Consider the following 139740-nt stretch of genomic DNA (forward strand, 5'->3'; position numbering starts at 1 on the left):
GTAAGGCGATAAATTAGTTTTACAGCTGATTAGGAAGAAAAAAATAATAATACTTCATCCTCCTGCTCCACCCATACATACCACCGAGAACAATTAAATGTTTTTTACACATTCGAGATACAACGTTAGTTTTCTCTTTTGCTTCTACCGTATTACGGTTTTTCAAGCAGATCATTCACTACTTCTTTCTCAGTGAAAATATATTCAGGATCTGCTTGTCAAGTCTCAGATGGATGACTGCAGTCCCATTTCTACTCCCATGGTGGCTGGTCTCAAGCTCACACGTGATGGGGACCACCCTTTCCGAGACCCAACACTTTATCGTTCTACAGTGGATGCTCTTCAGTACATCACTATAACTCGCCCAGAACTCAGCTTCTCTGTCAACAAGGTTTGTCAGTTCATGTCCAATCCCAAGGAAAATCACTGGTTAGCAGTCAAGCGCATTTTGAGGTATCTTAAGGGAACTCTGCACTTTGGTCTTCATCTCAAACCTGCTCTCCGCACTGTGCCATTATCCTGGTTGGGTTTTTGTGATGCTGATTGGGCAACTGATCCAGATGATCGCCGGTCTACTTCTGGTGCTTGCATTTTTCTAGGACCCAACCTCATTACTTGGTGGTCCCGCAAGCAAACAGTGGTTGCTCGCAGCAGCTGTGAAGCTGAATATCAGAGTCTTGCTCAGGAAACAACTGATCTATTGTGGCTTCAGTCCCTTCTACAAGAGCTCAAGGTCACAATCACCTCGCCTACCCTGTTGTGTGATAATCTCAGTGCTGTCATGCTTTCTCACAACCCGGTCCAGCACTCCAGGACCAAGCATATGGAGTTAGACCTATTTTTTGTCTGTGAGAAGGTCATTGCTAAACAGCTTCATGTGCAGCATATTCCTGCTACCGATCAGCTGGCTGATGCCCTTACCAAGCCTCTCCGTACAAATTTGTTTCAAGATTTGAGAGCCAAACTGACCGTGACTGATCTTCCCGGTTCAGTTTGTGGGGGAGTATTAGAGATAATAGTTGATTTAGTTAATTAATAATTAGTATTGGTTTTTATATTATTATTAATTGTTTAATAACCCAGCCTATGTGGCGGCTAGGGTTATGTTATTAGTTGTTTAGTATCCCAGCCTATGTGGCGGCTAGGGTTGCTTGCTTGCTGTGTAAGTTTGTGTGTTATGTGGTCTCTATATATAGAGAGCCGCATAACCTTCTATTATCAAGAAAACAATACAATGTTAGTTTTCTCTTTTGCTTCTATCGTATTACGGTTTTTCATAGACCTAAGTCTGATGTAGGTTAAACTACATGTCTCTGTCGACAATCTGACCAACTTCTATCTTTAACTTACTGTTCACTACGTTGACAGTAAGGTGATAAATTAGTTTTACAGCTGATTAGGAAGAAAAAAATAGTAATACTTCATCCTCCTGATCCACCCATACATACTATCGAGAACAATTAAATGTTTTTTACACATTTGAGATATCAAATATGTAATTATTACTCATTTATTACTCTCTCTAATGTAGAATAATAAGTCGATGATAAATCATTAATAATAATTACCTTATTTGATAAAATTAATAAATTAATTAAATTAATTTTGTGATACTTACTTTACACTGCAATCCGTTTAAAAAAGTTAAAAACAATCCACTTAACTTATTTCACAATGACACGTTTTTTTTCCTTTGACCATTCACCCGCTTAATCAATTAATTAGTTAATTGTCCTAAAATGATTACTCAAGTGATAAGAGTTGAGTTTGACACATATGTTCGGGAGTGGAAGATCCAGTGATCCCAAAGTCGCAATTTTTCTTTTCGATGTAAAAAAAATTAATTAGCTAATTAATTACCCCAATGGATTCAGCAGATAAATCTTGTTTATTTATTTTGTCTGAATGGGCCAGTGTAGAAAGGCCCAAAGACACTCGTAACCCTTATACCTGTGGAACGTTGTGGGAAAGTGTTGGGGGGAATGGAAATTTCTGGAACAATAAAATAAAAAACGACCTTCCCCTCCCACTTCTTTCTTCTCCCTTGTTTGTGCCCTAATCTCGACAATCATCATTCACATCGCGCTGCGAATTCCACACATCAAATCAAGGTACGCGTTCTCTTCCCCAATTCCCCATCTTCAATTCCCCCCTTCTTCACAATCACTTCCTCACCATACCCTCTCAATTCACGCGAATTTTGATTCTCTCTTTCGTCAATTTCCCCCAATTTCCCACTCCCTGCGATTGCATCTGATTATACGATTTTTTTCATTGTTTTTGACCGCACGAGCTTTCAATTCAGTCCGCTGCTATGTCAATTCGGTGAACAATCAATCAATCTAGCATGGATTTTTAATTTTTTAATTCTAGCGAATTTCCCCCCTTTTAACCCTAATTTCAGTATTTTTCATGAAATTTTGCAACTTTTTTTTGCTGGGGTATTGGGTTTGATTTGATTTTCCTCTTTATGTTAGCACTGTCAGTTACAGTGGCTGCGAATTTCAACTTTCAAGCTAACCCTAATTTGAACTTCGTTGTGTGTCGGTGGTACTAGCAGAACGGGTTTTTGAATTTTGATCGATCTAACTTGCTAATTAATCTCTTAATATTTTGTAACAGCTGATTGTCTAGCTCTACATGAAATCGCAATGCGGGGCTATGATAGAGATGTAAGCATTCTCAACTTATAAGAATTGAGATTCCTGTTATTGTTTTTTTGTATTCCGCTTCGATTTTTTACTGACCGATGCTGTGTTTTTGTCTCCTGATTATTGTCTGCAGGAGCTCAATGATTACGATGGATATGAGTCTGAACAACAGGAGGAAGGGGATGAATATGAAGAAGATGAATATGAAGAAGACGAAGGGGAAGAATACGTAGAAGCGCCGCCTCGTCAGCCTACAAAGGAAGAAATAGAATACCTTGGGTTGAGGCAGAAGTTGAAAGAAAATCATAGAAAGCAGTTAAGGAAGGAGAATAGTGCTTCCCTTAAAGATTGTAGTGCTACAAAGAAGAAGCTTCCTAATGATAAGTGAGTTGTGCCACCATCTTTTAACCATACAAATAGTCATATGCTTGACATTAACAAAACCACCATCTTTTAAATGAGTTTGCATCCTTTTCTTTGTTTTTCAGATATTTTCTATTTCCTGTCTGTAACTTACTTACATTGAAATTAAGGCTGCAGATTTTGTCATGTGAAACTTCTTGAATAATAATGCATGCTTTGGGCTCTCTATCAATATTCAAAAGTATCTTGCTCAATCTTCTTCTTGTTATATGCAGCTTTGGGTCCTTTTTTGGCCCTTCTCAACCAGTTATTGCACCAAGAGTAATCCAAGAGAGCAAGTCATTGTTAGAAAACCAGCATTTGCAGTCTAGGCTCTCTAACACGTCACACGTTGTATGTATTCATTTCCTCTTTATTTTGCATTCTCTTTAAATATTTTCTTGTGAAGTTCTGTTATTGATCTTCATTTCAAGTTGTTATGTATTTTTTTAAAATGGCATCTCATGTGCGGTAAATTTACTGCTTTGGATCTTGTGTCTACTGACATCTTTTCCTATCACTAATGCACCCTAAAATCAAACTAATAAACGAAAGCACAATAGTTACGTAAACAAATCGATCAGCTTAAATATATTACGACTCCTTTTCTGCTTTTGCCGGCCATCATATTGTAAGATGGATGCTTAAATGAATTTTCATGGTTCATACCTTTGTCTAGTTTTGCTCAATGCTATTCACCCATTGCTTTCACTTCCACTGGAATATGCTGCAATTAGATTTTCTTTAATGTTTTTGTTTCCTGTACTTAAGTTATGCAGCTTTCTCATAATAATCTTTTCTGCAGAACAAAAATGTGAAGAAAGTGTCTAATGGAGTAATGAAGCCTTCATCTCATAAACAGCCACCCAAAGTTAGTGAGGTACTGTAGCTATTCGTAAAAACTTGTAACTTGTAACTTTTTAATCAGCATCTTCCACTGATGAACGGTTGTGCTCATGCAGACCAAGATTAAAGCTCAGACAGTCAAGGACACTAGAGATTATTCATTTCTTATGTCTGATGATGCAGAGCTTCCAGCTCCAGCTAAAGAACTCCCATCTCGGAATACATCCGTACACAATTCAGGTAAATTGCTGCTTGGTTGTGTGTTTGTGTGGTCTTTGATTGTTGGGGTTAGAATATATTTCACTGTAATTCAAGTAAACTTATACAGGGCTTTTGTATGTTTTTAAGAGGGACGCCCAGCTCAAGTTGCTAGGATGATCAAACAACCTTTGATCAATGGCGGCAAGCCTGCTCGTGGCAGTGGTGAGAACCGGAAACCTGCTGTGGGTGCTGGTCATTCAGTTCCTAAATCAGGGCCCAGTTGTAAATTAAGTGATACCAATAAGTCCGGTATGGCATCAGTAGATTCTAGAAAACAGCTTGGTAGCAACAGTGGGATTGGACCAGGCCGGCCAGTGGTGTCAAAACAGTTGCCTTCAAAGATGCCTGCAAGTACCATGGGGAATAAATCATCCACACTTGGTATGAAAAGGTCTGTAAATGGTGTGCAGAAACCACTCCCTTCGAAGTTGAATTCATCTGCTCCAAAACAGTTCGTGGAACAGAGAAGAGACGTACGTGTACAAAATAAACCACTCCCTTCGAAGGTGCATTCATCTGCTCCAAAACAGATCGTGGATCAAAGAAAAGACTCACGAGACCAAAATAAACCAAAAATGGTACCTAAACAACCAGTGGCATCATCAAGAGCTCAGGTGTGTGATTCTATATTCATAGCACATGTGAATAGTGTTAAGGTCTGGATGAGTTTTTCCCCTTCAATTTTTTTCATTGCTTCTTATGGAGATATGTTTATCTGCTTGACAGGTAAATAAGCCACCACTTAAACAAATTCCAAAGCGTTCAGATTTGCCAGTTCACCGTCCAAAGAATAAGGTTGGGAAGCGACATCCTGATGAGGATGAGGATGAGGATGATGGAATGGATTATCGCAATATGATCAGATCAATGTTTAAGTAAGCTTTTTAAGTTTTCTATTCATATGTAGATAATCTTGATTTTCTGTTTGTGCTCTTTCTATTGGACAAAGTAACACTTAGAGGTTTTGGCAATCCTCACCTTATGAACTAGCTTTGGGTATAGTTGGGCCTAGCTCAAGCCATTTATAGGGCCACCCTTAAATGGGCTACCTGTAGATGTAACTTCACGCTGTCCGGCCTTCGGCGTAAGGGTAATCTCACTCGAGTTAGCTTTTAGGGTTGAGTTCATAAATTTCACCTTCTAGATGTCTCTGGTTTTGGGCAAGAGGGGCGTGTTGAGACTGTTGAGATTACACATTGATTAGAGACATGTCCAAAGTAGAGCTTTTAAAGGTTTTGGCAATTCTCACCTTATGAAATTTTGAATTACTATTGATGTATGTCCTCATTGATAAACAATAAATTACCGTTATCAGATGAAGCTTATAAGTTACTGAGGTAGGAATTCATTTGTATACTACTGAATACAAATGTTTTGAATTGTTGACTGGCCCATATTGGATAGTTGGGGTAGATCAGAATATTCTTATAAGGAGTTAACTGTAAAGTCAGGTTTGGCTGTAAAACGTTCAGACTTCAGATCCTGAATTCTTCATGTGTTTGGATTGAACATTCCTGCTAGTAATTAGTGAAATAATTTTTTTTTTCTGGTGGTGCTTAATGTTGCTGTATTGATTATTGTATGATTTCTGAATGTGAGTCATTTCTAATCACTGAACATTGCTTCTCATACTTTTGATTTTTATGATGCTCATTTTGTCGAATTCTTCGCAGTTACAACCCCAATAAGTTTGTTGGAGATGATGACGATGATAACATGGAGGCAGGCTTTGATGAAATCATGAGGGAGGAAAAGAGGAGGTTGGTTTCCTTAAGATTAAAATCATACTATGATATTTACTTGTTATTCAATCATACTTCTGTGTTTTTTTAAGTTGAACACGAAACTTTATGTTTGAACAAAAACCTTTCTTCTATTTCTTTCGAAAAGTGGGCATTCTCTATCTATTTATGTTCATAACTGCACAACCTTTTATTTATTGGTGGACTGCATAAAGCTTATTTTTTCTGTCGCAGCTTACTTTTTCGTTGCATAAAGAGTAAGTCTAATCTGGCTAACTATTTTCCTGCTAATATTCTGAGACTAATGCATTCATTACTTTATCCTGATGTTCTATAATTAATTCTCTTACAAATCCTGCCGCATCAGACTTTGTTTAATTTAGATTTGATTGATTGCTTTATAAATGTTAATGATTACATTTCTCAATATTGTTTCTTTTATCTCCACATAAAGTAGCAAAAAAGCAATTTTTTATGGTGCTGATGGTTTTGTACTGTATGCACGCAGTGCACTAATTGCTAAAAAGGAGGATGAGGAGCAGCTTAGGTTGATAGAAGAGCAGGAGGAAAGAGAACGGAGACGACGGATGGCCAAGTTTAAGAAGCGTAGGGTTGACGATTAGTAATATCAATGTTACTGTTTGGTTCATTTTTGGAAATCAAAATTTCTTTGTACCAAGCTCTTTGATTATAAGATTTTGATTTGTCAATTCATTGATGATGATAGAGAATATAATTGTCCATATTCTAATTTGGTATCAGTCTGAATTACCTTGAAGTGGAAGTGGTGTTTATTTAATAAATTATGCTGCTGGTATAGTTGTTTTAGTAGTATCAATCATACAGCTATAATGAGTTACCTTTGATAATTAACAATATTGGCCCACGTGGCAATTGTTGAAATAAAATTCTCCATGTCATGAGTTCAATTTCTAGCACAACTGCACAAGTGAAAAACCAGCAGCAAAATCTTTAGTCCGCCCTCCAAGTTTTTATGAAGGTTTTAATTGTTTGTTTTATCAATGATTATAATGGTTTCTTTTTCAAATTTCCAATTTTACTAACTAGCAAAGTTAAGTATGAAAAATCTAATTCATCTAGATTGTACACAGACATCAAATTGAATGAAGGGTAAATATGGTACTATAATATTAATTGTTCATTTTAATCAACTAATTGTATGTCTGAAGTCTAAACCCATTGCTCCATCTCCTCATTTTATTCGTCATTTTGGTAATTGTGTTTACCATTTCAATAGTCTTTTTTTTCTTCTCGTTTGAACAATGTTGTTTGGATTGAGGAAGTGTCTCCATGCATAAAAGAAAAATACTACTAGTAAGTACATTAACCGTTGTATGTTATAGCGCACTCTAATACATTTTTCGAGATTGATTTATTTTTTAAAAAGCTAAACATTAATAAATGTGTTATGAAAATTGAAAATAAACCAATCCCAATTAGAGCAACTCCAACGCTGGTTTCTTAACCAGGTTGGAGGTGCTAAGAAACCAAGGGCCAGTTTCTTACCCATTGGAGCAGGGTTCCATCCGATTTCTTAGCTAAGAAAAAGAGGGAAGAAACAGGGTTAACAGATTGTATGAACTACTACAATTTTATTCAAACAATAATTACAAAGCTTCAGAAAAATAAATTTTTACAAAGAAAAATGGAAAAAAAAAATTACAGAAGCTGAAGGGTGTAAGGAAAAAAATTACAATAAATTTTTGCTTGATCCGGTTGTTTTTCTCTGATCTGGTGGCGGTGGCAGAGGGTGGCCCTTGAGGAAGGCTTGCATGTCTCCGATCCAGTGCTTGAGGGGCGATTTGGGTCGAGATTGAAGCTTTGGTGGCGGCTGGGGTGTGTTTTGGTTGCGGTGAGGAGGTGATGAGGCGGTTTTGGTGGCGGTGAAGGTTGTTTGGTGGCGGGTCAGTGGCGGTGAGGTGGTTTTGGTTGTGGTTGTGGTTGTGGGTGTTTGGTGGCGGAGAGGTGGGTTTTGTTTGAGGTTGTGGGTGTTAGGTGGCGGTGAGGAGGGTGGTGAGGGTGAGGAGGCCGTGAGGTGGCGGTGGTGAGGGTGAGGAGGGTGAGGAGGCCGTGAGGTGGCGGTGAGGAGGGTTTGGTGAGGAAGAAGAAGAGGACGAAGGAGAAGAAGAGGACGAAGGAGAAGAAGAGGACGCAGGTGATCGGTTGGTGATGTTTGGTGATCGGTTGGTGAGGTTGCAGAAGAAGAGGACGAAGGAGAAGAGAGGTTGAAGAAGAAGCTGCGTGAGAGAAGAGAGGAAGAAGAGAGGAGCGACTAGGGTTAGAATGGAGAGTGAGGGAGGAAAAGTAGATTATATAGTGGGTGACCGGCTGAGCCGGTCATCCCACCGGCTGGTGCCGGTTTTCTGCCCGTTTGGGCTTTTTTTTTTTTGAATTTTTTTAAATTGACCGGTTTTTCTGCCCGTTTTCTGACCGTTTTTTCAATTCTCCGACCGTTTTTTCAATTCTCAGATTCTTTACCTTATATATAGTGCAGTAGACCATTTGAAACACCAACATTTACTCCCACAATTTCTCTCTTGTCCAAAAATTCTCAAATTTCTCACAATGTCTAATCCTTATGAGCAATATTATCCACTGCTCGACAATGAAACACCTCCTACAAGTGAAGGTTTGCAACCTTCGCCTATGTTTCCGCCACAAAACCAACCTCCGCAGATGATTCACCCGCAAAGCCAACCTATGATGGTGTTCCAACAACAAAACCAACATTCGCAGGTGATTCGCCCGCAAAGCCAACCTATGCCGATGTTCCAACAACAAAACCCACATCCGCAAATGTATCAACCACAAAGCCAACATCCGCAGATGTGTCACCCTCAAAACCAACCTCCTCACACCGGTGGTAATGTTCAAAATCCTTCGTATCAAATGTTTCCACAATCGTTCTACCATCAAAACCAACCTCAGGGTCAAATGGGATCATATCCATCACAAATGTCTTATCCAAACAATCCACAATATTGCATGTATCCACCACAATGCCAAGCACCTCCTACTGGTAGCAGCAGTAGTTCAAAAGTCTCAAGTACACAATGTGAGGCTATGCCCGAGGAGCCTGAATTTTCTACTCAACGAGGTCTAGATGATATTGATCTTGAAGAATCCGGAAAGAAACGCACCAAATGGAGTGGTAAAGATAATATACTTCTTCTTCAGTCATGGCTCAACGTTTCTACCGATCGGGTCGTGGGAAATGAGCAAAAGTCAGATTTGTTATGGAATAAGATTCGAGCCCAATATGAGGAGTACCGCGACGATGCCTCTCCTTCGAGGACATGGTTATCCCTGAAATCTCATTTTAATAAATTGAATGCTGATCTTCAAAAATTTGTTGGTTGCCACACTAAAGCCGTCAATCATTGGAAAAGTGGACACTCAGATAAGGACATCATGGCTACGGCGCATCAATTATATCATGTAGATACGGGTAAAGATTTCAAACATGAGAATGAATGGCGGTTGGTGAAGGATGAACCAAAGTGGAAGGGAACATTTATGACAACCAGTTCAACGAGGCAGAAGAAGTCAGTAGATAGGGTGTATGCAACATCGTCTGACCGGAGTGCATCAATCGAGGGCGACGAATATGAGGCCACACAACCAGCAACCCGCCCGTTGGGAAAAAAGAACCAGAAAAGGAAGGCCCAAGTAGGAGACACAGCTTCAAGCGATCTCGATTATGTTCCTAACTCCGAGATGATAGCCATCGGGAAAGCTAAACTGGGATTCCTTGCGAGTTTTGAGAAGCTCAAGACTGAAGAACTGGAGGTGAGAAAGGAAAAAAACAAACTTCAAAAGGCGCGGTTATTGAAGGAATACAAAGATATCCTTATGGAGGACACATCTGAAATGAACGAGGTGCAGTTAGCAACGCATCAGCGCCTAGTTGAATTCGCCATGAAAGAACTAGGAATGTCTTAATTCTTGTTGTTGTCTTTCTTAGCGTGTGCCAATGTTGTGATTTTAGCATTTCTACTTATTGATTCTGCATTAGTGTTGTAATTTTAGCATTTCTACTTATGTGTATTGCATCAGTGTTGTAATTTTAGCATTTCTACTTATGTATTCTGCATTAATGTTGTAATTTCAGTATTCGAATTTTTCTTAATGTGTACTGCGTTTCTACTTATGTGTTCTATATAGTCGTTGGGGAATATAGTCGTTCGAGAATATAGCCGTTGGGGAATATAGCCGTTGGAGAATATAGCCGTTGGGGAATATAGCCGTTGTAGAATATAGCCGTTGGGGAATATAGCCGTTGGAGAATATAGCCGTTGTGGAATATAGCCGTTGGAGAATATAGCCGTTGTTGTTTCTCTTATTTATACATGTCATATTTCATTCATCTCAACATTCAAGAGTTGTTTTGTCCTCTCATATTGTCTTCCTCCTATCCAATTACACTGATAGTTTCTCATTATGTCATAGAATGGATCCAAACAATATGGCCGACTTGGACATTTACGACGTTGTCATTGACGAACTTATCAATGACACGACTATAGAAGATATGATGCAGGAGGAGATGGAGTTTTATCAACGACGTGCCAACACCGTTAGGCCCAAGAGAACAAGAAAGGTGATAGAGAGAGATCGTGAAGCTGGGAACGAGCGGTTGTGGAATGACTACTTCTCCGAAAATCCTGTGTACACGGAAGAGCTTTTCCGACGAAGGTTTCGAATGCGAAAGCATGTGTTCCTCAGAATTGTAGGGGCCCTTGGGTCTCATGACCCGTACTTTTTAATGTCTGTCGATGCAGTTGGAAGATAAGGCCTGTCACCATTACAAAAGTGCACCGCCGCTATTCGTATGTTGGCGTACGGATCACCTGCTGACAGTGTTGACGAGTACGTTCGAATTGGTGAAAGTACTGCAATTGAGTGCTTAAAGAATTTTGTGGAAGGTGTGTGTGTGCAGTATTTGGTGAAACATACTTGAGGCGCCCGAACCAGGAAGACATTACCCGCTTACTTCAATGGGGCGAGTCTCGTGGATTTCCAGGTATGTTGGGTTCTATTGATTGTATGCATTGGGAATGGAAGAATTGTCCAGTTGCGTGGAAAGGTCAATTCACCCGAGGTGATCATGGAAAGCCCACAATCATGCTTGAAGCAGTGGCATCACAAGACTTGTGGATTTGGCATGCATTTTTTGGCATTGCAGGTTCTAACAATGACATTAATGTGCTAAATCAATCTCCGGTTTTCAATGAGGTTTTGAGTGGAAATGCTCCCATGGTGAACTTTAGCGTGAATGGAACAATGTATAACATGGGATACTATCTAGCAGACGGTATCTATCCCCCGTGGGCTACATTTGTGAAGACCATCCCAATGCCGCAAGGAGAAAAAAGGCAAAAATTTGCGAAAAGACAAGAAGGAGCAAGAAAGGACGTTGAACGTGCATTCGGCGTTCTCCAATCTCGGTTTGCAATAGTTCGTGGTCCATCACGCTTTTGGCATCCGAATGAGATGAAGTCAATAATGTATGCTTGCATCATATTGCACAACATGATTGTTGAAGATGAGCGCAACACGTACCGAGGTAATTTTGTTTATGATCAGGTCAATAATGACATATTGGATGCTGAAGTAGCAAGTGGTCCTATTCCCGCTTTTAGAAATATCTTGGAAAGAAGAGCACATCAAATTGATAGGTCAATTCATCACCAGCTTCAAGCAGACTTGTTCCCGAAAACGAGAATAATGAAAATTAACCTTCAAGTATTATTATGTATTTCATTTCAAATGTATTGTTGCTTATTTTTCATTGTCATGTATTTTCTTTCGTCTTTATTTCTATCATTCAATAAAATTGTTTTTGCTAGAAATAACACAATGTACTTTTTTATTTTTGTTTCAAGTTAACATGCCGATATTTAAATTTAATTGTTTTAAATATTAAGTAAATTTAAATTAAATTCGTATTAATTTTAATTAAATTATTTTTAAGTTGAAGTATTGATTTAGTATTAAATTTTCAATCTAAATTGAGTGAAAATAAATATTATTAATTTATGTTGTATGGTGGGACACGGGTGAGACCCTTCAAATAGTAATTTAAGAAACCATGGGTTGGAGCAAAATCTGCTTCAGTTTCTTAGGAGTTTCTTAAGTCTGATGTGGCAGACAGGGCCCACAGAAATAGTGCTGAATAGTGCTGAATAGTGTGTTAAGAAACCAGATAAGAAATTGTGGGTTGGAGTGTCCATTAGTGTGTTGAGTATTATGTTCATAGGACTAATTCACGGTTCACAAAATTCTGAGCACTGTGTTGGAGCTAGTGTTATCTAGTTGGCAAGTTGTCGTGTCTTTTTTGGCCGTACGTAGTTTCATATGAAACATTGATGACAACAGGTTTGGATTCCATGACTCATGACATGCGATGCTTACACTCACTCACTCACTAATGGACACACACGGGTGCACTTGCTGCATCACATACTCCTGAAACTGGCCGGTGGCGCTGAAATCAGGATATGGCGGCCATGGGGACATTCTTCATGCCCCTCACTCTTCGCCTTCCTCTTCCCTCCTCCTCCTCCTCCTCCTCCATCTCTAAACCCAAACACACTGCACCTAATAATTCTCCTCTGTTTTGTCTCAGGTCAGTCTCTTAACCCCACTTCACAGACACACGTACACTTTGCTCTCTTTCCCAATCCTTCTTGTATTGTATATTTTACATTCATTTTTGTAATGGGGTGTCCTTGAATTTCCACTTCCAAGTCTCTAGCCAGAAAAAATTTGCATTGATCGTTCAGAATTTATCTAGGTCGTCTCACTAATGATTCAAGATTTAATTATTAGTTTTTTACCTCTTCTTCCTGTTTGATTCTTGTGACATATTTTCAGAAATAGTGGAGATGCCAAAGGCTTACATAAAAAAAGGTAACCTTCGAATTCGATTTTTTTCTTCACATGATTATTTTTACTGTATTTCTGAATTTGCTGTGTCTTAGGTTAGAGGATAGTAAAAATGAGGACATGTCCAAGGTATGTTACTTTTGTTTCAAACTCAAACATGTTCTGTTGTGTTCTTTCAACTTTCAATTTTACTCTCCTCTTTCCTTATTTCTCAAGTATTTCAATTCCCTACTTATTGTTTTGTTTTATTTTAGCCCATATCTGGGGATCACCAGAACAAGAAACGTGGTAATATTTGGCAATTGTTCAGAGAGGCTCAGCAAAGTTAGTTCTTTCACCTCAGTTATAATTTTTCTTTGTAGATGAATGTTTAATAAATTAATGTGATTTTCTTGTTGCATGCAGACATATTATACTTGAACAACCAACGGCTTGTGGCCATTGAGGAACTTAACAAAACAAACGAAGAAAATCAGTTGCTGCTCAATAAGATAAAGAAGTTGGAAGTAGAAAAGCAGGCAGATGCTGGTAAAGGTAATCAATTGCATCATATCATCTGTTTTTCTACATCATACAAGTACAACATATTTGGTCAACTATACTACTAAAGATTAGTGCATATTTGCCGCAATTCCTTAAACAGGATATATTATTCTGTTTTCCTTCTCTTCTGATTACATTTTCTATTTGATTTAGGAAAAATCTTAAGAATCTTTATATGGAAACTTAGTTACTGCTGATATATGGAATTACATATTGTCTTGCGACATTTGTGCCAACAGTGTTGAATTATGTGTTATTCTCATAGAAATATATTATGAATCTGATCTTTGCCACAATAGAACTATTTTAGAAGTCTAAACTTAATCAGTAGATGATTAATTGGACTAAGGTTTTTTTTGGTCTTTTGTAGATAAACTGTCAATTTGTTCAGAATTGCTGCTTCGGATAGACTCAATGGTCCTTAGCAGCTTGATTAGCCCTGGAGAGGCATCTAAATTAAGAAGTTCGGTGGCGAGCCGCAGAGTTAGTGTTGCTAATTTTTTTAATGCCATATCACAGAAAAGTGACTCTCAACTTCTGGGAGAACTTCGTCACTTTTCAGATCAAAGCAAAAAGTATATCCTTCCTGCTTCTGTTCACTTTATATTTCATATTTAAACCTCATTTCTCTGACAGATTTCTTATGATCTGATTGTTCTTTGTTGTATCAACTTCATTCAGGAATGGTTTTCATATTATTCACATTTGCACAGAAATGACACCATTGGTCCCTATAGGATCTGTAGCATCGTATGTGACTGGCATATCTCGTGCACTTCAAAGAAAGGGCTACCTTGTGGAGGTTATATTACCCAAGTAATTAAGAAATTTATTTCCTTTTTATTTTACTTGTTTCATCTGTTATTCCTTTCGATTAGTTGTCAACCAAAATGTGTCTGAGACTTCTTAATCTATTCTGCTCTGTATAGAAGCATTAAATGACTATTATTCTATTCCTGTAGTAGTCTTGACTCTTGAGACTCTAGACAATAGCTTCCTGGTATTTATAATTCCTTAATTCGGCTTGTGTTTACCTTCCATATAGGTATGCATGCTTAAATCTAGCTGAGGTGCAAGGGTTGCGTGAAGTTAATGCAGTGGCTTACTCATATTTTGATGGTCAATTACATGGAAACAGAATTTGGACTGGGTTAGTTTGGCTTTGTTTGCCTATGTACTGGTGGTGATAAAATAACTAATGAAAAACATTAGAGATAAAGTTTCATGTCTTGTTTCCTTCTTAAAATCTACTAATACTGCTTTCCTTTAAACTTACCCTTAGTGTATGACAGTGTTGTTTGTGGCATTGGAGTCACTTTGATCGAGCCATTGCACTATTCATCCTTTTTCAGCCGTGAGATGATATATGGCTACCCAGATGATTTTGAAAGGTGAATGAAATAATATCTGTAATGATTACCTACATGTCTTTTTTTGGGATGAAAAAGAAATACTTAAAATTTGAAGTTTATATATGGCAGATCAAATAATTTGAAATGCTCTTTAGGGGAAAATTAATGTATTTAGGAATTAAAATTAGAGACTGGACAGTAGGAGTAGGGCACTTAATTCAAATGTGAGTTTTCGAGCTTGACAATATATACTTAAGTGTTGTTCTATTGCTATAAAATGCCAGGGGGGACAACTTAATAATACAATTTTGGAACCCATTATAACCACATTTTTTGTGCACTCAAAGTCTCAAACTATGTTCAAAGAGAGAAATAGAATGCATACTCTGATAGTTATCGGTATCATCTCATCAGAGCCTTACTTTCTTCATATAAATGGGATGAAAGTAAAATCTGATCAAATTAAGGTTTTCCTTTATTATGGCGTACGGGATTTTTCAATAATCTTGATGTGATATCTTATCCTGCCACCAGGTTCTTGTATTTTTGCCGTGCCTCTCTGGACTATATAGTTAAATGTGAGAAGCAGCCAGATGTATTGCACCTACATAACTGGGAGACTGCCATTGTTGGTCCCCTTTTCTGGGATATATTTGTTAACAAGGTTTCTGCTCTTAATTTCGTAATTTAATTTGTAAATCTTTTCAATTGGTATGAAAGCCTTGTTAATGTGAGAAACAATTTGGAGAATATTGGCTGTGATGGCAGGTGATACAGTAACTTAAACAAGAAAAAAATCAATTTTGAAATATTCTGTTCAACATGCACATCAACTTCAAAGACTGTACTGTTTTCTGATTCATGGAGAACAACTCTGCCAAAAAGGAGAGTAAATTGAGTGCCGTATGGCCTCAAAATACACCCTATCTTACCCCTGAAAGTTCAAGGTTTTGTTTTTTTGTTTGTTTTATGTTTTAAACATCTTAGAAGACCATTCCATTGGATACTTGCTGTCCCCAGAAACCTATTGAAGCAATCACTAAATTCTTCTCAGGGGCTCCATGTCACCTTTTCTATGCATAATCTTGGAGCTTGTCTGCTGTTGCAGTTACAAATGTTCCTTTTCTTCAACCTTCCATCCTTTAGCTATTAGGAAACTGCAGTAACTGGCTGGTGGCATAATCATCTTTATCATTTTTACCCCTTAAATTGCTTTGACTTATTTGGAAAAAACAAATTCTCTGCAGAATTCTACCTGTTGCGCATAGAGACAATTTAAATAAGGAAGATTATATTATGTTGACGCATAGATCTTTATTGTCACTTATTCTTTTGTTTCTGGTTATTTACCTAGGAAAAAAATCATTTGCAATATTATCAATCGTTTGTTTTTTAGGGACTTGGAGGAACCAGAATATTACTGACATGCCATGGCTTCAATTCACAGGCTAGTTACATATGCCCTGTTGGATATACATTTTGTATTTAATTTTCTCAATCTTGGTTTCTTCCATCTGGAATTTGCAGGAAATTACATATAGTTGGTTATACACTTTTGTTTTACATTGATCATGTTAATCTTGTAATTATTGGATATGCCATATATGTTAGGGCATTGAGCAACCAGAAAAATTAGCCTTATGTGGGCTTGATCCTTTTAGTCTTCATCGCCCTGATCGTTTGCAGGACAACACTAACCCACAACTTGTCAATATTTTAAAGGTTTTCTCTTCACTCTTTCATTCTTGACTTTCCATTCACTTCTTTTCTTTATAACAATTGCAGGATTGTATTGAAAATGTCATTGGGGCTTTCTTTTTCCCCTTATTGTCTATGTGAGACTTTAACTCCTTCCCTCACACTGAGGGACAAGCTACGAGAAAGAAAATAGATCAATCCTAATAATAGCAAAATATCAAAATTGATTCACATGATTAGAAGTAAAATAGGAAAATGATCGTATTCACAAATCACAATACTTAACATTTGTGTCCCCGAGGCAATAATATAACCACCATGCATTCATTAATGAGAGCCTTCCCATCTTTGTACTACTGAGAAATATGTAGTGTTTGTGATGCTTATAAAGTTTGTTGTGTAGTCATTAAGAATTTAATATGAAGGTTTGAAGTAATTATTATCAGACCCATCATAAGGGACTGATAAATGCTTGTTTTTGCAGTTTAATTAATATGAAGAGTTAGCTACTTCAAGATTAGTATCCCAGCTTATAACTTTCGTAAAATTTGCAGGGGGGAGTTGTGTATTCGAATAGAGTTGTAATAATGTCATCTATCCATCCAAAGCATACAATTATTCATAGTTTGAGTCATAAACTGGAGCCTACTTTAAATGATCATAGGTAAGTATGCTGTTGTATTGTTGTTCCTATCTTGTTTTTAATGTTCAATTAGGTATTATTTTGTCTTTTCTTGCGAATCTTTATTAACTTGAAATTGTTAACATAGAAAATGGACTGATTGATATATATATATATATATATGTTAGTTAATTTATTTTAAATTAATAAACCTTGTGCTGTTTGCATAATATGGTTTTATACTGAAGATTTCTCCCTCTGGCTTTTCCTAGTATTCAAAGTGGAAATTACATTTGGTTGCAGGGACAAGTTGGTCATTAGTCCTTATGGAGTAGACAAATCAATATGGGATCCTTCAACAGACTATTTTCTTCCAGAAAATTTCAATGCTGAAAATATGAATGGAAAATCGGTTTGCAAAGTTGCATTGTTGCAGCAGCTAGGGTTATCTGAGAATTCCTCTACTATTCTTGTAAATGGATCACCCCTTGTTTTGATTAAGCTTTTCTTATTTCTGTGTCATGACAAATATATACCGCAAGAAACTTAATGGTTTATTAGGTTCCTCTGTAAGCATTCTTGAAATACCTTTTTTTTTTATTGATTCTATGAATTTGCTATTTACAAAATTAATGGTTTTTCATATGGAGCACTCTCTTATAGTGTAACCTTTATTTCTGGAATTATATATGCTGTCAAGAATTCTTCCCATGATGTTTTTACTTGGCCTTTCTGCTTATTGCTGAAATTTTTGTCAGGTTGGATGCATTTTTTCAGAAGGAACAAACCTTGATGAGAAAACGGTCAAGGATGTCATTTTGAATTCTAAGAAGCAGCATGAAGTCCAGGTTGCTACCTCTTCAGAACTTAATGTATAGATAGTTGCATTACTTATAACTTATAAGACTTCATTATTTATTGATATGAAAAAAACTCCAAACATAGAAGTATGCAAATGAATTTTTATCCGTTTGCTTATAGGACGAACATGCTTTACTTATTTTTAATGAAGAAAAAATATAATGAGGCCACATCTAAATAGACCTTGTAAGAAGTGAATTCCAGAGGATTTCCTATTTGGAGCCAGTTTTGATTAATTATTTATTCTCTGCAGTTTATATTAATGGGGATTGGTGAAAGTTCAGTTGTGAATCAAGCAGTAGAATCACTTCAAAAGGAACTCAAGGTTGCTCCCACACTGACTTCATTTTCATTTTCCTCTAAATTCCTTGCAAGTGGTTGAATAACTGTGGCAAAACATTGAGGATTAGCAATTTAGATTACATTTTTTTTTATCAAACTGCATCGGCATATCTTTGTCATTGCTTGTTATCCAGCGGAATGAACGTTTCTATTTGGTTTATCTTGTCATAAAGTTGCATTATTATGATATTATGTTATTGGGAGATCAATTAATAATATTTATCTTGCAACGGCTGCTCCTAACGATTTTCCATTCCATTCAAAATCTGCAGGATGGTAATCTTAAATTTGTCCCTGCATACAATGAAGAACTGTTGCATTTATTCTTTGCAGGATCCGACATTATCTTGTGTCAATCTTTTGTTGATCCTACTGATGAAATCCCTGTAAGTCCATCACATTCCCTTAGTGGTGATTTTTCCTCCATGAATTAGCACCTCTAGTACATGTAAGAATATTATTTGATTTCCTAGCAACTAGGAAGTTGCTTGATTTCTGGACCAAGACCTTATTTTTCTATCTGCTCTAGTGGTTTTCCTTGATGCATAATTGCAAATTTGCAATATCAACTCGCACTTTATTTTATTTTTGTAATGTAGTACTATTCAATAACATAATCTAAGCAAATTGTTTGGAGTGGAGATTTTCATGTGTGTTAGTCAACTGAATCATACCATTTTTATAAATTGAATGTGTAGCTCAAAGCTTTAAGGTATGGAGCAGTTCCAATAGCAGTTAGCCCTGATGCTAGCACAAACAGGTACGCCATCAAAATATGTGCGATGGATGATGGTGTTTTTTCTTCACACTTGTATAACTCTTGAACTATTTTTATCTTGCAAGGACGATGCCTTTTGATCGGAGCCACGAGGCAACAAAGTACTCACAGTTGGTTAATTCTAACTTTAGAAACATGTCTCTTAATCTTGCCATTGATGGAATTGTATGTAGTTTTTGGTGGACTTTCCCTTCTCACTCTCAAGTTTTACTTTATTCTTGTGAGGTCTCACCAATGTGGTTATGATTATTGACTTTGATGTTGCTGTAGAGGAGTAACCCATCACAGTGGAGACGAAGAATAATGGAAGCAATGAAGCATGACTTGACGTGGGATGGTGAATGCTATGAAGTTCATGTTGCAGCTTACTCAGCTATAAAGAATATATGAAGTGTCTTGGTATCCATCTATGTGTATATGTAAAACATACCTTGTATGAAATAAGTGTTTTTATTTATTTTTTTGACATTTTTCAGTTTTTATTATATTTATTTTTTAATTGAAAAAAATGTCATGGATTACTTAACTGCAACCATAAGAGAGAATCCTTCCTGGGGAAAAAAACTTGGATCCACTCTGCAACTGGATCCCTAATTACTTAACTAATAATTAAAATTGCTATGGTTTCTGGAAACACCAATCATACAATCTCAAGTTAAACTCGTCAGTTTTATATTGTATGAAAAAAGTTGGGTGAAAGACAATTTTCTACAATTATGGCATTCATAAACAGTTAGATTTTATAGATACCAGCCACAGTCTTCTACAATTTGGTCTTTCATATCAGTGTATACATCATCAATACCAAAAGACAGTTTTGCATCACCCTAACTAAACTTAAAAAAGAAATAAACATGAGCTTCACCATATCATTCATAGCCTGTCTCATGACCGGACAACAACCAAAATTGACACAGCACACAAACTAGACCTACTTGATGCAAAACAATTTAAAGGGTATGTAATTGACATGCAGTGCAACTGACACATCTTCAGTCACATATGATTCCTTGAGTCTTCTTAACTGGTATCAGACTTGTCCAGAGCTGCAACCAAATGTATGATCAGTACAAAACAAATGATAACCAGAAAACTGAACACAAAAAGAATAATAGAGCGATCAGAAATTACTGTTGTAATTCAGCAGCTTCTCGATGAGGTCAACATGGGTCATAAGCATGCGCCTACAACAATATCGAACTAGACCCAAAGCATCCAATGCATCTCTGTAATCCATCATTATATCAATATTATTATACTGATATTAAAAGTAACATCTGTCAAGAGGTAGACACTAAAAAGCCAGCAGCAATCAATTATGGCCCCGTTTGGAAGAGCTTATTTGATAGCATAAGCTCTTATGTAAGTGTTTGGGAGAGCTTATGCAAACAGCTTACGACCTACCATAAGCTGTTTTGAGCTTATTTTCATAAGTTGTTCAAGATAACTTATGAAAAAGAGCTTATGCTTATATATAGCTTGTTTTCAATTTATTTCGATAAAATTTTTAAAATAGCTTGTGAATAAGCGTTTAATTAAGCTGTGTTTCGAGACGGACCTATATCCATACACAACAGTACCTAACATCCCTTAAAAGATGATCACATTTTGAAAAGTTATGCCAAATGCAAACAAATCCTTAGTCTCTTATCAAATATAAATTGGAAAAACTAACACATAAATTGGAAAAGAAAGGGGTTGGGGTACTCACCCTTCACTGTAATCAGACTGCAGAAGATCCAGATAGGGATCCCATTTGTTTCCGATGACCTAAACAGGAGAAAAAGGAAACAATTGAGTGTAAAATTAACGAAAAACCCTAAACCCTAAAACCGTTAAAAAGGGGAAAAGTGTTGAAGTTTTGATAATGAGATGCAGTGAAAGAATGAAGAAATAGAGTAATGGCGGAAGTGAAGACCTTTCCACAGGTGAAACAACGGACGGGGATGATCATCTTCCTCAGCAGATTGTTGCCTCCGCTGCGTTCTCTTCTTCGCCGCTCACAACAGGAGAGAATTTGACTCTTCTTTGACTTTTATGTAGGAAGTGAGGTAAAAGAGAGAATGAATATATATAAGGTCGAAAATATGATTTTGATTTATGGAATAGAATCTAAATAACAAATTTGTTTTGGACAATTGTAATTAGATAATAAATTATTTGGTGTAAAAATAAATAAATATTTTAAAATAATCATTTTTATATATAAGCTTAAAAGTTAAAGCATCTAGGTTTTTATGGGGTTCTTACGAAAAGATTCATACTGCATTAAGAAATAATTTGAAGAATATCCGAGAAAATACAAGATTGGATGCACGCATATAGAGACACATTCTAAACCGTGTTATCATGATTAAGGGAAAACTTGACCAAAGTGTGAGACACATTATTAGCTCCCCTGTAAACACGAGTGAAATAAAAGAAGAAAATTGAGTTGTCAAGTTCTTGACCTCATGCATTATCAAACCCTTGTAAGATAAGGTGTGATATATGCGTGCCAACTATGTCTTCCAAGGTGTTCCGTTTGATCTCAGGTTCATGGTGCCTATGGCGATGAAGACAAAACTCGACTACGCTCACATTTTGCGTGTGCTTCAGGAACCGGTGGCGGGTGGTACCAGACACTACGAGGTGGTCCAAATTGGTTGGGTGCCGCCGTTAGAGTCTTGGTTCAAATGCAACACTGATGGTTCTGTTCGTGGTGCAGCTAGCTCGGCGGGTTGTGGGGGAGTTTGTCGTGATTTGTTGGGCAACTGGATCTTTGGGTTCTGCCGCAATATGGGTTCCTCCAACGTTCTATGGGTAGAGCTTTGTGCTATGTTTACCATGATTATGTTGACCTGGGACCGAGGTTTGCGCAGGATTGTGGTGGAGAGCGACTCTCAAGTTGCAGTGAATTTGGTGAATGAGGGGTGTGCTGTTATTCATCCGTATGTGTCCCTCGTTAACTAAATTCGTGTTTGTTCGGCAAGGGCTTGGGATGTAGTTTGTGTTCATGTCCGGCGTGAGGCGAATCAAGTTGCTGATTGTCTTGCTAGTGCTTCTCATGTGCTGGGTCTGGGGCTGCATTGCTATGAGTCTCCACCCCCTAGTTGTTTGAATTTCTTGTTATTTAATTGAATTAGAATCACTTTCCATCGCTCTATTTCAGTGTAGTTTCTTTCTGTTTTTGGGTCTAGCCCTCCTTGTAAAAAAAAAAATATGTGCCATGAAATTATGTGTCTATATTTTATATATATATATATATTAAATATCTTAACTCTTATCAATTCATTTGAGATGATGATGATCTAATCCGTTTAAAATGGATTAAGATTCTCTTAAGAGTGTCTTGTTATACCCTAATTTAATTATTTGACAACACGACGAAACGTTGTATGAAAGGAAAGAGACTGTTCAGAGTCCAGTTCAGCCAAATGATTGCGTGACGGTTGAAGCAAGTAACACCAAAACTCAACGAACAAATTGAAAAGTTTTCAATTTCAATTTTCAATCCCATAATCTGAGCAGGGTTGGAAGAAAATGGCATCGGAACCTGGTCAAACCCCCAATCCATCTTGGTTCACGCCCAAAAGGTGCTTCATCTCTTCCTCTTCAAGCTAATTCAACAAACCCTAGTTTTCCATTCCCCTTTCTTTCTATGTGTGTGATTGATTTCAATTTTCAGGCTTCTTTTGATATTCTGTGTGATTAACACGATCAACTATGTGGATCGAGGAGCTATAGCCAGCAACGGTGTCAATGGAGCACTTCCAACTTGCACTGACGACTCTGGTGTTTGTACTGCCGGTAGTGGAATTCAGTATGCTCTTTCTCTCTTAACCTTTCTATTTCGAAGCTCCTTTGTTTTGTTACCGTCTTCATCTTATGGTTGCATGGTTTTTTTAGGGGGGATTTTAACTTGAACAATTTTCAAGATGGGGTCCTGTCATCTGCATTTATGGTTGGACTTCTAATTGCGTCTCCAATTTTCGCTTCTCTGGCCAAAAGGTGAGCAGCTTCATGTTGCTCCTGACTGTTTTCATATTTATGCATTAGCCATGATATAAAATGTCCTAAGTTGTTTTTACTTGATATGATGTAGAGGCTAGTATTTGTAGGTTTACATGTTTGCTGAGGGATCTGTAATTAAGTTGCATAGGTCATTAAACAGCCAAAATGAAAATACCAGAAGATCCTCGATATCCAGGGGTTGTTTTAATGACTTAATATGTGGTGAAATTCTTGAGTCTCTTGGTTGAGTTCTATAAAACAATTTGAATATTAGCTATGGTTAAGTATTCCGCATTCGGAAAACATTGCAAGACTTTCTCTTACAGCCTTACAGGTAGGATTTGAGGGGGAGAGATTAATCATCCCAAAAACTTAAGTTGTTAGGTCACTATAGGCCTAAGATGTCATGATTGCATGGATCAATATCCATTGTCACATGGAGGAACCGATAATCCCAAAAGCTTGAGGTGTTAGGGCCAGGCTAAGAGTAGATTTTATCTCTGGGAATAAGGCAAGAAAGAAAAAAATCACCAAAGTTCTTGCTGCTAAAGAGTTAAGGTCTACACTTTGGTTACTTGCCTGCTCTTTTGAAATTCATATCACTGCATAACGTGCCTGTATATGGACAACATGGTTCAGTTCCTCCTGGTCGATGTACAGCACCATAAACATTTCGGTTTCTTCTTATTCCCAGTTTGTTTATTCATTAATGTAATGATAGAGGTGTGAAAACTCTAGGAGCAACTGTTCCAGTGCTTAAACAATTATTTCTACTTATACTAAATAAATTAACATTATTTGTACTTCTATGGTTAATATAATCTTAAGGATATAGAAAGGATGACGCTCTTTGGTTTCATATTGCTCCTATGCTGATTTCACATAACCTGCCAATCATATAGAGCTGGTGTTAGTTTGATCAAATGGGATCCAATATTCTTCATCTTGGAAATTTGGAGTTTGGACATTGAAGGGAAATGAATAGCATCAGCTTTAAGACATAACATCTTATTGCATAGCGATCTTAGAGAATCACATAAATGGACAATGACAATTTGAACCTTACATTCATCAGAAAGGCTTAGGCATCTTAGAGTGGGATTAAATATTTGTAGCGTCCTTATTTCTAGTTATTTGAATGGTGATCTAATCCATTATCATGTTTTCAGTCACAGTCCGTTTCGGCTTATTGGTGTTGGGTTGTCCGTTTGGACATTTGCAGTAGCTGGATGTGGAATTTCGTTTGATTTTTGGTCTATTACAATATGCCGAATGTAAGGGTTATTTCAGTGCTTTCAATTTTTCAAGGCCTTAATACTTCACCATTTTCTCATTCTATATTTTAAGTCAAGACTGATGTGTTACTCAGGTTAGTTGGTGTGGGTGAGGCTTCCTTCATAAGTCTTGCAGCACCATTCATAGATGACAATGCCCCTGTTGCACAGGTTTGATTTATTTCTCCATTCCTCTTCAGTATTAGCTGAGATTGATTCTCCATGAATGTAGAGTTGCAGCTTTATATTGTCTTTATTGATGACAGAAAACAGCATGGCTTGCTACATTTTACATGTGTATACCAGCTGGAACAGCTCTGGGCTATGTTTATGGTGGAGTTGTAAGATTATTTACTTGTATAATCTAGTTTCATTAAGATGTTTTTTTTCTTGATTCTTTTGTTTGATGATGTGAACTAATGCATTTGATTATACCCATTAATCATGTGTAATTTTCTTGACAAATACATAAAAGTTCAGTCTCAAGAATTGTTGGAACTTCTATTTGTGTTGGTTGAGTTTTTAAGATATCCCCCCAAAAAAGGAAATTTAATCAAAAGAGATAAAAACACCAATGAAACAAAGATACTGTTCTTCATGAATTAAGATTGGTGGTGCTTCTATTGTCTCTGGTGGTGTGCGACCTTGGAAGGCTTCTCAGGCTCGACAGAGTAGTATTGACATGGCAGGGGGTGTACTTGCAAAAGACACTTTGATGCTCAAGCCAGTGAGATTCCAAAGAGAGAATCTCGAAGTCTAAGAAGAACTCAAAGTTTGCATAATGAATAATGCATAAATAAACAACTAAACTTATTTATAGGCTCGGTGTCCGTCGTATTTGTGTAATTGTGCCTGGAAGTCTTTAGGAAGCCTTGAGGAAGGTTTTCTTGGATGTCAAACAACCACTTAATCCCAAAAGCTTAAGCTGTTGGGTAAGGGCCATATGAATGGTTTTATATTATATTCTAACACGCCCCCTCACGCAAGAGCCCTTTGGGCTTGAAGCGTGGATAAATGCACAGGCCCACCTACCATGTGCGTAATTAAATTCCACTTTTTACTTAGAAAGTGAGGGAAGCAAGGATCGAACTCTAGACCTCTCGGTCATAGAGGCTCTGATACCATGTCAAACAACCACTTAATCCCAAAAGCTTAAGCTGTTGGGTAAGGGCCATATGAATGGTTTTATATTATATTCTAACAATGGTCACCTTTGAGTAACCTTGCGATTTATCATTAAGTGTGTCGGAACGATCCGCTCGTCCAAGGCTGGGACGAGATGTTCCTTAACTAAGTCATCCCGTCCGCCACTATGGTACTCAATTAGCTCTGCAGAACTGTTAATGTAAATTAGCCATGCTCTGAAATTAATAATGCAAAAGGAAAATTTAGGAAACTGTTGTCAGAAGAAATGTTTTACCGTTATATAGGCTCCTTGCAAGCGTATTGCTCACGATAAGATAATTTATAATCTGCATGATCAATGGTACCATGTATTGAACATTGCTCAGTGTTAAAATGAGTCAAATTCAAATTTTCAAATATTGTATAGGTTGGAAGCCAATTTCACTGGCGTGCTGCATTCTGGGGTGAGGCAATTTTGATGCTTCCTTTTCCCATTTTGGGTTTTGTAATGAAGCCTTTGCAGTTGAAAGGTAGCCATTTTTTGCTGTTTGATTTGATGCAAAATGCCCTTAATTTTTCCAATCCTTATCATAAAAATGATCTATTTGATTTTTAACTATAGGTTTTGCTCCACTGGAATCCAAGAAGACGATATCGTCTATTGAAACAAATGTTTCAGAACATGGAGGTATTTCCGAATCTTTTTTCTACTACTTTGGTGAACTGTTTTTTATATTTTGTTAGGTATCTTTTAGTAAATTATTGGCTTAATTGCACTTTTCGTCCCTGATCTATACCCCTTGTGCAATTTTGGCCCCCTTTATTTAAACGAGCAATTTTGGTACACTAAAAATTAGATGTGACAATTGGGTCCTTCCGTTAATTTTCCGTCTAAATTGGCATATGTGGCATTCATTAATGATGTGTCACTGACACTACTGCCACTAGGATTCAAAATAAGCCTCCACGTAATTAAAAGAAAGGTGGAATATTTTTTATGAAAGAAAGGTGGAAATTAAAAAAAAAAGGAAATTACAATCGGCAGTTCTTCAACCCTCCTTCATCTCTCGACATCACCACCACCCCTTCTTCTCTTCTTCTTCTTCTTCTTCCTCCAGCGCACCACCTCCACTCAATCATCTCATCGCCACACTCTCTTCTTCTTCTTCCCACTCATCACTCCCTTTTCAACCCCACCGAAAACACTTCCCCACCAACCCAACATCCAAATCTGCCATGGAAGGAGATGAATCAGAACCATCCATATTTTCATTCATCAGCATCGATCCCTCCTTCCCACCTTCACCTTATTCTTCTTTCAACCCACATAGAAACCTTAAATTTCCAAAACCCATAATATTTCCAGAAACCCAAAATTGCAACTCTTTCCAGAAACCCCAAACCCCAAATCGTCCCAAACACCACAATCCATCTCCGTCGCCGCTGGAATTCGTGATTTCTACTATCTGCGACACCTTCAACTGGGTTTTCTCAAGGTTGAAGTTTGGTTCTTTGATCTACCTTCATCAAGATTGAAGCTTGGTTCTTTTATCTACTTTCTCAACTGGGTTTCCTCTACTGCCTTCCTCCCTTATCAAAACCCTCAAACACAAGCCTTTTACATTTATGAATCGATCCAAAAAATTGGCATATTGTTATCTTTATCATTCGATTTCTATCAAAAAATTGTAGTTTTAGTGTTCTAGAAGTGGTGTTTTTCTTGTTTAATCAACCCAGACTGTGTTGGATCTGTGATTTTTGATGGATGCAGCTGGGTTTAATGATGCAGGTTGGGTTTTGATGGATAGGGAATGGGAGGGATTCGTTTTTCTATTTATGTGTTTTGCTTGTTGATTTATGGGTAGTAACCAATGGTTATGAAGAAGAACAAGAAGTGGGGTTTCAAAGAGAATGGTGGTGGTGGTAAGATGATGGGGATGGTGGGGATGGAAATGATGAAGATGACCATGAGGAACAGGTGAGAGTAGGGATTAGCTGATGAAGATGACGATGAAATAGATGAAAAGTTTGTTTTTTTTTTAATTTTTCCTTTGTGGTGCAAATAGCAATTCCACATCACTTAATATGTCCAGGTCAGCTAACAGCGTTAGTAATTTGATGAAGAATTGACGGGAAGGACTCAATTGCCACAAATTAATCTTTAGTGTACCAAAATTGCTCCTTTTAAACAAATGGGACCAAAATTGCACAAAGGATATAGATCAGGGACGAAAAGTGCAATTAAGCCTAAATTATTATGGAGGAAAGGAATTTAGCTTTCAATATTATTTCCATAGTATCACCAAGCTTGAAAGAAAATTCAAAGGCATGGCAAATTCCTAAGAGAGAAATCTTAAAAAATAGCATTAGTACTACTGAAGAGAAAAGCTGTATTATGTAGATTGGGATGAAAAATTTGCGGTAAATTCCCGACAATGCATTGATTTTATAAGAATTATCTTTTGAATTTCATGTCGCCTTTTAATACTTTTTGTCCTTTTCAAGGAAGAAGCCATGTGTGGTAGGCAATCATTCAAATTAGGATATTTGTCTGTCATATTTTTAGTATTTAGAACTTTTTCTTGCTTTGCATCAGAGCTTTGTTTTTCTTTTGTATAGTATAGAATGATCACCTTCTTGTGGTACTAAATAATTTCTATGCTCAAAGTTAGAGGTTTTCCTTATAGATGATGGCGTGCTTGCTCAAGATCAAGCCTTTATCAGAGGAACCAGGTGAGTGGCTCTGTCACCTTTGATATCCCTGAATTTTGAAGTCCTTATCATTTTGCTATTTGGTTTTTCAGTTTTGTATATGTTTCCTGTTTCTGATACCAAGCAGAAGAGAACCCTAAAACAAAGCAAATACTTTTTATGATGTCCAAAAATGAGGTAAAGGAAAATAGTTTGAGACCATAAAGGGGGAACAGTTAATATCCTAAAATGGGAATGCTTTAAATTTAATAATGTCAGAGTTTGCAATGCCAATAACATAATCTTAGAATTTTGAAACAGAGTATGATGTAGGTACATTTATAAATTTAAAACATTTGACGCCAAGCAGTTATAGTGCTATTACAGGTCGATAACCTTGTCAAAACCCAGGGTGGACTGATAATGATAGTACACAAAAACAGTCAGAGAGACACAAACACATGCCTACTCAGTGACGTCCTGGAAAGGGGATTCCCACACTTCATGTCATGTTTTCTTTTCCTAAAATCCAATGCTCTGTACTTAATAAAATTTAAGAGAGAATCACAAATATTTGTCCTTACATATGAATCACAGATGCCCCCAGTTTCACCCCTTCCTACTTTTAGGGAACTTTTTTTAAAAAAAATTGTTTTCATATATTGTAGTTAACAATCAGTTTTACAAACACATGATTTGAGATTCCTTGATGATTAATTGATTATGGTCATAATAGATTGGCGAATTTGTTTGCTTCTCCTGAGTCCTGATCCATGAGAATGATGAAAACATTACTTTCCTCCTTTTTGATGCTTAACTTACAATTATCAGGTCAACATCCAAATTGAGGAATCAGTTCACCAGATTCTCAAAAGATATGCAGGAGCTTTTGTATGACCAAGTGTATATTATAAATGTTCTAGGTACTTGTTTCTTTTCCCATCTAGGTATCTACAGATATTATTTTTCTCTCATTTGTTTCCGAGCTTTGCTATATTGACCGAAACGAATCGCACAAACTGGTGTTAAATAAGAGAAACCCATGACTATTCGTAACGGTTGTGCTTAATTAATGAAAGGCACATACACATCATATGTTTCATCTCTTAGAACTTGACGCTGATATATACAAAATGGAACATTATTGTGATAACTACATCAGCTGTTATGCCTGATAAGTTGAATATTTTTTTCGATTTGACTTTTGAGAATTTGATAATTATATTGTCAATTGTAAACTAAGTTATATATCTCCTTACTGAAGAATTTATTCATTGCCAGGGTATATATCGTACAATTTTGTCATTGGAGCTTACTCATACTGGGGGCCAAAGGCAGGATACAGTATTTACCATATGGTATTCTGAACTTTGCCTTCAATGATTTGACTACTTCTGCTTCATATTATATTGAGAAATTACTTCGCAAATTCCTTATCTAAATGGTTTTATTGAAGATTTTGTTTCTGGTAGTCTCCAATGGAGTTGATTTATTTATGTAATCAACCGAACCTAATGGGATAAGGCTTAATTTTTGTTGTTCCTTATTTATTCATATTATTTGTGTGTTACCTTAACTTCATTGCAAGTCTAGTATTGGCCTTGGGCCTCTAGACATTTATGGCAATGCATTTTTTTGACAGTTTTTTTTTTTGACAGAGTAATCCTGATTTGTTATTTGGAGGTATTACAATTGTTTGTGGGATTTTGGGGACATTAGGTGGAGGCTTGATTCTTGACAGGATGACTTCAACAATATCTAACGCTTTCAAGGTAAACTTAGTTGTTTTCCACTTACATATCTTGTGAAGAGAGTGAAATGACTAATGAATAGCCTATTGACTAGGGTAAGTAACACTTGTAAAGATGGTGGATTTCTTGAATTTGGAAGATCCCTTGACCTAGGTGTAAGAAATACAGCTTCACCTATAATAGTAGTATAGACAGACCCCATTCGGATATGGGCTAAAGAGCACTTATTAGAGCTTACCTACTAGAAAAAGCACTGAATAAGTTATAATAAGTGCTCTTTGGTCTGAATTCAAACATGCTCATAGTCGAAAATGTATGGTTATTAGTTACAGGGACACTAACTAAATCTAGGCAGAGGGTTCTTTAATACATAATTTCCTGAATTCATCAGCATTTATAACATTTTTTAATCTTGTACAAGTTCACTAGTACATTTATTTGCTTTTTTATTTTCATTATTCATTATCCCAGTCTTCTTTATCTTAAATATATCTTATGTTATATTATAATTACCTTCGAGTTCCTTTGTCTTGAAGTTTCCTCTGTTCCATTTTTGTTTAGGCTCTACATTTTATGGTATTTTTATGGGATGTTAATTCATTTCTTCTCTGGCTTGCCTTGTTACGATTGCAGCTTCTTTCTGGAGCAACACTTCTAGGCGCAATATTCTGCTTGGTTGCTTTCCTTTTCAAGAACTTGTCTGGGTTCATAGTCTTCTTCTCTATCGGTGAACTGCTGATTTTCGCCACTCAAGTAATTTTATGAATCACTCAGTGGATTATTATTTTTTATCCTTAAAGTGTTCACTTCACCTGCTTTTTATTTATATAACAATTGTTTTCTATTCGTTATGTACTGGATTAGCTGTTGTATAATAGTTGCATCCTATTATTTTTGTGTATTATATTCTTATTTTATTAATATTGTCTCTTAATTTGTTGGAGTTATTTGTGTAATATTTGGTTGATGAGATAATATTATTTTTGCAGGCTCCTGTAAATTATGTTTCTCTCCGTTGTGTAAAACCAAGTTTGAGGCCGCTTTCTATGGCAATCTCTACTGTTTCAATCCATATCTTTGGTGATGTGCCTTCTGCACCACTCGTGGGGGTCCTACAGGTTATTCTAAGATTTTCCTTATAGACATACTTGAATTTTATTAGATGATGATTTACACCTAAAGTGTTAGTGCTCTAGTGAAGTTCATCTTACCCACTATGTCCTTTCTAAGCATGATGGGTATGATATGTAAATGTAATCAAGTATAAGTTTTGCTTTTAATTTTGATATTTGTATTATCAAGTACAATAAAGTTGTAGGATACATATGAGACCTAGTTTTTATTCTTGCAATAATTTTCTTCCTAATTGTCTAGTTAGATCAAGGGTTTCAGTTCTTACTTTGTTAGAAGAGAAGTAATTGTCCCCTTGAATGCTATTGCAAAGATGTTTGAACAATTTGTGGTGCTTATGAAAAAGATCTCATAATATTTAGGTGCATACCAAAGTAATTTAGATAATTTTTAATTATCTCTTAGGATTGATTTTCATATTTCATGATATGTTTCTTATTTAATTACTTAGGAGTCTAGTAATTATCATGATTAGTTTCTTATTTAATTAAGATTAGGAGTCTAGTATTAGTTATGAAAGAAGGCTAGTGCTGGGTCTTTTGTATCAAAATCAAAATCACAATTTAATTTTTTTTTCCGTCTCTCCTGCCTTATCTAAAATGTAAACCTATAACCTGAGCATGGTATAAAGTAGTATCATGTCCTGTCTGTATTTGACTGCTGAGTTTCCTGAAGTTTGGAACTCTGTTATATTATATCATTTGTATGACTCTTTTCTTCTCATCCTTTCTGAAGTTTTAGCTCTTGTTGTGTATAATTGCTTGTTAGGAAATCTCCTGTCAATCAAGTATACAAGCAAGAATAAAACTTCTCCAAATCTTCAAGAACAATATTTAGAACTTTAAAGAAGAAGAAAATTTAGTGTACCCAGAAAAATAAATAAATTGAAATTGAAAGTAAGGCTTGTGTGCATTACAGCCATGGATAATTCATATAATCATATATATTCTAAGTGGCTAGAACAAACTGATTTCTGTTTTGCATGATGTGGCCATTGTCAAGATTTACTGCCTTGACATTCTTCACATATTCAGCCTTTTGCCTCTATCTATTAGAGTGTAAATTTAAGCATTTTTCTAACACCAAACAACTTGGTTTTCTTGTGCAGGATCGTATTAATGACTGGAGGAAATCAGCACTTTGTCTAACATCCGTTTTTTTTCTTGCCGCCGGAATATGGTTCATAGGTAAGTGGCTTGCAGCTTTACTAGTAATTTCTTGTCATAACTCTACTAGATATATGCTTTGAGTTGGAACAGTTTTGGATTAATAGATTTTTAAGGATGTGCCTGTAGAACTCATTATGAAGAAAATGTCAATATTCGTGCATGTGTTTTCAAATACTTCTGCACGTTTATTTGTCTATTTATCTTTTGTACCTGAAAATAATACAATAATTATCAGTAGTAGAATGCAAAAGAATGTCAACTAGAATAGTTTGTCCTCTAGACTCTCAAGAACCAGTTTAGCTAGTCATCATCCCTTTCCTTTTGGCATTAGGGGGAACTATAATTCATTAATGATAAGAAATACCAATCCTGGCTACTCTGTGAATTGTTAGTTGACCACACCACACTTCAACGATTTACTGATTTAGCAATAGTATCAGGAAAAATCCTGCTACTAATTGTTGGAAGGAGTTATACTGTTGAAAATTGACATATGATTGAACTATAGTTAATTAATCGTAATAATTCTACAGGGATCTTTTTGAGAACTGTTGATCTATCTACTGAAGATGATGAGGACCAATCTGCCACAAGTTTAAGAGGGAAAATGAAGCCATTGCTTGAAGGGAACAGTGATGCTTCCAGTCAGGCCTAATTTCTCATGCACTATGCTTACCATTTGTACATGACACAAGTGTAAATTATCTTTAGTCTCCTGATTGTTCCTTCAAGGAGGGAAAATCAGTAGTATCTATACTACAATCAGTCATATGGAAGGAAAATGGTGGATGGTGGAATGTGGGACTAGACTCTTTAAATTGTAAAAAGGGATGTAGGATAACCTGTATGTATATGTTTGGAGGAGTCTGACTAGATTCTCATCTCGCACGAGTTTGGAAAAAGAGAATTGTTTAGGGTTTGGATAGAAATATAGAACGAACTTGGCTGGCAAACACAACACTTCTCGTCGATAAGAAGCACACGCAGATAAATACATCAATGATTCAATGCTTTTTGACACGAAATTATTATTATTATTTTATATAGTATGTTTCGTTTCAGTAACAACTATCAATTTTTAAAGACACGAAAAATAATAAGTGATACGAAGATGTTGCTCACTGAAAAGTAGACGAAATAATGGACTGGTTTAGCATTCCTAGTGTCTTACATTTCAGTAGTTTATAGATGTATTCTTTTTTTAATTAAAATGTATCTCTACATGCGACAACCATCCTAATCCCTAGGTTGAGTATGAGTAGGTAAGCTTCTCTCAATGAATTTATTTTCATACATTGCTCAACAATTAAATCTTAACTACTTAAGAAAGCTATCTACCAATTTGTGCTGAGATTTGTTGTGTATAACTCTCACCTCCGTTTGCTGCGATTTGGGATTTGTTGGCAGCTTATAGATGAATTTTTTATTGTGATAAAGATAGTAAAACGTAGATAAAACACTTCTAGATTAGGGACATGCTGGGGATAAGACTCACTCTTAGGATGTATTTTGTGTATTGATTCTTACATTTCATATCGAAAATTTTCATAATATATACTCTCAATTCTTTATTAACGGGGTAGAAAGAAAAAAACACGTATTAAGATTTTTTTATTTTACCCTTTAAAATGAATTTTATTTCTCTTCATTTATTGTTCTCATAATAGCATTACTTGAAAAAACATCAATCAATTTTCTTGAACACACTTTTTATTGACAAACAAAATTTTCCCTAAGTTTTTTTTTTTTTATAAGCCATTAGAAATTAAAAATGGAGGTGAGACATTCTTGAACACACTTTTCATGAACAATCTCCTTGGCATTTGGAGTGAAAGTGGTACCAAGTCGAATGTTACTTCCATGGTTGGTGGAATGCACGTAATAATAATAATGATGATGTTGTTGTCCAGTGTTGACCCACTATAAGGTTTAAGTAACTCATTCGCTGAGAGAGTCGCTTTCTGAAAAATCCTCTGTCGTCATTTCAATCTCCTCGCTCTGCATTTTACTCCTTCCTTCCGATCCTCACCTAACACAACACCCTCTTCTCTTCAATCAAGACCAACTCTGCAGCAGGCACCATCATCCCCTGTTCCTCTTCCAGAGCCACCTGAAGCACGGTAACATTCTAATTCCACTTTTGTTCAAATTCTCATTCTTTCTGCATGTAATCAATGTTTTGTAGCCTCAAATGTTTGATTCAAGAAATTGCATGTTTGTTTGTTTTAATCCAATTTTTAGCTTGACAATCACTAATTTGATTGTGCTGTCGATCACTGTCAGAATTTATATGAATTGATAAGTGTAAATCTCTGTATTCGGAGTAAACTTTGGCCTTAATACCTGCAACATTTCCCTTCCTTTCCTCCCATTCTGTCCTTGCCAAACATTGTGTTACTGTTTAGAGAAGTTGTTGAGATTTACTCCTGGGCTCATTTAAAGGAATGAAGAACAAAATAATGTAGAAAAGTTTTGACTTAGTTAGAAAACATTTTTAATCATCTCTATCATGCTCTTGTCAGGCTTGTAAAGCTAGTGTTACAGAACTCAATCTTTCTCTTCTTTAAGCTGCTTAATGCTAAACAGATATTTGATCAGCAATAAGAAAGTTTTTAATCTCTTAGTCTGTACCTCTTCTCGAAGTATGCATAGATGGGAGATATATCAAACCCTCAATATGACCCATAATCACAAGACTAGTTTAGTCCATTTAGTTATGTCTATTGCATAAGGATAGTTTCTTTGGTTTGTAATAGTTCTTTATACTACAGTAGCAAGGAACTAGTCTTTTATCTTTGAATTTTTTTTGGGACTTAATCTGTATTCTTATTTCTTTTATTAATTGCTCCCTCTTAGAAGTGTTTTTCATACCAAGAAAGGATACGAAGCAAAGCAAAGGACTTGGTTTGTTATTACTTTTTTGAGTTTTATCTTTTATTTGTTCATGTATGCTTTGAGTGTATTTGGAGTCAGAAATATAGTATGCTCCGGTAGTGAAATTACTGAGGAAAATTCCAATAAGCTTTCCTCTTGGCTTATATTTTTACCCTGCAAAAACCCATATGACTTGTACTTCCAATACATTCTGTTGTGATTTAACAAACTTCATAAGAAACAAAGACAACAAGGGATTGTGTTTTTGGAACAGTAAGATTCCTGTTTTCTATGATGCAAAGATAAAGCTCCAACCCTTGATATTTAGTGTTTTCTCCCATATTGTTTAAATGATCTGTTTTCTCAAGGATATATAGTTATTTTTTATGATAGTTTTACTTCATGTTTAAATTACTTTGTCTTAATTGGAATGTGATTTTTTAGATGGGAGATGTGGCTAAGGACCTTACAGCTGGGACTTTTGGAGGGGCAGCACAATTGATAGTTGGACACCCATTTGACACAATCAAGGTCAAGCTCCAAAGCCAGCCTACACCAATCCCAGGCCAGCTTCCCAGATATTCTGGTGCAATTGATGCTGTCAAGCAGACACTAGCAGCTGAGGGCCCAAGGGGTTTATACAAAGGTATGGGTGCTCCACTTGCTACAGTAGCCGCCTTAAACGCTGTCCTGTTTACGGTTAGGGGGCAAATGGAGGCATTGTTCAGGTCCCATCCCGGTGCTTCCCTCACAGTACATCAGCAGGTTTTCTGTGGTGCTGGAGCTGGACTTGCTGTTTCCTTTCTAGTTTGCCCCACTGAACTGATCAAATGCAGGTTTCACTGCTGGTGTTTTAATTGTCACGGTTTAGTCACATTTTCTTTACATTCACTTTATCAACTTCTGTTGATTTTGACCTCGTTGAAAAAAAAAAAATCTAACAACTATTAAGGTTGTGTTAGGCCTGCCACAGCCAACATAAAACTGGTTGTATGTTTAATATGATCATTTGACCCATATGGGCTGTGGCCATGAAATTAGATAACCATCAGAACAAGTTGAATGAACTGAGTTGCAGATTAACTTCTCCTGAATTTACTTTTGACATTAATGTTTAAACAGAAGTAGTACTGGAAATATTTCTGACTAACTGTTTTGTTTCATGATGAATATCAGGTTGCAAGCACAGAGTACACTCGCTGGTTCTGGAACAGCTGCAGTGGCAGTGAAATATGGAGGGCCCATGGATGTGGCCAGGCATGTTCTGAGGTCAGAAGGGGGTGCAAGAGGTCTTTTCAAGGGTTTGGTTCCCACTATGGCGCGTGAAGTGCCTGGGAATGCTGCAATGTTTGGTGCATATGAAGCATCGAAGCAGTTACTGGCTGGAGGCCCTGATACCTCTGGACTAGGTAGAGGTTCTCTCATAGTTGCTGGAGGCTTGGCTGGAGCTTCCTTCTGGTTTTTTGTCTACCCAACTGATGTTGTAAAGAGTGTGATTCAAGTAGATGACTACAAATATCCAAAGTTTTCTGGTTCCATTGATGCTTTTAGAAGGATTCTAGCCTCTGAGGGGATCAAAGGCCTTTATAAAGGTTTTGGTCCTGCAATGTTCCGAAGTGTTCCCGCAAATGCAGCATGCTTCTTGGCTTACGAAATGACAAGATCAGCTCTGGGATGATTGTGATGATTCTTTCATCAGCAAGCTGGTATCATTGAGTGCCAATGTTTATTTTTTGCTTTTTTTTACACTCCCCACAAGATTTTTATTTGATGTATTGCAATATGGCCACAGAGGCTTGTCTCTTATTGCTTGGAATCATTACTTCAGCAAGCAACTTCTGATTTCAAATTTGTGTATTCACCTCATACTATGACACTGGGATTTTTCTTCACTAGATTTTTCCCAAGGTGTTTTCCTAGTAGGTTTTAATGAGACATCTTAAAAGTTTAGCTTTCATGGGGCTTTTTAAGTGTATTTTGAGATGTAATTCTCTATGTTGTATTTAGCTTTCTCTAATATCTCTGTATTGAGTTAAAGTACCCTTATACTTCTTTTCAATATATTTCTTAGCTTATAAAAAAAAACCACCAAGACCATATTCCCTTGGGCCCAATACCAAAGCAACGAACTTACATGAACATGAAGGACCGGTTCCAAACCACTTCAACTTCACTAGTTGAAGGCTTAATGGCAAACCTCGACAACACATTAATGGCAAACCTCGACAACACATTAATGGGGACCTTTAAACTCCCAATAACCGATTGCCATCACCGGACAACTAATGGTGGTGGTTGTCGTTACTCTACAAGACACGATCACAGGCCCTCGCCCGACATCCTAAAGGACAAGTAAAAGGCCTATAAGAGAAACCTCGAAATAGGGGAGTACCAACTGAACTCTAACACTATACATTGCCCTAAGCTTAGACGCCCTTGAGCTTTGGACCCTCGGTTCACTTAAAGAATATGAGGGTTTGAAACTCTACTGTTCATTATTTAGAGTATGACTGACTAAATTGTAAATTATAAAAGTTTATTGTGGAAGAAATCATGACAAATAAAATTAAGCTAAAGGGTATGAAACCCCTTTATTTTTCGATGAGTTCTAAAGAAATTGACTAAAAATAATTCTAAATATTTTTTAATTGGTATCTTCTCAATTCTCATATCACATGAAAATGTCAAGTGAAATATTAAGTATATCTACATCTTCATAAATACTTAAATGGCCTCATCCATTTCCATCTATTAATTTCATAAGAAGAGATAGATAAATACAAAATTTTAACTTGAGAGCATTTTCATATGAGATAATCTTTTTAAATCAGACACTATGGATAACTATCTCTAATGAACTCAAACCTAAATACTTAATGCAAACCAATCAACTTACTAAATATGTTTCATAAAAAATCAACTTACTAAATAGAAACTTAAAATAAAATAAAAACTAGTTACTAAGTAACAAATATTGAATGAGGGTTTGAACAAGTCCATTTGGGTAAATATATATCCATCTTAGAAACACCGGTGTAAATAAAGCCCTTTCCGCCAATTGCAACCCTCTCCGACGCCGTGCTCCGACGCTGACGCTGTGCCTTTCCTCTTCTTACAATGTCGTCGTGGTTGTCATTGTTCAGGTTAAGAAGGAGGTCTCTGTTTCTTTCTAACGCTACTTGTCTTCTCTGCTCTCACTCTCATACTCACACTCTACCCCATTCCGTTGCTGATGTTGATGTTGATGATGCCGTTTCCTCCTTCAACCGCTTCCTCCAGATGTTAGCATTCCCTTCCCACCCATCATCGAATTCAACAAGATTTTAACTTCCCTCGTGAAGATGAAGCATTACTCCACTGTCATATCCCTTTCTCATCAAATGCAACTCAAGGGGATTATGCCTAACTTTGTCACTTCCAACATCTTGATCGATTGTTACTGCCATCTAGGTCAAATCAATTTCGCTTTTTCTGTATTTGCCACTATTCGCAAGAGGGGTTATCAACCAGATGTCTTCACCTTCGCCACCTTGATCAATGGATTTTGTCAAATGGGACAAATAAGACCTGCCCTGCAGTTGCTTAGACGAGCCGAAGACGACGAATTGGTTCAACTTAAACCGGATGTGGTGATATATTCATAGCATGTGTAAGGACAAACTTGTAAGTCATGCTTGCCATTTATATTCTGAAATGCTTCACAGGAGAATTTTTCCTGATGTTGTCTCTTACAGTTCCTTAATATATGGCTTTTGCATTGTGGGTCAATGGAAAGAAGCAATTGGGTTTTTAGATAAAATGATATCCAAAAACATGGTCCCAAATGATTCTACTTTTAATATATTGCTCCATGCTTTATCTAAGGATGGAAAGGTGGAAAAAGCTATAAATGTGCTAGTTGTGATGATAAAAAAAGGTGTGAAACCTTCTGCTGTTACTTATAACTACTTGATGGAAGGGTATTGCCTAGTTAACGAAGTAAGCAAGGCAAAAGATATATTCAACTCCATGGCCCAAAGGGGAGTGACTCCTAATGTTCAGAGCTACAATGTCATAATTAATGGATTATGTAAGACTAAAGAGTTGAGTGATGCATTGAATATCTTAGAACAAATGCATTGCAGAAAGGTAATTCCTAGCATAATAACCTACAATTGTCTTATTGATGGTTTATGCAAATCAGGGAGAACCTCTGATGCTTGGGAGCTCGTAGATGAGATGTATGCAAGTGGTCTACCTCCTGATGTAATCACTTACAATTCTCTATTGGATGCTCTATGCAAAAAATCGTCGTGTTGACGAGGCAATTGCTTTAATCAAGAAAATTGAAGACCAGGGTATTCAGCCAAATGTGGTCACATATAGTATAGTTATTGATGGATTGTGTAAGATTGAAAAGGTGGATGAAGCCTTGAACCTTTTAAAAGAAATGCATTGCAAAAAGATTATTCCTAATACAGTAACCTACAGTTCTCTTATTCATGGTTTGTGCAAAACAGGGAGAATCTCTGAAGCTTGGGAGTTCGTAGATGAGATGCATGAAAGTGGTCAACCTCCTAATGTATTCACTTACAATTCTCTATTGGATGCTCTATGCAAAAGTCGTCGTGTTGACAAGGCAATTGCTTTAATCAATTGAAGACCAGGGTATTCAGCCAAATGTGGTCACATATACTATAATGATTGATGGATTGTGCAAGATTGAAAAGGTGGATGAAGCCTTGAACCTTTTAAAAGAAATGCATTGCAAAAAGATTATTCCTAATACAGTAACCTACAGTTCTCTTATTCATGGTTTGTGCAAAACAGGGAGAATCTCTGAAGCTTGGGAGTTCGTAGATGAGATGCATGAAAGTGGTCAACCTCCTGATGTAATCACTTACAATTCTTTCTTGAGTGCTTTATGCAAAAGTCATCATTTTGACAAGGCAATTGCTTTAATAAAAAAAATTATAGACCAGGGTATTCAGCCAAATGTGTATTCATACAATATAATGATTGATGGACTATGTAAAGGTGGAAGACTTAAGGATGCAAAAAAGGTGTTTCAAGATCTGTTGATTAAAGGATACAATTTTGATGTCTTGCCGTATACAGTTATGATCAATGGGCTTTGTAAAGGGGGTTTGTTTGATGAAGCATTGGACTTGCTGTCAAAAATGGTAGACAAAGGTTGCATTCCTGATGCTTTGAATTTTGAAACAAACATTCACGATCTATTTGCAAAAGGTGAGAATTATAAGGCAGAGAAACTTCATGAAATGATTACTAAAGGTCTACTGTAAGAGCAAACCTAGGTAAGATGCTTTCTAGTTACATGTCAAGTTATTTTTTAAATTTTGAAACCTTGATGTTTTCTATCTAACTATATTATTTCATGATGAATATCTGGTTGCAAGCACAGAGTACACTTGCTGGTTCTGGATCAGCTTCAGTGGCAGTGAAATATAGGTGGGTCCTTTTCAAAAGCAAAGTATGTGATTTGTGCAGAATCTACTTTATCATCTTACACTTGAATCAAGTAGTTAGAAGAGAAGTATTCGTATGAATTGATAAATTTCAATTTTACATGAATTTGCTATGTAACCCATAGTGCTAGTAGGGGGAAACATATGTATCGTTTAGAAGACATGTTAGAATAGGACATAATCCAATATAAGAGTTATGTCAATATTTAATGCATATTAGAAGTAGAATAGAATAGGACAAGATATTGCATTTTGGTTCAATTAGAAAGGGTGGAACAGAAATAACAGCACAACGCAGCCTATCATGTTTCGCTCTGCATTTGTATGTTGCTGCCACTTTATAGTACTTAAGCTTTCTATTTGGTTAGATTATTGTCAATTTTTTCCAGCTTTTATTTTATTATATTTAATTCATTTTTTAATATGTACTTACTATCTGTGCTTCAGTAGGATGACAATATATTTGAAATCTCTGTGAATGTGTGCATCAATACATTACACATCTGCAGTCTGAGACCTCAAACATCAAGTCGGGTTTCAATGTTTCCTTTCATTTGCTGTTTGTCATGTTTTGTTTGGTAGAAAGGAAATGGAATGAACGGAAGGGTAAATCTGTGTTTTCGGAGTAAACTTTGGTCTTGATACCTGCAACATTTCCCTTCCCTTCCTCCCATTTTGTCCTTGCCAAACATTTTGTTACTGTTTCATGAAGTTGTTGAGATATATTCCTGGGCTCATTTAAAGGATTGAAGAACAAAATAATATAAGGCAGTTTTGACTTAGTTAGCAAACAATTTTAATCATCTCAATCATGCTCTTGTCAGGCTTGTAAAGCTATAGCGTAAGAGTTGCAAGACTAAATCCTTTCCTTCTTTAAGCTGCTTATTGCTAATCAGCGATTAGAAGGTTTTATCTCTCAACCTGTACCTTTTTCTCGAAGTGTACTGTGTATGAGGGTATTCATGGATGGTGATATATCATATATTAAACCCTTCATATGATGTATGTGTCAGTCACAAGACTAGTTAGGTCCATTTAGTTATGACTATTTCCTAAGGATTGATTCTTAGGTTTGTAATAGTTCTTTATACTGCAGTAGCAAGGCATTAGTCTTTTATCTTTGAAAATTTTCTAGGACTTGATTTGCATTCCTATTTCTTTTATTAATTGATCCCAGTCAAAAGTGTTTTCCAAACCAACAAATGGTATGAAGCCAAGGACTTTGTTTGTGATTACTTTTTCGAGTTGTATCTTTTAACTTTATTTGTTTATGTTTACTATCATGCAAAGATAAAGCTCCGATCCTTGATATTTAGTTTTTTCTTCAACACTGTTAAAACGATCTGTTTTCTCAAGGATATATAGTTATTTTAATGATAATTTTACTCAAGTTCAAGTTACTTTGTCTTATTGGAATTTGATGTTTTAGATGGGAGATGTAGCTAAGGACCTTATAGCTGGGACTGTTGAAGGGGCAGCACAATTGATAGTTGGACACCCATTTGACACAATCAAGGTCAAGCTCCAAAGCCAGCCAACACCAATCCCTGGCCAGCTTCCAAGGTATTCTGGTGCAATTGATGCTGTCAAGCAGACACTAGCAGCTGAAGGCCCAAGGGGCTTATACAAAGGTAGGGGTGCTCCACTTGCTACAGTAGCCGCCTTCAACGCTGCCCTATTTACGGTTAGGGGGCAAATGGAGGCATTGTTCAGGTCCCATCCCGGCGCTGGAGCTGGACTTGCTGTTTCCTTTCTAGTTTGCCCCACTGAACTGATCAAGTGCAGGTTTCACTGATGGCGTTTTAATTGTCATGTTTTAGTCACATTTTCTGTACATTCATTTTATCAACTTATGTAGATTTTGTCCTCTTTGATAACAAACAAAAAAAATCTGACTATTAAGCTTGTGTTAGTCCTGCAGCAGCCAATGCAAAACTGGTCGTATAACCGACCTCCTTAGTGGGATAAAGCTGATGTTTATGTTTATTGATTTCTTTTTTTCTTGTTTTCTATGAAGCATCTTTGTTTAAAGTATTCATTTTAAGCGAATTAAATCACACCTCTGATGGTTGACATGAAATCAGATAGCCAAAGGGACAAGCTGAATGAACTTAAGTGCATGTTTGGAAATTCTTCAACAATTTATTCTTAAGTCATAATCAGTTATGGTTGCTGAAGGCTTGACTGTAGCTTCCTTCAGGTTTTTGGTTTACGGAACCGGTGTTGTTAAAAAGTGATTCAAGTAGATGACTAGAGAAATCCAAAATTTTCAGGTTCAATTGATGCTTTTAGAAGGATTCTAGCCTGAGGGCATCACAGGTCTTTATAAAGGTTTTGGTACTGCAATGTTCCGAAGTGTTCCCGTGAATGCAGCATGCTTCTTGGCGTACAAAATGACAAGATCAGCTCCGGATGATTCTTTCATCAGCAAACTGGTAACATTAAGATCCCATTTGGGGGCATTTAGAGAAAATTCTCCATTCAGGTGAATAGATCTTCCTTCTTCAAGGCCCCCTCTTTTGCATTCCTTGCTTTTCTCCATTACTTGTTTTTCACTTCAACTTAACTGAACGTTGGGTGGAAAAGTTTAAGAAATAGAACCATCTGATTTGATTAATCATTTTCAATAGACATGTCACATGAGATAATCATCTTAGGGTGATCCTTTTGTTGATGGATGCTCCTATTATACTCGTAGTCTCTGAAGAACGTGTTTCGCACGTTGGAATATGTAATTTGGCTTTCTTCTTAAGTATCAAATAATGTGTTGAATGTAAATACCAACATACACTAAATATATTAAATTACAGATAACCTATTGCGTATTTTTTTTTCCAAAAATTGAGCCACTTAAGGTTTTCATTTCAATTTCATCTTGAGTTGGAAGGGAAATATATCGTATACATCCCATGATATTGCTCTATACAAATACATGGAAAATTGACAGTGCATATATTGTTGATTATATATGCAGTTTGATGTGAGTGTGTTTGTATTTATGTTTAAGTTGGCTAAAATTACATTTACTTCAATGACAGAAGAGGCATAAGTGAGCTAAAAGCTCCGTTGATAATATCATCAAAATAAAAAGTTGATTTCTATTAGGAGTAAAAAAATTCCATAAACAAAATCAAAGATTCTAGAATACACCCTAAAATTAACAAAATTTTCAGCAAAAGTTATGGAGAAAAAAAAGTAACTGAAATCCACCTTGAAGAATTTGCAAAATAAATATTCCTTCACGTGTCCTATAGAATGCATACATATCTGAAACTTTGGGCTTTTTAACTGGTCCTCGTTAAATCATCAGTGCTAATTTCACATCGCCTGAAAAACTTAATTAAGTATTTATGAATTATGACATAAGTATTTATCCCGTAAGTGTTTATTTATAAGTTAAATCAAAATACTTATGTATTAATATAAGCTGAAAATATATTATAAGTAAGCATAAACTCTTATTCATAAACTACTATAAACATCTTATTAAAATAAGTTTAAAATAACTTACAAGATCATAAGTTATTTTATTTATGTATGATATCTCAAAGTACTGCATAAGAATTTATGTTATAAAATATGATCGAGTTCTTTCAAATAGTTATCTTACACATAAATATAAAATTTAAAGGGTAAAAAACAGAAAGAAATGGTCACAGCCACGTGACATAACAAACTAATGGCAATGTATGACCAGTGAGGTGTACTCAAAAAATCTCGGTCCAAGAAAAACGAGGGAACGAGTAACTGTCGCAGTTGAATGCTCTCTTCATTTTCTTTTCTTGTTTGTTACTTTATTATTATTATTATTATTATTATTATTATTATTATTATTGAGTGATAAAAGAAACCATTGCATATTACATAACACATCATTTATATCAAAACACACAATTACAAACAATCCCAAAGTTCTCAATGGCTGAACTCAAACTACCCTCTCATGAGTCCTCAATTCCACTCATTGCTAGGCTGGATCATTTGGAGTTCATTGTGAGCTTTTCATTGCTAGGCTGGATCAATTGTTCACTTATCTATCAAACATTTTCAATTGTACACAATGTGTACATACATGTATGTAACAATTTTTCTGGTTGTCATTACAGATGAAATATTTAGAAAGAAAACAAAGATGTGGTGGCATCAATGTTCCTGCTGCAGCTGAGAAACAATCTTCTGATTCAGAAATCAAAGAGGCTTACTTTAAAGGAACATTGTTGGATCGTGTGGCCTCACTAGAACACAGGCTTTTCCAGGTTAATTAGAAGTTAAATCTGTTGTTTATTAGTGCTAACCCTTTTGTCAAGTATTATTGAATCAGCATCGTTTTTCACTAATAAAAGCAAATCATTTTACATAATCAGAAACCTGAGTATCTGACACCAACATAGATGTTGTTTTGGTTAAAAGAGAACATGGTTTGATTAATAATCATGGAAATAGGAACACCATAATTGGTGACATAAACCACATACAAAAAAGTTGACAATTTTTTTGAAACCCCTTCTAAGCATGTAGTTAGAACATGCCACAGAAAATGACATCCTGTCACTCCCATATCACTAAGCAACTATTATTTTATGGTCACTTATATTGGTGGGAATCATTATTTGAGGAAAGACATTGTCATGGCATTATATTTATACATACATTATTGTCACTCTTAAAAAAAAAAATACATACATTATTGTCGATTAGATAGGATATATTCCATTTATTCAGTTCTTCTAGTTTTTTAATAATTTATCGACCTTGGAGATTCATGTTTAACATGCTTGGCTCAGCGTTGAGAATCTCTGTAACTACTTATGGGTAAAAACTACAAAGTGTAGCTACTGGAGTTACTGTATTATGAATTGTGTGTCACCGCAAATCCGAACACGCTAATTGTAATTGACTTGTTGTTTCTGCAGCTTTGCGTAGAGGTGGATTCAAGTGGCAGCTCTTACCCTCTGTCTCGTGCTTCTACACGAACTTCTGGAGAGTCTTCATCAAGCCAGGGATCCAAGGGAGAAATAAGTTACTCATTTCCAACCTTCAACAATTTACCAAATCATGGAGATAAAGGAATCCCTCAGAATCATAATAACAAGACACTTGAATTCCAGGTATGGCAATAAAAAAATTATTACTCATAAAATTTCAGCTTTGCCTATAGTTGTAGGTGCATGTTGTCATCAGTAAAACAAATTAATGAGTCTGTTACTAAGAAAATAAATTACAGCTCTGCCTATACTCACCACCTAGTCAATTTAAATTTTATATGCTTTTCTTTTCTTAAATTCCTATGCTACAATGAGTGCTTGGAGTTTTGGACTCTAGATCTTTGTCCTGTTATATGGCAAGGATACAAAATAAAATTGTAAGCTCTTGAGATGAGAAAAAAAAAATCAAACAAGATGTCTCTTTCACACTAAAAAAATATAACCCAAATTCAGCTAGATCAGAATAGAATAAGAGTTACTGTATAAGACACATACCTAACATGAAAATTTGGGAGGAGCTTAAGTTCACATACTAAAAGAGGAACACATCATGCGCATCACGAATGATGCTTCTAGTATAATATATTTTTCCTTTCCTTTTTTGGTTTTATCTATATAAATTAAGCAGTAGGAAAAGCCCAAAGAGCCTGCAATTAGTTTAATAATGCAAAAGGGGGGGGACCCCTTGCTAGAAACTTCATATGAAATGTGTATTATACTTGAAATGATAACATTGGTCAACTTCTTATGCAGCATACATTTTAGAAAATAGGAAATTTGTTCACAAAGCACATAATATATGGTTGTGTTGAGAATTGAGTTTATTGACGTCAAGGTTATCCTACATTCACGCAGTTAAAGAATTGAATTTTAATTTTTCAATTAAGATAAGTCAGCTCATATATTTTATTAAGATCAGATAGCGGTAATAAACGTACAATTCGAGCCATATGATTTTAATTGATTGATTTAAACTTCTTGACTGCGAGAATTTATAAATATCACGACGGCAATAATCCAAATTCGGTGCTGCTGCTGCTTGTTATAGAATCCTATGCTCTCAGAATGACACATGTATTGGTGCAGGAAAAATCTGAAAATTTGCAGCATCAAAAGAAAAACCCATGCCCTGATCCTAAGAAGCAAGTGGTGGTGAAGAACAGAGCCAAGAAGAATGAAAAGAAACCCAAGAGTGCAAAGAAACAGATTGCTCCTACTAGTTGGCCACATTTAAAACTACTTGGCTGCTAATTATGCTCTTGACCTGGATTAATTTCTTTTTACTACTACTTTTAATTGGTGTTGTTCTGGACATTAATTATTAGAGATTTATGTTGTTGGATTTGAACTATGTGGTTTATTGCTCTCCCATAATAAAGTACTACTATGTGAGGTTGGATTCGTGTTTTTGTTTTCAACTAGTATTAAATTCTACATATGCTCCTACGTAACTTGTGTGCTTGGGGAAATGAACCATCACAGTTTGTAAGGGTGCAGAGTAGGGGTGGCAAAATGGGCTTGGCCCGCTGGGCCAGCCCGTTTGGCCCACCTTTTTTAACGGGTTGGGTTGGGATTTTGAACCCAAATTTAAAAGTGGGTCAACCCAACCCAACCTGTATTTTGGCGGGTTAATGGCGGGTTGGGTTAGCCCGCCAACCCATTTTTCACTTTTTTTTTGACATTTTTTAAAATTTCTTTATATTTTTCTTCTTTCAGTAGATTATTTTAAGGTGCACATATAATACGACAGACCTAAACTAAAAAAAAAAACATTATTTTGAAAACTCTCTTCAATGGATTCACCTATATAAGTTGATGCTCTTATTCGTAGGTTATGTTTTGTCTAAAACTTTCATGACTACTCGACACATTATATTTTATAATTGTTGATTGACTATTATTGGCTAAAGTAAACTCTTGTTGCTAGTGAGGTTACAGTTTTACAACTTTTAATAACCACACATGATAAATATTTTTTTGTTATTGCTATTGGTGAGACTTTCTAGTTGAACTCATAACATTTAAAGATAAAGAACAAGTATAATTCTACTTTTTTCTTGTGTCAACATATAAAAAGTGAAAGATTGCTTAAAATTCCTCATTGTATTTTTTTTTTATTTTACTACATTTTCTAAGTGAGCTAGCCCGCCAACCCGTTTTCCCGTCAAAATATGGGTTGGGTTGAGACTTTGAACCCAAATACCAAAAGTGGGTTAGCCCAACCCAACCCGCATTTCGACGGGTTAGTGGCGGGTTGGGCCCAACCCGGCCCGCCAACCCATATTGCCACCCCTAGTACAGAGAGCCATGTGAAATCATGAATTATATAACACATTTTGTTCTAGCGGATTCAGACAGCCTCATAATTCTAATTATTTTATTGGAATTATTGGAGGAGGGATGCACTATGCAATCGATTTCATCGAAACAGACCTAGAGTTGATAATAGAAAAAAGGCTTTGTTTATCTACCATGGAAAAAAAACAGACTTCACAAGTTAAAAAAAAATTCTCTACAATTAGTTTTAGCACTAAAAAATATATTATAAGTTGTATTGATGTTAATTGTAAAATATAGTTTATGACCGAATCAATTTTTAATATAACCCATCTTAGAATTGTTCAATAAAAAATTATTATTTGATGTTTTTTCAGTCACTGATATATTCAATTTTGTAATAAACATTATATCTTTACATAAATGAGACTCAATTTAATTCGCTACTTAACAAAATTATATTATCACGTCAAATTTATGTGACTCAAATATAATAAGAGATCAAATTATTGTTTTTACCAATCATCATCATATCATCTCACTCAGGGACACGGATGCAAATTCACCTTAAGGGGGCAAGTGCCCCTACTATATTTTCAATTAATATTGAGTAATTTTTCTCCGACAAAACATTAACTGCCCCACACTATCATAAACTCACTTGTTACCAACTTTTGTATTTTATGTTCAAGTGTGTAGTATTTGTAGGATCGTTTCACTTTTTTATTGGTCTATTATTTCATTTATTTGAGAATTTCATGGGACACCATCATATATTTTTGCCATTTCTTTGGTGCTTTCTAAAACAAAAAGTTTTCTTTTAAGTTACTCCATCCGTTCCTATTTTACTGTCCATTTTGAATAAATTTTTTTGTTCATATTTAACTGTGCACGTAACATTTCAAGAGAGCATTAAATGATGTTTTTACAACAAATGTTCATGTTAGTACAATAAATGAGGAGAGATAACACATACTTTAAAGGGTAAAATAGAAAAATAATCCTCACTTTTTCTAAAAATTAACAAAATTAATCACACCTTTAATATGTGTCTTCACTCAAAGTGAACAGTTAAATAGGAACGGAGGGAGTATATGTATCATTTATTAAATGAGGCTCATACTCTAGTAATAGAGGTATTGGTTGGTTTGTATATTTGTCTTCTTGAGCGTGTTGTTCTCATGAAGAATCCATTTCAATAAAATATCATTTCTGTTGTCAAAAAAAAATGTATCATTTATTAAAGTAGCAATCATATTTTATTCGAGTGTGTTAAAGATTAAATATCTCCCCAAAAGTGCATATCTAAAATATTGAACTCTTGATCTCAAATGTTCAAATAACCACTTTTAACCATTGCAATCGATATGAAAGATTGAATAAAGTTGTGTATTTTTTCTAATTTTTAGTGTCTTCAAAAGTAATATATTGTTATAAATGAGAAGTTCCATCTATAATTTCTTTCAAACCCGTTTTTATTAATTAGTTGTTTATATCAGTTTTGTGAGTGTTTATATTTATGTTTAAAGTATTTTAAATATATACTTTTTTGAACCTATATTTTAATTAACTTATGGGTAAGTGGTTATTATGTGATTAGTGTTTATTATTGCAAGCACTTAATTAATAAAATTGTATATTAGAATACCCAAAGTATATTAAAAACAAAGAGGTATTGTTCAATTGTTGAATTGCGTTTCTTTCCTCTAAAATCTCAAAGTTTAGTTGTATTGAGCAGCCAGCATCATCGAAGAAAAAGCACTTAAAAAAAAATAGAATATAAATTTACAACCCACATCATAAATAGACTCACACAGAAATAGAGAGAAACTTTGAAATGCAATAGATTAAAATAAAAAATATGCATGGTGACTGAAACGATAGCAAAATAAAAGAGAAAAATATGAACTAATGAAAATATTAGAATAGAAGAAAAAATAAATGAATGAATGAAAATCCGTTGAAAATGATTAGTGACAAGGGATTTGGAATCAGATCCACCCACTAACAAAAAGGCCTTAACATTGGCATATATGTAAAATTAAAATAAAACAACTGAAAAATTCGAATAATTCGGAGATTGTTATATGTGCTTATTACTTTTCATGGTATCAATTAAAAAGGAACATGATTGAATAGCAATTAGGCTGTCTGTTGCTGGCTAGGAGATTGTTTCCACCACACAAGATTTAATTAAAATGCTGTGTACTTTTTCGCAGCCATGACATGATTCCTGAATCTTGAGGTTTTAATTGGCCGGTTTCAAATCGTAATAAGGTGACTTTTTGTTTTTAAATTTGCATAAAGTACAGAAAAATGAGCCTTGAATTAAAATGAAGTTGATCATCATGGATTAGATTATGCATGCCATCAAAGAAAGCTTTGCTTCGCTGGAAATTACGTGGAATGATGCAGACATCCATTAAAAGAAAGAAAAAAGGAGACGGTAATCTCACTGATGCTCATAACATAACCACAAGGAAAGTTTTTAATGTTAATCTGCTAAGCAAAACAAAGTTTAAAAGGATGAGTTCACTTCTTAATGGAATCAAATGGTGGCTACAAATAGAGAATATTTTTGTTATTTTTACTCGATGTTTAGAAAATCTAAAAAGATCGGTCAGTTTGACCAGGAACCGAATGTGAAAAAATCAACTAATCATAAAATTGGCTTGAACCAGTTGGGAACTGACTGAACTGGTTCAAAACCAGTACAAACTGGTCTATAACCAGTTTTGAAAATCGGGTTGCCTTTTTTTTTTGTCAAAAATCATTTATTATTTATTTTTATCATATAAATTATATACGATGAACAATAGTAATTTGCATTTTAATTAGTCTAAATTTTTTAATATCATGTGTAAATATATTACATATTATAGTAAAAAATAATAACCTTTTTTAATCACCATTGGTTCAATCACAGTTTAATTTCGATTGAACCTTAAATCGGTACCTGATCGACTGGTTTAATGATCTCTCTTGTAGGGTGTAATACGAGTTATGAAAATTGTCCATAGTCGTCTAACTTGGTTAGCTATGTCCGCTTTGACTAATATAAGAGATGGACTATGACCAAGTTTGGAAGAGCTTATTTAAGCTTATCTGACAGCATAAGCTTTTATGTCAGTGTTTGGGAGGGCTTATGCAAACAGCTTATGGTCTGCCATAAGTTATTTTCAGCTTATTTTCATAAGCTACTCAGGATAACTTATGAGAAACAGCTTATGCTTATGTACAACTTATTTTCAATTTATTTCAAAAAAATTTTAAAAATAGCTTATGAATAAGCGTTTATGTCATAAGCGCTTAATTAAGCTGTTTTTCCAAATGGGGCATATATCCTATGATGGTCACCTGATAATGTGGCGATTCATGGATGCCCAAGTTGCAATACATGCCATATTTTTATTAAGTACACTAGCTATTATTTTCAATTTAGTTGAAAGTTTATTAAGTGTGGAGTAAAAAATATATTATACTCAAAGATTAATGTTTTCTTCACATTTTAAATACTTTACACCATGAGAGAAACAAAAAGATAAAAAGATAAGAAAGAGAAATGAGAAGTATGAAGGATAATGTGATGAGAAAAAAATACACACATAAGAAGTTAAAGTGAGTGAAAGTGAATCTCAACTCTTGCGAATAGAAAAAACTTCTTGGCCAGCCCCTACCGCTTAGTGTGCTGACCGTGGGGCGAGGGATTAGTCTCACGGCTGTCGGCTGTGGGGATACCTTAGTCAAGATCAAAAAAGTGAGTGAAAGTGAAATTAAAGAAAAAATAAGATGTTAATGAACTAATCTCATTAGTAGTACATTGTGTCGTAAGTAGCATATCAATTAATCTAATTAGCACATTGATGCCTCTATTCAATAGTCAACTTAATTTCATTTTGATTATTGGTGCATATGGTCAAATCAATGATTATAGCTCCTATTTTCATATACTCGTGTGGAATGTGGATCCATTAACTGTCAACACCTAAAACGCAAGCTAGCTTCTGCAAGTTGCTGTTTTTCATTTGTTAAATTTGGGTCAAGCTGCAAGTTGCTGTTGACATAATGCAACAATGTGTGGATTTGGAAGCCCCAAGCATCTTGGCAATGTCCTGTGGGCCATTTCGCTTTCATATATATCAGTACTGCGAAAATAGAATTAATCATGAGCCTGCTACATTTACACAATTGAAAATAAAATAGGAAACATATTCTTTCTCATATAGTTATGCCTATTTGATGCGATTCTCATGATTTATTCTCCTGCACCTAATTAAGTTCCATTTCAAGTTGCAGGAGACTTGAATGAGTTGAAGCGAGCATCATGCAGTTGTTTAACCCAGTAAATTAATGAATGTGAAAACAATTCATGGTGATGAAGCTAAGTGCACACCAACTCACACAGGCTATTCAAATTATGATCCTCTTATGTGACATGATTATGTTAAATGGAATACTATGTTTATTTTAATAAATATTTAAAGATTTCATTTATTTTATATATAAATAAATAAAAAACTAAACATAAGATTTCAATTTGAGAGAATATGAAAAAAATTACACGTGAGTGGATTTGATCCCCAATGGTTCCTGCAGCATTGGTAGTTATTTCTCTTTTTGCTACATCGGAAAATAAACAAACACAAACAACTACAAAGCCGCAAAACGATCACCCATAATGAGGATCTCTAGTGTTGGTGGATAGAGGGACACATCGGTAAGTTAAATGTTAACTATAAAAAGATGAAATAAATAGTAATTAATTTTATTAGAGTGTACATTGATCGGTTCGGATCGAGTTATTGCCATTTTCGAATATAGATTGGTCAAGAAAGGTTGGGTTGGACTGATCTAGACAACGTGCTCATGGCTAGAGCAAAATCCATGGTCGAAGGTGTGTTTGCTCAACGAGAAGAAATAGCACCAGTTGAAACATACAATGGTCTAATCTCATAAGCAGTATGAGCAAAGAAGCAAACCCTTGTGGAGCAATTTGTCTCATCCTTTGTGAGATGAGTTCGATACTATGGATGCAGCTAGCACAAACCCGTATGAGCACATTCACACATATGACATATTTCCTTGCTGGCAAGCACCATTGCAAAAATCAGAACAAGGGGCACAACTGTAATGGTACTCTTTATGGATGCAGCTAGCACAATCTCGTATGAGCACATTCACACATATGACATATCTCCTTGCTGGCAAGCACCCTTTTAGAAATCAGGATAAGGGACACAACTGTAATGGCAATTTCTAGGGGCACAACTATAATGATACTTTATACGGATGCAGACAATCAGAACAAACCCGTATGAGCACATTCACACATATGACATATCTCCTTGTTGGCAAGCACCTTTTTCGAAAACCAGGGCAAGGGACACAACTGTAATGGTAATTTATAGGGACACAACTGTAATGACACTTTCTATGGAAGCCGCCAGCGCAAACCCGTATGACCACATTCACACATATGACATATCTCCTTGTTGGCAAGTGTAACACCCCGATTTCGGTGGCGTCACTTTAGTAACCAAAGAAATAACTTAAGCGGAAAAACGTGAATTATTATTTTTTTGATAATGTAAGTAAAGACAGAAAGAGATGAAACTCTAAAACGAAGATAACAGAACTAATATACAATATGATTACAGCCCCCACTGTAAGTTGTAAACCACGTCACGAGTAAACCTCCAGTGACGGAAAGTAAAAGAGAGTAACGCCCGTAGGCAAAAGTACAAACCAAAAGAAAAGTCCAGTGTCCGCAACATTATCCCTCAAAATGAGAATGAGTTAGCCCAGATGGCCTAGAACAAGACCTCTTAGCCCAACCAACTCTCTGTGATCCCCGTAGAGGAACCACACAAAAAGCTATAGGCGGGAAACTACCCTGTCCCCAAAGAAACAATGACGGTCAGAGCTAAGACTCTACTCCTACACTAATCCCATCTCGAGTAAGTCGCTCGGTGGCCAGCGGGGTCGACCACCCCTGAACCGTAGTCCTCCTGATCAAGCTTCTTCAACCTAGTTTCCCCTGAAGGGTGAATCATCGTGAACCGGTCCGCCATGGACATCTGACAAAGGCGTAGTCCGCCCAAACACACACAGAAGACGCGAGGGTCAACTCCAAAGAATTATATAAATATTAAAGCCAGATATATATATATGGGATAATAATTATTAGCCTCTCAGGCTTAGAGTTTAGGGATAACATCCTAGGGTTGCATATATCACAATGAATATAAAGATAATAATAACAATTAGCATGCCTCAAGTAGGATAAACAGGTACCAATCACACTCAGCAACTAAGTCAGCATGTATGTTGCATGAAATGCAATGCTGGGTAACAAAATGCATTCCGGAAGAAGGATGGACACCATCGAGTCAGCCCTAACACCGGCCATAGTGGGACCATTCCGCTCGGGCGTCTCTTACACCACACAAAAGTAGTCAGATCAGCAGTGAACCCGTAGGTCTGCCATTCCGTCTGCTACTGAGGACCACCGTAGTGTCCTAAATATGGAAATCCGGGTCTTATGACCATTTTGGAATCCACCGAGGTCCGGTAATCCGCCGTGTATTAACCTCAAAATGAGTGCATGAATGCAAGTGATTAGCCAAACAACGTCTCCGACCTCACTCGACACGTCGTCACGTGTTCTAGCTAACTTATTGTCTCTAAAAAGCCTACCCTAAGGCAAATGTCGATTCTGCGACAAAATGAATTAATCAAAAGAAGAAGAATGTACTTGGGAACTCATGGTTCCCGGCTAAACTTTAGATAGCCAATCAATAAACTGCTCATCGAGCGAAAAGGTACCGAAGTACTTGGAAACTTATAGTCTCCGGCTAAACTTTAGATAGCCAAACATTAAACTGCTCATCGAGCGAAAGAGTATAAGCATACTCGGAAACTTGTAAGTTTCCTCAAGACTTGGACTCGACGACACTTCTCATATCTTCAAGACTAATATTCAGGCTCTAAGCTCTTATCTAAAGTTGTTATCATTGTTCAAGGGGTTTAGAGATTGATTAATGTCTTATGAATTTTCTTTGAGAAAATAGATTTCGTTTAGTCTTATGATACTTCCTATGAGTTTCAGGGATCCCATAATCCCAATTAATTTCTGAGAAGGTCTCGATCCATTAAAATATAACAAGGTCCGAACTTCGTTCGTCCTTTCAAACTCTCTCAAAATCTCATAAAAATTCGGCATGACTTGCCCGTAATCCTCACTTTCCAGAAACATAGGCACGAGTGGAATAGCATCAATGAAACAGCTCAACCAATAGGCATAAACAACATATTCCAACACATCCTAAGTTAACCATGTAGCACATAGCATGTGAATCATTTAGCACACAATATCATGGCATCAAGTACTCAACAAGTTCGGCCGAAGCCTCAGAAAACAATTCAGACATTTAGCAATTAAGTGCATAACACATAAATCAAGTCGAACTTGTCGACACCTAAAGCATTATCTAGTAATTCAGAGAGTAGCCCTCACTTGTAACTCCTCCAGCGTTTTCCTCACAACCTCCTTCACGTTCCTCGCCTTGATCTCCAGGAAACTCCTCAAAAGAACCTTAAGCCAAAATCACAGAAATCAACACATTGAGTCAGGAACTCAGCAAGCAATAAGTCCTAGGATTACCCGGTACATTACAAACTCTGTGGTACGACAATCTAACGCGTTAAGACAAGTTTTCGAAAAAGTCGGATTTCCTCCCCCCCTTGGTATAGCTCTCGGCCACTTTCCTTAATTGGGAGGGTCGATTTTTCTTCGATCAAACTTGGTTCCTAGGTTAACATAAGCCGTAACTAAGACGGTTCTAAGCTCGGAAAAATTTTCGGATCGAAAACTGATATAGGGGTAGTTTGGTCATTATTTTTAGCTCAAAATTTCAAAATTGGATTTTTGAAAAACAGATTGGATGGAGACGTCCACAACGACGTTTATGACGACAAATCCTACTAGCACTAAGCCAAGTCGATAGATTAGAGCTTAAAGGTTGCGACTTTACCGAAAAATGGGTATTTAAGGTAGAAATTGATCCCGGCGGCATTTCGTCGACATTTGACAAAATCTAATCCGCAGAACACGCTCAGGAGCATGCAGGGAAGAAGTTTAGACAGAGAAATCAAGCTATTTGGACAATTTTACAAAAAGCTCCAAACTTTGAGCTCAGAAAAACATAGAAAAAGTCGACAGATCTGACGATCAGAAGTGAGATATAGTTTACCTACCTCAAGGTCTTCGATTAGCAACGATCGGTGAAGAAAACGGGCAAAGATTCGCGAAAATCCGGATCCTCTCTTTCTCTCTAGCTGCTCACGGTTTTTGGGGGAGGGAATGGGTGATTTTTTGGCAAAAATCTAATTTTTGAGCTATTTATAGATTTTGGAAAATGCGGAAAAATGATTTTTTTGCGATTCCGATTTTTCCTGCGCGTTCCTCTGCGCATTCTAAGATAGGTTCTGGCGACAGAATTCCAGAACTCAAAACAGGATTCTTGGAATTAAACCAAAAGATCCAAAATCGGCATAAGTCGGTGTAAGTCGGATTATCCCGAAAAACTACTTTTTGCAGTGATCGTCGGATGAGAAAACTTCCTTCTGAAGAAAGATTAGGAATGATGAGAGAAATAGGAGAACGCGGGTGGAATCTTCATTTGAGTTTCCGGATAGAAAAAGTCTTCATCGTCTGTCGATCTTAGGTTTCTCGAACTATCAGGGATTCCGTTTCGGCAAACTTCCGAGAATTGGAATTTGACGTTCGTACTTTCCAGGATTTCGCATCGAAATAATTGTTTAAGGACGGAAAAGAGAAGTTCTAACATTTCTCTGAGGATTTTCGGAATTAGTTTCCATCGTGTCCTAAAGCGTAAATTAACTATTCACTAATACCTTTGACCTAGGATTAAGCGTATGTTAGTCGTGCTATAACTCTTATCGGTTTTTCGATAAATTCTTGGACTTTTCCTGAACCTTTTTCCTTCACAAATTTATCTTAATCAAATAAACTCTTTTATTTTATTCACTTATCCAAAACTTTAAAACTTGGGCCTTACAACAAGCACCTTTTTCGAAAACCATGGCAAGGGACACAACTGTAATGGTAATTTATAGGGACACAACTGTAATGACACTTTTTATGGAAGCCGCCAGCGCAAACCCGTATGAGCACATTCACGCATATGACATATCTCCTTGCTGGCAAGCACCATTGCAAAAATCAGGACAAGGGGCACAACTGTAATGGTAATTTATATGGACACAACTGTAATGGTACTCTTTATGGATGCAGCTAGCACAATCCCGTATGAGCACATTCACACATATGACATATCTCCTTGCTGGCAAACACCCTTTTGGAAATCAGGACAAGGGACACAACTGTAATGGCAATTTCTAGGGACACAACTATAATGATACTTTATACGGATGCAGACAGTCAGAACAAACCCGTATGAGCACATTCACACATATGACATATCTCCTTGCTGGCAAGCACCCTTCGAAAACCAGAACAAGGGACACAACTGTGATGGTAATTTCTTGGGTCCTTTATCCGAGCATTCTCTCATGGTTGAACGAACGAGCACTATGTCCAATTGTGTGAGCTTCCCTAATTTCGATTTTCTTTTTTAGAAAAATTATGTAACCTGCAATAACAATAACAAGTCAAATTAAGAGGTGCAAATATGGGACTTCTCTTTTTGAAGTCAATATATTTTTTTTTTTGTGATTAATTTCGGGACTTATAGCGCCCAACTAAACTCTCTCATAGAGAGTATTATAAAAGTCAAACCTAAAAGGAACGAAAGCAAAATGAGGTAAACTATCATAGATCCTCATAGTAGGTCAAATCTAGCCTGAAAACACAAGACATTAAGATATGTTGGCTCAAGTAGTAAAGATAAACTACTTTCCTTAGACAATTGTAAATTTTAGTTGTATTGGTGAGCGGTCTATAAATGTAATGTAAGTAATTTGTGTTTCTAAAGACATCCTCAAACCTACGATAATAACAACCCAACCAAACTTTTATGGTGAATTCTGTGGTACCCATATTTTTTTTTCGGGTGTGGTACCTCATATAGTACTTTAAGTTATAATTTTGTTATTTTCTTAAAAAGAATGGATGATTTATTGTTGCAATTTTGAAGAATTTAAGTTCCATGACTCAATGAACTAATAACATATTGTATTTAAGTTTGTTTATATTGTTCAATGCATGATTTGAAAAACTAGGGTTTTATGTTTAACTTTCAACTTTGAGAAATCATCTAAAATCCTTTCTTGTCAGGATCTTCTTTCTCCATGCCTCACCTATATTGAACCTTGCAAATCTTCATCCATCATTTTCTTTTAAGTTCAAATTGTATTATTTTTCTATTAATTTATATCATTATGGGTACCATGCCTTAATCTGGCTTAAGGTACCACAGCAAGCACCAACTTTTATTCATTGAAAAACTAGAACTAAAATTCCATAAAATATAATAGTTCTAGCCATGAGTGACCCATCACAAACCACAGTAGCATTCTTTTCTAAATTTCTATATATAGCTTATCCAGCGTGGGAGGGAACAGGGTCTCACTCCTTGAATTTCCAATACTACCCCTCTCTGTCCCTCAAAATCTCCACTCGCAAGAGCGTCCCCCACACACTCTCTCTCTCCTTCCCTCACTCTCGCTTTCTCTCTCCTCCACATGGAGACCACCTCTGCCGCCGCCTCCACCTCCGATCACCAGCAAGGTTCCGACGACAAGCACCTCACGCAGCACCACCTGACTCCCCCCTCAGGCCTCACCCCCGACGAGTTCGCCTCCCTCATCCCCGCCGTCACGGAGCACCACACCTACCTCACAGGCAACGGCCAATGCTCCTCCTTACTCGCCCAACGTATCCACGCGCCACCAGACGCCGTCTGGTCCGTCGTCCGCCGCTTCGACAAGCCACAGTCCTACAAACACTTCATCAAAAGCTGCGCCGTCAAAGACGGCTTCCAGATGACCGTTGGCTGCACCAGAGACGTCAATGTCATCTCCGGCCTCCCAGCCGCCACCTCCACCGAAAGACTCGACCTCCTCGACCAAGACCGCCGCGTCACCGGGTTCAGCATCATCGGCGGCGAGCACCGCCTCAAAAACTACCGCTCTGTCACCTCCGTTCATGGATTCGACGACGGTGCCGGTAAGATCTGGACCGTCGTTCTCGAATCCTACCTCGTCGACGTTCCCGAGGGGAACACAGAGGAAGACACTCGCCTCTTCGCCGATACGGTGGTGAGGCTCAACCTTCAGAAGCTCGCTTCCGTCTCCGAAGGGAAGAACCGTGACGATGACGGTAAGTAAGTCACAGTTCTTTAACGTGAAAATTGAAATTAGTCCCCCAAAATTCAAAAATACAAGAAAAGGGATTGAAATTTGATGAATCCAAGTTTCGGTCCCTCATCAATACATAGAAGGAGAAAAACAAAGGAAATCACCAGTTTTTCTCTCTTTCTTTTATCTTTTTTTTTATTGAGTGAGACTTCAGTTCTAATTTTGTTATTGATGATTTTTCTTCCATTCTTCTTCTTCTTCTTCTCCCTAATGCTTTGAAATTTGTTATTGCAATGGGTGAGGGCATTTCGGTCAATGTGCTTGTATAGGAAATGTTGACTATGGATGGATGTTCATGGTGAAATGTGAATATCATTTGCTTTCTGCTTTTCATCTTCTTGATTATATTCTGTTTAAATATATCTTTATTTTTTTAATTCCCTTTTTACTGCTATAATTAAGTGCAATCTTGATTAAAGAAGATGCTTCCTTATCTAGGTTATAGGGGTGCTTGAAAATCAAGTGATTTTGCTCTATAATGTAAAAAATTGTTCTATTGAATAGGACCAAAGCAACATTAACTTTTCCTCCATGAACATGGCAAATTGTTATAAAATTTTACTATGGATAAATCATGGCAAATTAAAGAAAAAAATATGAAATTTCTCCATTTTTAGATAGGTATGACAGAAATTACCTTATTTCAATAGATGAAGTTTTGTTGGAATTTTTTTACTTTCGGTTCGAATCTTTTATGAAACCATTTGAAATTCCATTTCGTTGGGTCCCAGTTGGTCTCTTCAGATGCAGTATCAATCATGTGTTGATGATGTACTATTATCATTTTTTTTAAGGATAATTTAAGATTTCATTCATCAGTGCTAGGATCACTTTCCATAGGCATAATAGGTAGAAGTAATACAACTGGGAGTGTCCTCTATCCACTCTTGATTGATAAAGAGAATTTAGCTAGAAAATGAGTAGCTGAGTTAAGGTTTCTACTAACATGATTTAAACAAAAGAAGAGGAAACATGGTAAAGAATGTGTTCATCAAAATAACTATCAAAGAATGGTAAGGTTCCTAGCACTGTTGAAACATGGTAAGGTTCCTATTAGCATTTCTGGTGCTAAGGAATGTGTTCATCAAAATAACTATCAAAGAATGGTAAAACATAAGTAAAGACGAATCGATGCTACACATAACACTTCAATCTAACGTCATACATTTGGCGTAACTATGAAGGTTGAATATGAGTAACTGTCTAGACTATGAAGGTTGAATATGAGTAACTGTCTAGACTATGAAGGTTGAATATGAGTAACTGTCTAGACTATGAAGGTTGAATATGAGTAACTGATTCTAGACGTGGGCAAACGCTTCTCCACTTGTGAATACTTTGAACCTATGCTAACGGACATGATTGACGTGAATTCAAATTAACTTGGAAGCTTTGGATTTGATTTGATCTCGAAGACTTGTGCTCGAATTGGTCTTGGAGGCTCTTATTCATTTTGATCACAAAGACTTATAATTACTGGTAGGATGGTCTAATTGGAACTTGATGGAAATAAACTTTTGAAGTCCAGGGTTCAAATCCTATTGGTAACAAATCTTACAAAACAAAGACTTATAATTAAATTGATCCTCGTGTAAATAACATTAAAATCTCCTGAAGTAAGTCTTGAGCAGTTTACTTTTAAATTAACTTTGATAGCTGGTATCTGAATCGATCTCAAAACTTCAATTTGAGTTGATCTTAGACACATTCTGAGTTAGTATAAAAAAGCTTTCATTTCAAGTTGGCCTAAGAGGCACATCCACATATTGGACCTTAAAACTCTTATATTTGATTTAAACAGAAGAAGAGGAAACATGGTAAGCTATCTTTTATATTTGAACATCTACATTAAGCGTTTCTCAACACATGGTCTTTTAATTTTTTTTAAAGGTTTTTGCTTTTTTCAAACTTAATGTTAAACCTTCTCATTTCTAGCTACAAGAGATAATATTATTCTAGCTCAAGAGGTGATGCACACCATCCATACTCAGAAGAAGGGACGTGGTCTTGTAGCCATAAAGATTGATTTGGAAAAAGCTTATGATAGAGTCAGTTGGGACTTTCTACGAGCCACACTCTATGATTTTGGATTTCCACCCCGAATCGTGGATCTAATCATGTGGGGAGTGAAATGTCCTAAACTATCTATCCTATGGAATTGCTCCAAGCTTCCCTCTTTCGCTCCTCAAAGAGGGCTTAGGCAAGGAGACCCACTTTCCCCATATTTGTTTGTGCTTTGTATGGAGAGATTAGCGATTCAGATTCAGAATTTGGTAACACAGGGTACTTGGAAACCGGTGCGGATAACCAAGGATGGGGTGGGCATATCTCACCTATTCTTTGTGGATGATGTATTGTTGTTTTGCCAAGCCTCCAAGGAGCAACTACAACTGGTTAATAACACCTTGAAGGAGTTTTGTGAAGCATCAGGAATGAAGGTAAATCTTGATAAGTCAAGAATGCTTTTTTCGAAAGCCGTGGACCATCGGAGGCAAATAAATCTCTCTCATATTGCTGGTATCTCTAGAGCTAGTGATCTGGGAAAGTATCTTGGAATCCCTCTTCTCAAGGGTCGAGTAACCAAAGCGCACTTTGCTTCTCTAATTGGTAAGATGAGTTCACGACTGACATCTTGGAAGAATAACCTTCTTAATCGAGCAGGACGGGTATGTCTGGCAAAATCAGTCCTCATGTAACACCTCGATTTCGGTGACGTCACTTTAGTAACCAAAAAGAAATTTAAAGCGTTAAAACGTGAATATTTTTTTTCCGATCGATATTTGTTTTAAGTAAATAAAGACTTGTCGAATTAAAGAAGTATCGACGGAAGACAAACATGACTAATATGCAGATATATATATATATATATACAATCCCCACAGTAAGTAACATGCTACGTCACGAGTGACCTCCAGTGACGGAAAAGTAGTGTCTGGCGGCAAATATGTACAGACAAAATATAAGGTTAGTATTCTGAATACAGTCCTCCAAACGAAAGTAGGTCAGCCCAAAACAGCCCGAAGACCTCCTAGTCCGACCAACTCCCTGTGACTCTCGTAAAGAGAACCACACAAAAAGCTAAAGGCTGGGGACATATCCTGCCCCAAAATGAGAAAAACTGAAGATCAGAGCCACAACGCTACTCCTACCCTAATCCTGTCTAGAGGAGTACACCACAGCACTCCCAGCTACGCATCGCCAAGATCATCGTCTGAATCTGAATCCAAGACGATGATGTCTATGACTGCATCGATCCTCACGGCGGGTCCTACGGGTGCTGTACCCGATCCCAACTCAATAGTAGCCGCGACGGTGGGTGAGCTAGACTCAGATGAAGTCTCTCCTACAGGTAACTCCTCCGAAGGATCCTCCTCGTCCTCAGGCGACGGTGGTGGTGGTACTACGACTCCAGGGCCACAATGCACGCCCGGTGGTAGGTTGAAGCTGACTGTGTAGCGTCTCAAGACTCCTTGTGTCAAGTTTCCCATTCGGTCAACATGGTCCTCCATTATTCGCCCCGAATAAATAGCTCGGTGACCGGCGGGGTCGGCCACCCATGAGCCCGGGGTGTCCGTATCCAGCAACTCGTACCTAGTCCCCCCCGAAGGGACGACCATCTCGAACCAGTCGGCCATCGACATCTGACAATAAAGGGCATACATAGCCCCCCATACACAGGTAGCACGCGCAAGGGTCAACTCAAAGAATTACATAATAGTACATCCAATAGGTAAAGTTTAAGCGATAGCTACTTAGGCTTAAATATGAATGACGACATTATAAAGTGTAAATCCTGCCAAATAAAATAAATAACATTTACAGGCAATAAACATATCTCAACAATGTTAACAAGTAACAAATACACTCAACAACTAAATCAGCATGAATGGTGCATGAAATGCAAATGCAAAGGAACAAGATGCAATCCGGAGGGATGAGCACCAACGAGTCAGCCCTAACACCAGCCACGGTGGGACCATTTCTGCTCGGGCGTCTCTTATACCAAACAAAATGTAGTTAGATCAGCAGTGAACCCGCAGGTCTGCCATTTCCGTCTGCTACTAAGAATCACCGCAGTGTTCTTATGTGGAAATCCGGGTCTTATGACCATTTTAGAATCCACCGAGGTCCGGCATCCCACCGTGTATTAACCTCAAAATGAGTGCATGAATGCAACGTGATTAGCCAAACAACGTCTCCGACCTCACTCGTCACGTCGTCACGTGTTCTAGCTAACTTATTGTCTCTAAAAAGAATACCCTAAGGTAAATGTCGATTCTGCGACAAAAGACAATTAATTATCAAAAGTATCTCATGATGATTTCTCGACTCATCTCCATCCGATGGTCAAAAACTGCTCAGCGAGCCAAAAAGTACCAATGTACTTGGAAACTACCCGTTTCCGGCTTATCCTTTAGATAGCCCAACAACAAAACTGCTCATCGAGCAAAAGAGTATCGACATACTCGGAAACTATCCGTTTCCCGGCTTATCCTCTGGATAGCCAAACAACAAAACTGCACATCGAGCAAAAGAGCATCAAAGTACTCAGAAACTTATTAATTTCCCGACTTATCCTTTAGATAGTCAAACAACAAAACTGCTCCTCGAGCAAAGAGTATCAACATACTCGGAAATTTATTAGTTTCCCCAAAACTTGGACTCGGCGACACTTCTCTTTTTCCAAAACTAATATTCGAGTCCTAAGCTCTTAGTTGAGATTGTGATCATTATTAAAAGGTTCAGAGGTTGTTTAATGTCTTATGAATTTTCCTTGTAAAAACAGTTTCCATTTAGTTTTGTCTCTAACCTTATGAGTTTAAAAGATCCTGTTCTGGGAATGAACATTGAAGAGAGGTATAGTACCTAGAGGTAGAGGGATTGTGCTAAGAGAGAATCAGAATGAGAGAGAGAGTGCTGAATTTCGAGTGTTATTTCATCAAATGAGCCCCCCCTCTCTACACTTGATAACTACCTCCTATTTATAGAGCTTGGGTACTACCTATTGGGCCAATTGGGCCTCCGAGGTCAAGGCCCATCTGAAGGCCAGGGCCCCGCCTCAGGGCGGGATACATGTTGGGCGTTGCCCCTCTAGGGGCTCGCCCAGTCCACTAGTCCACAAGACACCGAGCTCGAGGTACGAGAGCTAAGGGTGTCTTTTAAATGCTTTTACATATGTCTTACAGTACACCAGAATCTGCACTGCCAACATGGCTTGAGAAAAGAGAAGTAAACTATATCGCCAACATGGCGTGAGCAAAAGGAAACTTGCATTTTCAGTTACCCAGTCCACTGACTTGACGAGCAACCCGAGCTGGCAAGTCCACTAGTCCACAAGCGGCGAGAACGATTACTTCGTATTGGCGATAAGTTGGAGCAGGTGTATGATCGTTCGCCGGCGGAAAAGGTGGCAGGCATGGGTCATGTGCTGATCATTCAATCACTGACTGGCGGTAACCCCGGCGAGCGACTGAACTTTGTTGTTGGTGTCACCTGTCAGGCGATGGAGTTTGATCTTTATAGTGGCGAGGCTTTTCGCGCTTTCCCACAAACAATACCAATTGGGTTTGACAGCCAAAAGATGAAGGGCGAGCGCCCTTGGTCCGCAAGTCCACAAGCTCGAAGCAGGAGAGCGAAGTGTGTCTCCAAAATGTGACCGTCAATCTCTGTCCCCTTGTGATTCCCCTAGCAGGTCGCCCGTTGCCACTTTCCACTTGGTACGGCGTTCCTCGGCTGGCGGTTTCGACCAACGCGCAGGAACTATTCCCAAGCTTCTAGTTGCAATAGCTTCCCCGCCTAGAAGATCACCTAGCCACGCTACTTGGCGGGATCAACAAAGGATGTATAAAGCGTGTAGGTCGCCGACATGGCGCAAATGAAACACAAACCGCCAATAGCGCAAGGAAATACGCAAATACATGAATCTCCGATTGACGCGGGACCTAGAAAGATGGCGTACAAACGCCTACAAGATTAAGGAGTCGTGGTGGCCCGCCTTATATGACGTGACTCGCTGAATAGAAGCTGGCTCGCCTGGTGACATGGTCTCCCGCCAATCTCCCCCGCATCCGCCCCTCGTAGCATCTTCATGGATCAAGTTGCTTCCTGGGCGAGCCCCCTAATATGGCGAAGGGACTCAACCAGTCCACAAGACACCGAGCTCGAAGCATGAGAGCACAATGTGTCTTCAAGCTGAAGTCGCCGCCGCATCGTCCCTAGGAGAAGATCCGCCCAGCACGCATGCTCCTTCACTCGCCATAGTCTACAAGTCCACCAGACTCTGTGTCCAAGTCATGAGGAGTAGGAGTGTCCTCACTTGCCGCATCGCCATCACCATCTTGCTTTAGCCTTATAAGAAATTAGTTTGACTTGCTCGCCACTCTCAGCGTAAGGCCGCCACCATTTTGCGGTAGGTCGCTACCCTCATTTTTGGCGGTAGGTCGCAACCCTCTTGCGGTAGGTCGCGACCTTCTTGCGGTAGGTCGCCACCATTTTGCGGTAGGTCGCTACCCTCATTTTTGGCGGTAGGTCGCGACCCTTTAGCGGTAGGTCGCCATCCTCTTGCGGTAGGTCGCGACCCTTTTGCGGTAGGTCGCCACCCTTAGCGTGAGGTCGCCACCCTTTTGGCGACTTTTGTGTGTCTAAAAACTGAGTCTTACAGGTCGCCACCCATAGCGTTTGGTCGCCACCCTTTGGCATGAGGTCACCACCCTAGCGGTAGGTCGCCACCCTTGGTGTGATCGTCCCATTTCGGGACTCAAAGTGCTTTGGGTTCCAATGGCCAGTTGGATTACCAAAGCGGTGCTCAGTAGAATGGGCAATTTGTACCCCACACATCGCCAATGAATCCGGTGGTTACGTGGGCTTTTCCGGGGCTAATTTAGTTCATCGTGAAACTTGTTTCACTTTGTAACTAAATCGCGCCATCAGGAGCTTGTCCCACCCAATAACAAACCGCTTATGGAAGAGTCTTCCAAGTTTCATAAAACTTTAATGGTGTGCCTCAATTCGCCCACTCCTTCTCTTTGATCCGATTTGCTCCTCTCTGTCTGAATCAAAACCAGTGAAGACAATATAACTTCTAATATCAACTTCAAAATAAGAAAATTAGGAAATACAACAACTGAGAAGGGAATCAAATGAAAGATGGAGGAAAAGTTTGAAGGAATTGGAAAATTTGTTGCCAGCGATCTTAACCATAGCAACGCTTTACTAGCCAAACTTCCTCGGCCAAAACAAAACGTGCCCGCCAGAATTCCGCCGCCGGAGTAAAACGTGCTTGCCAGATTCCAACGCCAGCGACGTTCTCCCGCCGCCGAACTCCATCGCCAACAACACTTGCTCGCCGCCTAACCTCAAAACGTGCTCGCCAAAGCCAACGCGTGCTCGCCAAAGCAAACGTGTTCGCCAAAGCAAACGTGATCGCCAGAATTCCAACGCCTCATCAAAAAACGTCTCGGGATTGGCTCTGCTCCTCATGTATTGTGCTCTGGACAGATTCCTCGCCTTCGTTCTTTTCTTCGTCATTACCGATCTGCTCTCCCTCGCCTACATGCTTCCTCGATCTGAAGCTTCACCTCTGTTGACGCTCTTCATTGTCGGTCTGAATCGTGTTGCTCTGATCTGCCATCGCTGGATGCGCCTTGAAGAATCTCGATCTGTCATTCTCTCGTGAACGCACCTTGTTCTTTCCCCTCCGCCTTGCCACCGATCTGAAACTCCTCCTTTTATCGCTGCTTGGGCGACGTGTCGCCCTTTTCCAACTTCGCGCGCTTTCTTTTGAAAGCGTCGTCCTCCTCATCAAGAATATAAGTGCTGGCGCGAGCACGCATCTCCTCCATCGAACGCGCCGGCTTACGTGTCAATTTGCTGTTCAACCTTCCCGGTAGCAAACCGTTTTTAAATGCTAAAGCACAAGCTCGAGGCTCCTCGTCCTCAACCTTGACCGACGCTGCGCTGTACCTTGCCATGTACTCTTTCAGTGATTCTCCTTCTTGCTGGCGAATATTATATAGGTCGTTGATCGTCACCGGCTGATTCTTATTCGCCGAGAATTGCACTAGAAACTTGGATGAGAAGTCTCTGAAATTTGAAATCGATCCGCGCGGCAAAGTTGTGAACCACGCCATCGCCGTCGATTTGAACGTCGATGGAAACATCCTGCACTTCACCGCATCTGACGCCGCAATTATCACCATCTTCGTATTAAAATACAGAAGATGATCCTTCGGATCGGTATCTCCGCTGTAAGAATCCAGAACTAACGTTTTCATGTTATCCGGAATCGCCACACTCTCGACATCTTCCGAGAACGGACGGAACTCAGCCACGGAATCTGCTTCTCTGCTTCCATCATCTCGCTGCTCGCGACGGTATAAATCTAACTGAGCTTGTAGATGCTCATTCCGCTGCTGGATGTTGCCAATGCTGCGCATCAAATGGCGCCATTGCTCCTGCGTCACCGCCGGTTGTTGTTCCGGAGCAGGTGAATTCTCTGGTGAGCGCTCCAGAGATCCCACCTGTGAAGGCGATGGAGGAGGTGGTGGTACAGGAGGTGATGGAGGAGGAGAAGGCGATTGTACTCCTGTCGTTCGTACCGGAGAATCCAGGACCACACGATGAGGCCGCCGAGGCGGCGAAATCCGCTGTCGCATTGGTGAATGATGTTGCCTCCTGCGTCGAGTCTCCATCCAAACCAGAAACGATGCAAACTCGATCGGAAAACCAATCACTAATCACAGAATCAAAATCAGAAAACCAGAGAATTGCCTAATCACAATCAGAGGTAACTTCATGCACAATCAATCCACGTGAATGGGAGTAGAGAGTTTACAGTCCCCACAGACGGCGTCAAATGTTCTGGGAATGAACATTGAAGAGAGGTATAGTACCTAGAGGTAGAGGGATTGTGCTAAGAGAGAATCAGAATGAGAGAGAGAGTGCTGAATTTCGAGTGTTATTTCATCAAATGAGCCCCCCCTCTCTACACTTGATAACTACCTCCTATTTATAGAGCTTGGGTACTACCTATTGGGCCAATTGGGCCTCCGAGGTCAAGGCCCATCTGAAGGCCAGGGCCCCGCCTCAGGGCGGGATACATGCTGGGTGTTGCCCCTCTAGGGGCTCGCCCAGTCCAGATCCCATAATCCCAAGTAATTCCCAGAGAAGGTCTCGATCCATCAAAACAATAACAAGGCCCGAAACTCTGTTCGTCCTGTCAAACTTTCTCAAAATCTCACAATAAGTTCTGGCATAATTGCCCGTTTGTCCTCTCTGATGTACAACATATATATGTGTGATTTCATAATCAAAGTAACACAATCCAACAGTCATGGCACATATATCAACACATCGTAGAATAATCACTTAGCACATAGCATGTGAATCAATATCAACACATCCTAGATTAGCCATTTAGCACATAACATGTGAATCAACCTCAATCAATTCATGCAATAAATGATTATCAATTGTCAGCCGTAGCCTCAGAAAACATTTTTCCCAGTCAAACACAATCAAGTGCATAAACAATAAATCAAGTCAAATTCGTCGACACCTAAATCATTATCTAGTATTCAGTGAGTAGCCCTCACCTGTAGGTTCTCCAGCTTGCTCCTCAACTCCTTCTTCACAATCTTACTCTCGAACTCCACAAAGTTCCTCAAACGAACCTTAGAGCAAATTCACAGAAATCTATCACAATGAGTCAGAAACTCAGCAAACAATAAGTACTAGGGTTACACGAAGCATTCTATACCTCGAAGTACGATAATCTAACGCGTTAAGACAAGTTTTCGAAAAACGAAATTTTCCTGCCCCCTAGGAGTGCTCTCGTCCACACATCATAAATGTGTGTGTCGATTTTTCTTCGATCAAACTAGGTTCCTAGGTTATCATTAGTCGTAACTAAGACGAATCTTAGCTCAGAAAAAATTTCGGATCGAAAACTGTCGCAGGGGTATTTTGGTCCATATTTCCAGCTCAAAATTTCAAAATTGGAATTTCGAAAAACAAATTGGATGGGGACGTCAACAACGACGTTTATGACGACTAATCCTACTAGCGCTAAGCTAAGTCGTGAACTTTCAGCTTAAAGGACGAGACTTTGTCTCAAAATGGGTTTTTCCTACAGAAATGAATTCCGGCGACATTCGGCAAAATGTAATCCGCTAGAAGTACTCTTGGGTACGTAGGGAATATGTTTAGACACTAAAATCAAGCTATTTGGACAGTTTTACAAAAAGCTCAAAACTTTGAGCACAGAAAGACATAGAGAAAAGCGACGGAATTGACGATCAGAAGTGAGGGATAGTAACTATACCTCGAAGTCTTCGATTAGCAACGAACGGTGAAGAAATCGGGCAAGAAACAGCGAAAATCACTTCCTCCCTCTTCTCCTCCAATGCTCGCGGGTTTGGGTTCAATGGGTGAAGGGTTTTGCAAAAAAATTTCATTTTCTTGCTATTTATAGGTTTTGGAAAATGCGGAAAAATGAAAATTTCGCGATTCCGATTTTTCCTACGTATTCCTCGTAGAATTCTAAGATAGGTCCTGGCGACAGAATTCCAGAACTCAAAACAGGTTTCTTGGAATTAAATCAAACGATCCAAAGTTGGTGCAAATCGATTTTACCCGAAAAGTTACTTTTTGCAGTTGATGTCGGATGAGAAAACTTCGTTCTGAAGAAAGATTGGAAATGTCAAGAGAAATGGGTGTGCGCGTGTGGAATCTTCATTTGAAGCTCCGAATAGAAAAAGTCTTCATCGTCGGTTGATTTTAGGTTTCTTGAACTATCCGTGATTTGGTTTCGGCAAACTTCCGAGTATTGGAATTTGACGTTCGTACATTCTAGGGTTTCGTATCGAAACGCTTATTTATAGATGATCAAGAGAAGTTCTAACATTTCTCTGAAGATTTTTGGAATTTATTCCTATAGTGTTCCAAGGGTTAAATTAATCTTTTCCTAAGGTTCTTGTCCTGTGCGTAAACGAATAATACTGACGTCATAAGTTTCGTCGATTCGAATCTTGTCCTTAACCTTCCCGTGAAATATCTTCTCCATACATTTATTCCATCTAATAAACGTTTATCCAGTTTTCTTACTTCACGTTACATCGAACTTATTCGTGAATAAGAAATTTCACTAATTATTCTAAGCTTAAAAACCTGGGTCTCACACCTCACTTCTATACCTGTACATGCTATGCAGTCCCTTTGGTTACCTGATTCAGTTTGTGATCATTTGGACAAACTGGTCCGAATGTGTGTGTGGGGGAAAGGGGATAATGCTAGAAGTTGGAATTTAGTGTCTTGGACAGAATTAACAAAGCCAAAGGGCAGAGGAGGGCTGGGAATCAGAGGTGCGAGAGCGAACAATGAGGCTTTGTTGGGGAAGCTAGTGCATAGCATGCTGAATGAGCGTGACAAACTCTGGGTACAGGTTTTAAGCGCGAAGTACTTACGTTCTGGCTCAATTCTTGCAGAACCGCAAAGACTAGGCACATCATATGTATGGCGTGGCATCCTGAAGGCTAGAGACGCGGTAGCTCAAGGGTTTGGTGTGAAATTGGGGGCTGGAACTTCATCCTTGTGGTATTCAAACTGGTTGGGCACAGGGACACTTGCAAGCAGGTTACCGTTCGTTCACATAACGGATACAACACTTACGGTAGCAGATGTGTGGTGTGAGGGACAGTGGAATCTTGATGTTCTTTACACAATGATACCTGATGCCATCAAGGGGGAAATTCATGGGATTCCTATACCTACCACAAGAACAGGAGACGAAAAGATACTTTGGCGCGAGGCACCAGATGGTCGTTACACCACTGGTTTAGCATATAACTGGTTAATTGATGATGATAGTCATGACTCTCGGTTCTGGAAACTCCTATGGCGGGCGCGTGCCCCAGAGCGGGTACGGTTCTTTCTCTGGCTCGCAGGAAAAGAAGCTCTACCTACAAACAGTAAGCGCTTTCGCTGCCACCTTGCGCCCTCGGCAACGTGTATGAGATGTGGAGCCAGCACTGAAGACGCTGAGCATGTTCTTCGCAGATGTCCTGGTGCGGCGTGGGTTTGGAGCAGGTTTACCGAAACAATTACGGGGATCCCAGCAACCATGCACTTTCGGGGGTGGCTCTTTGCACACTTACAAGTGAACCAGAATGCCTTGTTTTGTGCCATAGTGTGGAACCTTTGGAAGTGGAGGAATAGTTTTGTCTTTGATCAAGCACCATGGACGCATGGAGAGGTTTTGCAACGGATACAACGTGATGTGCAAGAGTTTCACCGATGGGGAAAGACTACGACAAGAACATCTGCTTCGGCCTCAGCTGTCCTTGAGAGTGATTGTGTGCTACTCCACACTGATGGCAGCTGGCGGGGGGATGTCGACAACATGGGTGGTGGAGGGGTACTCCGCGACAGACATGGTCGATGGCTCTCAGGTTTCTCCATGGCTTTGGGGACTGGAAACACGTTCCAGGCTGAACTCGCAGCGCTCCACCGAGGGCTAGTTCACACGTGGGAACTTGGACACCGGATGATTATTTGCCATGTGGATTGCTTGGTCTTAGAGCAAGTGATTCTCAACAATAGTGATGTGCAAGATCACTGGCATGGCCAGGAAATCAGCATGGTTCGAGCCTTGCTTGCTAGGAGTTGGGATGTCACGCTTAGTTATGTGCCCCGGGATCGGAATGTGGTTGCGGATGCACTAGCAAAGCTTGCGGTTCAGGAAGGCTGGGATTGGAAAGTCTGGAGCCTACCCCCGACATCGGTGGTGCCTTTGCTTTGCAATGATTTAGTTTCTTAGTTTTGTTCTTTCTTTCCTTGATGTAACCAAAAAAAAAAACCTTCTCATTTCTTAACAATTTTGGGATTTTAGTATTAATAAATATGAACAAAATCAATTGTATTTTTTCGGTGTTTATATCATATCTTATTAATGCAATTGTTAACGTTAATTACAAATTACATGAATATATTAATTATAAACTTAAATGAGTGGTTTTCAATTGTGATAACTAAATTTAATTAATGGAACTCGATAGGAACACCAACGAGAAAATAAATGATGATGTTAATCTGATCAACAATACTCTCTTCGTTCTCTATTATAAGTCACTTTTTTTTAAAAGAAATTGTTACAAAATATAATTCACTTTCTAATATCTAGAAAGCATTAAATAATTTTTTCCAAATTCACCCTCATATTTAATATGAAAGAGATAATAAACTTTAGAAGTATTAACTTGGAGAGAGAAAATCATAGGAAAGTAAATAAGGGTAATCTAGGAAAGTAAATCATTTTCTATACAAATTTATTACTAGTAACTACTTTTCTTAATCTAAGAGAATTAGTTATTTGTGACTTATATATAGAAACAGAGAGAGTAATGTGTTTACCATCAAATACTACACACATTTTGACAAATTTTTTTATATCTATCTCTTCAGATCATATCGCATTTATTTCTAATATCTCCTCACTTCCTATTGCTCTACAAAGTACAAAGTACACTCATCTCCATTATAGGATGAAGCTAGATAGAATCAGAAATGCACAAACCATGTCAGAACTCCAAATGTCTACCCATACTCCCCACCGCCATAATAAAACAACCTCGAATGTAGCAATCGTATAAGTTACATGGAATGGTAAATGGGTCGGAATCTGGAATCCATTAGAAGGAAAGTATAACTCGCAATCCTGACAATAATTGTGGGATACATATATGCATGGAGGGAAGATCTTTGTCTGAATGAATTGTAGTGTGGAAAAAGGGAATTCCTAAGGAAGCTAAAAAATTGAGAAGGACCCAATTTCTGATAAGGTTTTATCGTATTCCTTCCATTTCCAGCTTCGGGTTAAAAAGTGACTATTATTTTTCCAATTGAAGGCATGCCAAATTGCCAATCCAATTCTTCAAGTTGGTTGTATCATGTGCTACACAACACAACTCTCCGCTCACAATGCAAATGCTAAGGCCCCACGGTTTATCTGCAAGGTCTTGTCGCTGTAATGATATTGATGTGATGCCTTGGAAGTAGGGGTATATTTGTGGGGCTTGTTTTCCCCAAATCAATTTAATAGTTCTTGAGTATGGCTCATAGATAGGCAGTGTCATTGGAGTAATGAGCCGGGGTCTGCTATCCTTATATAAGCTTGTAACACTGAAATTCTAATTATTATATTCAGAAGAGAATTAATAAACAAAACTATAACGGCTCTATAGTCGCAGAGGTAAAAAATTTGACCGAACTGCGTGAATAAAGTTTTCATGTGTTTCTTTCTACTCTTGACCTGTATTCGTGTTACTTTTTCCAATAATAGTTATGTAACATGTTACTATGTGAGTATATTAAATTATTTTAACCTTAATGATTCATAATTATTAGATTAAACAATTAATTTAATCTTGAATTCCTTTTTTTTGGTACACTTTTTTTGTATTTATCTTGAATTCTCATATATAAAGAATTGTTCATTATATATATATATATATATATATATATATATTAAACAGTTTTATAACATTATTTGAAGTATATGAAATAATGAGGTTGTATAAATGATCTTAAATAAAGTTTGGATTAAATCAGTTTGTGTATATCACTTATTTTAAATATCATTGATCTTTATACCAAAAAAAAATCATTGATCCACGGAAGACTAGAGTCAAAGAAAATGAGTTAAAATGTCCCCAAATGTTAACTTAAGTGATAAGAGTTATAAGACATAAGAGTTGGGTGAGATGAAGGGTTAAGGGCCCAAGGTTTAAACCCCGAGGAATGAGTAATTTACTAACGACTAACATTTGCATATAAATAAGTAAAATTAAAAAAAAATGAGTCAAAATGAGTTAGGCAGAAGAATTGATAACTCACTCTCATTGTTTTTGAAAAAAAAAATGAATTAGTTACTAACATACACTTTTTTTTTACAAGAGAAGCCGGGAAACATATGGGTTGGGTAGGGGGAGGTCCAGGGATCGATTGTGCAATTTAACTTTCTGATAAAATACCAAAATAAAGAATATATATATATATATATATATTTAAGTTATAACTTACTAATTTATGAGTAAGTTGGCGAATTTATATATGATAAGTGAAACTAAATTAGCAAATTTATATATGATATTTTAGTTTGTCACTACTCAGAGGAGGTGTAGTTACTGTCACAGTTTAATGTTAGGTTGTTGAATTTCCAGATTGGAATGTCTAAGAATGGATTTGCAATTGTTAGTGACCATGTACTCTTGACAGGGAGTCAGGGACAATTGGGGTGGAAGATTGCGCCTGAAGTAACATATATAATATATTCTGGTTATTCATAATCAAGAACACTATCTCCCTCGCCATCACCCTCAATCCGACTTTATTTGTGACCATTAATCGTCAATACATATACCAATATATAACAGTATAACACAACACATATTTTGAAAATGATCAATAATATATGTTGCTTGTTATGGTACATTAAGCCAGTTTAAGGCATGATACCTAAAATGAGTTCGTTCAATAATAAAGACTCAATATACTGATTCAAAGTTTGATTTTATTCTATCGTATTAATGCAACATTGCATTCTTAGGGACGTGAGATTTGCGAGTTATGTTTTCTGAGCTTTATTCATCCATCAACCATGGTCATTTTACGCGCATCTCCATCATCATCATTGGTTTCCACCACTCATTCATTTTTCATTAAAATGTGAATTTCATAAGATAAAGTTAATTGATAAGTAAAGTAAAATATAAAACCTTGAATAACATGATAATAATCTATTAAATTACGCAATACGGGTACCATACCAAAAAAAAAAAAAAATCATTGTACGACAGAGTTTACCATGAAACCAGTTTTCACACAGATTTACTGCACGGCATGTGAAGATAGTGTAGTGCAGCTGAAGGATCCAACGTTCACTCAAGTTAGAGACGTGACTGTTTGATGATAATCACACGGCTCTAGTTCAAATTAGTTGATTTTCACTGCACAATCACTTTTAAAATCGGAGCTGTCCGATTAAGATTGAACAATTACAGACTTTGGTGAATGTACGTTCCTTGTAGAAGTCCAAATTCCACTGAACTACCCGACAAGAAAGGTTGAAGAAAGCGACTTGGCCCTGTTCGTGATGAGCCAATTGGGGTGGACAATACAAGTTGCCAAGTTGGGTATTAAAGAAAGGTGGAAAACATGTAGATGAAGTGGGACGGGGTCGAATATATCGAAGCTACAAACACTAGCTTTAGAGGAAGCAAATTCTCAACTGCTGTCGAAAGAATCTTCTTTGATTTCAATCCTTATTGATTAATTGAAGCGATTTTCTATTTGCTAGTCCATTATTGGCCCTACTCTTGGGGAAAAGTAGTGGCCACAATCACAAGTAAAAGGGCCTCCAAGAGCCAATGAGATGAAAATGTTGGGGCCGAAAGAGAAAAACGTTGGTTTATGATGTGGTTGTTTTTTTAGCAATGGTTTTTTGGCACAAACTTTTTCTTCCATTTAATTTTCACTCACACTGTGTGATGTCCGTTAGAAAAGTGACGCCGTTCCTTTTCCGGCGACAGATTTGTTGCTTGCCAAAGAAGACAGGTGACGATGGCAAATATGGTGGCCACGAAGCTCACTTAACTGAGGGAGATAGAGGGTGTTTTTGTAACTTTAAATGATAAATCACAACCATTGAAAGTATTATATCAATGGTTATTTCAACACCTTCAACCAGATCATGAAACACAAAAGATGTGAATCATGTGGTTCCAAGAGAGCATGATTCCCAAGAATTAAAAAAAAATCCGCAGATAATGTCTCCTAAGTTCAAGGAAATGTATAAATAACACTCACATCATTCACATTAGTCTCTAGATTTCATCGGGTATAGACCTCAGAATAGCTCATGAAGTTGAATTACCAAATTATCAACATGTGTTTTAAGGGATAGGCATTACGAACTTTGAATATTCAACTGATAGTCATTCAAATCTGAACCCCACAAAGCAGATAAGTTTGAGTCAAAGATTCCTCAATTACTACGTACCTAGCAGCTGATGACTCCTACTAGAACAATAGTTGTGCATCTTGCTTTTCATACGAGAAGTCACAACTCACAAGTGTTATATGCAGACTACAATATACCAAAGTATCCATCTCTTTCAACAACACAGATTTTGTAAATTATGAGATAGCTCCAACCAGTCGCGATACAATAAACTGAATAAAGGCAGCTGAAACATTTTCAGACTACAATGAAGATAATCACTACAGAAATGGTAAAAGGGGATGCATACAAAAGCTTCATTCTGGATTCAAAATTATTTAAGGTAATACCCTCCACTAGTTAAGAATGACTTGCATAGTTGCATTACATATGAAACAAACAGGGCAGATAAAATTAACTTCTAGAGATGCTGAAATAAACTCTACAAAGCACAAATTGCAGAAGGAAACTAACCATTTGGATTCCCCATTAAATGCCAGCTCAATTTAAAAATACAGAACAATATAGCACTCAGTAACATATAGGGTGTCCTGGCTAAAAAAATTATCATTTAACATCCTAGAAATTTCCAAAAGGTTGTAAATCTATTCAGCCTACATTTTATGCTCAGAAAGCTATATATATCATGTGCTTCTCCATCAATTTGAGTTCAAAAAACTACAATCGCTCCTTTTTTTTCAGTTAATCTAAATGGGGGCAACAGGAGAAGAATGAGGACTAAAATCTGAAAATTATGCAAGCTAGAGGGTGCCTGATGAGAAGTAAAGATTGATGGTGGAGAAAAGTAATGCATGAGAAAGACACAGTGTAGAGTCAAATGCAGACCTAAGTGGAATTCATGGTGGATGGTGAAAACAGAGATAAATAATCCTTAAAATCTGAAAGAATCAAGTCATTAACAGATAAACACCTGTATTGCCACAAAACCAGAGCACGTTTGGATCAACGTAGCCAAAATTGATTATGGTAGAAGTGAATTAAAAAGTGAAGTGGTTTGTATTGGAATGTCTTTATAGGAAAAGTGATTTGTCTAGGGTCATGTGATGAAATGTAGTTGTGAAATCTCACAATTGATTATGTCTACTGCATAAACTAGGATTTGTAGCTTTATCACAGATTGATTTTGAAGCTAAAACCAATTTTGAAAGGATGCATTCAAACACCTGAAGATTAATTCTGACAGTGGAAAATCAATTCTAACACTAGCATCTTGAAATCAAACATGCTCTAATACCTTTACATGGCATGACACAAGTAGAACTAGGCTAACTTCTTCTGCCTAAAGTTTCATATAGCATGTAGGTGCCCACAAGTTTGCACCAGAGAAACATAATCTGAGATAAACCTATGTTAACTTACCAGGAAAAAGAACATAAGAAGCATCAACAATATTGTCAGAAGCAGATGATAAAAGCCTGCTAGTTAAAGTAAAATCTAATGATTTCAGAAAGCTTCACAAAAGAAAAAATAACAAAATCAGCATAAATGAGTACGAGAAGCTAGATTATATTCTCTCCCCGGCATCAAAACAGAAATCAAATCCATTTTTTTATACTTTGTACCCTAATCTATTAGGAAAACATAGACAATGGATCCCAATTCCTAATTAAAAACATTTTACCTGAATACATATCCAAATCAAGATTAATCATCAAAATCCACACACACATAATTTTTTTCCTGGAACTTTGGCTGGCTTTATACCCCAAAAAATGGCAATTAAATGAAATAATGAGCTATGTGAGATAAGAAAAACAAAATACACTGAGGAATATGTTTCATTGCAAAGACATAGTAATAACCACAACGTCAGTACTTCAAAACACCTTCCACAGGAAGGATAACATGAAATTAACTATGCACTTTCAGGTGTAATCCATTATATTACAAAAGAACATGAACTAACCTACATAACAAATATTGTCTGTAATCCTACTTCCCTTCAAGTTACAGATCAGCCTTCCATCTCACAGCTCCTGTCCAACTGTCCAATTGAGTTGTCTGATCTCCAATATATTGCCTAATGTAAAACTTGTCAAAGTAAAGGGACTACAACCATTATGGTTATCAAATAAAAAAGAAAGGAATTGAAAATGAACACTACACCAAAAGAGTTCTTACAACTTGATTGTACATTACATGATAATGAACAAGACTAAGATCTGCCCAGTTAGAAGGAAGAACCCCCAATAATACATGTAAGCACAAATTGAGAAGGCTAGTGATCTCTCCACCTGGGACTTGAGATGGGGAAAAAGGCTGAAGGAGATAATGGAAACAAACCCGGAGAAGGTGGAGGTTGAGGGCCAGGGCCTAAAATCCCTGACTGTGCCATGGGTGAGAACGGAAAATTGGGTGTAAATGGAGATGGGAACTGAATGCCAGGTGACAGTAGCGGATAAGGAGACCGAGGGGACAGTAAATTCATGTAACCAGTTGGCGAAGGCAGGAGGAACTGAGAGGTTGGAGAAGGTAAAAGGGGAGGGCCATTTCCATGCGGTGAAGGAATATAAGGCGGTGGATGGTTGGTAGCATTCATATGTGGAATAGGACCATTAAATCTTGGAGAAGGGATTGGGGGCATGGGAGGATTAGGAAGCAAAGCAGATGAAGGAGGTTGAGACTGAACATGGCCCGGTGGTCCTTGGGGCTGTGGATATGGGTATGGATGTGGTTGAGGATGGACTTGGTTATGGTTACCCCTCGAACCTGGGTCCATCATTGAATTCTGAAGATAACGCATGTAAGCAGAGATAGGTGACTCAGTTGTATTAGCCCATAGATCCCCAGGCGTTAAGGGTTGCATAGGAGTGGGTGATGGTTGTCCAAAGTGAGCAGGTGGTCTAGGTATGGGATTATTGTAAGGAACTGGAGGAGGGGCTGCATGCATTGGCATTGGCGGGGGCAAGCGAGGTCGATTGATGGGTGATAATGGGGGAGGTCTAATTTTCTGCAGTCTCATACTCTGTGGTTTCGGGGGATTGTGTGGAGGCCTAGGTAGAGGATCCTGTGAGGGTGATCCAGTAAGCTGCTGAACAATATCCCGGAAATCATTCTTGCTTATGTTATACACCTGAGGCTGAGGCTGTTGTCTAGCAGCATTATTATTACCAAAATTGGGCTGATGTAAAGGGCTCTTCCTAATATTTTTCCCCATCTTGTTCACACCCAAACTATCATTATGTCTGTTTTTGGAGTTATCCATTTGCAAATAAAAATCCAAAACCACACTAGCTCCAATCAGAAACCACCACTTGTTTTTTCCCCTTTCAGCAAAACAAACCAAATCTCAAAAGCTTCCAAGAACACCCAAAACTTCAAAATCCAAACTGAAACACCAGTATTCTCACAAATCAACCAAAAGAACTCTTTCAACAAAGCTCTAGTATACTACTACTACCACAACAAACCAGGCTTGAAGTCAAGCAAATTGTAAATTGTGAATCAACACCCAAATTTCCCAATAAGAATCTCAAAAAATTCACCAGTCTTATCTCAAATACAGACAACGTGCGGATCAATCCCACCAACAGCACAAAAATTAACCTTACAGCTGAGGCTAGATGCAGAAAACATACCCTTTTTCGAGCTTAACCCGAATTCGAAACCAGCTTAGGAAAATACAGCAGAACCTTCAGCACCGGATCAGATCGAAAGTCAAAAACTTCCCCAACACGAAATTAACAATCGAAAACGAAACTGAGAGCTGAGGCAATGACCCGGACCCAGAAAGGGTTATTGGTAAAGGTTGAAGCTTTGAGGGGTTTCCGGAAAAGGGTATGTGAGAAAAGTCCACCGGGATCTTGGCAAGTGTGAAAGAAAGAGGAAGGAAAGAGGGGAAGATAAAACCCTAACGGTGCAGAAGAGAAGAGAAGACAAGACAAGACAAAACACCAAGGTAGGAAGCGGTCAAAGGAATGAATGAAGGATAGGGGTATTTTAGGTATGAAATAGGATTGGAATTGGATCCATGATGATGCTCATAGTGATGATGAAATGATGACTTTTTGGTTTTGGCGAATTGGGGTGGAAACTGCAACTGTTGTATGCTTTACTACCTATTGTCCCGTTCTATACACTATCACAAATAACTGAAATGAGGACCATTTGTCGACATATGTCTTATCCCAAAAATATATAGCTCAAGTGATAATATGATTAAGAGCTAATGGACATATGAATCGGAGATGGTATAAATTGGAGATGATGTTGTTAGTAAATTAGTTTATTCACGATGATTTGAACTCCGGTCTCTCTCGCCCTTCAATACCCTTCATTTCCCAGGACGGATATACTTATCTTAATCTATGAAAAGGAATACATAATGTTTTAGTTCCAATAAAATAAGAATCATTTGATTGTGTTTCTTACCTTTCTATTTTTTCATTTTTAGTAATTATTTGTACATTGATAGTTTTTTAAGTTGATTTACGTAATGCAAAACACAGCTGCACACTAAATCTGTAATATTGATGCACAAAATGATATACATCATCTGATCAGTATTATAAGAAAAAAAAACAAGTTTTAAAATTCATTCAATGAATGATGTATCTAGTCTATAATAATGACTAGATACATTATTTATTCAATGAATCTAAAATGTTATTTTTTGCTTATAATAGTGACTGGAGGGTGTATATAATTAAATTTAAAATGCTAAAATTTTATTGATACTTTAAATACAATTTCACCTAAATAAAATTTAAAGAGAAAAGAAATAAATGAGTGATATGATAAATAATGTGAACAAAGTGCATAAAAACATAAGAAGCAAAAAAGAGTCAAAAATGAAATGGAGAATAATGTGAAATGTGAATCTTGTTTTTTCAAAAGGGGATTTGATCTTGTAACTAGCTCAGTAAAGAGAAAAGGAAGAGGGCAACAAAACTACATGGTCATTTTGTAATATTAATGCCCAAAATAACATAAAATTAAAAAAATTATGGGGTGAGAGAGGCTCGAACTCTCGACCTCAGGATTACTCAGAAGCTATGAGACCTACGCGCTAGCCAACTGCGCCACCACCCCTTTGATGTTATTTCTGACCACATTGTCAATATATATACTTTTTCTCCGACGCGATTTCAAGACCAAGACTGTCTATGAGGTTGTCTTTTTCTTTCTTGTTTCGGTGTTTCCTGTTTTGACAGAAACCAAGTTTTTCTCACTTTCTTACACTTGATTTGACTTCACTTCTTCTCCATTTCTTCCCCTCACTCCAAAAATCTTCAAGGAAAAGAGTGGATCTGTACCCTCCCAAGGTAACTCATCAGCATTTTTCTTCACATTTCAACTCTTCATTCAACATATCTTCAACCCTCTTAGCTTCTCTTGCTCACTCACTGATTTAACCCCTTTTTGCTTGCTAACCTTCCATAGTTTTAATTTAATTGCAAGCTGTTTTTCCACATAACCCTGTGGCTGTAACCTTTTGCCATGGATTAAAGTTCCAATTTTTATAGCTGAAGGGGACAACTAAGGTTTTTTTTTCTTTTTCTTTTCATCTTAATGCTTATTTTGCTATGATCACTTCATAGTGCATACTAATTTACCCTTTTGCCGCACGTACATATTTTTTTGTTTATGATCCGTGTTTTTGTGATAATCTACTTGTTGCTCATTGAACTATCTAGATTCCACATCAATTGTGTATAATAGTGAATTCCTCAAGAACATAAGAAAAGAAGCTATGCATAACATTGATTATTTGTTAGGGTCTGGTTAATTTGATTTGCTGTAGCTTCTTTTTGCAGGAGATTCCATCTATCTTTTAATTCTTCAAACCATGCATTTCTTTGCTTTCTGCAAGTTTGATTGATAACTTCATTTGTCTATGAACTCAAAATACATGTTTGGCTATAGCAAACATGACTCTGTGTTAAGAAATCACAATGCCAGATTCTAAAGCATGTGGTGAGGCACAAGTTAATTAAACGCGCAGGCGACCTTATGGCTTTAATGTAAAACATTGAGGCAAGAGGTTCTAAAAAGTGCATGCATAGCTAAAGAAAAGCATTAAGTTAGAAAAGATAACACTTAACAGAAATATTTTCGACTAATTTGCATTGATTTGTCATATAAATTAACTGCCTCAAGCATTAACATTCATAGTATGAATCATAAGCTTCTGAGTCCCACAGACTAACAGTTAGCAAGTGATGGCTAGTCCTAAGCTTCTTTTGACACTGATGATTTTGCTGCTTTTAAGATCACAATTGGAATATCATATGGCTGGTCTTTCAGTGATTTTTTTTTACTGTTATCAGTAAGACACCAAAGCATGTATTGCTTGAACTAGAAAGGCACTGACCCTGCCTTCTGGTTCCCTTTGACTACACTATTGAGATTTCAGGGAAAATAATACAGAATGAGGATTGAATGATAAGAAAGTGGAGAGAATCACCATTGTGCATCATTGGCAGGACAGATTTACATTTTGCAGGAATACAATAGCATTTTGTTCTAGTTTTGTGATTGTCTATAAATTTGTTTTTGTTTCGCTCCATGTTTCTTAGAAGCAAACTGGTCATCTACATTTCTTTGGCTTTGGTGGCATGGGCATTTCTCTATAAGTGCTGGCACTATTTTGAAGTAGTTTTTCTTGATGCACAATTTACTAAAACTTTATTTATTGCTTATTATATATATAATATGATTTTTTGTGACACTGTAGAGGCTATTAAAGTCTGAAGGGATGTGATATAGACTAAGAAGCTAACTTGCTCTAATGAAAATATGAGATGCTTGCATCAAGGTAGTAATGACATTGATTGATTTCCTAGTTTCCATCCTTAACTAACTTGACTACTACAGATGCTATCCCTATTCTGAGAATGGAAAACAACCAAAGTGCTGCTGGAATACAAGATAAATCTATGATGAAATCAGTTGATCAGAGAGGACGCTCTAAAGGGCGTAGTGACATGGTGACTCGACGTCTGAAGAATCGAGAGAGACAACGCAGATACAGGGCCCGTAAGCGTTTAGAAGCTGAAACCAAGAAGCCTTTTGTTGTAGAGGAGACACCAACACTGCAACTGGAACTGCGACCAACTGAGAATCACAACAATTTCATGACACGCATACATTGTAACCGAGACTGGAAAAAGGATGCAAGACGGGCTCATGTTGCGAAGCCTCAAGAAATAAATGGATATATTGATCCTTCTCCAAAACTAGCTAACATACCTGTGGTGACATGCTCAGCCGCAGGGAATAAGTCAGAAACAATGCTAGAGAGGGAAAACCAGTCTGGAACTTCTAGCATGGTTAATAATGAAACTACTCCTAGAATTGTTCTGGGTCGTAGGGATTGGAAAGCAGAAGCTAGAAGAATGAAAGTCTAATGGATTTCAACTCTTTTTTTTTAAGCAGTGTGCTTTTCCCTCCAGACTTTCTGTTGCATATTAGACATTGTAGACTGTAAAGATTGCTGGATAACACCTGTTACATTATTTGGCAGGTTTTGGAGTTTAAAGCACCCAAGAGGTATTGTTTTTCTCTCATTTTATATGGAGTTCTTTCATACATTTCATCACAGACGTAGTTATAGATCATGTCTAGCTGAGCTGACTCGTTCATCTGTTAATCCTTGGAACCCCTTCAATAATTGAATCTGAAGCCATAATCAATTATGGGGAGTAGCTTCTGTGACCGTGTAGCATGGATTCAAGAATTGATTTTGATGAAATAGAAATTGATTCAAACATGCTGTAAATAATGTTACATGATATGCCATGTCTGCACGGAGGATTTTTAAAATTTTATTTATTGAGTGCAATTCATCCAATCTTGACTCTTTTTAGTGAAATATTTTGTTTTCATCCCATGCTATGAATATGATACCTATAAAATATCGTCTTCATCCTAAAATCTGCACAATGTGACTTGTCAAATTTGTATTACAGTTATAATATGAGATTCATTGATATAGCTGCATTTTTAAAGGGACTGAGGTGAAATTCTTAAATTGAATCATGAATTAAAATGAATTTGAATGAAAACAAAAAGAATCAGAGATGTGAATTATAATCGGTGCAAAAAAAGCGCCATCATGCAGGCGCTCGAAACACCATATTTATAATGTACATCCACTCTACCAATTTCCCCAATCTTAACATCAAATATACACAGTGAGGAAAAAAGGCTGAATGACAACAATTTTTCATTGATCTGATTGTGATATCTCAGTGGCAACTCACACTCTGGTCTTGGTTTTCAGCCAAATTCTCGAAACTCCAATCTCTTCTCATCCCACTGCTCCGCACTAATTTCGGCTGAGAGCTGCCAGGGTAAGGAATGTTTCCGGTGCTATGAACGCGGCGGTGCTCAGCCTTGATCTTGGCCACATTCCCCCCTTGGCCTTTGGGAAGGTCACACTGGGATGTTGATGACGATGATGATGATGATGCTATCAGGTTCCCTGACCAGTTTCTATCAACCTTTTTGCAAACTTCCTTGTATTCCTTTTCTGTGAAAAACTCTCCAAAGGAGTCTGTCCTTTGAAGGTTCTGGCTGCATGTAAGGCAATTAAGACTCATGATGATGATGGTGGTGGTGGTGGTGTTTGATTGTCTTAATTGTCTCACAAGCAATTACCAAACCCAGATTGGTAGGATGAAGTGGACAAGGAATGAGTTTATATAAGTTGGACCAAAGGGGATGATGAAGTGGGATGAGACATGGTGATGGTAGGTTTCAAGAGAGGATTTGGAAATGAAACTGATTCAGAACAACCTGTTGTTATGTTTTATCTTCACTGTCAAATCCGTGAACATAGCTTAGCCATTCATTTCTAAGTGGTTGCATGTGTTTTTGACCATTGGCCAATTGGTTCCTCTTGGATTGGTTATTACTATCTTTTACAAAAATGATGTTCATGACCTCTAAGCAAATTTGTGAGATATTGTTTATGCTTTTGAGGGATAGTTTCAGTATATTGATGACATGATTTCCGGGGGTGGAGGCCAAATTTAAGATTTTTCTTGTCATTCTAAATTTTAGAATTAGATTATAGTAGATTATTGGTTAGTTTGGTGACACCTCAAAGTCTTAATCATGATATATATAATTGGAGTCATTCCTTTGCTACCCCCAAAATGGGTTTAGTTTGCTGCATGATTTATAAGTAGAAATTTATTAAATAAATAATATTTTTGAATGAGATTTTTAGAAAAACAATAGAATCTAAAATAAGGAAATTTCTTTTAGCATCATCTACTTTTACTACCCACCCCACACCACCCATTTTAAAAAATGTCAATATAACTTAAACTATCTTTACCCCATACCACCGTAATATCTCAAAGCCTCCTTATATTTTGAAAATTAATTTTCATAATGTATTTGACATCCAGAAACCAATTTCTATAAGTGTTGGAGTGACAGTGTTCAATACAAGTTTTCAATCTCTTATGAGTGCAACATTCGGGCTCCAAAAAGTGTTGAAGATTGTCAATAGTGGTTTCAATGAGCTTGGTAAAAGTCTTACTAATACACACAGAGCTGCTTAATTATAAAGAAGTGAAGAAGAAAGGTTGTGAGAAAATGTTCTTGCTTCACTAATATGTAGATTCAACCAACTTTGAAAAGATTTAGTGGAGATCATCGGAGGAGGATAATGGTTGTGGACAGTGGCGGAGCTTGGGGTATATATTTCGGAGGGCCAAAACAAGATTTCGTTGCATAAATTAAAATATATTTACTAGCAACACATATGCTAACATAAATAAAGATTAAATCAATTTATATACCTGTTATAAATTTATTATAAATGATATTAGTAGTCTTGAAAGTTTTTTTTATATTCTTTTTCAATTTTTGGATTCTTAATAAATCATTTATTTTTAAATTACATTTTTTAACTATCAGAAACATTTCTCTTGAAAAAAAATATGTTTTGACTCTTGTTTATTAATTTTTTATGATAAATATATCACATCAATATAATGTAAAATATTAGTGATTAATAAAAAGATGTAAATGAAGTATCAATTTAATATTTAGAGAACACTAGCCCATGGTAAACAAAATTAATGTGAAGTATTCCAACCAAAAAGGGTTATAAAATGGTCAAAAGATTTTTTTTTAAGAAGCAGCAAATAACCCAAGTTGGACCTCAAAGAGAATCAAAGGCCCAAAATTGATAAAAATAATATTATGTCCAAAAGATGTCCAGAGGATTCAAACCCCATACATTAGACATTAGACATGGTTGCACCATAATATATATGTACCAAAAATTTAAAAATATTTTTATACCATCCATATTATAAGATTTTTCAAAAATCTTAGGAGGGCTGAACCCCTTCTATGCCCCTAATAAGCTCCGCCACTGGTTGTGGAGATCTCAATTCCCCCTCATGTCCTAACAATGGTATTGTTTGATGGCCGGTGCGGCCCTGGTCACTGACTCATTGTATTATAAGTTTTCTTATCAAAGTAATGGTGTGTGATCCTCTTTATTATGGAGGGGGAGATAGTAGTTTTTTTTTGGTACAAGGAGATAGTAGTTTAAGACTTTAACTGTATATTGATTTTTTTTAAAATCAATGGGGCAAAAAGCAACCATTAGAATTTAGAACTATAGGTGGTTTTATATGTAGCCCAAGTAGAGAAATCTATTATAACATTTCATAATTTTTTTTTTTTGAAACTAATATTTTAATACTTCAGTCTGTTATGTTTGGGATCTTCTATTGGATATGCATGCTTCTTACCGCAACCCCTAAATAATTGCCTATGAGTTTTCCCATTAATGAAAAAAAAAAATGCCTATATGATCAAAAGCAAAATGGTTTTCTATTAATACGCCTCAAACGTAAGAGATCATTTGTTGTTTATTTATTATTAGTTTATTACTATTGTTCAATTTAAAAGGCCTTATATGTATGTTTGGTGGAGGAAAAAAAAGCGATTTTGAAGCCTTTGGGCTTTTTGTTAAAAAAGAATGAGCTGGGACATATTGAATTCTTTTATATTTAACAATTGTCATATATATATTGTATTCTATAGATGGAATATTAATAAATAATAGATAGAATCTAGATAATTTTTGTTTTTTTTTTTTTTTTTTGAATTCTTAATTCAAAAAGTAGAATAAATCATATATATAACAAAAAAAAATAAGATTTCGAATTAAAAGCAAAAAATACAATTAAAGAAAAAAAAAAGATTAGACTATGTTAGTGGCTGTTCTGTTGTATTGTAGTTGTTGCTTTTGGACTTTGTCTACTTGTAATGGATGCATTGCTTCCTTGAACAAAAAAAAGAACAAAAAGAAAATATAAGACTTTGTTTAATGTTATTGGCCAAAATAAAACTTTGTTAAATTGTTAGTATTATGATAATACACAGGACGGTTTTTCAAATAGATATTTTTTATGGACCAAAAAATAATAATTTCTTTTATGTTCTTCGGATTTTAAATATGAAAGTTTCTAGGGATGTTTGGTATGCACAATATTTTTTATTTATTCATGTGAAACACAAGCATTTTTTAAATAGGAAAGTACTGATACATGTCTATAATATATTATTGAAGAATGTCACACAATGTTTAATGATCGAGTTATTTTACCTAATTTAACATAGATCATGTTCAGATCAATTGTCATAATTTATCTTATCACTTTTATGTTATGTTATTTGCATACATGCACATCTATAAACACTACAAAGGAAGAAGCCAAATGCTACTGTTCACTAAGAGAGTTTTGTAGCATGTATGCTGGTGCACCGGAAGATCCAATGCTGGCAACCTTTTTGATATTTTTAAATGTTTCTGGTATCCTTTTTGTTACTTTATGAGGTTTATATCATGTTTCTGCTTTCTTTTTTCTACTTTATCTGAATTTGCTGCCCATTTTTTTTACTTTCCTGAACATGATGAGCTTTTGCCTGAATTTTACTTTTCTCTTCTCATACTACAATACTACTTTCAATACCTGATTTTACTTTTTTGCAACTTTGCCTCAATTTCCCTATATAAGGCACTCCAATTAAACCTCTCTCTCCTTCCCTTCCCTTCTTTCTCTCTCTACCTTCCAGCACCTTCTGGCTCTCATGGCAGAAAACGCATCCCTTCACAGCATCAGCGAGACCAAAATCGTCGTCACTCCGACCAGTTGAGATGCTTCCTTCGCTGTCCATATCTGGGAAACTCCAAATTGAATGTACTGTGTACGATAATGATCTTGCTGAATATAATCCTCTGCTTGAAATTGTGTTTTTTTGTCATTAGTTTTAACTCAGTGAGGGGTCGCAGAGTTCAAGAACATTCCTGGACCAACTCTTCATCCAATCCTTGCAGCAAAGTTCTGATTACCAGATGCAAGGGATGAGCAGTTCAGTTCTGGTGATCCTTTTCAGATAAGAAATTTCACGGATACTTCACATGGAGACTTAGAGGGACTTCAGAAGGCATATCTTGAGGCACTTCTTACTCAACAAATGCAGCAATATGAACTCCCACTCAACAGGTAAGAATAATACTCTTTTTTCTTCCCTTATCCCTTATCTCTTAACCATTGATTATGTTCTTAACATTGGTTTCATTGTTTTGTTCAGCTTCATGGCAACTAATGATGCCTTATTTATTCTTACATGATGGGTCTTCAGCAATGTTACTGCTTTAATTGTCTAAAGGGCTCTAATTTTTGTTACTGCTAGGTAATCCAAAGCATTCAAAAATAAAGGATTTCAAAGAGCTCTTATTTTTATTATTCATTTTCTGATAAATTTTGTTTTTCTGGATTGATTTTTGAATGGATTCTACTGCCAAGCCAGAGATTGTTGAAGATGCTACTGCTTTTGTAAGTGGTGAACATGTGATAAATTTCAGAAATTATCACATGTTGGGGTTGTTTATAAGTCAGTGGACTCGACTATTCCAAAGAAATTTCCTATAGGTATCTTCTTTGTGCTTTCTATGCTATAGTGTGGGTCTTGAGGTTTATGTTTCCATTTTGATGGAGCAGCTGATCTGGAAAGTACAGTACATAAGCTCTCAAAGGGCCTAGAAGAGCATGCAAAGGAATATCAGGTAAAAGAATCTGATGAGATAATATTACCAGCCATGTGATATCTACTGGTGAAGTTCATTAGATAAAAGTTATTTCTGCTGTTGCTCAAGATTATTCATACTTCATAGGGTGTTTTAGCGGCAACAGCAGGGGTAATGACGATAATTGCTTGGAGGATCCTTTAATTTTTTTCAAATTACAGGTCCAGTGAAAAATATATCTTCATTTTATGACTTCAACCTAGTGTTTCAAATCATTCACAATCTTCTTTAATTGGTGAGAGAATGTGATATAAATGATTTAGTATCAAATGACACCAAGTTCTTATTGGATTATTTTTAAAATGATAATATCTGGAACATTTTCAAGGCCAGAACAACCACATATTTATGCTTCTATTGCAGATGTTCACCTTATTACAACCCAGGCTAGATTAAGAAGAAGAATTATTAGGAAGAACAAATCTTAGTTTACCTGTCCTGTTCAATTGAGATTTAGATGTTTTATTAGTTACTAATTAGATTCAAATGTTTTCTTGCCTTTTGCTTTTAACCAGAGGAAAATGTTGCTCCTTAACTTGTGTCAGTGACATTTAAAACCTCCCGTTCAAATGCTACATGTATAATTAAATCGGGTTTTTGGGTTTTGAGATACAGGGTGGTTCCAAGTTTGATGGGTAAACCACTGATATTGAAATGACATCTTCTTCAAATCTTCAAGCTTCTTCTAGAAACATTTGTACCTTGAATGGGAGATAGTATTTAAAGGCCAAAGAAAAGTTTCAGGTTGATTTTTTTGTCTACTTCCATCTTGTGAGTATTTATAAGTGTTGAGCTGGATACTATTTAATTATTGTTACAAGAAGAGCTAATTATACGGTTCCATGGAATCTTGATACCCCCATAAGATGTTCATGAGACACTAATGCTGATTGCTCAAATTCTACTGCAATTATTTCAAACTGTCATGACGATGATACTAACGACTTGCAACAATGGGAGTGATGGGACCAGCGGCAAGTGGAACTGCAGATTCTACATTATGTGATACTTATGAGCATGCTCCAATAGAGGATGCTATGACAAGCAACCAGTAAGAAAATTCAGAACAACGTCAAAATTACCCTTAAGAATCAGAGGTAGGCATCGACAAGAAAGAGTTGTCAAAAACTATACAACTTGGAGAGGCTAGCCTCAGGTGCTTAAAGACTGACCATTCTTAAAATGGCTCTACATGACTTGACGAAGAAACCAGAGACAAAGAAGAGAAGAAAGGAGAGTAACAGACCAGGAATGAAGAGAATTTGGAAAAATAGGAAAGTTACAGTTTGAGGTGCAAAACATCCAACATATTTTGTTGAAATGGCATATGAGACGAACAACAAAGGGAAAAGTAGGTTTTCTTGAACTAGCTCCCTGAAATTCTCGCATCAGTTTTTATGATTCAGGAGCATATATGGTAATTATGTGGATCTTTGGCTTTAATTTTGAGATCAGGTGTGAATCTTACACATGTGAGAATTCTCTCATATTTTCTCATGTTGCGTTTTTTTTTGTATTTCTTTCTCTTCATGTGTATTAAATAGGTTGGACCACATCAATGTTCATGGGGAGAGAGATAAACACAAAAACTTTGACATGAGAAATTTCTTACATGAGAGGAACCAAATCCATCAATTCCTAGCTTTGAAGATGTCAATTTTCGAAAACATGTGTGCAACTTTTTCATTTGTTCAGTGACATCTCTGATAGAAAATTGTTGCTTATGGTTGTTGAAAAAAGTGTGGATTAAGACTAATGCTTAATTAGAAAAAGATGAAACAGGGATTCAGATCAATGCAATAGGTGTATGTAAAAAGGGAATTGGTTAATCCGTGACCAATTTCTCCACACGACACGCACTATCGTAATCTCACTAATGCAAAATATAAAATAAAAATATAACTCACGGGAATTAGTTTTTATAAATTTGTTAAATCATTTTAAAGATTTGTAATATAACGCTTTATTTACATTTTCAGCTTTTAAGTTCTTAAAATTATTGAAAATTATACATTTATTTAAGATTTCAATTTTAATAATTTCACGAGTAAATGATTTTATAAAAGCAGCAGTTCAAGCGTGTAAACCATGTTGTATGGGGATAAAAGTTATAAACATAAGCATGGGATATAATAAATGTTTTTACAAACTATTTTTAATATTAAATATTTAACAAATAAAAAATATAACCGAATTTAGCAATAATTTCAAAAAAAAAACAATTATAATATGTTCTGAAATTCCAATTGTATTTTTAGTTTTTTGTATGTTATTTTAAATTTGAATAATAAAAAATAAAGTCTCCGTGCATCGCACGGGATACTACCTAGTATATTATCATAGAATTATAAGTAAATATGATTAAAAGCATTTGATAACTTTAGATGATAGCGTTAAGATACAACAATGTACTGGTTTATGTTAAAAAAAAATACAATGCATTGGTTAAGTGGTATGTAAATTAAACCCTGCAACGATTGATAAAAGTATAAATTTAGATTCAGCAAAAAAGTATTTGAAAGGGATATATAACTATGACAATAAGGTCAAAATGATTATTAAAAAAACATATAATAATAACTCGTGTAGTGAAGATGATTTAAGTTACAAAATGAATTTAAGAATCAAATTATTTTTAATTTAATTATTTAATATACAATTAATTAATTAGTGTAACATATTCATATTTTATTACTTATTTTAAATATCATTAATCCATTTAGAATTAGAGCAACTTAAGTCAAACTTTATTTATAGTCCTTTAAATAATCCTTGTTTGAAATCTAATTCGAAAATTAGAGCTTAATTAAAGACTACATTATTGGTGAGACATAAATATCTTAAATTACACTTCACTCCTTTCCAGCTACTCTACCCTCGTTCTCTTCTCTATTCCTTCACCCCTTGAATATTTTATAGCTGCCTTTTTCTTGTTTGTTCAATTTATCAATTATAAAATTGAAACATTTGGCAGGAGTAACACGAGGTACACGATTAATTAACCGAGTCTAGAAGATAAGAACATATATTATTTAATCACTTTATTTGGGTCTAAGGCCCTCCACCGTATACTAAATCATAAGTAATTAAAAAGAACGTTATCATGTTTATTAGACATCACAATTCACTCTTATATAATAAACACAACTTGATGTAGCTTTTCTTTAGTTGCCATGATTAATTAATTATTAAATAATAATAATGTAATTAAAGGAAAGCGATTTCAATAAAGTGCTACGTGGGTTGGCATATTAGTGGCCCATTTCTTTAAATTCCTGTCAAATCAACAGTGTTGCCAAAATATCGATCATTTTATAAAAAGCAACTCTGATATGTTGGAAATTTTCAATTACTTATGTTATTTTGTTTGGTCTTATGTATGTAAATATTAATTAATTTACGGCTGGTTAGATCCGGAAATCAGTCTAAAAATCAGTTTGAAGGGAGGAAACTAGTGCTATTGAAAACCAATCAATAGTGCATCAAAATCACTGAAAACTAGCTAGTGCTATTGAAGTATCTATAACCAACTCGATTCGAGCATTTTTACAAATTCAAAACATCCAAATATCTGTATTTTTTGGATTCCCTGTATTGGTTTATAAAATAAAAACCAACCAGTGGTAAATATATTGTCATATTTACTATACTTTTTGATTCCAAAATTGCTTTTTTATTTGTAAATAATTAATATCTGGATTTAATTATAATGCTCGGTCAAATACTAGCACTGACTTCAATGGTTTTTGTCTAATCATAAATAAACATTTTTTTTTATACATCGGAAAACTATCATAAATAAACATTTAAGTTAAATTAAAACAAAAAATAGCTTAATTGTATAAACTGAGGTGTTTTAAACAAAATTGTATAAAAATTGAACTCTTAATATTTTATGAGTTATCTAAATCATCTATGAGAGCAATTTAACTCAATCATAGATGGAACAATAAAATTTAATATAAGTGAGTAAGAAACTTCACTTTTTATTTATTGTTTATAAATGATATTATTAGTTCATTAGGAGTGAGGTCTTACCTTCATAGATGATTTAGAAAATCTCTCTGAATTATCGATGACTTTCATATTTATTTTTTGATAAAGTTAGAACATACATTAAGATGAAGGATTCAAATGTGAAAGAGTTATATATATTGGACAAATTGTTCTGACCTCTCTTAAATTTTGTTATTATTGTACTGATATCGTATTGATTATTTAACAAGACACTAACCACTATTATTTTATTGAGAACATTATATTGACATTCCCGAACTTTATCATCTTAATACCTAACATCTACATGTCCACTACTCTAGATGGTGTATGAACGAGGGACGGTCAACACATTTGCCAAAATAGAGGAAATGTCAATGCAATAATGATAAATCTTGGAGAATTATATATATATATATGTTATGAATGTTATTTTTATATGAGAATGTAAGAATAAATCATAATTGTTAGAACTAATTATGGATGGTTTCACGATTAAAATAATTTTATGGTCACCTGATCACTTAAAAATGTCATGTGACTTTTTTACAAAGTCATATAACTTCATGTTTTAATCTTGGTCATTTATAATTAGATCTAATAGTTTAAGGTTGACACTCCCGCCTTTTGGGCTCCCTAGACTACGGGGTTTGGACCGAACCTGATGTGAGGTTTAATAGGAAATTATAAGACCCATGATGTACTCCCTCCGGTCCTATTTATAAGCAAGAAAAAAAAAATTCACATAGTTTAAGAAATGTAGTTAAACTAGATAAAATGCATTAAATTTGTCTTAAATTAAAATGAACTTCCAAAATTACCCTTTATTATTAGTGTTGGAAAGTGGAAAAGAGAGTGAATAATTAATGAGACACATTTTACAAGTTAGAATTAATAAGGGCATCATTGGAAAAAATTAATTAATATAGCTCAAACTTTCATTTGATTCTTATAAAAAGGACAAAGATTTTTCTTCTCTTTCATGCTTATAAATAGGACCGGAGGGAGTAATAGCTTAGAATTAGAGTTTAGTGCCACTATAAAAGGTTGGACCACTTATTCAATATCATAGGCTCTCTTTTCCGTTAAGAAATGATTGTTTAACCCTAGAACCATAATTCCTAAGTCATGATGGGAACAATAATTGAATGCCACAAAACATAGATCTATACATACTAGAATTACTAGTTAGTTCAAGTAGTACATGTTTAATTTGAACATGAAAAAACTTGTATATATAAGAAAAGGAATGAGATCTATATAACATATTTTTAAGTAAAGAGGAATCTATCTGCTATATATTTCTTGTGTTTGACTACAATTATTTTGTATTCTTTAAAAATTTGCCAGCGCCCGCACAACATGGAGATCTATATCTAAATTTCTTTAAAGGGCGCAATCTGTTGCATCAGTATATATGGATTTGCCACTGCGTGGTAATTTGAAATTAGTAATTACTCATCCAATATATATCATGAGAGTATAATTATTAGTTTAATAACTAAGTTCGTGTTTAAATAATATAGTAGACTTCAAAATAAAAGTTAACTTGTTGGCTTCAATGCATGAGAATTGTTTTGTCTATATTCTCACATAAAAAAAGCCACAAATTAAATGGATGTTGAGAGAGGTTCCAATATTTTTCGAAATATGCATTAAGTAGTGGGGACTTTTTATATATAGTACATTTTGTTTATGGATTCTACATTCCCGGTTCTAATTAATATTCACGCTTAGGGGTGAAGTTAAAAAAAATAATGATTCGTTGATTGTAAAATGACAATTGAAAGAGAACAACACAAAATTGTCAAAAGATCAATCAAACAATGAATTATGAGAAATAGAGACAAAGGAGAAAATGATAGATATGATATAAAAAATGTAATAAAAAAGAAAAAGAAATTTTCTTGAAGAAAACTTTAGAATGTTTAAAAATGAATCTTGATTGAATAAAATGGAGTCGAGGAGTATTATACTGAACAAAGATGTGGATTGCTTATCTTTATGCACATGCTGATAGCTACAGCTATATCTACTTCTCATTCTTTGCTCCATCACTTTTGTTTGTAATTTACGGTAGATCACACTTTGTTCATATATGTACAGTTGTTTTGAGGGTATTAGTTAATTATGTTACAAATTAGGAATGTTACATTTAATAACATAAATTATCATTTTTTTATTATATATTTTAAAATATATACATGTATTTAAAATAAAAAATGCTTTAGATTAAAAGAACTAAAAATAATACTAAGATTTAATTTTTTTTTTCTCGTTAAAGTAATTTCAATCTAATATAGTCCAAGCATCCTAATTAAAAGTGAAATTAAAGTTTGGCAAGTCTCACAGCCAGAAGTGCAGTAAATTAAAGATTGGGTGGGGATAGATGTATGTTTGGTTTGACGTTAGTTAGAAAATAAACATGATTTCACATATTTCAATGTATCTATGAAAAAGCTATAATTTCTCACATTAAGTTTAACGTGGATCAGAAAAAGATTTTATCAACTTAAATTGAAGGTGGACTGTTTTTCCAATGCAGCAAAAAAAAAAAATTGAAGGTGGACTCACTTTTAGTTCAATAGAATTTCAAAGACACACATTTCATCTATTGAGTAACTTGAGTTTCTATTCCACACCACACAATTCTCATCACAGACGTTAAGGTTTAGTAAAGCGGTTTCCATGTCCAGTTTCTTCCGTATGTAGATGGTCTTGTGTCATGCATCAAAGGTGGGGTACTTTTGCGGCTTAAACGTCCATATGCATAGCAGTGCAAGAAAATGGGACTAATCACTAATAATTAATAAATCTGTGGGGTTGGTGTCTGTCAAGGACTCTCACATGGAGAGAACCGTTAATCAAGGCACTTACATACAAGGACTCACTTATTATATTGAAGTGAATGTTAATGTCCGTTTGTACTTTGCACTAATAGTGTTTGAAACCAATGTGCATCCAAACACAGTCATAGTAAAATAAGTACTCCATTAATCGTGACATATCTTTCTTTTCTGAGACTTGTATGTAGTGTTTCTGCATTTAATTGGACAATTCCACAGTTACCATACTTACCACTGGTTGGTAGAGGAACCAAATACAAACAATATTTACCTTATAACGATCACTGCCCCTTTAATGGTCTTCATATATTTGGAAGTTTTTTTATCGTATATTGAACATGATTTTTATCTATTTTGGTATGGACAGAAGTAAATCTATCTAAATCTCTTCACATCTCAAGATTCCAAAAATGCCAAAAGGTCCAGCTGTGTAGCTACTAAAGTAGGCAAAGCCACACAATATATTCTCCATTTATTAATCTATAGCAAAAGATTGCAGACGAAATATTTGGCAAATGCATCAAAATCAGCTTCGGATTCCGTCACAAATGTTTTTTTTATTACAGATTCCGTCACAATTTTTAATGTTGCTTAAAGAGAAAGAAGCACATTTTTGGGTCTCTTTCCAGTGGTGGAAAATGCTGGCTTTGGTCATGCATGTTGGTGCCTATATACAGATTCCACAAACAGAACATACCATACCATTGAGCCTCGTACATGGACAAGTTTGGACTTACTAGTGTTGTATTCAGTAACATGTTTTTTCCCTTCATCCTACCATGCATGTCGGCACACAAATTCATTGTCAAAAGTCATCGGTAGGGTCAAACCTTTACTACTTATCAGTCAAAATGCCTCAACAGGAAACCAGCCTCCCTCATGGGAAAAATAAGCGATTGGTCTAATTATAGTGAAAAACTCGAAAACGTAGCAAGGATGTAGACTTTTTCATTGAGAATTACCACCATAACATAGCAATTATGATGCTGAAGAAAGGAGAATGAATTTTGAGGCCGCATGCGTTTTTCACATGGCTTAAAAGGATCCATCAACTCAAAACACCAATTTGAGTGCTACAAAAACTTTTTAACAGATGACAGATCAAAAGAAACACAGTCCAGTGCATAGTGCAATTGCATCCTCCAATGAACAAAAACCCAGAAATGATTACCAAACATAGTCACTGATATAATCTGAAGAAACATGTTCACATTTATGAGACTTCCATAAATAATTACATAATATATACATGTACAATCTAAGACTAGAGCAGACAGATGAAAATACCCCTATTGTTACTAAATTACTTCATCAAATCTACCTATCTTCCATTTGATAGAAGAGAAATTGTCCCGAGCTTGAGTGCATGTTTGGAAACCATTCTCCAATTGAGACTGTAGCCAGAATCAATTATGGGAAGAATAGCTTTCGAATTTCAGAATTGATTCAGCTGAAACCGAAGCTCATCCAAACATGCCATGATATTGAGATTGAGATTGAGCTAGATCCATCATCCAGCTTAACTCCCAAATTAAATTACTTGCCTCAAACAAAATTCACAGTACTCTAGCTACCAAAAAGGGAACAAGTTATTTTACACAACAGAGACAGAGGGGGATGGTGCTAAGGAGCATCCCCAAATTTGGAAGAGAGTGCTGATCGAAGCTGCTCCTGAGTGTAAAAGCGGCTTCCCATCTTCACTGTTGCTTGCTGGATCATGGTATCATTCACCACTGACACACTAGCATGGTTCACCTCAAGGTCCAGCTCCATCAACGCCGCCATCAAAATCGCGGCCGGGTGGTTCTTCTTGCTGCATTGGACCCTTATCATTGCATCCCACCCAATGATCTTCACGTCAATGTCCTCCACTAGAATCTGATTGGAAGAGGAGGAGGATGAGGAGAAGGACTTGTTCTTGTTAGGTGGAGGTGGAGTTGGAGAAGAAGACTGTTCACTGGTTTTCTCCAGCTCCTTCTTCATCGCATCAAATTGCTTCTGCAACCCAGTTTTATCCGATTCTGAACTCTGAAGCTTGGTCTTCAGCTCCGTGATGTAGGATATAGCGTCTCCTAGCAGTGAAGCTTTGTCCATCTTCGACACGTTCGGAACCACCGCGCGAAGCGCGTAGAATCTCTGGTTAAGCTTCTCCCTCCTCTGCCTCTCTGCTTCAACGTGGTTCAACGGTTCCTCTCTGCCGTTCGCCGGTTTCCTCCCCCTCTTCCTAGGTCGCTTCTCCGGCTCCACCAACCTGCTGCTGTCGGCTTCCTTCACCACCGAAGCTTCCAGATCTGAATGCTCCGAATCGCCGCCGCCGGTGGAGGATTTCAAATTCGAGGACGGGAGAATCACGCCGGAGGTGAATGAAAGCATCCCGTCGTCGTTGCTGCTTCTCGAATTCGGTGACCTCTTCTTCCCGTTGTTGTTCTCCTCGTCAGCCGGAACGAACTGCGACTGGCCGGAGAAGAAATTGGGGGTTCTCTTGCTGTCACCGAAGCTCAGAATCTCACCGGATTCCGGCTTCAGATGCTGGTGGTTACTGCTGCCGTTCTTCGCATCGAAACTGTACTCGGAGAAATTCATCTCCCTGGAGAAGAAGCTGCTCTGGTTTCTCTGGTTCTGCGATGGCTGGTTTGTGAGATTAACAGCACTCGGGGTTTCAGTCAAGGTACTCGAAACAGGGGTTTCGAACTGCAACGTCTTCGCAATGCTCTGATCGTTGTTGTGGTGGCTGGGAATCGAAACGGAAGCGGTGGTGGGAGCGACGGTGCTGACGGAATCTCTGCCGTCAGGGTCGGGGTCGGCGAGCCAGAGGGCGGAAGGGTCATTCTCGGCGGTGGTGGTGGAACCCAATGTCCAGGAAGAACCCAAATCGAGGTTGCTGTTGCTGAAATTGAACAGCACCTTCACCTTGTTCATCAGATCGGAGTTCTGGTAAATCAGCTCAGTGGATCCGAGTTCAACGACGCCGTTTGCAGACGGCACGCAGACGAGCGTCTGGATTCCGAAGAGCTGCCCCTGCCTGGCCCTCTCGCAGGCGGAGGCTGCGAGGCGATCAGCGCCGGCGACCCAAACAGGGGTGGAGTTGAAATACGCCTGACCAGCTAGCCCGCCGCCGTTGACAAACGACTGGGTCATGGAAACAAGGAAGAACCATTCCGTGTCGGTGACCTCTTCGTCGACAGCGTCATCAGAAGCGGGGGCGGAGGAACCGGAGATGAGGGAATTCAAGTCACGAAGCACCTTCCGGCGGTGTTCTTGTTCAGCGGAGGAGGTGGCTTTGGCTTTGGCTTTTGCTTTTGCCTTGGCTTTGTCCTCTTCGCCTTTGTAGTAACCGTCGCCCCAGCCGAGGAGGGAGGTGCCGGAGTAGTCGTAGGAAGGTTGCCAGAAAATGGCGTAGGTCCAGGTCTCTCTTGCGCCTTCGATTAGGGCCTGGAGGCGTTGCTGGAGAGTGTCCTGGTTGAGGACGGCGACGGAGGATTGAGAGGGAGGAGGCGGCGCTGGTGGCCAGACGGAGGATAAGTCGGAGGAGGTCATGAAGGCCTCCATGACGGAGGAGTTGTCGTCGCTCCAGAGATTCATTGATTGGGAGTGGTGGTGGTAGTTGAAAATGAGAAGAAGAAGAAGAAGAAGAAGAAGAAGAAGAAGAAGAAGAAGGTGGTGTTGTGTTTATTGTGTGTGTTTTGTTTTTGGTTGAGTTGAATTTTGGTTGGTATTTATTTGATTTAGTTTTAGAGGAACAGCGAGTGAGAGTGAAACCAAGCGTGTGCGCCTGTGAGGCTTCTAGGAAATAACCTCATCTCTTCGCAAAAAGACGGCGTTGCATTGCATCACTACCTCTTTTTTACTCTTTTATACTGTGTTTCACAATTTGACCGTTGAACAATATGGTAACAAAATCATAGGTACTTCAAGATAATTGGTCTCAAACTTTAATTTTATAAATTTATATTAATTTTCTTGCTAACATTCAATCAACTTATCAACAACTACTACTATATATTTATGAGTTCATAAATGATGCCAAATAACATCATTTATTTTCCTCATAATTAGATCATTTTGAAGTTTCATAAACAAAGTCTATGGTTTGATATTAGAAATAGTCAGTTAACTTTTAATTTTTGTCATTTGTAAATGATTTCCCAATCTTTCTGAATATACATTTAACAATTTTTATTGCCCGTGATTATTTTCTCTATTGTTCTTTTCTTCTTTTTTTTTCGAAAAAACTAAACTTAAGGAAGATACCCCCTAGAGGAATTGCTATTTTTTAAAAATAAAAATAAATTATAACATAGAATTCGTACCCTTCATATTTCAGCTCATGGAGGGCACGAGTCCAGTACTAGCTTCAAGTAAATGGAATATCATTTGACGAGCCTTAGGTTGAGATTGGGCTTCTAGTATTTAGTTGAAGCTTAGACTTTTTTTCTTCCTATTATTTATCCAATAATAATTCATTCGCACTTATTTTACTTGCATCTCAAGAGAAAAAGAGATAAATAAAAGATATGATATAATAAAAAAATAAGAAAAAAATCTTCTAGAAAGCCTGAAGTCAATAGTAGATTGAAAATATTAAGCAAAAATGAATAAAATTGTAAACGAATAAACATAAGGCCCAAGAGCTAGAAAACCAATAGAGAGGAGGGTTGTATGAGGGTCATTTTATTTTAGCTCTTACTTAGTGTTAACTAGATTACAAATGACATGTACGTAGGATGTCATATTTGTAAAATAGATGATGAGGTGTAAAATGATTACATGTCTCTCTATTAACCACATCATGTGAGTTCAAAAAAAAAAACCACATCATGTTTTTTTACGGGTGTTAATTACATGAACTAAAACCACATTTTTCTTAGGAAAAAAACTGATTAAAACCAAAGAAATGAAAACGTAAGGGGTAAAAGTGTAAAACTTAAGAGTCTACAAACATATTTAATTCTATTAAATTTACATTTCATAAAAAACAATAAATTAGTTGAGTTTTTTTTACATTTTAACGAGAGTCGCTATCAGTTCATGAAATGATTGTATGTATCTCTCAATAAATATTTTTTTGTAATTCGAATACGCACTCTAATTTTGGCGAAGAGTCTAACTTACTTAACACTGGACCAACACTTTGTTAATTAGAGTAGTAAATTAATATGCGTACGTCACGCTTAATTCACTAGCCAACTATGTTATAAACTAGGGTTAAAAAAGATTTTGGTTTCTGTATAATACGCTAAGTATGAAAATGGTCTATTCCCGGAGCAAACTCTGGACTCAGTCTCTACTATTTGAGAAACTACATAATTTTAGTCCAGCAAGAGGTGATTGCTACATAACTTCACTAATCTTGTCGGAGATATGTTAATTAGTGAATTAGTGGCAAATGTCACCGAATCGCAACCTCCGACAAGGACCAAAACCAATAGTTTCTCAAACAGTAAAGACTGAGTTCAAACATTTCGTCATATAGGGACCACTTTCAAACTTAACGTATTAAACAGGGGCCAAAATGTAATCATATAAATTATAAATACATTATCATGTTATAAATTAAACTAAATTTAACATCTGTCCGATAGGAAAGGTGTTGTTCTTGGGAGGGATGACAATGGCCCAAAGACAGAGCAGCGATCAATGAGATAATCCTGCCACTTGCGTGAAAGTGAACCTATTTTGGCCTTTTATTTCCTTGACGTGACCAATTTTGTCATAAAATATTCTTAACCATTTAAATTTTGTGTCACGTTTTGCTTGATGCGTGTCGTGTCTATAAACTTTTATTTTATTTTATTTTATTTTTGTTCTCCTCTTTGTCACGTGTATATATACATCTTCCCCCATGTGAAAACCACCCCTACTCTAACTTTTTTTATTTGCTGCCCATTTTATATTCCACCACTAATTAATCCGATTATTCCAATAACCACCATCATTAATTTTATAATGTTAACGTGTCATCACTTCTAGGGTTTGTCGGGAAGTATATGATGCCCTAAAGAGTTTGAATTTTTAATTATGCATATGGCTCTTTCATATTATTTAAGCTTACATTGACGTGTAGAAGATATATGATCGAAGAAATGTCAATAAATGACTCTTATTATACTCATTAGGTACTATTGAAGCTCGGAAGAACTTACTTGTGTGTATATCTACAAGGAAATGAGTATTATATTATACATTATACTCATTATGTTTATGTAAGTGTTTACTTGTGTATACCTATAAACACATTAGGTACTCATTTGGACCTTTCTTTTCTTTTCATTTTCTTGTATTTGTTCCTTGTACATATCATGGGTTGAGGTACCCCTAATACCTCTTTAATACAATTTTCCTTAGAAAAAAAAAGTGTTTGAGAGAGATTTTGTAAATAACTTATTATTGCCTAAAACTTGTTTTGAATTTGTATTTTCAAAAGTTGTTCATATCTATATATATATGAAAATAATGTTTCCTTCTAGAAGCCTATGCCACATGTTCCTTCCTAAATGATTCATTTTCCCTCTAAAAAAAAAACTCATTTCCACTTTTTTTGTCACATTAATTGTTATGTTCAATAATACATATGACAACATACACACTAAATTAATAATTTTGAAAAAGAGTTTATAAAAATATAAACTTAAAGAAATTTATTTTGAAACCAATAACTTCAGTTATTTTTTTTACACTTAGAAGTTAAAAAAATGGTTAAGAATAAAACATCAGTATTACTTTTGAAAACTATATGGTAAGCATATTAGTTCTTTTACTAATTAAAGTTTTAATTTTGATACTCCCACGTTTTTTATTTCATATGATCATCTCGGCAAATTTCAAAAAAAAAGCATATGATCATCTCTCACCATATTTAATATCCTCTACTATTATAAAATTTCATATTTTTAATGTAAAATTTACTTGAAATTATTTTTAAATATATCAAATATTATAAGAAAAATAAGAAATTCGAAAATATCAACATATAAATATTATATAATTTATTTTAATTAATTTATAAATATTAAATAGTTTATATAAGTAGAGTTTTTCAAATTTAAATTCAAATCTGTTACTTAAGGAATATAAAGAGCAATCAATACCAAATAATTATTACTATATTTATGACTCTTATTCTTACAAAGATATATCTGCATATATTGGTCAAAAAATTGTTAATGCCCCGTATTCAAGTTCTCTACTTCTACTTTCAAAAAAAATGTCTTCTACTTCGCATATTTTAATTATTTAGTTAATTTTATAAATACTTTAAACATTTAAATTAGCAACTTTTTCAAATTCAAATAATTTATTTAGCACAATCAATTTTGTGATTCAATTATAAAATATACACTTTTAAATGTTTTCCATTATTCAGGGATATCAATTCCTAATCATTCCATGGAATGAAAAAAACTCTTAATAATTCCTTATTTAGTTATTCTAATTAATACTGTATAATATAATAATAAATCAAATCAGAATATATTTTTTGTTAGCAATTAAAACACACTAATTTAAATTGTAATTCTAATATGTTTACTATAAATTATAAACGCAAGACCTTCTTATTCGTTGTAACTCACGATTCTTCGTTATTTTTACTCATTCATGTTTCTCTTTGGTATCATTAAGGAGTAAAGGTACATTCTTTTTCACTCACGTTCTCTTCCCCCCTCATTCACTCTACCGTACTCATGTTCGCCAATTTCCTTTTGCTCCGTCATATTTTCTTTCAAGGTTAGTTTCATTCATATGCAGGGTTAATTTTCTATAGGTACTTTTAAAATGGTTTTGTTTGGATAATATACCCTTAAAATTAGTGCCATGCAAATTTTTCCTCTTTAATGTTTCTTCTAGGTAGCAGATGCTTCATAATAATTAACTAGATGTTTTGAAGAAAGTGATTCTTTCCTTCAGCGTTGATTTTAAAAGCTACGTTTTCCAAATAATAATTTATCTATATCTATATTTATATAAATATGAAAAGAAGGTAAGAAGGTTTTCTTTTAGAAGACCTATGCCACATGTCTCCTCTTAAGTATTTCATTTTCCCGCGAAAACAAAAAAATATATTTCAACTTTTTTTATCTCATGAATTGCTAAATTTAATAATATTATGGCCACATACACAATACATAAATAATTTTAAAAAATGATTATAAAAAAATAATATATCAACAAAAGTAAATTGCCACGTACCAGTAACCACATTTATTTTATTTTTTGTTACACTCAAAGGTAAATTCTTTTTTTAAGAATAAAACACAGGTAATACTTATAAAAACTATCAAAGTAAGGATATAAATTCCAAATAATATTATTTTCAGCCCCTCCAAATTTTTGAAAAGATGATACAATACATAAACATCTCTAAACCTATTTCAGTTCATCCATTATTAAAAATTCCATATTAGATTTAATGTTTTTGAAAATAATCAATTCTGATTATAAAAAAATTCAATTTTTATTTTTCCTTAAATTCGTTTTTAAGAAATATCAAATATTAAAAAATAATTATAAGTTTGAAAATACAATTCATAAAAATAATTGGAATCCTTTTTGTTTTAATTTTTTTTTTGGAAAAGCCAAATATGTATTAAAAGGGACAAAGCCGAGTTCTAGCAATAGACAAGACACAAAGAAAAAAAAACAAAAATCAATGTATATTGTATCTTTTAATTTTTAGTCCTAAAATTCATTTATCTTTTTTCCCTTAATATTATGGTTAAAATGATTTTAAAAGATAAATTATTTTTTTATGAAATTCAAAGTTCCTTTAATACTAGATTAATTATAAAATGTGTGTGATGAGAAAATGAATTTTTGAAAATACAATAAATATTGAATTTTTTAATTTTCAGCATCTTATTTTTTTATTTTGATTTTTTCAAAAAATTTCCAATTGCATAAATACTTCCTATTTTAGTTACTACAAATTTTATTAGGAGTGCAAGCGGGTTTGGTCTGATTCGCGAATCCAATCAAACCGATCCAAACCGAACACATTGTGATGGGTTGGATTAGATCATTAGTTCGGTTCAGATTTATTTATTGAATCCGATCACCATCCGTTCAGGTATCATATTTGGGATTGAAAAAATTATCAATCCGAACCAATCTCATGAATTGAGAATTTTTTTACATTAAGCTCAAACATTTTCAACCCATTACATTACATATTTGTTTTTGTATTAGAGGTGTTATTTTTATTTAGATTATATGGATTATGTCATTATCGAATGTTCTGTTCTTTGAAAATGTTAGAGTTTTCTATTTTTTTTATAATTTTTCACGTTTTTAGATTAATTTTCGTGCATATTTCCAAATAATATTTTTTTTATTTCAAATCCGACAATCAGAAGCGAACCAATCCGATTGAGATCTGGTTGGTTTTTCTTCGAATTTAGAATTAAAAATCATGAAATCTGAACCAACTCAAACCGAACATGTTAGATTGGTTCAGACATTTAAACACCATAAATCTGAACCAATCCAATCCGATTACACCCCTAAATTTTATTTCCTAAAATTAATGCCTCTAATTAATTCCTAAAATTAATGAGTATAATTAATTATCGTTTTGAAATTCAAATTTTGAAAACGTTGGTGCTCAAGAAGTGATAATTTATTGGAACAATGAAATAATTTGTAATAAATAACGAATTTTTTTAATTAGATTAGACAAGATTAATTAAAGAATTGAATTTTCAAAATGGAATATTTCACATTTTCGAAATTAAATTGATATAATTTAATTAATGAATCCTTTGAACATCTTTGTGATTTCTTATGAAAAAATTGATCCTGTTTTTTTTTTTTCTCCATTCGTCTACTGCATGGTAAGTATTTTCAACTTTTCATTTTTCAGTTTCTCAATTCGTTATTCGATTTCATGTTAAGGAACTTTCACCTTCAATTTTTCTTTCATTTAAAACAACTATAGAGAAAAATAATTTATCAATCATGTGCAAGGTAATGCTTTTTATCTTAATGCAATAATAATTAATTTTGCTATACATGCACATTGGTTAGAATTCATTTGCTCTTTTGAGACATTTGTCACATTATTTCTTTAATCTATAACATTCTCTTTCACCCGTTCTTTGTGATATTGTGTTTATCTTATTTTGATTTATTGTTATCAGAGTTTTATTCAATTTTTTATTTTATAATTCTCCACCACCACTATATGATCGCAATATTATAAGTTTATTATTATCCTCTAATTCACTCCTTTTTATTTGTTGTGTAAAATTATTTATTTCATGTTTCATGATAGGGTGTTCGAGGTTCGGTTTTAAAGGACAAATTCATCTGATCCGATCGTTATAGTTTTATAATTTAATCATTCAATCCATTTTTTTTTCAAATCCGAACCAATTTTTATCAGTTTGGATTGGATTGCATTTCAGTTTTTCAAAGAAATTAAAAATCTTGAAATAAATAACGAAATAGAAAATAAAATCATAAAACAAGTAGCACTGCAAAAGTCACAGAGAGAAGATATCATGCTTAAGACTAACATCAATATTTTAAAAAATGAATTAAATACGTATTGATATGATGATTGTTAAGTGATGACTGTGATTTGTAACACTATTGCATTTCATGTACAATATCTAATTAACTCTATCTAAGTTGATTATCAACCAATGTTACAAACGTATTGTTTTGAGTAAGAGGCAAAGAAGCAGAACATTGATTTTACTTTCGCTGAATGAAAAGAAGACATATGTCTTCTAACTTGGAAACGGTTACATACATTACGGTAAAGGTTTGGGTATACATGAAATAAAACATTATAAGTATGGTTAAATGAGTAATTATGTATGTCAAAATTTAAATAAATAAATACTTTCAGTTTGGATTGGTTCGATTTTTAACATGGGAACTGAAAACAAACCGATCCATTCACAAAATATCGGTTTTTGCGGTTTTTGGTTTTTTTGTTATCGGATTTTGGTTTTTTGAATCGGTTTGAGCGGTTTTAATTCCTTTTAGCTCGGTTATGAACACTCTTATTTCATAATCCTATTATTTACTCATTCTTTCATTTTTGATTCACCATTATATATTGTTTCACCCATGTTTTAAATCATGAAGGGGAAAGACAGAAATCCTTCAATTTATCTGCTTGGATTGATAAAATTGATTTTTCCTCCATCGTCCCTGGTAGGCGGTGGTTACCAAAGGTATGATCGAAGAGCCAAAGACAAAAAAGGGGAATGAGTTCAAACTTAAAAATAATAGCCACGTGAGACTTTATTCAAAAAGAAGAGAAGCCTTTGGATTTAAATAATTTTCGTACATTATCTATTATTTTGGTTTATTTAATATGGTGGTTTTTTTCTATGATTTGATTTGAGTTTTATTAGAAGTGGGGTTCCATTTTGTTGTTACATATTGATTTCTCTTCGAAATTAACATTTTGAATCAAAATATATATTATTATTATTATTGTTATTGTTACTATAAATAGAAACATTGATATGAAAAATAATCAATCAAATATTAATAATGAGTACATGTATTAAAAAAATTAAAAATACTGATTTAATGTATATACAAAAATTTGAGTGATGCAAAATTTATAATTTAAAATACAAAATAATGAGTACATGTCTTATAAATTTTAAATATTTAATTTTTTTCATATTTAAATAAGTAAAAAAATTTAAGTAAAAAATTCTGGTAGATTAATACACAATTATCACTATTAAGAACATATAATTGAAACAATTTTCAAAACATATTTACTAAAAAGATACAAAACATAATATTACACGAAATTTAAATTATAAATAACAAAAGTCACCCGTGCAGGGCACGGGTAATTCCGCTAGTTAGCTTATAAATAAGAGTTTATACTTTACTTATAACTTACTTTCAACTTATTTCAAATTTCAATATATTTCTCAAATTAACATGTAAATTAATAAAATATTTATTTAATGAGCGCTTAAGTAAGTTATTTACCCAAATGTACCCTCAAACACTACACGCTTGGGTTATCAATTTCTCATATTTATTTCGAATGGGAATTAACTTGTTTATGGGGACTTCTTTCTGAGGTCCATTTGTTTAATTTGTTGTTGCTTTGGGCCATAGGCCCTCTAATTATATGTCCATAAAAAACATTTAATTACTTGCAATTTAACTAGTTTGATTTGCTTAGAAACAAAACTATAAATTAGGTATGGAATCGTGTTAGTTGGTCAATCCACTCTTTGACTATATTTTATTTCAATGCTTTTCCTATTCAACGGCAGTCAAAACTAGGATTTTATCTTGTAAAGAAACAATACTTTCTTGCACGTCAAAGCCTAATGGTTAATGGTATAACTTATTTTAAAATTTTCATTATTGTATAAACATGACATTATACCAAAGGCCACCTGGTTTCACCCTGCAGCTCCTTTTCTAAATATTTTTGCCCTTTTATCCGGACAACATTTTTTATCATAAACTTGTATATTTAAATATGATTTATATGTTTTTACAACTAGTTTTATCCAAGTTAAACTGTCTGAAAATACTATTAAAGGTGATTCGTGATGTTTTAATGGAATTTTGTAGTGTGTTAATGGTAAAAAAAAATTGTTCTGATTGTCACCTCATGCATTACCTCACTACTATCCCTGAAATCACCACTCACTCTTATCACACCATCACGTTCCTGATCTTAGCTAGTTGTTCTACTTGTACGTCATCACTTTCGCTACTGACCTTGGTCAGATTTGAAACCGATGATGTTATGTCACCTCCTCAAGTCCCATCAAATGTCCTTTCCCCTTTTGCCCCTAGGCTCGGACGCAGAGCTCGAGGACTCAATTAACATCGCATACTAGCTAGCTAGCCCTAGCCGCCTGAATTAGACAATCATCAGGATATCCAACAGCTGGCAAATAACATTGTATACCTTGCACTCATTACTTCCTCGATGCCTTTGAAACTCTCTTCCATATTAAGTCTAAAAGATCACAAGCACACACACCATTATCCTAAATTCTCTCTCTAGATTCCGCTATGTTCACCTAGTATATATCTAATTAAGGTATTAGAGTGTCTTTACATTATCCCCTTCTAGTGGTTCAGACGAAAAAACACATAGCGTCATTGCCTCCTCAACCTACTCTATCAGATGTCGTTTCTCCTCAATCAACACTCTCATAATTCTCATAAAAGTTAACATAGAAAGGTGCCCACTAGGGTGGACACTTTCATTATTGGTCCACCGGTGGATCAAGGGTTATATTAGTAAATTACAATAGATAAAAATATATTAAAAAACTCCAAAATAATTCTCTCTGGTTTATCTCCTTCATCACCAGCCAATCTCTGACCCTCACCACATATTTGAATCTGAAATCACCCTCTACTAATTCTATAACTTACACCCTCCAACCTCTTCAAACGCCCTCCCTCCGTGCATTAGTTAACCAGCATCCCTCTCCAACCTATTTGGCTCCAAGCAATGGTCATCATATCACATTTTCCATACATTTCTAGGCGTGAATTGCTAACTGAGATATTGTCATCCATAAATCCCTTTATCACATTGCAATAAATTGACCTTCACCTTCCTAAGTTGGTTGCTTCTAACTGGGCACATGAAGCAATTGCCCAACCTACACTGATTGATTCAGAATGAATACCTAAATATTGCATCTCCCTGCTATTCTACCATATCCAGAAACCATGAAGTTCCAGCACTCTATGCTCTGTTAACACCTGTGAAAAAGCCTCAAAACTTAACATACCAAACTTGCATTTTTTTTATAGAACAAAGCTTGCATTATAGGGAATACAAGGGGTGCTCCAACCGATAATACAAGAGAGAAAAGCAAAAACAAGACAATTACATCAAAAGACAGAAAAAAAAAGAAGGCAAAAGAGAATTGTAAAATCAGCCCCAACACAATGCCCAGCCAAGTCCCAGAATTGTGAAATCAGCCCCAAACTTGTAGTACATAAATAACAACGAATTGTTAACCACCTCATCAAACGCCCTCCGTACAAAATAAATAGAAGATCAAAGCAACCAGCATCGACCTTAACCCCTTTGTCCATCAACTTAATCGCCTCTTTTACCTTCCCCGGAGAAGTGCAGAGTAGCAAGTGGCGGAGATGCAATTTGGTCTTCGCTTGAATGAGGAAGAGAACATCGTTGTGGTTCGTGAGCGGTGTGGCGAGCTTGGCGATGAAGGCGAAGTTCTCACGTTTTCTCTCTCTCTCTCTCTGGCGGAGGTGGTGCGTCGGAGAGAGAGAAGTGTGGCGACGACGGCGGCAAAGAGAAGTGTAACCTGGAAGCCAGAAGATGGAGAAGAAGAGGGAACTAGAGATTGTTAATTTACATATATACCCTTTAATCATTCACTTAATCCTAGCCATTCAATTAAAGTATATTCCTAGATGCTTAAATCCAACGGTATGCAAGTGTGGATCACCGGTGGACCAAAAACAAAAGTGCTCATCCTAGTGGGCACCACATAGAAATATCACATTCCCATTGGTTTTTTTTTTAATTCTTCTTTTTTTCGTGATATTTTTTCTTCTAGAATGAGTATTATAAGATGGTGACGTCTTTTATTGAAAAGAAGTAACAGAGGGAAAAATGCATCAAAATTCAAGGTACGTACTACTAACTAACAAACGAATAGCCACAAATGCAAATGCACACTTTGAGAGTGTGAGTGTGATGGTGGTGAAGAGTGAATGAGGCATGGAAGCGTGACGTGTGAGTCACAGTCAGATAGTGGCTGAATCAAAGAAGCCAATCATTTCTTACTTTTATTCTCACACACAAAAGGAGGAACAATACACGTGATGATTCAAATTTTCATTTTTGTGATGCTATCCTCTCATCCTCTGTACACGGACCTTCCGACCTTTTTAGTCGCCGCGTGTGATGATCACTGCTGAAAATAGTCCAACTTGGCGGTTACCAGTGCATGGACTCACTATTGTGCTAGCTCTAGCTAAGCTCTTTGATTCATTTGTGTAATGTAAAAACCGAAGGTACGGTATAGTAACTAACAAGAAGCTAGCGTGGTTTTAGTTGATGGTGCATGAATGAAAATGGACGGTGGGTTAAAACTTTCAAACTTGTTGTGGCTAAAAATGAGATGGTCATGGATACTGTCCCCCACGTTCGAGCTATTACTAGCCTCCAAAATCCAAATAGTCAGTATACAGTGATGACTGAGACTCAACAATCAACACACATGGATCTGGCAATAGCAAGGTACAATATGCTGAAAAAGCACCCCCACAACATGTCCAGAAGGCCCCTCAAAGTCTCAAACACATAACAGAACCAAGAATATAATCCGTGTACCGCGTAAGAGTGAGTGAGTCAAAAAGAGACCATTGCAATAAAGCCAGCGGCGGAATCAAGTATATATATCAACAAAATAAAAATTTAGGAGGGCAAAATAAATAAAACTTTAGTAAATGATCACTTAGGATATGTATATTTATCGGGTTAAATATATTTCTAATCCTATAAAATAGAGCTGAGTTAAGATTGTTCCTTCAAATAATTTGTTATAGATTTTAGTCTCAATATTAATGGAATATATGAAATTAATCTTTGTCGTTGCGATATTTTAGTTAAGTGGTGGTATGACTCACTTCACTTGGGAGTGGATGAGGAGGATGTGAAGGTTCAGGTGTTTGGGTGGTCATGGATATTAGTATTACGCGGTCCGCGCCTTAACGAATAGACTATTACAACAGAGATAAAACGACATTAATGGAGCTGAAAGGCAAATCATAGACGCACGTCGTCCATGCCTTCATGTCTATGACGTAAGTAGTGGAGTCAGCGGGGATAGAAATGGGTCCGTTCATTGGGTCAACCTGATTCACCCATAATTTAACATTATTCATCTCCTTTAATTATAACCACGTCAATATGTGTGTGCATTTTTGTTATAGCAATGTTTTTTTATAAGCAATGTGTTTTGTTTTGGGTGGGGTTTTCCTTTGTGTGTTTTTCTTGGCTTTTTGTTCTTTTTCGTGTTTATATTGGGTTGAAATATATACCACTTGTACTTGCTATTCAATATAATTTGACTTATAAAAAAAATCGGTAACTAAACATTTTAACAATCAACATTTTTGTTATATGATTGGCTTAAAATTTTAGTTCAATATAATCATCATCGGCTAAGAATGATGACCCTCTTCCATGGGTCACACAAGCCTGTGCTTATAAAAAAAACACAAGCCTCATTTCTTTCCTTTCAAATTTTAATCATCGGCTAAGAATGTCATCCGAACCTCGGCATTGTCACACACAATTTCCTCCTCTCAAGATTAGTGCATGTCACAATATGAATCCGACTCAAAACAATCACGTAATACCTACTCTTCAATAAATTTCAAGTCGTTGATATATCATAACCCGTCCTTTGTATCTCTTATATATAAATATTTTTTCTTTATGTATTAAGAGTTGAAGTACCTGTTGTACTTTATTTTAATGCATTTCCTTTGTTCATAAAAAAATCCTAACCCATCCTTGCCTACATATGTTGAGCTGGCCTTAATCTCGCTATTATGTACTAATCAGTTAGTTCTATTTTTCCAGGCCTTGCTCCTCTCTTGTTGGCGGATTGCCTTGGTGTTTCTCATTTGATGCCTTAATTTTTTTTAGCGCCATTTACAAAAAAAATTTACTATGATTTTTTTTATTCAAATAAAGTCCACGTGAGACAATATTAATTAGGACCCAAGGTTGTACAACACCGTATAGACCTCAAATACAAACAGTAACTGTGGATATATTTGGTGTAAGGCCCAAGTTTTAACGCTTTGGATAAGTGAATAAAATAAAAGAGTTATTTGATTAAGATAAATTTGGGAAGGAAAGAGGTTCAGGAAAAGTCCAAGAATGTATCGAAAAACCGAAAGAGTTATAGCACGACTAACATACGCTTAATCCTAGGTCGAAGGTATTAGTGAATAGTTAATTTACGCTTTAGGACACGATGGAAACTAATTCCAAAAATCCTCAGAGAAATGTTAGAACTTCTCTTTTCCGTCCTTAAACAACCATTTCGATGCGAAATCCTGGAAAGTACGAACGTCAAATTCCAATTCTCGGAAGTTTGCCGAAACGGAATCCCTGATAGTTCGAAAAACCTAAGATCGACAGACGATGAAGACTTTTTCTATCCGGAAACTCAAATGAAGATTCCACCCGCGTTCTCCTACTTCTCTCATCATTCCTAATCTTTCTTCAGAAGGAAGTTTTCTCATCCGACGATCACTGCAAAAAGTAGTTTTTCGGGATAAACCGACTTACACCGACTTATGCCGATTTTGGATCTTTTGGTTTAATTCCAAGAATCCTATTTTGAGTTCTGGAATTCTGTCGCCAGAACCTATCTTAGAATGCGCAGAGGAACGCGCAGGAAAAATCGGAATCGCAAAAAAATCATTTTTCCGTTTTTTCCAAAACCTATAAATAGCTTGAAAATTAGATTTTTGAGAAAAAAACCCATTTTCCCCACCCCCAAAACCGCGAGTTCCTAGAGAGAGGGAGAGATCCGGATCTTCGTCGTTTCTTGCCCGTTTGCTTCACCGATCGTCACTAATCGAAGACCTCGAGGTAGGTAATCTATACTCTCCTTCGAATCGTCGTTTCTGTCCATTTCTCCTGCGACTTTCTGAGTTCAAAATTTTGAGGTTTTTGAAAAACTGTTCAAATCAGCTGATTTCAGCGTCTAAACTTCTTCCCTGCATGCTCCTGAGCGTGTTCTGCGGATTAGATTTTGTCAAATGTCGACGAAATGCCGCCGGGATCAATTTCTACCCTAAATACCCATTTTTCGGCAAAGTCGCAACCTTTACGCTCTAATCTATCGACTTGGCTTAGTGCTAGTAGGATTTGTCGTCATAAACGTCGTTGTGGACGTCCCCATCCAATTTGTTTTTCAAAAATCCAATTTTGAAATTCTGAGCTAAAAATAATGACCAAACTGCCCCTATATCAGTTTTCGATCCGAAAATTTTTCCGAGCCTAGAACCGTCTTAGTTACGGCTTATGTTAACCTAGGAACCAAGTTTGATCGAAGAAAAATCGACCCTCCCAATTAAGGAAAGTGGCCGAGAGCTATATCAAGGGGGGAGGAGAATCCGATTTTTCGAAAACTTGTCTTAACGCGTTAGATTGTCGTACCAAGGAGGTAGTAGTGTACTGTGTAACCCTAGGACTCTTTGATTGCTGAGTTTCTGACTCTTGGTGTTGATTTCTGTGATTTTTGCTTAAGGTTCGTTTGAGGAGATTCCAAGAAATCAAGGAGAAGAGTTTGGAGAACATCTTGAGGAAGAAGCTGGAAGACCCACCGGTGAGGGCTACTCTCTGAATTACTAGATAATGCTTTAGGTGTCGACAAGTTCGACTTGATCTATGTGTTATGCACTTAATTGCTAAATGTCTGAATTGTTCTCTGAGGCTTCGGCCGACCTTGTTGAGTACTTGAGGCCATGATATTGTGTGCTAAATGATTCACATGCTATGTGCTACATGGTTAACTTAGGATGTGTTGGAATATGTTGTTTATGCTTTTGACTGAGCTGTTTTATTTATGCTATTCCACTTGTACCTGAGATTCTGAAGAGTGAGGTTTACGGGCAGGTCATGCCGAATTTTTATGAGATTTTGAGAGAGTTTTAAAAGGACGAACGGAGTTCGGACCTTGTCATGCTCCAATGGATCGAGACCTTCTCAGGGAATTACTTGGGTTTATGGGAACTTTGAAACTCATAGGGAATACGATAAGACTAAAAAAGAGCTATTTTTATAAAGAAAATTCATAAGATATTAAACAACCTCTAAACCTTTAAATAAAGATAACAATCTCGGATGCAAGCTTTGGATTGAAGTTTAGTTTTGGAAAACGAGAAGTGTCGTCGGATCCAAGTGTTGAGAAGATTTCGAGTTCTGGGTATGTTGATACTCATTCGCTCTGGGAGCAGTTTGTTTAGCCATCCAAGGGATGAGCCGAGAAGCTTCACGGAGGCGTGAGACCTCGTGAACAGCATGAAACTTCATTGAAGCGTGAGACTTCGTGCAAGTGTGTAAATTCACTGAGGCGTGAGACCTTGTGAAAGCATAAAACTTCACTGAAGCGTGAGACTTTGTGAATGTGTGAGACTCCACAGAAGCGAGAGACTTCGTGAGAGCATTGATGACTCGAAGAGTTGTCGTGAGTGGTTGCACTCTTTTGTTTATGATTAATTGTATTTTGTCGCAGAATCGACATTTACCTTAGGGTATTCTTTTAGAGACTTTAAGTTATCTAGAACACGTGGCGACGTGTCGGGTGAGGTCGGAGACGTTGTTTGGCTAATCACTTGCATTCATGCACTCATTTTGAGGTTAATACACGGCGTGATACCGGACCTCGGTGGATTCCAAAATGGTCATAAGACCCGGATTTCCATATTTAGGACACTACGGTGGTCCTCAGTAGCAGACGGAATGGCAGACCTACGGGTTCACTGCTGATCTGACTACTTTTGTGTGGTGTAAGAGACACGCGAGCAGGAAGGTACCCACCGTGGCTGGTGTTAGGGCCGCCTCGTTGATGTCCATCCTTCTTCCGGAATGCATTTTGTTACCCAGCATTGCATTTCATGCAACATACATGCTGACTTAGTTGCTGAGTGTGATTGGTAACTGTTTATCCTATTTTTGAGGCATGCTACTTGTTTTTATGGCTCTTTATATTCATTGTGATACATGCAACCCTAGGAAGCTATCCCAAAACTTATAAGCCTGAGAGGCGAGTATTTATTATCCTATAATTATATCTGGTTTTATTAATTATATAATTCTTTGGAGTTGACCCTCGCGTCTGCTGTGTGTGTTTGGGCGGACTACGCCATTTGTCAGATGAGTATGGGGGATTGGTTTACCATGGTCAGCCCGTCGGGGGGGACCAGGTACGAGATGCTTGATCAAGACGACCCAGGTGCATGGGTGGTCGATCCCGAGGGCCACCGTGCGACCTACACCGGTCGGATCATGGAGGACCGTGTCGACCGATTTGGACGCTTGACGGAGGGAGTGATGAGGAGGCACATAGTGAGCTTCAACCTGCCTCCAGGAGTACACTGTGGACCCGGCTTGGGAGTACCTCCACCGCCACCATCCCCTTCAGATGATGAGGACCCCTCTGAGGAGGTGCCAGTAGGTGGGGCTTCGACGGAGTCTAGTCCGTCTACTGCTGCTGCTGTCGTCGCGGATCTCGTTCCGGGCCCCGAGCCCGAGAGTCCAGTGCAGGAGCGCATTAGGGTGGACAGAGAGGGCAGTGTTGAGTACGTCGACCTAGTCGTCCTGGATGCAGATTCGGATGACGACCGCGCTAGCGTGTAGGATCGAGTGCTAGTGTGGGCTCCTCGGGTAGGGATAGTGTAGGAGTAGTGTCGATGCTCTGACCGTCATGTTTCTGTTTTTTGGGGACAGGGTAGTTTTCCTACCGGTAGCTTTTGTGTGGTTTCCTATGGAGATCACAGAGAGCTGGTTGGATTTAGGGGGTCTTTTCTTAGGCCGCTGGGCCAACATGCTCTCAGATTTTGTAGTTTAGTGTTGCGGACACAGTATCTTTATCTTGGACTGTACATATTGCCTTCGGGCGTTACTCTTTTTCTGTCACCCGTCACTGGAGGTTACTCGTGACGTGGTAGTGTTTAGCGAGGCATGTATATATAGTTGTATAGTAGTTCCTTTTATCTTTTGTTGGGGAGTTTTATTGCTTTCTGTCTTTAGTTATATTGTCGAAAAAAAATAATTCACGTTTTTCCGCTTAAAGTATTTTCTTTTGGTTACTAAAGTGACGCCACCGAAATCGGGGTGTGACATTTGGACTCAGACAGTCAGACATATTGCTCTCACCAAGACAAGCACAAATGTAAGGAGGCCTTTAATATACACAAGTAAAAACTTGTGTAAGGTTGCACAAGTACCTTTTGACATGTGGTAGCAGGTTTCCAGATTTTTTTTTTAAATAATTCAAAAACAAAAAATATATTTTTTAGTGAATTAATTAATTAAGGATTTAGGTTAAGCTCATCCAAGTTCATCTTCATCCTCCATGTTCATCTTCATCCTCCAACTTCTTCTTCATTCCTCAGACAAAGCTTAGCCCTCAACAAAAAAAAAATTCATCAACAGTCAACAGAAACCCAGATCGGAAACAAGAGTTCTGAAACTCACCTTCAAGCCAGGAACATAATCGAACCAGATCTGCCTTCAACCAAAACGCAAACCTTTTAGGCAGAGGATGGGTCGGGGTTAGGCTGTTGATGGGGTTAGCCTTCAACCAGATCTGCCATACCCACTACCGATCCGGTGCTTGTGGTGGTGGTTGGTCTTCCCGTCTTCAGATCTAGAGCTTGTGGCTACACCAACAACACCGAGGGTCACAACCACCATCCCACCAGGTGAGAAGCAGGCCCATGAAGAGGGTGAAGGAGAGGCATCATGACGGCGTCGGAGCTGTATTTGACGACGCACACTTGAAGCAGCACACGAGTTTCGCTTCAACGGCGTATATGACAACGCAGCTACCACCGATTAAAAAATGGGGAAAAAATTAACCTGGCATACGGTGCACCGACTTCAGCTTGGAGAAGGAGCTTGTTAAAATTGTCATGGCTCAAGGAGCTTGTTATCAGGTTGCACGAGAATGGAAGAACCCACACTCTCTAATTTGATTGAGGGCATGAGAGGAGGTTCATGGTCTGCTGTACGCCAAGGGCCCAGAGCACAACAACCTCCTTTGCCTCAAATACGGCCTTGAAGAACAGAGCACAATCTCTAACTTTCCATTGTAATGTTGTTCTAATTTTTTTTTTTTTGAAACTACCATTTGTTGTATTTTGGATCTATGAATGTTGCAGTTTGTTCTTTCTTAAAATAAAAAGCTTCAAACTTGTTATTAAGGGTTGGAAAAAGCTCCGAACTTTGAGGCCATGTGGGAGAGATGAAGGAGGTTGCAGCTTGGGTTTTGTGTTTGATGGAGAGAATTTTCTTATGCTCAATATGTTTAATGGGTTTTTGTTGGATGATGATGAAAATATTTTTTTTTCTGGGTTTTAGTTGTGAAGGTGATAACGAAAAAGATTAGCAGTAATATTGTGATTAATAAAATATCTTTTTTGAATTTTTTATAAAAAAAAAACCTGAAAACCTACTACAATAGGTTAAAAGGTGTTTGTGTAACTCTGCACAAGTTTTTACTTGTGTATATTAAAGATTTCCCAAATGTAACAGTTTTTTTTTCAATCGTATTTCATGAATTCAAAGACAACATCAAATCATCAATATCTCGTCAAAAATAAAAATAGACAACATCAATATATAGTGTGTGACTGTGAGGTTTAATTTGCTGTGCAACGTAACGCATGACATCTATAGGTCGCAAGAGGACAAGGCTCGTTATTATCATGCGTGCTGAGAAGATTTGTGTGGCTCAGCTTCAGATCTAGGTGTATTTATTATATTATTGAATGAGTGACAATAACAACACAGCATTAGTTAGAGGATATTTTTTAGTATTATTACAGTTGCCAAACAGTGTATTAATTGTCTTCCTCTTGTAAAAAACAGTGTATTAATAAAAAAAATTAAAATTATACTCAATTGTTACTATAAAGAGTACCACTATCTGAAACCGCAGAAAAATTTATCATAATACAGTTCATATCGTAGAAAAGTTATCGGTATTTTTCTCCTTTTCTTTTATGCACAAAACTTTTATCACCTGATTGCTTTAGTGCAGAAAAGAGTACAAAACACATATACTATTTTTTAAAAAGTACATTGTTTAAAAAGTCAGAAATTTCAACTTAAATTAGTGTGAAATACTGAAATACTATATACTTCAATCCTTAGACATTGCTGCACATAAAATCATCATACTTTTATACTGAATTGGATACACCAATCTACACCTACTTTAGAGGAAACTGGAAAGTCAGCTCCATAACATAAATAAGTGCACTTTAATTTAATTTAAGCTTAATTTCAGTTTGGGTCCCTGGTGTTTCAGAAATGTGCGATTTGCGCCCCCCGTGTTTAAAACGTGCGGTCAAACTCTCTGACGTTTCTAAAATGTGCGATCAAAGCCCTTCCGTCCATATCCGTTTGGTTCCGTCTGTTGACCAAATGGAGCTGCGTTCACGTGTAATAAAACGAGCGAATTTACTCCCTAATCTTTCATATTTGTGTAATTTGCCCCCCTAATGTTTAAAACGAGCGAATTTACTCCCTCATGTTTCAATAAAATTTATAATAAAACAATTTAATTAAAAAACTAAATAATATCAGAATATAACTAAATATAAATTATAAAAAATCCAAACTAGTTCATCTTTTTCACCTGCAATCTCACTCTCTTCACCATAGTCATAACCACCAAGGTCTACCATATACAACCAAGCCCAAACCACCACATCTTCCTTCTGAACTCACTATCTTCTTTTTCTCCTTTAGATCTGAACCTGCTATTCACCATAGCCATAACCACCAAGGTCTACCATATTTATGTGTTTTTTGTTTGTGCTAGATATGTTTTTTCATGAAAGATGGAGAGAAATGTGTGTGTTTGAAAGTGAAAGATTAACTAGGGAGAAAATTGTTATTACTATTCTTGATAAATGTGTTGTTTTGTTAACGAACATGAATTGAAGATTCAATTTTTTTTCTTGAATTGTTGTTGATTTTAATCTGTTTCAGGTTGTGTTACTTTGATAATGAATGATTTGTTTTGATTCAAGATTAATGATATGTTTTTTTTTTTTCTGAAACAAATTAATGATCTTTTTTTATTACAACCTGTTAAAGATTTATTTTTTGAAATTCTGTTTTTAAACATTAGGAAGGCAAATTGCACAAAGTTGAAAGACCAGGGAGTAAATTCGCTCGTTTTATTACACGTTGACGCAGCTCTGTTTGGTCAACAGATGGAACCAAACGGATATGAACGGAAGGGCTTCAATCGCACGTTTTAGAAACGCCAGGGAGCTTGACCGCACATTTTAAACACAGGGGACGCAAATCGCATATTTCTGAAACATCAGGGACCCAAACTAGAATTAAGCCTTATAAAATTATATTCTCTATAATTTTCGTTTGATTATATTTTAGTAAACCTAGCTAACTGAGTTTTTTTTTGAAACTACCCTAACTGACCTTATCTATAAAATATATAAAAGTGAAGTTTTTGCAACTTTGAGGGTAAGATGGGAATTCAATAAATCAATGCACATGAGTGAATATTTTTCCATGGGCATATATGTAAATTTGTGAGTAATTAATTATGAAATCAATCTTGACCGTTGATTGCTTCTAATCCTAGCCTTGCATCATTTTCTTATGAAACACTTTGAGTAACCTTTTCATATTCTTGGTTTTTTTTTGTTACTTTTGTAACTCTTGATTGTGGTTACAAATATCAGCAAGAATCTCTTCATTTTTCTCCCATAAATTTTATTAAGTTTTGAGTCTTTCCATTTCCTTTCAAAATCTTTTCATCTTTCCCATCTTGATCTCCCTAACCTCTATTTATATGCAAGAAATCTCTCCCTCTGGATTCTCCAACAGCACCATTTCTGCGCAAGAAGATCTTCCATCAGGTTAGAAAAAATTCTTCTTCATCAACCACTTCTTCTTCATCATTTTTAATTCTTAGGCGTTAATGTTCTTCTCCATCATCATCGTCCATCCGGTAAGAGCCCACTTTTCTCCTTTTATCTCCCTTTTGATTTATTTATTCTGATTTCATAATCATTTCTTCTTCACATTTCGTTCTCAAGCTACATTCTTCTCAACTGATCTTCATTTTTCCATTTATTCTTCTCCTTCCTCATCTTCCACTGCGATAAGATTCAGTGTTTATTCGTAATATGCATACTGTTACCACTAATTCAATCGGTAGAAATTACCCATTTTACTGTACTTTTGTCATTGATGCATGTTTTGTTCTTATTCTATGAATTATTAACATTATTATGATCTTTTCTTATCTTCTATTCCATTTTTAAAGTAAACTTCCTTTACTTCCATTGGTAACAATAAACTGTTAAATTCGTCTCATTTTAATTTACTTCAGTTAATGTAAGTTTCGTGCTTTTTAATTTTCATTGTTTTACCATCAACTAAATCAACCAAATGATTGTCTTTTCATCTAATCTAATACATTGTAGCCTTTGTTCTCCTTTTACGTGTAACTGATTTCGTTTAAATTTGTTCTTCTTTCATATTTTGCCTCTATTGTTTCCATTCTTCCAATGTACTATCTTGAATATATGTAAGTTTCTTGCATTTTATGTACTTTTTTATTGTTTCATTGTCTCCTAAAAATGACTCTTTAGGTACGCACAATTTTATTTTACTTTCTGCTGTTGATTGCGGGGAGGAAGCAGAGGTTTTGTCTCCCAACATATCCGTCTCGAGAAAACGAAGCGAAAAGGAAGAAAACGGTGAAGGGCAAGCTCGCTCTCTCCAACTGTGGTAAGAACCATTCTTCTAATTTTTCTACCATTTGTTTTGTGGAAAACGAAGCGAGAGGGAAGAAATCCACAAAGAGCAAGATCGTTCTCTCCAACTGTGGTAAGAACCTTTTTCTTTTTTTTTTCCCCTTCTTTCTGCATTTTGACTTCAGAGATCAGACTTATTTTTCTACAATTTATTTTTCACATTAGGTTGTTGTCTTCTTTATTCTCATTTCTCATCTTCCACTCTAGTAAGATACAGTCTTTATTCCTCAATTAAATTTTTTTCACATTAGGTTGCTATCTTCTTTATTTTACTCCTCATATGGGTGCAGTGGATTTCAAAAATGAAGTATCCCCGGGCTCAAGAAGTTCCTCAATATTATAATTCATTTTATTCTCTCCTCATACTTTTATCTCAATTGATTCTCTCCTAATTATTTACTAAACATCTCTTCTACTTTCTATTAAAAAGATATTCATTTTAATTTTTTATGGCCAAGAGTTGCCACTCATACATTTACAAGTTTCAATGCCCTCATTTTGGGAGAGCTCTCTAATAAGGTCAAATGTGACATCTTTTTCATTTATATGTGGTTATTGAGGAATTTAGTGGTTACATATTAGTAATCAATGTCAGTTAGGGAATTCCAGAGGGCATGATTAGTTAGTTAGGATATATACAAGACATTAATCCTAAATAAGTTGACAGTTTAAACATTAAATTTGACATCAATGCCAATAAAAACTTTCCACTAACCCTTTCCACTACAACAATTACAAGTACTAACTTTCCACTAACTCTCTTATAAGTCTAACTATTTTTCTTCTCTATTTGTGGCCATTCAATACACAAGTTGATTTTATTGTTGAATGCATATATTGACAAGAGTGAGAAAGGGAAAGACCTAAGTCAGGTGGTACAACGCCTATTGAAGAGGACGAAGATGGGAGAAGAGTTTGAAGAGGAAGAAGAAGAAAAGGATGATTCTGAGCAGTAGGACAACAATAGTGTCGTAAATGACTTTTCTTTTTCCTCAACTTTCTTGATATGTTGTTTTCAAGTGTTGTTTGCTATACTTAATTTAAGGGTATGCTATGAACATCATGTTATTGCATCAGAAAGTTTAAGCTTTCTCAATTTTTGTCTAGCCAACATTACAATGTATCAATTATATTCAATATTAATTGCGTTATTCATGGTGAATAGACAAAGATACAACTTTATTATTGAAGAGAGATTTGTTTTTTTATAAATTGAAAGACAGATTTTATCATACTCTAAGAGGGTAACGGTAAATTATATCATTTTTTATAAGTGATTAATTAGTTGGTTAAATGGTATTAGTTTATGGTTAATTATAAGGATAGAGTGGTTAAATTAATTTGATGTTTGAAGATAAAAGATACTCTTTTTGCTTCATCGGAAAACAAGAATAGTACATCGTACCCTAATAAAAATTTAGTATTTTTCTATTGTAACATCTATCTATCAATAAACTATATAAAAGTGAAGTTTTTGCAACTTTGAGGGTAAGACGGGAATTTAATAAATCAATGCACATGCAACAATAAAAAATTTACTAACCCTTGCGCTTCCACTTAGTTTTTTGGTAACTGTTTAGTTAATATTATTTACACATCAGATAAAAATAAAATATTAGTTAAGAAATTCCAAAAGACATGATAAATTTTCTTGAGGATTATAATATCGGTTACGGAATTTCACAAGACGTCGAAAAATTATTATCAAATTTATACAATACATAAATAAATATTAATATTATTCTTTAGCAATTAATTTTGAAATTTTAAAATTAAATTTGATATGAATTTCATAAGATACTTTATTGGTGTTTAGTTAATATTATTTACATACTAATTAAAATGTTTAATATCAGTTACGGAAATCCATAGAATATGTATTATAATTTTATTAGGATTATAGAATATAATAAATAATATTATTATTATTAATCTATAAAAAAATTGTTACAACAAAAAGAGTTGTAACCTTCCTAATCCATGTACTTAATGAATGAGAAAATTAAATTAATAAATATAAAACAAATCCAAATATATTTATCTCATTATACTAATTATTGTCTTATTCTATTTTTTTCTTATATTTCGGGAAAGCCAGAGGGTCAATCAAAATGTCAAGTTACATTCTCAATGTTGTAATCATTTTATTTGCCAAAAAATATTAGTATAATCATTACTTATTCAATTTCTTTTATCAGCTCATCATATATAATATGAGAAAATGGAAGATACACCGTTGGTGTAAACATTTTTTTACACAAACATTCAATTGTTTTCTGTCACATCAGAAACTATAATTGTAATTTAATTAAAATAAATGAAAAATATAATCATTTATCCCACGTGGCATACAATAATTGGGTAACATTGAAAATGCACATCCATTAAACTCATATAACATTTCATCTCACTAAAATAAAAAATTAAATTGTTATATAAAAGACCAAATTAAATAGTTCAACATTGGGGTGGGATGGGTAGCTCACTTGGTGAGCTAAGGAAAATGAAGGGTATTGAAGGGTGAAGGGCTAGAGGCGAACCCTGATGAAAGAACTAATTTACTAACAATTAACAACTAACATTTTCCTATCAAAAAAAAAGTTCAACATTAAAATAAACGCAAAAAATATAAATTAGTATAATTATTACATTACTACAAAACAAATACAAACACATGTGACACACAAAAAAACACTACAACATTTAAGTTAACTTACATCTAAAATTAATTTTAATTTTTTAATTCATAACTTTGTTTTTATAAACCTAATAAAGATAACATTACTTTATTAAATTTTAACTCAATAAACATAAAGAATACCCCGTGCAACGCAGGGAAACAAAAGAAATTTTTTCCTCTAAGAAACTAAATTAGATAGTGCAACATTAAACACAAAGGCCAAGAATAAATAAAATAGTTGTTCTTCTACAAAATAAAAGCAAACACATTCTTCATTGAAAACAATTAAAAATTCGTGTTTTTTTATAATCAAAATTATTTTTGTCTTTTTAATTCATAAATTATTTTTAAATAAACATAACACAAATTTAAAATTTTCGTACAATAAATAAGAATTAAAATCTTCCGTGCATCGCACGGGTAAAAGGACTAGTAGTTTATAAGATTACGGATAGAAAGAAGCTGTATAAATTTGAGAATTTTACATAAATAAAAGTGGTTGATATAGCATTATAGCTAGATCAATATGGTACTTAATCAAGAGGAAAACTTTTGCGGCGATCGATAGATAAAAAAGTAGTTTGTAAGTTTAAAAGAGATTGAGAAAATAAAATTAAAGAGTTCTAAATATCAATATTCAACAATAATATCAACATGAACGGGTTGCTGGTCACAACTCTCAAACAAAAGTTGTATTTTTTGGACGACGGTTGATTTCATTTCAAGTGGGCTAGGCCCAAAAGGAAACAATACACATGAGTAGCTGTTGACTACATGGCCCAAAACATACCTAGATCCAGCAGGCACGCCCATGTTTTGGATCCTATGTCCTGGTCTTATTGTATTGCTGTTGCTTAGCCTTTGGGCTTTATTTTTTTGGCATTTGGACTACTTCGGCCAAAATATAAAAAACCCAAAGGCCCAAAGGAGACAAAGCTCCAATACAATATGCTAGGCAACATGACCCGCTTTACACTTAAAAATAGTCAACAAGAATAAAGCAACGGGCACTAGTTTAACCATTGACAAAAAAAAAAACCAAAATATAAAAAACCTAAAAATACAAAAATATGGGGTGGATTTGTATTATGTGAAATGAAAATGTTAAGTGAAAATTGTGTTTAAATTTTTCTTCACAAATATTCAGAGGGCTCACATACTTAATACAATGGAGATAGAAATATGACACAAAACTGCATGTGAATTCAATTTTATAGTTACAAATTATTCCTCATAAAAAACTTAAGCAATATCTTAAAGAAGAGACAATAATGTTACTTTCTCCGTTCCTTTTTAAATAAATTGTTCATATATACATGTTCACTTAAAATTTTAAGAGAAAATTAATTGATATTTTTCCAAAGTGATGCCATATGAAATCAATAAATAAGGAAAGATAAATTACATTTTAAAGGATAAAACAAAAAATAATTTTTTTTTTCTAAAATTAATTACATTCCTTAATGTGCGTGTTTCTTGTATTTTTGGGTAGTTAATTAGAAATAAATATAATATTATATAAAAATTATTATTAATTAATTAAATATTAATTAATTTTCTTTAATAATTGATATACACAATTACTTATTTTAAGAAAAATATTTTAGTATATTAAATAATAAAATAATTTATTTGAATATAAATAAGATTAAATGTTATTAATATATTACCATAAAACAATTATACAGTTGATTGTTATTATTTGAAAATTTAAAATTCAATATTTTATAAGAAATAAGTAACTAAAGAGTTAATGAGGACATTAATTATTAAAACTAATTTATTCAATAAAGTTTTTTATTATTGAATGAATAGTAATTTGAGATGTTAAAATTACTTTATTGTGGACAAAAAACTTAAAAAATATTAAAATAACATATATGAATAAAAGTATTTCATGATGGTATTGCCTGGTTATTAATTGAGTTTAAAATAGATAATGGAGTTGAATATCATTAAGTACATAAATCATAGAGACAAAATATTATATATATATTAGTAAAAAGTATGAAAATAATGTATTTAATGATTGTGTTGACTGATTATTAATTGAGTTTACAATATATTTCCATAAATAGTTAATATATTATATTATATTTTATTATATATTTAAAATTATATTAATTTTTATTTTATATAATATTTTATATAAAAATTATTTAAATATATTTAAAGGTTTCCAACATTAAAAATAGTGAAATTACTTTTACCATTATGCTTTCCTAATCAATTATGAATTTAATGTATATGCATTTTCAGTTTTAAACTAACAACCAATCATAGCATGCCACGTAGAAAAAATAGTAACTTTCATTTTAACTTTTAATAAAAATAAAAATACATTATATTATGTGGCAAAATTTAATTGAATAATTGTGTAAACAAAGTTTTAAATGACAGTCCACACACCTTTAATTCATTAATAATTTTCAAAAATAATTAATTATTAATTATTATCATTAAAGCATTGTTCAAGTCAACTTATATAAAGCTGTGGATGTGAATGTATCTTAACTATATATGAAAAAAAAAAGTAACTATACCTAATAAATGATTTATTCCATGGCACCTATATAAGAGGAGGATATGGTAGAGATTAAATCACAAAACAAAACTACAGTGTCTGTGTGTCTGATAGAGAGAGAGCGAAGAGAATTGAGATTTTGAGAGCGCGCGCATATCACTTTCAGTGAGATTTTTTTGGTGCCAAATTGAAGCGCGTTTTTCAAAACCTGCTTTGGTTTTCATCTTCCCTCCTTCTCCAACCCAAAACCCTAATTCCCAATTCAATTTCCCCCCTTCAATTTAAAATCTCACAGTTCTCGATCCAATTCACAACCCTTATCATTCTCCAATTCGGTTCTTGCTTCTCATTCTCTGTCAAAATGAACTCTCATTCTTCTTCTTCTTCTGAGTTACCCCCTCTTCCCGAAACCCTAGATGGGTCTTCTTCAACCCATTTGGTCCCTGTTTTCTCCACTCTTGCCGGAGATTCATTTTATTCCCCTACCCGTGCTCTCTCTCCTCCTCCGCCACCGCCGCCGCCGTCGCTAACCATCGATGACAACGGTAATATTTATGCCGGCGTTGTCGATGAGGATGCTCTGAAAGTGGTTCCCGGCAGGGATCACTCCTTTCAGCTCCTCATCGACGACCCTTCCTCTGCCCCGCTGTATGTCCTTCCTCCCGCCGGTAATCAATTTGGGCCGGTGTTCTCGTCGCGGGTCACCGCGGTAGCACCACCTGATGTTCTGAACCCTGAACCTGTTTGCGACCTTTCCTGGTTGTTCACGAACAATTCATCTTCCAAGAATCGAATCTCCGCCACTCCCGCCACTTCCCCCCCTGAAGCTGCACCTTCTGGGATTGTAAGTGCTCTCTTGTTGATCCCTTTGTCTTGTTTGTTGATAATCTCAATGTGTTGTTGTTGATCTATGGTGTTGTTGTTTGATAGGGTGCTGGGCTTGTAAATCTGGGCAATACATGCTTTCTCAACGCGATCCTGCAATGCTTTACGCACACAGTGCCCCTAGTCCAGGGTCTTCTCACATGCGGCCATTCCGCGCCTTGTGATAGTGAGTGAATTGCCCTTATTTGAATTTGATTAGGTCATTATTTGCTATGTGTATAGCTTATGCTTGTTTGGATAAACAGTTTTCACCGATGTAATGGAATTTTACCGATTTGGTGTTGGGAAATTGTTTGATGTAAACAGCTGCGCTGATTGTGTTTTCTGACAATTACTTGCATTGATTGACCATATTTAATACTTTTGCTTTCGTTTTCTCTCTCTATAGATTTTGACATTTTAGATTGGAAATTTCAGGACATGTTCGTGGGTTCTGCGTTCTTTGCGCTCTACGTGACCATGTTGACAGTTCCTTGGTGTTATCTGGACAATCTCTGTCTCCCTCGAAACTTGTGGATAATCTGAGTTGTATCCTTTTAATTATTATCATGATTATTGCAATGCTATGTTGCTTATCTGCTGTGGGCCTCCTGCCAATTCAGCAAATTAGTACTGGTTGTTACATTATTAGCTTGTGCAGTAATAGTATGATCATTAATTGATGTGGTGCTAGTTGTTTTTTCTAGTTCTGGAAGTTGTCATCCATAACCACCAACAGATTTTTCTTCTCTATTTACAAAATACCAACAGGAGGATGCTCATGAATTTATGCAGCTTGCATTAGATAGACTGGAAGGATGTTTCCTAAATTTGAAGAAGAATGATATGAGTGTTGAAGATGATAATCTTGTAAAGAAAGTATTTGGAGGTCGTCTTATTAGCAAAGTATGACTGAAATTTATTGTCAAAAAATTCTTAAATGATTGATTCATAGTTTAGGATGTTAGTTTTGCTAATTGTTATCTTTTTCTGGTTTTTGTGTTGCAGCTTCGATGTTGCAATTGTTGCCACTCTTCTGACACCTATGAGCCACTTATTGACATTAGTTTAGAAATAGGAAATGCAGATTCCCTTTCAAGTGCTCTGGAATCTTTCACTATGGTGGAAAATATTGATGCAAAGTTCAATTGTGATGGCTGTAAGGAAGAAGTGTCTAAGGAAAAACAGCTTATGCTGGATGAAACACCTGCAGTTGCAACATTTCATTTGAAGAGATTTAAGTCAGATGGGACCTCTGTTCAAAAGATTGATAAACATGTTGATTTCCCACTGGAGTTGGACTTGACCCCATACACCTTATCTGGTGAAAAAAATGATGTGAGTTGTTACCTGATATACCCACTAATGTTTCCCTGATGTATTCTCTGTCCTGACTCATTTTTATGGTGATAGGCACCATTGAAGTACGATCTATATGCAATTGTTGTGCATAATGGAGTTTCCTATACCTCAGGACATTACTTTTGCTTTGTCCGCTCTGCTCCAGACACATGGCATAAGATGGATGATTCAAAGGTAGCATCTCCTGAATTTGTACCCTCCTAAATGAGCTCTAATTGCCTTTAATTGTTTTGCACATGATGGATATGTTTAATGATAGTATGTGACAGCTTCTTCAAAGGCTCATTCATGATATGAGATGATTAAGTGGCCACTATGTTTTTTATCTCTATCAAATCTACTGGGGATTTGTTGGAATTTTCCACACTTGAAGTTATACTTGTTGAATATGAACTTTTAAACAAATATTGATTATAGTCATGTCATGTGTTAATTAGCATTGAAAGTAATAATGCCTAAGTTGGTCTTTGTTCCTTTGTAAATTCCTTCTAGATTTTGTTAATGTTATTTCTTGGTTTGTCCTGAGGTTGTTCCATCTCTAATTGGTTGAAAATATTTATATTACTGGGTTTGATGCAAGTGTCATGATTTTTATGTTGTTTTGTTTTCATATGGTTTGTACCTATTGTTTAATTATTTAATGATTGTTTTATTAAGCATTCTTTCCTTTTAAAGCTGAGCATTGAATTATCTATAAAATTTTCAGGTTACCAAGGTGTCAGAAAACTCTGTGCTGTCTGAGGAAGCATACATACTGTTTTATGCACGACAGGGAACCCCATGGTTTTCAAGTGTTTTTGAATCTCTAAGACCATACTTAAAGCCAAGTATAATGAATACTTCTCCTAAGTCTGTTTTGGACAGTGTTGCCAACTCAGATAAATCAAATGCAATTGTTGAGGGTGGAGCGACTAATGAGTCTGATCCATTTTCTAAGAATCTGCTTGACATGTCCTGTCATGAAGTTCTTGAAATCAATGACACTAGTGATGATGCTCCTCATGACTGTGGATATTCTGTTGGGCCAAATAGTGCTACTTTGGATAGCATTGTTATGCCTAATAGAAACTCAAGCATAGAGATTGATGCTTTGGTTCAAAACAATGTCTGTGCAGAAGTATCTGAAGAAAATGCTGCTTTTCACCCTTTAACTCCTCCCTGCTCCCCTTCTAATGCTGCAGGTAATTGAACATGCTTCTACTAAATGTTTTTTTTCTTCATGTGTTTCATGATTTGCTTTGTTTGATGACATTGAGTTGGATTTGTCAGACAATATTTTCCCCATCTCACATGATCACTTGAAGAAGGAGAATCATGGGAGCTGTAAAAGACCATCCAATAACCTCTCGGGTGGTTCTGAAAGACAAGTTGCCGAGAGATACATTAGCAAGATGTCTGGTGCGAGGAAAGCTGCATTCATGAAATTCTTTCCTCAGAGCGAATCTCCTTCGGACAAGAAGAGAAAGAAGGTGGATTCATTGCAGTGTAAGAAAGACGAGTCAAGTGTTTCAAAGAAATCAAACCGTGTTTCTGTTTCCCACCCTGTGACAGCTGGAACATCTAAGTGAAATAGCCTTCATACTGTATAGGTTTATCCATAGGAAGGACAGTAGGAACAAGGTTGTATACATGTTTACATTGCTAATGATAATAATAAAGTGATTTGTAGGCATTGTCTCTTATTTTATGGTTTACTTTGTTTAATTGTCTATTTTTAATAATGGTGTGGCTTCTTGCTAAGTTTCAAGCAACAAAAGGTCAAATTGTAATGGGTTATCCTTTTTGACTGAGGCCGAGGAGCAAATTCTCACCCTCATCATAGAAGGAATAAAGAATTCTCTGCTAATAAAGTTCCATGCAACATTATCGTGATGGAAGGGATGATATGACCAGAGAACACCTATGCTTGAATTGACAGTTTCTGAGGAATCAGATATTAAGTAGGTTTCTGAGTTGACATACAAATAACATTACAAAAGTATTAGCATATTTTATGGTCTATTAATCACATTTCATTCATGGCGAATAAATTAAAGAAGGACAAATCGAAAACTGAGGAATAGTTTTATCATATTGCAATTGATAATTGTAGAATATATTAGTTACATATAAATCAAGAGAGTTGATAATCTCATACTTATTTTTGATAGATTAGAGGGAACACTTCGATTTATATATATGTTGTTGGCGCTCGAATAGTTCTTAGGGAGCATAACCACCACCATAGCCACCGCCACTTCCGCCACCTCCTCCATAACCACCACCGTGTGCACCACCTGCCCCGTACCCACCTCCTCCACCTTGGCCTCCACCCCCACCACCACCATATGCTCCACCACCTTCACCTCCACCAGCACCACCACCACTTCCATACCCACCTCCATGTGCTCCCCCATCACCACCGTAGCCTACTCCACCTCCACTTCCACCACCTCCTCCATATCCAATGCCATGTTGTCCACCAGCTCCATAGCCTCCTCCAGCTCCACCACCTTCACCGCCTCCATAACCACCGCCATGCTCTCCCCCAGATCCACCTCCACCTCCTTGGCCACCACCATAACCACCACTACCATAGCCTCCGACTCCACCAGCTCCACCTCCTCCCAAACCATAGCCACCTCCACCGCCACTTCCTCCTCCTCCTCCATATCCTATGCCAGGTCCGTAGCCTCCCCCAGCTCCACCTCCTTCACCTCCACCATAACCACCACCATGCTCCCCCCCACTACCATAACCTCCACCACCACCACTTCCACCACCACCGCCACCGCCATGCCCGCCTCCATATCCAGGTCCTCCTCCAGCATCACCACCACCTTGTCCTCCACCACTTCCACCTCCATATCCACTCCCACCACCTGGGCCGCCGCCATAACCTCCACCACCATAGCCAGGTCCTCCTTCAAAAGTAAGTGATGCCCTTGTGGCAGAACATATCTCTAAAGCCAGTAGTACTAAGAAAACAACACCAGCAACTCTCTGTATAGCCATGGGATTGAAGAATATGAGAACTCCCACAATGAGCTATAACTTTGTTGGTGAGGTTGGAGGGTATTTATAGGGATTGGCAAGGCGCGTTGGAAGCAAAGAGTGGAGTGGTTGAGGCACATGGCCACATACAGTGTGATCCAACACACAAAGATGCACAAAGCACCACCAATGGATACTGTTAGTGTTAACTCGTACACTAGGCAAGAGTTGGCTATTCTGTTGTGTGCTTTTGCTGTCTTCCACATCCAAGGATGTAATAATAGTAATAGCTAGCTTGCTCTAAGTAGAAAGCCTGAAGTTTTTATCAACTTTTCACCTAAAACCAATCCGAAATTGTTTGGAAAAACTTCTGTTTATACCTGAATTTCACCCACACCAAAAGACTGATAGGAAGAGAAGATAGAGACATTGATTGATATGATAGTGCTGCGATAAGAACAAAAGAGAGAGATACGAAGATAAAGTGAGTGAAAATGAGGAAAAAAATGAGGTGTAAATGTATCATAACATTCTTGCAGCTTTTTTCTACTTTCACAGTCCTGTTTCAATAGTTTACTGCTATATGTTAGTACTAATTAGAAAGCTTTAATTACTAAGCAATTAGTAACAAGTTTGAAACTACTTTTTAATGTCATGATTTACCACTTTAATTTAACTCCGTTAGTGGAGAAGTTGAAGAAGTAATGTAGTAATATTTAATAAGGATATCGTCGTTGTTGAGATTATTCACACTTCTGCTAAGACCACACCTTAATCTTTACCCAATCAACACAATAATTTGAGATACGAGGCCAACAAAGAAAATGAAATGAATAAGCAAATGAAACAAACAGAAGCAATGAATTTCAAGCCTAATTAAGATCTATTTTTCGCAATTTGAATGCGTACGTGATGAAACACTTTTGAGTTTTGACAAACACTCGATGATGGTTTTATTCGTCAATTCCCTTATATATGCATAAGCCTCCAGGATATACATAAACATTATCGAACTACTAATTTAACACACTACAAACATTCTACATAAGTAAATGAATTGGTTACAGATCCACTTATTATAACTAAGCAATTGTGGAATATATATTTCTATCATAGTAGCGATCATCTGTCACACACAATTAGATGAAAATAAATATACGTTGCCCGAATTCATAATGAAACACCTAATTTCCTGTGCGGTTCCTTAAAGTTATCATACGAAACACTTCCCAGCCAATATAATGCAAGCACTAAAAGCAGATAATACTAACCTCGAGTATGGGACGTAGGTAAAATGGTGAGGTTGCTCCTACTCCTTTGTGAAACTTTTTCTTCTCGTATCTAGGATCTTGGGAGCAAAGAATAAAGATTAGGTCAGATCAACATAGTGTGACCTGTGTGTGTCTATATATTTCTTTCTTTGGAAAAGTAACAAAAGACTAATACACTACGTGTACCACTGATGAGTCTTTCCTTCAACAGGATCGTTACCAATTCTACATTAGGTCTATCAACCACCCTCATGGCTGTCGGTGAGCGCTAGCTACCAGCTCCTTTCCTGACAAGCAAATCGTTGCACAAATGTGATATGATCAATTGATTAACAAATATTATACAATAATTGGAGATATTAGTTAATTAAAAATCCAAATTCTCATATGCGTAACACTTAATTAATAATATTATTGGGCCAAAGTGCAAAGCCCATTTTATTTTATTCCGTAAATTATTGATTGGAAAATATATGTGATTCCTGAGTACATACACCCTAAATGAAGATACTGCATCGTTGATGAGGACATACAACAAGTAGTGAACAAAGCCATTTATCCTAGAATTTTTGGAAAAAAAGGCAAGGAGGCATGGAAAGAAAGTGGTTGAGAAAAATCCTTTCCTACAAAATCTTCCTAAAAAATTGAACACATGCATTGACGGTGTTATTGATAAAACAAAACATCTTTGAAATTAAAGCTCACTGAGAATGAAGAAATACAACAACCATCTTTTATCGCATGTTTGTAAGGCAATGATGAATTTCAAATCATAGCAAGGAGGAAAAAGGGGTTTGTTTCATGGACAACCCTCCATTTGAGGTTGTGGTGGCAAATATTTTGAAACAAAGGAAGATGAGATTTTCACCAAAGGAAATACCTTCTAGAAATTATAATTCTTAATGTTTTATTTATAATAAATATGGTCATAAATCTAAGGACATTCACTATAGATGCACTAGGCGAATAATTCTTAATTATTATAAGAGAGATTATTTAAATAAAGATAAAGGGGAAGATGGTGACAAAAAAGCTATTAATTATTAAAGTGATGCAAATTAGTAATGTAGTATGTTTTCTGGTTACAAGAGGAAAAGTAAAAGAACAAGCAAAACTACACAAGAGCGTCTAAGCAAAGTGACACAATAATATTAATTAGACGACGGACTCCTCTAAACGTAGCGCGGACTCCAGGGGCTTTGACGGGCTAGAAAGTCAGTTGTGTTGTTCATCTTATAAGAACTTGATAGATTTCAATTTTCTACTCTCTAGAGAGCATGGATCGGATTCTTGCAATCGTGTTACTTGCCAAAACGTAGACATGTCAACTGTGCTTCTAAATACCTCCACAACAAAGTAAGCAATCAGAGACACAAAGAACATCCTTATAATCAAACTCCCAAGCATGTGTTATTCCAAGTTCAACAACCAAAACTTCAGCTAGAAAGGCTTTCCCAAGCATGTGTTAATCTTGACTATTATGTAAGCTCCTTTCATGGCTTGATATATGCTTCCACTTGATATGTAACCTAGCAGTTTGAACTGATTCTATAGCAAAAAGCTGGTGCATAATAATAACTTACAAGTTAATTTTAATAAGATTCTGTAGTTATAAAACATATTTTAGGCTATGCATGGTTATTTTATTTTTTTTGTTATAAATAAAGCCAAAAACGGGGAAATGTTTTTTTTGTTATAATAAGCCAAACAGGGAAATCTATATCTATATATATTAGAAAAGAACAACTTCTAGCATGACGTGTCGCTCTCACAGGCCAAGTTAGTGACGTGTCGCTCCGAGATTAATTCCCACTTAATTATTTACACGTCAGCTTTTCCACCTATTAATTTTCGGATTTTTAATTAATTCAGGATTTTATGAGTTTTTATTGTGATTTGCTAGATTTTGATAGTTTTTATCTATATTTATTTAGTACCTTTTTAAATTTTAGATTTGATTAGGATTTAGGTTGTTTATTTCTTGATTTTATCTTAATTTATCTTATTATTTATTTTTAGAGTATTAATTAATTTTTATGGTATTTTTGTTGAATTTTTGGATTTTTAATTAACTCAGGATTTTATTACATATTTAATTTAAAAAAAACAAGTGATTATGTTAAATATTAAAATAAATAAAATCCAACATGATCATGTTCCATTTATAAGAGATTCATGTGAAGGAAAAAACAAAAAGATATTCAATGGGTAAATATTTTATATCTTCTTTTATTTTAACCTTAAAATTTCCTAAAAAACTGTCATTTTAAACAAAAATAAAATCTTATAAGTGATTTAAATCAATAATACATCCCATTAGCAAAAACCCTCTTAAAACCCTGTCTACCTCCACCATCTCCTCCATGGAATTCTCATCCCACAACCTCTCCTACCTCGCCCAGCTCCACCACTTCCGGTTCACAATCTTTCTTTAACACGTTCCATTCCACACACACAATGTCTCTTGACTCCGTTCATTAGTATTCCTCTGCCACATCTTTGCTATCGACTTGCAATCCCCATCCATCCGATTCGCTGTTGCGTCGCCACTCAAGCCACCCATTGGATACATGAGTGCAATAACATCATAAGGAGGAGGTAATCGAAGACGATTAAGGGCGATTTTTTGTGCTTTTGTTTTTTGGTTGGCTTTTGTCTTGCTGCCTTGGACTGATTGTGAATGTTGCAGATGGAGGTAATTTCAAATTATTTTCTTCCATTGCTTGAATAGTTAATTGTACTCTGTTTTGGAGTTGTTTCTGTTTGGCTACGGTTCGCTGATGTGCTTCTAAGCAGATTATGTTATGGTTTTTTCATTTTGTGGTGTTTCAGGGTCATACCAAGGATTCAGGAGCCAAGGGTGGAGATTCATCTGCCAAGAAAGATGTTAGCCGAGTCCTAATGCTCAGGTGAAACACGCTCATTCACACACCCCTATCATGTTTGATTGCATTAGTGGAAAAATATGAGTTTAATTTTGATGCACTCACGGGATTTTTAAATTAAATAAAAGAACTGGGTTTCTCAAATGTGTATAGAATCAAATAACTTCGGTCTGACAAGTGACTTTACACTGCTTACTCTCTCCTCTGTAATAAGTTTAATTTCACTCATTTTATGGCAGCTCACATGGCTGAACTTTCATACCTGAAGAGATCAGTTCTGTATCCAGATGCAATTTGGATTATTCTTTTGGCCTAGAGTATTTAGCTTTTATCTCTTTAATGTGATGATTAATGAACATTTGCAAGAAGTTGTATTTTCTTTTTCCAAAAAAAATGTTTTGAAACGTCTGGATTCCCCAATTTTCTGCAATCATAATGTTTATGACTGTATTTTTTTTAATCATGATGCTCAGAAGAACTCTCTTCTTTAGAGCAAAGGAAAATGAAGAGCATTTACACCTTGAACGAATCAAGGATAAGTCAAAACTTTTTCTTTTGGAGGATGGTGCTAGCAAAGATAGAAAACACAATGTAATGTTAAAAGCTATTGAAGCTATTGCTGGAGTCAGAGAAGAGGTGGCAAATTGTTTGAGATGGTGAAACATTCTTCCCATTTTATTGTTGGTAAAAAGATTGGAGAACATGTAAGGTTTTCTGCCCCTTTCATACTTTCTGATATACTTTGCACCTAAATTTTTGGTTTCAAGTGTGAAAATGAAGAGCATTCTAATGTTTCTCTCTTTTCAGAATCCTAGGTTTTGTTGTTAATCCTATTTAGAAATCCATTTACTCCATCTTGGTCTAATGCCCATGGCTGTCGTAGCCAAGCCTCAGTATTAAGATACCTTTGGTGGATGTATGAGTATTTAATTGTTGCAAATTTGAACATTGACCTACTTATCTTACCTCTTTCATACAACTCTTTACATATCTATTTGCTACTTTGATTGTTAGGAGAGATTTTTAACATCCGAACAATTTTGACAATTGGTATCTAAAGAAAGCTCTATTAGTATGACCTTTTTATCTTCTTTTTGTCTTCTTCACAAGTTAACCAGATAGAGAGGATGATGCAGAAACAATATTACACAAATGAAAATCAGTGACTTAGATAGATAAGTGGCTTAGTTAGTTTAATTTTAGTCCCTCTGTAATTAAGTGATTAGGTTAGTTATCATTTATGCTCACTATCTATCTGATTCATTTATGAGGTAGTTAGTATTATAAAAACCTGTAGCATTTCAGCAATTGAGAACCTGTGTTTTGGTTTTCTTTCATTTTTTAATCTTATTGTTTTGAAGAGTGAAACACCGAAATGGTATGGCAGTGATACTGTTAATGTGCTTAGGGAACGACATTGAGAAAAAGTTTTATGATTCTGACTTCCATAAGCTTAGGGGATGGCAGTGGTCACTGTAGATTAAATTAACTATTGGTTATTAGCCATCATTGATTTTATTCCCTGATTATGTCTCTGATAGTAATTGAAAAGTCAAATTACTATAAATGTTTTATGACCTACATTACTCCATACTTACACCACCCCCTTATTTCTCCTTTTGGTCCTTCTCATGATCTATCCCCCTGATTTCTCCTTCTCATAATTGCACATAACCTAAGTTAACTCCTTAATACAATTTAAAAATGGCAAGGTAGATGTCCAGATAGGTTTCTCTTGGTGAACTTCTATGCCACAAGATGATGGTTTCAAGGAACTGTGATAATCTTGCTTCTGTTTTTTATAAATACTTATCTACATGTATTTGGTCAAGTCATTGGACAATGCAGAGTGTGTAAAATTGCAGCATGGTTTGTTTTTTTTTATTAGGGCAAGTGCATAATGGTTGGTGAAAGTCATGTAGAGATTACCATTTCTGTTCCGAAAACCCAAAGCTGTCGGAGCAACTTTTTATGGTTGGTGGAGCTTACTAAGGTGACTTATACTGAACAAACATGGGAGGAGAAGCATGTTTATGGTATTCCTTGAGAGAGCTTGAACATAAAAGAGGTATGAGAAGCAAGCCATTGAGAGCATGGTCCCTGCAAATTCCCACTTTTTTTTGTATTTATTTGTCTGCAGACTGCTATTAATGCAAGGCAGGCTTTCCTCTTTTTACTAACCTGAATGATCTCAGTCATAGATGCTTGCAGATACTCCACCATTCCTTCTGTTTCATTCTCATTTATTTTGATCTCTAATTTGTTGTGTTTGGTCATTGAAAAGAAGTAAGAATTTTTAATTTCTTTAGTTTGTCTTTCATGAAACTACTATACATCATATCAATGACTATATTAGTTAAATTTTCTCTTTTAGAATGTTAACTCCATATGCCTTATTGCTTGATTAGTTTATATAGTTAAAGGAGCTATATAATAAAATAGGTTAAAGAAATTATAAGGTTATTTAATTTCTTAAACTTATGCTCCTCTGTTATTGATACTATGCCTTTTTACTTAATTTATTGATTGATAATTATAAGGTTAAAGGTAACATCTACATGTTGTGGTATGATTTTTTCTTCTAAATAATGCTAATTATGTACACTGGAGTTTAGTTTCTCTTTGTTTTGCCATTTAGACTGCATTTTTGTTTATTTTTTGCTGTTGTTTTTTGTTTATTTTTTAATTTGCTTTTCTCTTTCTCTAACAATGTGGTTTAAGGCAGCAGAGCTTCATTTTTTTACTTCTTTTATGTCCTTTGTTTATGTAGCTATGTGTCAAGATTTTCACTTTGAGGCCAACCTTTTAACTGCAACAGTGAAGCATTTCACTTTGAGGCTAACCTTTTAGCTGTGGTTTATGTCCTGTAATAACTTTTAGAAGAATAAAATCAAATCATTGAAGCATATATTTTATGCCAATAAAATACACAGATGATTTAAACTGATTGATTATGTCTATTCCCTTTGGACTTGGGAGCAAAGCTCTAACTATATAAGTAGGGTTCAAGAATTTGACTATTGAAGTTGCGGCAAAGCTTTGCCAACCCTACCAAGTTCTTCATTGAACATTGTAGAATCAGTCCTTGGTGCATGTGGGATTAGTACTTTAAAGAGAACAAATCTCATAATTGTGAATAATGTCTCTGACATTGTTAAAGCAGGATGGTACTACAAACAGGTTATCCATAGACTGGATGGAATGGAACAACATTTAGCAATAGTTTTTTATAGGTATTTGACTATTCTATGCAACTTTTCATTTTATAGCCCTTTTGGTTTTGGGCAGGATGACCCTTTAGGGTGGTACATAAACTTCAACTAGATATCGTGTAAATTAATGTCAATGGATGCTACAGGGGTGCTGCTCATGTTGGATGGAATGGAACAACATTTAGCAATAGTTTTTTATAGGTTATTTGAGTATTCTATGCAACTTTTCATTTTATAGCCCTTTTGGTTTTGTGCAGGATGGCCCTTTAGGGTGGTACATATTTTTATATAGGACGAATAACATAAAGTTCAGCTAGATATCGTGTAAATTAATGTCAATGGATGCTACAGGGGTGCTGC

General features: G+C 36.0%; 14 protein-coding genes, 1 non-coding gene and 2 pseudogenes across 17 annotated transcripts; 11 read left to right on the plus strand and 6 right to left on the minus strand.

Moving 5' to 3' along the window:
* The first annotated feature begins 1954 nt into the window (after positions 1-1954).
* Positions 1955-6680, plus strand: LOC130740125 (uncharacterized). Its single transcript, XM_057592632.1, has 10 exons — positions 1955-2111; positions 2623-2672; positions 2785-3035; positions 3290-3407; positions 3859-3933; positions 4016-4139; positions 4248-4774; positions 4887-5035; positions 5834-5920; positions 6411-6680. Exons 2-10 carry the CDS (start codon positions 2652-2654, stop codon positions 6523-6525), a joined length of 1467 nt encoding a protein of 488 aa, XP_057448615.1. The 5' UTR covers positions 1955-2111; positions 2623-2651; the 3' UTR covers positions 6526-6680.
* A 3590-nt stretch (positions 6681-10270) lies between these two features.
* On the plus strand, positions 10271-12102 carry LOC130737102 (uncharacterized; annotated as a pseudogene).
* Positions 12103-12302: 200 nt separating this feature from the next.
* On the plus strand, positions 12303-19464 carry LOC130740126 (probable starch synthase 4, chloroplastic/amyloplastic). Of its 2 annotated transcripts, XM_057592633.1 has the most exons (20): positions 12303-12551; positions 12800-12835; positions 12907-12940; positions 13066-13135; positions 13217-13345; positions 13725-13929; positions 14036-14170; positions 14400-14504; positions 14647-14745; positions 15241-15370; positions 16103-16153; positions 16318-16428; positions 16959-17068; positions 17330-17498; positions 17785-17874; positions 18141-18212; positions 18502-18615; positions 18928-18989; positions 19073-19172; positions 19278-19464. In XM_057592633.1, exons 1-20 carry the CDS (start codon positions 12424-12426, stop codon positions 19395-19397), a joined length of 2070 nt encoding a protein of 689 aa, XP_057448616.1. In that variant the 5' UTR covers positions 12303-12423; the 3' UTR covers positions 19398-19464. The 2 variants fall into 2 exon arrangements, with proteins under 2 accessions (XP_057448616.1, XP_057448617.1); XM_057592634.1 differs by lacking the exon at positions 16318-16428.
* Positions 19465-19729: 265 nt separating this feature from the next.
* On the minus strand, positions 19730-21070 carry LOC130740127 (DNA-directed RNA polymerases I, II, and III subunit RPABC5). Its single transcript, XM_057592635.1, has 4 exons — positions 20926-21070; positions 20719-20777; positions 20139-20233; positions 19730-20053 (listed from the first exon to the last, which is right to left on the minus strand). Exons 1-4 carry the CDS (start codon positions 20959-20961, stop codon positions 20028-20030), a joined length of 216 nt encoding a protein of 71 aa, XP_057448618.1. The 5' UTR covers positions 20962-21070; the 3' UTR covers positions 19730-20027.
* Positions 21071-22339: 1269 nt separating this feature from the next.
* LOC130740128 (probable sphingolipid transporter spinster homolog 2) lies at positions 22340-33166 on the plus strand. 2 transcript variants are annotated; one of them, XM_057592636.1, is made up of 16 exons: positions 22340-22582; positions 22675-22809; positions 22896-22997; positions 24170-24274; positions 24370-24445; positions 24541-24615; positions 25827-25929; positions 26022-26087; positions 28072-28132; positions 28922-29013; positions 29372-29448; positions 29749-29862; positions 30475-30594; positions 30831-30959; positions 32081-32159; positions 32675-33166. In XM_057592636.1, exons 1-16 carry the CDS (start codon positions 22530-22532, stop codon positions 32794-32796), a joined length of 1509 nt encoding a protein of 502 aa, XP_057448619.1. In that variant the 5' UTR covers positions 22340-22529; the 3' UTR covers positions 32797-33166. The 2 variants fall into 2 exon arrangements, with proteins under 2 accessions (XP_057448619.1, XP_057448620.1); XM_057592637.1 differs by having other exon boundaries at positions 28087-28132.
* Positions 33167-33956: 790 nt separating this feature from the next.
* Positions 33957-36972, plus strand: LOC130740129 (mitochondrial carnitine/acylcarnitine carrier-like protein). The gene is made up of 3 exons (XM_057592638.1): positions 33957-34261; positions 35460-35851; positions 36192-36972. Exons 2-3 carry the CDS (start codon positions 35460-35462, stop codon positions 36691-36693), a joined length of 894 nt encoding a protein of 297 aa, XP_057448621.1. The 5' UTR covers positions 33957-34261; the 3' UTR covers positions 36694-36972.
* Positions 36973-37970: 998 nt separating this feature from the next.
* Positions 37971-42005, plus strand: LOC130740131 (pentatricopeptide repeat-containing protein At1g12300, mitochondrial-like; annotated as a pseudogene).
* On the plus strand, positions 41913-42278 carry LOC130737103 (mitochondrial carnitine/acylcarnitine carrier-like protein). The gene has a single exon (XM_057588873.1). It carries the CDS (start codon positions 41913-41915, stop codon positions 42276-42278), a length of 366 nt encoding a protein of 121 aa, XP_057444856.1.
* LOC130740130 (uncharacterized) lies at positions 42276-46861 on the plus strand. Its single transcript, XM_057592639.1, has 4 exons — positions 42276-42968; positions 44590-44739; positions 45397-45591; positions 46555-46861. The coding sequence occupies exons 2-4, from the start codon at positions 44590-44592 to the stop codon at positions 46717-46719; spliced, it is 510 nt and encodes a 169-aa protein (XP_057448622.1). The 5' UTR covers positions 42276-42968; the 3' UTR covers positions 46720-46861.
* An 11480-nt stretch (positions 46862-58341) lies between these two features.
* On the plus strand, positions 58342-59490 carry LOC130740132 (abscisic acid receptor PYR1). Its single transcript, XM_057592640.1, has one exon. It carries the CDS (start codon positions 58471-58473, stop codon positions 59113-59115), a length of 645 nt encoding a protein of 214 aa, XP_057448623.1. The 5' UTR covers positions 58342-58470; the 3' UTR covers positions 59116-59490.
* Positions 59491-77919: 18429 nt separating this feature from the next.
* Positions 77920-80200, minus strand: LOC130740133 (protein HAIKU1-like). Its single transcript, XM_057592641.1, has one exon. The coding sequence runs from the start codon at positions 79362-79364 to the stop codon at positions 78378-78380; it is 987 nt and encodes a 328-aa protein (XP_057448624.1). The 5' UTR covers positions 79365-80200; the 3' UTR covers positions 77920-78377.
* Positions 80201-81105: 905 nt separating this feature from the next.
* Positions 81106-81190, minus strand: TRNAM-CAU (transfer RNA methionine (anticodon CAU)). Its single transcript is given in 2 exon segments — positions 81106-81141; positions 81153-81190. It is a non-coding gene; the product is annotated as a tRNA-Met (tRNA).
* A 73-nt stretch (positions 81191-81263) lies between these two features.
* Positions 81264-83667, plus strand: LOC130740134 (uncharacterized). Its single transcript, XM_057592642.1, has 2 exons — positions 81264-81423; positions 82976-83667. The coding sequence occupies exon 2, from the start codon at positions 82996-82998 to the stop codon at positions 83506-83508; it is 513 nt and encodes a 170-aa protein (XP_057448625.1). The 5' UTR covers positions 81264-81423; positions 82976-82995; the 3' UTR covers positions 83509-83667.
* Positions 83668-84159: 492 nt separating this feature from the next.
* Positions 84160-85140, minus strand: LOC130740135 (uncharacterized). The gene has a single exon (XM_057592643.1). The coding sequence runs from the start codon at positions 84700-84702 to the stop codon at positions 84349-84351; it is 354 nt and encodes a 117-aa protein (XP_057448626.1). The 5' UTR covers positions 84703-85140; the 3' UTR covers positions 84160-84348.
* A 12116-nt stretch (positions 85141-97256) lies between these two features.
* Positions 97257-99768, minus strand: LOC130740136 (transcription factor MYC2-like). Its single transcript, XM_057592644.1, has one exon. The coding sequence runs from the start codon at positions 99647-99649 to the stop codon at positions 97691-97693; it is 1959 nt and encodes a 652-aa protein (XP_057448627.1). The 5' UTR covers positions 99650-99768; the 3' UTR covers positions 97257-97690.
* A 27136-nt stretch (positions 99769-126904) lies between these two features.
* Positions 126905-130721, plus strand: LOC130740137 (ubiquitin carboxyl-terminal hydrolase 21). The gene is made up of 8 exons (XM_057592645.1): positions 126905-127657; positions 127744-127864; positions 128116-128226; positions 128417-128583; positions 128686-129015; positions 129091-129213; positions 129746-130220; positions 130309-130721. Exons 1-8 carry the CDS (start codon positions 127175-127177, stop codon positions 130605-130607), a joined length of 2109 nt encoding a protein of 702 aa, XP_057448628.1. The 5' UTR covers positions 126905-127174; the 3' UTR covers positions 130608-130721.
* A 371-nt stretch (positions 130722-131092) lies between these two features.
* Positions 131093-132095, minus strand: LOC130740138 (glycine-rich cell wall structural protein 1.8-like). The gene has a single exon (XM_057592646.1). The coding sequence runs from the start codon at positions 132031-132033 to the stop codon at positions 131242-131244; it is 792 nt and encodes a 263-aa protein (XP_057448629.1). The 5' UTR covers positions 132034-132095; the 3' UTR covers positions 131093-131241.
* Between the last annotated feature and the right edge of the window lie 7645 nt (positions 132096-139740).

This window comes from Lotus japonicus, chromosome 2 (genome assembly GCF_012489685.1).
Source record: "Lotus japonicus ecotype B-129 chromosome 2, LjGifu_v1.2".
Taxonomy (NCBI): domain Eukaryota; kingdom Viridiplantae; phylum Streptophyta; class Magnoliopsida; order Fabales; family Fabaceae; genus Lotus; species Lotus japonicus.

Coding starts and splice junctions, on each gene's coding strand:
- LOC130740134 (XM_057592642.1), top strand. CDS start 82,996: ATGGAAAACAACCAAAGTGCTGCTGGAATACAAGATAAATCTATGATG.
- LOC130740133 (XM_057592641.1), bottom strand. CDS start 79,364: ATGGATAACTCCAAAAACAGACATAATGATAGTTTGGGTGTGAACAAG.
- LOC130740135 (XM_057592643.1), bottom strand. CDS start 84,702: ATGAGTCTTAATTGCCTTACATGCAGCCAGAACCTTCAAAGGACAGAC.
- LOC130740125 (XM_057592632.1), top strand. CDS start 2,652: ATGCGGGGCTATGATAGAGAT. Junction 3,408..3,858: donor TCTCTAACACGTCACACGTT/GTATGTATTCAT, acceptor TCTTTTCTGCAG/AACAAAAATGTGAAGAAAGT. Junction 5,921..6,410: donor ATGAGGGAGGAAAAGAGGAG/GTTGGTTTCCTT, acceptor GTATGCACGCAG/TGCACTAATTGCTAAAAAGG.
- LOC130740128 (XM_057592636.1), top strand. CDS start 22,530: ATGGCATCGGAACCTGGTCAAACCCCCAATCCATCTTGGTTCACGCCC. Junction 25,930..26,021: donor GAAGCCTTTGCAGTTGAAAG/GTAGCCATTTTT, acceptor TTTTAACTATAG/GTTTTGCTCCACTGGAATCC. Junction 30,960..32,080: donor CACTCGTGGGGGTCCTACAG/GTTATTCTAAGA, acceptor TTTCTTGTGCAG/GATCGTATTAATGACTGGAG.
- LOC130740130 (XM_057592639.1), top strand. CDS start 44,590: ATGAAATATTTAGAAAGAAAACAAAGATGTGGTGGCATCAATGTTCCT. Junction 44,740..45,396: donor TAGAACACAGGCTTTTCCAG/GTTAATTAGAAG, acceptor TTGTTTCTGCAG/CTTTGCGTAGAGGTGGATTC. Junction 45,592..46,554: donor ACAAGACACTTGAATTCCAG/GTATGGCAATAA, acceptor GTATTGGTGCAG/GAAAAATCTGAAAATTTGCA.
- LOC130740129 (XM_057592638.1), top strand. CDS start 35,460: ATGGGAGATGTGGCTAAGGACCTTACAGCTGGGACTTTTGGAGGGGCA. Junction 35,852..36,191: donor ACTGAACTGATCAAATGCAG/GTTTCACTGCTG, acceptor GATGAATATCAG/GTTGCAAGCACAGAGTACAC.
- LOC130737103 (XM_057588873.1), top strand. CDS start 41,913: ATGGGAGATGTAGCTAAGGACCTTATAGCTGGGACTGTTGAAGGGGCA.
- LOC130740137 (XM_057592645.1), top strand. CDS start 127,175: ATGAACTCTCATTCTTCTTCTTCTTCTGAGTTACCCCCTCTTCCCGAA. Junction 128,584..128,685: donor GAGGTCGTCTTATTAGCAAA/GTATGACTGAAA, acceptor TTTGTGTTGCAG/CTTCGATGTTGCAATTGTTG. Junction 129,214..129,745: donor ATAAGATGGATGATTCAAAG/GTAGCATCTCCT, acceptor TAAAATTTTCAG/GTTACCAAGGTGTCAGAAAA.
- LOC130740127 (XM_057592635.1), bottom strand. CDS start 20,961: ATGATCATCCCCGTCCGTTGTTTCACCTGTGGAAAG. Junction 20,778..20,925: donor GTTGTTTCACCTGTGGAAAG/GTCTTCACTTCC, acceptor TCTCCTGTTTAG/GTCATCGGAAACAAATGGGA. Junction 20,054..20,138: donor GAAGCTGCTGAATTACAACA/GTAATTTCTGAT, acceptor ATTTGGTTGCAG/CTCTGGACAAGTCTGATACC.
- LOC130740132 (XM_057592640.1), top strand. CDS start 58,471: ATGGAGACCACCTCTGCCGCCGCCTCCACCTCCGATCACCAGCAAGGT.
- LOC130740136 (XM_057592644.1), bottom strand. CDS start 99,649: ATGAATCTCTGGAGCGACGACAACTCCTCCGTCATGGAGGCCTTCATG.
- LOC130740138 (XM_057592646.1), bottom strand. CDS start 132,033: ATGGCTATACAGAGAGTTGCTGGTGTTGTTTTCTTAGTACTACTGGCT.
- LOC130740126 (XM_057592633.1), top strand. CDS start 12,424: ATGGCGGCCATGGGGACATTCTTCATGCCCCTCACTCTTCGCCTTCCT. Junction 13,346..13,724: donor GCAGGCAGATGCTGGTAAAG/GTAATCAATTGC, acceptor GGTCTTTTGTAG/ATAAACTGTCAATTTGTTCA. Junction 14,505..14,646: donor GGAAACAGAATTTGGACTGG/GTTAGTTTGGCT, acceptor AGTGTATGACAG/TGTTGTTTGTGGCATTGGAG.